This window comes from Phascolarctos cinereus, unplaced genomic scaffold (assembly GCF_003287225.1).
Source record: "Phascolarctos cinereus isolate Bilbo 61053 unplaced genomic scaffold, phaCin_HiC Scaffold_726;HRSCAF=1367, whole genome shotgun sequence".
In the NCBI taxonomy this organism is placed as follows: Eukaryota; Metazoa; Chordata; class Mammalia; order Diprotodontia; family Phascolarctidae; genus Phascolarctos; species Phascolarctos cinereus.
In genome coordinates this window covers 198,674,121-198,798,791 of record NW_027556098.1, presented here as the reverse complement: position 1 = coordinate 198,798,791, position 124,671 = coordinate 198,674,121, and the positions used below count along the sequence as shown (strand labels likewise).

Here is a 124,671-nt window from a genome sequence, read left to right as displayed (position 1 = left end):
CAGAATATATGATGCTTCACCTGAAATAAAAAAAAGCAGGGGTAGCAATTCTGATCTCAGAGAAAGCAAATGCAAAAATAAAAGAAAAAGATCTCATTAAAAGAGACAAGGAAGGAAACTACACCTTGCTAAAAGGTACTATAGACAATGAAGTAATATCAATACTAAACATATATGCACCAAGTGGTATAGCATCTAATATGCTCCAAGTGGTATAGCATCTAATATGCTCCAAGTGGTATAGCATCCAGATTCTTAGAGAAGTTAAATGAGTTGCAGGAAGAAAATAGACAGCAAAACTATACTAGTGGGAGACCTCAACTCCGCCCTTCTCAGAACTAGATAAGTCTAACCACAAAATAAACAAAAAAGAAGTTAAAGAGGTGAATAGATTTTTTTAGATATGGTAGACCTCTGGAGAAAATTGAGTGGGGATAGAAAAGAATATACCTTTTTCTCAATGGAACACAGCACCTATACAAAAATTGACCCTGTATTAAGGTATAAAAACCTCACAATTCAATGCAGAAAAGCAGAAATATTAAATGCTTCTTTTTTCAGATCATGAAGTAAAAATTACATGTAATAAATGGCCATGATTAAACAACAAATCATAGGAACAACCAATAATTTCATCAAAGAGAATGACAATAATGATACAAAATAACAAAATTTATGGGATACAGCTAAAGCAGTACTTAGGGGAAATTTTATATCTCTAAATGCTTACATGAATAAAATAGAGAAAGAGGAGATCAATGAAATGGGAATGCAACTAAAAAAGCTAGAAAAAAAACAAATTAAAAATCCCCAATTACAAAAAAGTAGAAATTCTGAAAATCAAAAGAGATTTATCATATTAAAATTAAGAAAACTATTGAACTAATAAATAAACAAAGATCAGGTATTATGAAAAAAACCTAAAAAAAATAGATAAACCTTTGGTTACTTTGATTTAAAAAAAGAAAGAAGAAAACCAAATTGCCATTGTCAAAAATGAAAAGGGTGAATTCATCACCAATGAAGAGGAAATTAAAGCAATAATTAGGAGCTATTTTGCCCAATTGTATGCCAATAAATCTGACAATCTTAGTGAAATGGGTTGATATTTACAAAAATATAAATTGCCCAGATTAACAGAAGATGAAATAAAATAAATAACCCCATTTTAGAAAAAGAAATTGAACAAGCCATCAACGCACTCCCTAAGAAAAAATCTCCGGGGCCAGATGTATTTATAAGTGAATTCTACCAAACATTTAAAGAACAATCAATTCCAACACTATATAAACTGTTTGGAAAAATAGATGAAGTTCTACCAGATTCCTTTTATGACACAAATGTGATGCTGATACCTAAACCAGGAAGAGCCAGAACAGAGAAAGAAAACTATAGACCAATTTCCCTAATGCATATTGATGCAAAAAATAAATAAAATATTAGCAAAGAGATTATAGCAATTTATCACAAGGATAATACAGTATGACCAGGTGGGATTTATACCAGGAAGGCAGGGCTGGTTCAATATTAAGAAAACTATCAGCATAATTGACTATACCCATAACAAAACCAACAGAAATTGTATGATTATCTCAATAGATGCAGAAAAAGCTTTTGACAAAATACAGCACCCATTTATATTAAAAACATTAGAGAGGATAGGAATAAATGGAGTCTTCCTTAAAATGATAAGTAGTATCTATCTGAAAACATCAGTAAGCATTATCTGAAATGGGGATAAGCTAGAAGCCTTGCTAATAAGATCAAAGAGGCCAATTATCACCATTATTATTCAATATTATAGTAGAAGTGTTAGCTTTAGCAATAAGAGAAGAAAAAGAAATTGAAGGAATTAGAATAGGAAATGAAGAAACAAAACTATCACTCTTTACAGATTATATGATGGTATGCTTAGAGAATCCTAGAGCATCAACTTAAAAACTACTTGAAATAATTAACTTTAGCAAAGTCACATGATAAACCCTAAGTTCAGCAGCAAGAGACAGAAAGAGAAATTCCATTTAAAATATCTGTAGATGATATAAAATATTTGAGAGTCTACTTGCCAAGACAAAGTCAGGGATTATATGACCATAATTACAAAACACTTTTCACACAAATAAAGTTAGATCTAAACAGTTGGAAAAATACCAATTGCTCATGGGTAGGGTGAGGTAATGTAACAAAAATGACAATCCTACCTAAATTAATTTATTTATTCAATGACATACCAATCAAACTACCAAAATTATTTTATAGAGCTAGAAAAAATAATAACAATGTTCATCTAGAAGAACAAAAGGTCAATAATATAGAGGGAATTAATGGAAAAAGATGCAAAGGAAGGTGACCCAGCTGCACCAGATCTAAAACTATATTATAAAACAACAATCATCAAAACTATTTGGTTCTGGTTAGATCAATGGAATAGATTAGGTACATAAGATGGAGTAGTAAATGACTATAGTATTCTACTATTTGATAAACCCAAAGACTCTAGCTTCTGGGATAAGAACTCACTGTTTGACAAAAACTTCTGGGAACTAGCATCGCAGAAAGTAGGCATAGACCAACACCTTACATTGTGTACCAAGATAAGGTCAAAATGAGTACTTGATTTAGACATAACGTGTGATGCCATAAGAAAATTAAGAGAGCGAGGAATAGTTTATTTGTTAGATCTGTGGAGAAGGGAAGAATTTATGACTAAACAAGAGAAAACATTATGAAATGCAAAATGGATCATTTTGAAATTAAAAAGATTTTGCACAAACAAAACCAATGCAATCAAGATTAGAAGGGAAGCAGAAAGCTGGGAAACAATTTTTACAGCCAGTGTTTCTGATAAAGGCTTCATTTCTCAACTATATAGAGAACTGAGTCAAATTTATAAGAGTACAAGTCATTCTCCAATTGACAAATGAACAAAAGATAGGAACAGCTAGTTTTCAGATGAAGAAATTAAAGCTATCTATAGTCATGAAAAAATGCTCTAAATCACTATTGATTAGAGAAATGCAAATTAAAACAATTCTGAGGTACCACCTTACACCTATTAGATTGGCTAATATGACAGAAAATTAAAATGACAAATATTGGAGATGTGGGAAAATCGGGACACTAATGCATTGTTAGTGGAATTGTGAACTGATCCAACCATTCTGAGAGCAATTTGGAACTATGCCAAAAAGGCTATAAAAACTGTGCATACCCTTTAATCCAGCAATACCACTACTAGGTCTGTATCCCAAAGACATAATAAAAAAGGGGAAAGGACCTACAAAAATACTTATAGCACCTCTTTTTGTGGTGGCAAAGAACTGGAAATTGAGAGGATACCCATCAATTGGGGAATAGTTGAACAAGTTGTGGTATATGAATGTAATGGAATACTATTGTGCTGTAAGAAATTATGAATAGGCAGAAACCTGGAAAGATTTACATGAATTGATGCTGAATGAAGTGAGCAGAACCAGAACAGCATTGTATACAGTTACAGCAACATTACACAATGATCCACTGTGATTTACTTAGCTCTTCTCAGCAATACAATGATCCAAGACAATTCCAAAAGACTCATGATGGAAAATGCTATCCAGAGAAAGAACTTTGGAGTCTGAATGCAGGTTGAAATATAATAATTTCACTGTTTTTTTTGCTTTTGATTGTGACTCCCTCCCCTTTTTTTTCCTTCTTTCACAACATGACTAATGTGGAAATGTTTTCATGATTATACATGTATAAACTATATTAGATTGTTTGCTGTCTTGGGGAGAAGGGATGTGAGGAAGAAGCTCAAAATCTTATAAAAATGAATGTTGAAAACTATCTTTACATGTAATTGAAAAAATAAAATACTATTTACAAAAAACAAAAAAAAGATTTCTCCTGGATCTATTTTCCAAGTCGGTTGTTTTTCCAATGAGAAATTTAATATTTTCTTCTGATTTTTATCATTTCTAGATATCTCATGGAGTCTTTAGTTTAGTTGCCCAATTCTAATTTTTAAGGAATTATTTCTTTAGTGAGCTTTTGTACCCCCTTTTCCATCTGGCCAATTCTATATTTTTTAAGGAGTTATTTCCTTCAGTGAATTTTTATATATTTTTTTCAATTTTTTTTTCTTTTACCAAGCTTTTGACACTTTTGTTATGATTCTCTTGCATTACTCTCATTTCTTTTCTCAATTTTTCTTCTACTTCCCTTATTTGCTTTTCAAAATCCTTTTTTTTCACCTTTTCTTTTTCTTTTTTTTGGGTGAAGCGATCAGGGTTAAGTGACTTGCCCAGGGTCACACAGCCAGTAAGTGTTAAGTATCTGAGGCTGGATTTGAACTCAGGTCCTCCTGACTCCAAGGCCAGAGCTCTATTCACTGTGCCACCTAGCTGCCCCTTTAAAATCCTTTTAAAACTCTTCTAAAAATTCTTTTTTGGGCCCAAGACCAATTTACATTTTCCTTTGAGGCTTTACATGTAGCCGTTTTGACACTGCTAACACAGGAAGGCCCCACCCCTAGTGTAGACCACCAGCAAGGCCCCACCCCTTTTACTGACCAGTAGCAAGGTCCCACCCCCAGAGCTAGCCAACAGCAAGACCCCTCCCCTGTGGCCTTTCAGCAGTAAGAATTCATCTCTGTAGAAAGCTAGCAGTGAGGCCCTGCCCCTGGAGCAGGCCAGGAGGGAGGATCCCCTCCAAGACAAGCCAGCATCAGGCCCTGAGGCCCAGGGAAAGCCAGCAGCAAGGCTCTAAGCCCTGGACCAAGAAGTTTGGGACAATATTGGAGTAGAGCCTAACTTTTACATAAAAGTACAAAGTTATAAAATAGGCAGGAAAAAAAAATAGGCAGCAAAAACAAAAAAAAAGGACTTGACTATAGAAAGTTACTATGGTGACAGGGAGGATCAAGGCACAAGCTTAGAAGAGGTTAGCAGTGTCAAAATGGCTACATGTGAAACCTCAAAGGAAAATTTAAATTGGTCTTGGGCCCAAAAAAGAACTTCTGGAATAGTTTTAAAAGGCCTAAAAAAAAAAGTCTGGTACTGCTGGCTTGCCTCTGGGGCTTCTGACTTGCACAGGAGCAGGGCATGCTGGTGGATTGCCCTGGGGCTCAAAGCCTTTCGGAGGGCCCCCTGCAGTACAGCCTGCCACTACAGTTTGTTTACAGGGCTCCCCTCCCACTTCAGGGAGACAGACCTTTCTTGCTGTGCTGGTTAGTTGCTTCCCCATTCCTAAACTGGCTTTGAGATATTTTTCATGGTTGTTTGGGAGGGCTCCAGTGAGTTCCTTCCTCAGTTCACCATCTTGGCATGGGAAATCTATACTAAGGATTTTCAACATACTTATTTGTTTCCTCAAATACTCTGGTTTCTCATTCATGACTCTCCTCTTTTATGATCTACTCCTTTACTCCACTTCAGCCACACACAAAGATCATGATACCCTTGAGCTCAATATCATAGATAAGTATTACACTCCATTATCAAGAATGACTATGTTTTATTATTCCATCTTTGCTTACGCCTCACTCCTCCTAAACCTATTCTTTATCCTCACTATGACCTTCAGTCCCTCCATCTTTTAGTAATTTTCCAGATATTCATCCCTACTCAGATTACTCTTCCACCTTCCTCATCTTGACACTAGAATTAGCTAGTTCAATGTTGCACTGTCCTGTGCTCTGAAATCCCTTGACATCTTTCTCAATGTGGTTTGTGTCTTGCTAAGCCCCAGCCCTGGATTCCATTCTCTTCTTCCTCTCCTACTCATGTGAGTCTGACCCAGGTTTGTGTGGATTGTGATATATTTTATTATTTATGCACTTGCTTTGATATGAGTGTTTATGATATTTCTTTTGCCAATAGAAAATGATTATTTAAACATTTTAAATGCCTTTATTTTCAATATTTGGTTATATAAAAAAGGGAATGTACTTCCTCTCCTACTCATATGTAATTAAATAGTTATGGAGGAAGAAACATAATGGTGCTGACTGTATCTCTTACAAATCATGTTATTTAAATCGTGACTGTGCCTTCACTGCAGCAGTCAGTTCTTTCCTTTTTCATAAATGATTCTCTATTACACTCCACATAGAAGTGGATCCAATTTTTTTTTCTCAATCTTCTCATACCAACTCCTATCATTCCTTCTAACTATCACCCTAAATAACTCCTCATTTCTATGATCACTTTCTAGGGGGAAAAAAAGCTGTTTACACTCCTTGCCACTGCTTCCTTCCTTTTTCCTTACTTCTCCAGTCTTTGCAATTTGTCTTTCTGTCTCATTATTCAACTGAAACTGTGCTTTCCATAGTTACCAGTGATCTCTTCATTGCCAAGTCATCTGGCCTTTTCTCAGTGCTTATCCTGCTTGATCTCTGCAGGTAGCCTTTTACATTGTGACTACCCTTTGATCCTGGAAACTCCTCTCTGAGCTTTCATGACATTCTCTCTCTGTCTCTGTCTCTCTCTCTCTCTCTCTCTCTCTCTCTCTCTCTCTCTCTCTCTCTCTCTCTCTCTCTCTCTCTCTCTTTCTCTCTCCTCCCTCTACCAATTTGCCTATGACTTCCTGGTCTCCTTTGGTCAATTATTATACATGTCCCTCCCCTTACTGTTAGTTTACCCCAAGATTCTGGCCCAGGTGCTCATCCCTTCCTGTATTTTCTCTTGGTGATTGCATCAGCTTCCATTTATCATTTCTATGAAGATGACTTCCCTATGTATATATCCATTCCTAGTATCTCTTCTAAATTTCAGTCCTGTATCACTAATCACCTCTGGGTATTTCAAATAGAACTCATTATTTTTCTCCTACAAACTTACTCCTCTTAACTTCCCTATTTCTATATGTCCACCATTCTTTCAGTCATTCAGGTTAACAACCTTGGTGTCATCCTTCACATCTTCCTCTCCCTCACCTCATATATCATTTACCTACCATGTCTTATTGATTCTACTGGTACAACTTTTCTACACCCTTATCTCTACTCAGATGATCACCATTCTATTTTAGACACATTACTTTTCACCTGGAATACTACAAACACTTTCTAAATGATCTTTAAGTCTCACCACCCCTCTCTAATCCATCCTTCACATAGCTCCCCAAATGTGTCATATAGCAGTTATGATCACATTACTCCCTTCTCCTCTCCCTGTTGATTCCTTAGAACCAGTCAGTCAAACATTCATTGAGTTTTTAACACATAGCACACACTAAGGATACCAAAAAAAAAAAAAGCAAAAGACAGTCCTTGACCTCAAAGACCTCACAATCTAATGAGAAAGACTGATGAATTTTTAAAAAAAATTGAAAAGCAGAAGAAGGTTAGGGAAAGAGGGACCAGCTCATGGGCATGATGAAGTACTGAAGTTAGGTAGAAAATAATGAGGTGTCTGTCCTGGGCCTGCTTAAATAGAGGATCTGGGAGGTCTTGATGTTTGTCCTCCACCCTCTCCAGTCAGAGGAAGGAAGGTGCCCAAGGGGCAGAGAGTACTGAGGAGATGTAAATTTCAGAATTAATTTGATCTCGCAGGAAGAAGATAAGCTTCTGGAGTCAGTGGAAAACTGTCTAATAGAGAATCCAGGTGGGAAGCAATTATTAAACCAAATACATATCTTTACATTTACCTTTTCAAAATTTCTTCTTATCATATGTATAATATATTACTCTACTGCAAAGTCCTTTTGGCCTCCATTTTAATGTCATGAACATAGTTGTTTCTGTTCTTGAAGAGGACCTACATGACATCACTATGTTGGGGGTTAAGGTAAAATGTGTCCAACTATGGCTGATCAGAACAATATGAGCTTGGAAGGCTCTACCAAAGGTTGGGCACAAATAGTTCATAAGGACATTTGGAGGGGAAATGTCTCTAAATTTGCACACTCAATTGAAATTCTCTTTCCAAGGTTAACAACAAAGTTTTAACTGCAAATCCAATGGACTTTTTTCTCAGTTCTCATTCTATTTTACATCTCAATTGCTTTTGACACTGTTGGCCATCTCTTCCTGTTGAACATTCTCTCCTTCCTGGTCTCATGTGACACTATTCTTTCCTAATTCTCTTCACCTGTCTGTTAGCTACTTATCAGATATTTTTACCGGATCATTCCATTAAGCATATGTATTCCCCTCAGGCTCTATCCTGGTTCCTCTCTTATCTACATACTTTTTTTTTTCTTGCTGTTCCCATCAAGTCACAAAGGTCCTATTAATCATCACTAATTCATATGGCTCCTAAATTTATATATCCACCCCTAAATCTCTTCTGAAACTCCAGTCCTGCATCGTTAATTGGCTAATAGATAGTTCTGTCAAGATAACCCACAGGTATTTTAAATTTAACATGTCCAAAGTAGATGTCATTCCCTTTTCCTCCAAAATTAAGCCCTCATCTAAATTTTTCTCTTTCTCTTGAAGGCACCACTATACCATGGCAAGAAAGAAAATAATCACCCTGTAGCCAGGCTGATGATGAGTTTCTTTCAACTTAATCTTGGATCTTGGCAAGCAGACACACACAATTCCACCCTGATGCCATAATCACAGCCTTTTCAGCTTTCTGTAGGATATGCCAGAAGTTAAGTTGCACTGACCTAGATCTCAAGAATCCAGGGTCAACTTAATTCCACAATAAAGCATTAGTATTCAACTCCATTGGAGCATATCTAGTTACTTTGTCAAAAAGGGAAAAGAAGTTACAATTGATTGATTTGTTCTCAATAAAGTCATGCTGATTCTTAGGGCTCATTGATTTCCTTTCTTCCTCACTATGTCTTTAATAATAATTCTAGAGTTTTGCCAGGAAAAGAAGTCAAGTTTAGTTGCATGACTTGCTGACTCCAACACCTTCCCTGTTTTGAAAACAGAACAACATTTGGCTACTTCTAGTCTTATGGAACTTCATTGTGTCTTTCTTCTTGTCCCCCTCTCCCCCTTTTTCAAAAAGATCATGAGAAAATTCATTTAAGGCTGCCAGCAATTTCCCCTAAGATCTAAGTAATCCTCTAAACTTATAGTTCTGCCCTAAAGGTATGAAGCTTTCCCAAAAGAGAATTTTGCACTTAGGATTGTTAGATCATAGGATCTTTATTACCTGGACAACTCATGGTAGAATGAGAGCAAGATTCAGACCTGCTCTTCTGCATCCTGACTTTGTTCTTTCTTCTCCTTCATCTGTGAAATACAAAAGTTCTCATAAGTTCTCAGGTCAAATGATTCCTTCCAATACTGGAGTTACATATTTCTCTTTCAGGGAACTCCCAAGTGATTCTGTAACTGCTGTTGTTAAGTCATTTTTCTGTTGTGTCTGACTCTTCATGACTCCATTTGGGGTTTTCTTGGCAAAGATACTGGATCAGTCTGCCATTTCCTTTTCCACCTTATTTTTACATATGAGGAAACTGAGGCAAACAGGGTTAAGTGACTTGCTCAGGGTCACACAGCTAGTAAGTGTCTGAGGCTAGATTTTAAGTCCAGACCTAGTGCTCTATCTACTGCAGCACCTAAATGCACTCACAAATGCTTCATCTAGAACCAAGAGGTTTTGCTACTGCTTTTTAGGGTTGCTGTCTCTGAAAATAAGAGGGATTCCCTGGATGGGTCTGCTGAAAAATGGAACATAGATACCCCATAGAGATCAAAGTAATAAGGAAAAAAATTAATATGTCCAAAAATATTTATAGCAGTTTTTTTTGTTGTATCAAAGAACAAAAAACTAAGGTGTCCCTATCAAGTAGGGAATGACTGAATAAATTATGTTAGATGAATATTGTGGTAGAAGCAACATCCTAACTCCTCCCCACCTGCATGTTAGAATATTTTTTTTTCCTTAAAAGTTAGTGAAAATTCCTTGGGATTTGTTTGTCTTGGGTCTCACACTTCAGGTCTCAGACTATTGATGTCACTTCCTTAATGCCTCAGTATAAAGCAGCCACAAGGTACTGGTGTATAATGGGACATTATCATGTCACTGTTGTTGTTCATCCTTCATTTTTGAAAAGGACCAATGACATCACAGGGTGATGTCTTGTGAGTGAATTGGATTTAAATAAGGCAGAGTTGCACAAAGTTGTCAGCCTCACTCTCTCTTCCAGAGTTGTTGAAGTCCAGTGGCAAGACAAAAGTCAAAACAACTGGCAATGGTCCACAATGCAGTGGATGACCTTGGCATCTTCGATACCTGACCAAGCTCTAAGTGCTCCACAGCACCATCTTCAGCCACCTTCATGGCTGTTGGAGCAAATTGTTCTCACCTGCCCATCTGCTATAAGAAATGATCAAAAGAACGGATTAAGAGAAGCTGGAGAAGGCTTCTATGAACTGAGGCAACACCAAGAGAATGGTTCATATGAGAAAAACAAACTGGCAAAGAAAACATCATTGAAAGACTTAAGAAGTCTAGTTAATGCAAGGATCAACCATAATTATAGAGGATACTGCTGAAACGTATTACCTCCTTTCTGACAGAGAGGTGATGGACTCAAGATTCAGAATAAGATATACATTTTTGGACATGGGCAATTTTTATTGACTATGTATATTTATAATAAGGGTTTTTTTTTCTTTTTTCAATTTGAAAGATGGGAAGGAGAGAACAAATAGGCACAGGGAAGCAAAAAAAAAAGTAAAGTCATTGACACATTTTTTTAAAATCACAGAAGACAACAGGACAGAAACACAAAAGAGATAACTTTGAAAGTTATGCATTGAATTTGTTTTATATGTAAAAAGAAAATCAAGTGGTTTATGATAGAGATTTCATAGTTTAATGTACAATTTATCTTTTCAAAAAATGTACTATGTATATGGAAATGCTCATTTTACTTGATGTTTAAATTCAAAGTTAAGAAAATAATTAAAAACAATCAGGCAAGCTTATATGTAAGATTTATTGATCAATTTTGCCTAAAACTTTTCATAAAAAAGTTCTCAGGGCAGCTAAGTGGCACAGTGGACAGAGCACTGGCCCTGAAGTCAGGAGGACCTGAGTTCAAATCCAGCCTCAGACCAAACACTTGAACTTACCAGCTGTGTGACCCTGGGCAAGTCACTTAACCCCAATTGCCTAAAAAAAACCCAAAAAATCAAAAAAAAGTTCTCATCCTTAACCCCAAAAAAGGAGCAACCAACACATACCAAAATATTTATATTAGTCCTCCTTGGGTTAGCAAAGATTTAGAACAAAGTAGACACCCATTAACTGGGGAATGGATAACACTGATGGTATATGAATATAATGGAATGTGGCTTTATAATAAGTGACAAATGAGAAATTCAGAGAAGCATAGGGAGTTTTGTATGAACTGATTTTATTGACGAATGAAATAAACAAAACCAAAAGAACAATACATATGTTGATCAGAGCAATGTAAATGAAAAGGAAGGAAGCTTTCCTGAATAATTAGATAAACCAAAGAAGATCTAAGAACTGGCAATAAACCATAGCCTCTTTTCTTTTTCTTTTTTTTAAGGCAATTGGGGTTAAGTGACTTGCCCAGGGTCACACAGCTAGTGTCAAGTGTTTGTTCTGAGGCTGGATTTGAACTCAGGTCCTCCTTACTTTAGGGCCTATGCTCTATCCACCATACCATCTAGCTGCCCCTAACCATAGCCCCTTTTCACAGCACACAAGTTTGAGGGTACTAAAGCCAACTTGTCAGATGTAATTACCATAAAAACATCTGGTTTTGCTTAATTGTTTTTCTTTGTTGCAAGGAGCTGGTGGTGAGTAGTTATTTCTGGAAATGACTGTAATTTAAAAATAAAAGGTATTAGTAAAGAGTTTCTCAAGGTGACAGAGATCATTAACAATAACATATGTCCCAACTTTCCTATCTATGAAACTTTATTAGAATAATTAATACATGCCTTAATGGCTTCCTTTATTTTTTTTTGTTTGTTTTAGGCAATTGGGGTTAAGTGACTTGCCCAGGGTCACACAGCTAGTAAGTGTCAAGTGTCTGAGGCTGGATTTGAACTCAGGTCCTCCTGACTTCAGGGCCAGTGCTCTATCCACTTTGCCACCTAGCTGCCCCAATGGCTTCCTTTATGAAGGAATAAGAAGGGAGGATTCAAGCTTTCCCAAGTGATATATCACAGAAGAATAAATTTTTACTATCACACAATTCCGGGTAAAGGGCGAAGAATGTAAGATTCCATTGTGCTTGTTGTTTAGCTGAACAAAAATCTCCATTGAATTCAGTAGAACAAAACACTGATTTAAAGGCTCTTCTTCAACAACTTGTCTCTCATGTATATGTCAACTTTTAAAAAAAAATTTTGGAAGATTTAACAAGAGAGAAAGCCTTATTGAATGACTCTCTGATATTTAACTTCAGGTCAGGCATATAACATAGAGCTGTATGATTGTCAACAATTTTCAGTATTGTAATGGTGGTCTAGTTCATAATCCAAATTGAAGAGGAATTTTCTATATAGGATGAAGTTTTTCATCTGCTAGTATTTGCAAATTATATTGTGCTGGTTTCATGACGCCTTCAACTATTGTAGAGCCTCTGAATTATATCTATAAACATTCAAAATAATTTGGCCTAAAATCCATTTTAGGAAAAATCAAGTGGATGAGAAATGTTTATCATCAAAATGGCATTCCTATATTAATATGTAAGTTCATATGAATGAACTGGGGCAGCTAGATGGCACAGTGGATCAAGAACTGGGCTGGGAATCAGGTAAGGCTCATCTTCATGAGTTCAAATCCAGCTTTAGACACTCATTAGCTGTGTCACCTTGGCAAAGTCACTTAATCCCGTTTGCCTCAGTTTCTCACTGTAAAATGAGCTGGAGAAAGAAATGGCAAACCACTCCAGTATATTTGCCAAGAAAATTCCAAAAGGGGTCACAAGAGTCAGACACAATCTCTCTCCACCTCCCAGCCTGGGCCAACCAGGGCCTCAGTTCTGAGCGTTCTCAGCTGGCTGGTGGAGCACAGTGGGCAGGGCAGCAGTGGTTAGCACCGCCGAGGCTCTTGGAGTCTCTTACTGGACTCCGACCCGGGGAAGCCAGACTCGGAGAATCAATCCCCTCCGCCTGAGCCAGGGCCCCCAGGGGAGATCGGAGACGCTGCGGAGCATCATGAAATTCCAACACAAGGAGGATCATCCTTTCGAGTAGCAGAAAAAAGAAGGGGAGAAGATTCGGAAGAAATATCCTGACAGAGTCCCTGTAATTGTGGAGAAGGCACCTAAAGCCAGAGTCCCTGACCTGGACAAAAGGAAGTACCTGGTGCCCTCTGACCTTACAGTTGGTCAGTTCTACTTCTTAATTTGGAAGAGGATCCACCTTCGGCCGGAAGACGCCCTATTCTTCTTTGTCAACAACACTATCCCTCCTATTAGTGCTACCATGGGCCAACTTTATGAGGACAACCATGAGGAAGACTATTTTCTCTATGTGGCCTACAGTGATGAAAGCGTCTATGGGAAGAAGAAGGCATTGCAGGACAGAGCTGCTGGATTGGCTGGGGGAAGTTTTCGACATGTATGATTGGGAAATGGGGATGGCACCCCTTCTTCCTGCCCTGTTCCCACCCTGCGAAATTAGCCTTTGTTGTGCTGGATAGAAGGGTCAGGGGAGAGGGATGTTGGTAGGTTGTTTTCTGGTAGTCTCTGTCCAGGGAGGACTTCCCAGTTTTCTTACCCTGGGGAGTGGGAACAGTTTGATACATTGGTAGGAGGGGTGTGGGTGGGAGAGATAGAAGAAAATGCTCTATGACTACCCCAGTATTTGACCAAACTTGTTTTTATCATCTCTCCTTAGCAACATCTCTTCCATAGTCCTACTGCGGACTTTATCCTCCCCCAATATCCCTAGGTATCATTCTCAAAGGGAAATATTACCCTAAAGTTATAACCACTGTTGCCTGGCTTATTGGGCTTGTATCTCCAGACTGCACTTAAAAGACAGTACAGAAAGACATGGAGTATGGAGGATAAGGGGAGAGTGTTTGCTCCTTTTTGTCTTCTGTGGAGGTGTTGGGCCAGGAGCTTGCATCTCTCTCCCACCTGACATTTCCTTGTCCTTCTAAACTGAGGGCCAGGCCTGGGGACCAAAGAGGAAACTTATTTGGCATTAGGACCTTAAAATATAACTCCTTTACCCTCCTGTCTAACTTCCATTCCACAGTCTTATGAAATGTCCCAGTGGTGATAAAATCACTAAAAGGATGTGACTCTGAGTTTCGTGGACTTTGGAAAGGAGGGTAGGCAGGATATATTGCTAAATTGAATTTATGGAGAACTTTTGTCCCAGCTTCTCTCTGCATACCTTTTAGTATAGAATAAGAAGCCCTATCTGCCCTGGACTTGATTAACCTTCAAACATTCCCAACTGTAGGTGGGAACTTTCCCTATCATTCCTAAACCCCACAATTCTGGTTACAGGGGAAGGTGGGGAGGGGGATTACCTCTCTAGCATTTTTGCTCCCATGTACACATAGATAGTTGATAAATTCAACTCCCTTGTTGTGTATTCATTCATCAAAGCTGCTGTTAGAAAGTTCTGGGTCCTGATTTATTTTTGTCGGTTTTGATTATTGTTTTCTCTTATGGTGAGGGGAGGGGGGCAGGGAAAGAGGTGTTGAACTCAACCATTTAGTTCCATCTTTGCTTGGAAATCTGGTCCCCTGTGATGGGGAAACACCTCTCTTTGTCAGTTGTTGTACTAGCTTCAGGTTCCTGTGTAAATGAAGTTCTTGCTATGGGGCAAGGAAATAAAATAATTGCACACTTTAAGATAAAAAAAAAGAGTCAGACACAACTACAAAACAAATGAAGTAAAGGTCAAGAATCTCAAAGGTAATTACGAAAAAATGGGAAGGAAGGTGACTTATTAGTACCAGATTTAAAGTATACTACAAAACAGTAATCACTGAAACAAGTTTATATTGATTAAAAAAAAAACTCAAGCAATAGGACAGATTATGTACACAACAAACAATCTGTTATCATTAAGTGCTTATTATGTGTCAGGCACTGTTATGGCATAGTGTTTAAGACTTTAAAGACTTTAGAAGTTTGATCAACTCAATACTAAGCCATGAGTCTAAAAGAAGAAAGACAAAACATTCTATTCATCTATGACAAAAAAAGAATTTAAAATACAGAAAGAGACATAAATTTTCATCTATGGCTAGTGTGGGAATTTGTTTTGCTGGTATATAAAGATACATACTGAAGGATTTTTTAAAAAATTGCTAAATGGGTGTATTGGGAGGGACATATTAACAAAATGTACTTTTTTACTTTAAAAATATACAAAACAAATCCTTCAATATATATGTGCGTATACCAGCAAAACAAATTCCCGAACTAGCCATGCATGAAAATTCATATCTCTTTCTATATTTTAAGATAAGATGAATGGTGTGCTTGTTGATCAAAGTAATATATGAGCCAGATTTGTGTTACTTCTAACAAAACCAAAATTCTTAATATTTATGTTTGAATTTGTAGATTATCATTATATTAATAAAACATTAATATTATAAAGAGAATTATTCTGAAATTCTTTTTCTATACATTTGTCAGACTAAGTCTCTAGAAATTAGAAATCTTTTCTCTCTGCTGCACCTCTCATTATACAGATGAGAAAACTGAAACCAAGAGTTATTGAGTGACTTGTGTGAGGTGAGTGAAATAAGCAGTAGAGCTGAGACTTAAACCCAAGTCTTCTGAAATGCACTCCCTCATCACCTGTGCCTTTTAGAATCCCTGGCTTCCTTCAAGACTCAGCTTGAAATCAGCAGGAGACCCATAGCTGCTAATATAATCGCTTAAAAAGTTTCCATCCGTCTATGTTGTGTGAATCTTGTATTTATCTATTTATTTATGTAATCCTAGAGATCACCTAGGCTCATTCATGTTTACTAAGGCAGACTCAAAAGACTCCAAGTTCATAGTCATTCTGCCCTTGGAAGTATAGTTATGAAACATATGAATAGCTCATGAATGTATGTTATCACATACTTATAAAAAAGGTAATCTTATTCCTTAACCCTATTCAGGAATAAAGTATAAAATGAAGATTCATGGTTTCATTTATTCTTTTTGTATTCTGATGTGTATATTCTTTGCATTTAAATTCAAAATAAAATCATTAAAAATTAAACTGGGGTATTTATTAGGAAAGGCCTCATTAGAAGGCAGTATTCAAGTTGCACTTTCACACTAAAGAAATCACATATCCTTTGCATAGATACATGCCCAAATGAGGAAAATGAGGCTTAGAGATATAGCGTGACTTGAATAGAATTATGTAGCAACTACCAAAGCTCATACTTCAACATGTCTATTCACTCAAAAACCTCTGTTTTCCACTCTACCACAGCTACCTTTTGATGTATAAAATTTTGCTTACCTCAAAATATTTTACCCACAGTATGAACTTACTATATGCTGATGCTTAGGTGATGCTAGAGATAGGAATGGAAAGTGAAGGGGAGGGGAAGAGGGAAGTCTTTGAATTAGTAACTCCACTGCTAAAGCACAATGCCAGTGTAATTAAACCAGAGGTGGACACCACAGAGACAGATGTATAGGTCTTCTTGGAAAACCTTCTTTTCTTTCTGATCTGCCAGTCAGTATTTTGGAATCATTTTTTCTTCCTCTCTTCTCTCCAGGATCAGAGGCAACTTGGAAGAAAAAGCAACACAAGCAGCTTGGTATGACTAATGAGGGTTTGCAGCACTAGGCATATACCAGCTCAGCTCTTTATCCTCTTTTCCCCTCCCCCTTTCCCAAATACCTCCTGCTTACACACAGGAGACAAAGCTGTGGTGGAACCAATGATGACCAATTTCATTCATTTACATATATACACTGACAGGCAACACCTGCTCACCAAAAGTATTTTGTGGTCTTGTTCTTTCACAAACCATTCCTTCCCACTCTTAACATGAACCCTACTTTCTACTCCACCTCATCTAAATTCTAAACAAGAATATGATTTAATCTCTTGAAAGTGCAAATTTAATAAGCCTGCTGAAGCCAAGAGTATTTCCTTGAGCTATTTGGTGAGGAACAAAAAGTGACAGTCTAGATTGGTATTTCACTCAGGAATAAATTAGTTATTACAATATTAAAAAGGAAGAAAATTCCACTATTGGGAGAAAGACAATTTTACCAACCAGTTTCACCAAAACATGGACATGTTCAAGTCTTGGGGAAAAAAAAGTTTCATTTTAAAGTTGGTGGTGATGGTGGTTATAGAATATTCTGCGAAAATAGGGGTAGTAGAGAAGAAAAGGTAGAATGAATGGTAACCTAGTAGTTAACCAAAAAGCTTCAGATTTAACACTGGCTTTAGTATATCTAGTTTGTATTTTGCCTGACATAGCAATTAATAAACTACCTGGTCCTCACTGTTCTCAAAAGAAGCTTCCTTTCAAGGATCATTTAAACTAAATGCACATCTATCTCTCATATCATTCACCATTATTGAGGGGGTAGGTTTTTCTTTTCTTTTGTTTTTGCCAGAGTAAATGACAATAACTGAATCTAATCTACCTTCCAGCAAATAAATGTCCTTTATTTCCCCCAGCCCCTGCTCTCATTAATCACACTGCAGCTAAAATCTGATGATTTTATGTCTGGAGTATGCATGATTGAGCTCTTCAAAGGATGCTTCTCCTTGGGGACTTATAGCAAGTTAGGCAGATGGATTTTCCTGCGGCCGGTTTATAAGTACCCTAAGGGACTCTGTTCTAACAGTAGCCGCATGAGCCTTAAAGTAATGCCCTTTATGCTGGGTCTCAGATTTTGCAATTTAAACCTATAAAGGGGTAGTGCTGTCCAAACATAAATCTCTTTCTAGGTTTCCACTTGAAGTTTATCTTTATAGTAACATACATGGGGAGTCTCAAAAAATCCCTAGTTTACTTCAGTTTAGTTTAAGTCACTTCCTACATGAAGTCGATCAGGATTACTCCAGTTGCTACAATTTACTCCCTTTCACCCTCTACTCCCTACCCAGAAATTACTTTGCATTTTCTCTGGCTGTATTTTAAATTTACTTACACGTGCAAATGTACCCCAATTAAGTTCCTGGCAGCAAGGGCTGTGCCTTTTTTTCTTTACATTTGTATCCTAGCACGTAGTCTGACACATTGTAGGCCCTCAACAAATGCTTCTTGTTTGATTACTGCAAAAGTTCAAAGAAGGCTCTGCCGGTAGTGCTCAAAACCTCAGGATAATGCCCGGGAAGTGGAATGGAAGATGGTGGGGCTTCGAACCTTTCCTCCACTTCCTTAGAAAGGGGAAGGGAGAAAAAGATTAGATTTTAAAAGTAGATTGTGCCTGGGGTGGGGATCCTTGAAGGATTAATATTAACTCCAGTTAGAGCTAGTTACCCACCAGTTGGACTAGTATAAGGTTTTTAAATGGCAAGAATTCGTACCTTTCCTGGCATGGGGGAGGGGGTTGTGATAGTATTGGTGTAACCCAGTCCTTCTCTTCCCTGCCCAGTAAGTCTGGGAATAGTAATTTTTCTTTAAATGTGGGTGAAGGCACGGGGCCTTTTCCCGATCCAAGGATAACTCTTATAGGCAAAAGCTTGCTTTTAAAGGAATAGCCAAAAAAAGAATAAATAAATAAAAGAATAGCCATAGCAGAAATTTACTCTGAGTCCTCCCTTCTCTGTCCCTCTGAAATAACTCCCAATCCCAACCCCCGTTGGTCCTCCAGGGTGCGGCGAGCTGTCCTCCTCCTCTTCCTCCTCCTCCTTCACCTTCCCATTTTCACCCGCTCCCGTCACATGTGCTGAGCTCCGAGTGTTCTCCTCCCTTTCCCACCCCTCTCCTCCCCTTCCCTCCCAGCCACCTCCTCCTCTCCCCACTCCGCGGTGCGCGTGTCTTAGTGTGTGTGTGAGTGTGTGTGTGTGTGCCTGTGCATGTGTATGTGTTTGTGAGCGGGCTCCCAAGTGTCCACGGGCCAGTGAGGCGGGGGAGCAGGCAGCCCGGCCGCTGTCGCTGCCTCTGCCGCCTCCGCCCAGAGAGCTGCCCCTCTGTCGCAATATGCCTCCTCTGCCCTCTGGCTTTTCGCCATGTCGAGGATTTGCGGGAGCTTTCCCTTCACTCTGCTCTTAGGTCTAGCCGCGGTGCTGCTGAAAGGGCGGCTTGTCCCCGCAGCCTCGAGAGCCGAGCCCAGCCGCTCCGACCTGAGCCTGATCCAGCAGCAACAACAGCGGCAACAACAGCAGCAGCAACAGCAACAGCAGCGGGAGGAAGAGGAGGAGAACAGGCCAGAGGTGCCGGGAGCATCCTCTACCCTATCCAGTTCAGGTAGGGTCCTGAATGCCGGGTTTTCTGCCATCCCGTTCCTCCTGCTTGATTCAGGATGATTCTTCGCTTCCTCAGCCAGCTCTGTCTCCTTTGCCCCATTTCCCGGTTCCCCTCTTTCTCCTTCTTATTGCTTTTTCAGATCCCCGATCTTCCCTTGTGGTTGAGGAAGATCCCTTTAGAGTCTGGCTTTCTTTTAAGCGCATTACACTGCAGTCTGGGGGTGCGGGGGAGGATAGCTGCCTTAACCAATCCTCCCCCTCCCTCCTCTGTTCCCGAATTCTCTCTGCCTCTCAAGAACGAATTCCTCTCTTCCTAAATCCCCCATCCTGACGCACACACAGGCTTTCCAAATTCTACCTTTACTATCCTAGAGGCATGGCAACCGTGCAAAAGATTCTCCCTTGTATCCGATTCCTAGCTAAAAAAGGATCCTTAAATTTAGGCTGTACAGGCCAATCTTTCCTACTTGTAAGGAGAACTTAAGCCATGCTTTTGATGGAGATGGGCAAAGAGGGTTACTTTGCTGTTATGGAAGTAAGGGGATTATGATTCTTACTATTTTTACAACCATTAATGCTTCATTTGTAAGCCAGGAGCAAAATTACCCTTAGCAATAACACGCGCACCCCCCCCCCCAATTTTCGATTGGTGCAATGCTGTCTTCCTAGGCTTCATTTTCTATGGAAACTGTTAGGAATTGTGTTACACTGGGATTTTGTTGGTGATAATGTTGATGATGTTTTGAATCACTGCCTGCTACTCTCATACATGCTGTTGAAAATGAGGGTTTCAAAGAGACAGAAACATGATCCTGCCTTGAAAGAAACCTCAAAGCATACCACTCAGGTTTCCTACCTGAAAACCACGAAACATCCAGGCTGATTTAATTTGTCAAAGTTCTGTGCATAGGATGAAATAGCCTTAAAGTATTCTATAAAGTGTGGATAGTTCCAGTGCTTCCAAAAAACCTCATTGTTGATTATCACTATACTCTGGATAAAAATGTCTTCAAAGAAATGTGTTTGATAGGATTTCCCGTTCTCCTTTCCTCAACCCTTGTAGCTGGAGATGGTACCAAAGCAATTGAAAAAGATGTTCTGTGGAAACATTACTCACAAAATTGAAAAGTCTTTATGCTTTATGCTTTATGAAGGGGAATATCTTTAAAAGCTCTCAAAAATAAGACGCTAAGTCTGTGAATGAAGAACTGATTATTGACAGTTTTTTGTCTTCTCCATAAACTATCTTTCTTAAAAAATTACGTAGTAGATAAACAATAAGTGGATTTTCACTAGTCCAGCTTATGTTAGCCTCAGGAATATGAATAACTGTTAAAATATTAATTTTGTATTTTTAATGTACATATCTTAAATAACATTGTTAAGTATTTTGGGAAGGACTCACTAGAAAAATATATTTAGAAAAACATCACCAGAGCACCCTATAACGTTACTAGTGCACTCTATTTAAAGATTAGAATTCTCAGGCACCAGGAAAGTAATAACTGTTCAACAGATTGATGTGAGGACCTGTATAGTTGTATCCAGAGGGGTTCTGTTTTTATCACCCTAGAATTTGAAACCAGTGGTGAACAAAGGGTAATTCAACTGATGTGTTTCTTAATAAGAATATAGAATCATGTAACCTCATCAAAGCCTCTGGGGGGAAAATAAAGTCTTTACTATTCCTTTGACAACATTATGGCTACCTTATGCCTAATATATTTGTGGTGTCTAATATCTCATTAGACAATTGAAAGTGTGGCTGCTGACTTTAGTAGTAACTTTTAAATACTAAGTATCTTTGATAACTATATTGTGGAAAATTTTAATTTTTTCTTCTCAGAAGCTCAGAAAACATTTGAATGTAGTAGTTATAAAGTAAGCTTGTAAATCTTGGATCTATATTTTTAGCTAATAGCCATGCATAATGCACAAAAAATTGAAAATTGATTGATGGCTATGCCAAGTTCATTCATTAGGTTCTTTGTGACTCGCAGATCTGCAGCTTTGTTTGACCCTCCTCACTTTACCGTGTTTGATCTGATACCATATCTAATATTTGAATTTTAATTTAATATGCATACACTTTGCCCTTAAATAGCTGTCACTGAATCTGATATTTTGCTTCTATGTTCATTTACTCATTCACTAGAACAAAGAATGTATCAAGTACCAACTTTGTACTTAGCACTGTTCTAAGCTCTTGAAAGAAGTGGAGAGATGGATAAAAACAGAGTTCCTGTACTCAAGTAACTTTTTGTGTTAATAGGATTGATAAAGTCCATGCACAGATGAAATTAAAATTAGAGTATAAAATATCATGAGAGCAAATGAAGTCTGAGAGACAGCACTTCTATCTGGGAGGATCAGAGGAGGCTTGATGGAAGAAGTTGCATTTGAACTGGGCTTGGAACCTGGATAAGGTAGCAATAAATGAAGATGAGTGTAGGGAAGAGAGGACATTTTCAGTCTTAGGAATAGCCTGAGTAAAGGCAAAGAAATAGGAAATGAAGGGATAGTAAGTAGTTCAATTGGACAGAGTAAACTGTACGTGAGGAAAAATAACATGAGATTTGGTTGGAAAGATAGTTAAGACTAATAGCTTAACATTTTCATAGTACTTTTATGACATACAAAATACTTTATACATATTATTTCATTTAATCTTCATAATGTCCTTATTGTGAGCTAAGAAATTTATTATCTCCATTTTATAGATGAGGAAACTGAGGCTCAGAGATCTTAATTGAGTTGTTTGAGGTTATTGATCTAGTTTTGACAGGCCTTCAGACTTGATGGTGTGGAGGCTAGAATATTGTGCTTGGATAGAAGAGACCCAGTTTTCTAGGCTTGCTCTACTACTCCCATAGCAAGTAACTTTACCTGTCTTGGCCTCAGTTTTTTCACTTATAAAATGAGATGGATAGAATAGATTATTTCTTAGGATACTTCCAGCTATAAAAAATCCTGATATTTTAAAAAATTGGTTTTATTGATATGTTGTTTTTATATAACCTTCATTTCTCAATATAGCCAATCCTCAACTTTCAAAGAGGTAATATTCCTAAAAAATAGTCTAAAAGTAAAAAATGTGAACATTGATACATTGAACCTATGGAAAATAGAGGGTCAGTTTTCTGCAACCGCCCAAAATTATAATCTTTCACTGGAGATTGTTGAAAAATACTTTTCTGCATGTAATTTTTTATAACAAAACATTAATTCTGATAACATGTACTTTTCCTAACACAGTAATCATGAAATTACTCATAAAATTGAGTACACAAAATAAAATTGGTAACATGCAAAACATTTTTCTTGCTAGCAATTCTCTAGAATTATGTGACTTTTTTGTGCTAACACCTTAATTTAAAAAAAAACACAATAATTTCAGACAATATTCACTTTTCATGACACATGAAATTTCCAGTACCATAAGTTCTTTACTCCTTTTTGCAGATAAAACCAATCATCAGTTTGTTAACATCAAGCTTGGAGTGATAGTACCTGCAGATATTCAAGCACAAAGTTTGTTTAACATTTTTATTTTTTCACCAAACTGTATCACTGACTTTGCTTGCTTGGCCTTTGAACCCAAAGGATTTGCAGTACATTTTGGGGACACAATTGCAACACCAAATTTTGAGTTTTGAAGGCAAATAATAAAAGTACTTAATGAATGCATAGGTAGCTCTTTACAATAGTAGGGTGAACAAGAACAGTGAAACGCCCTTTAGAATACCAACTGTTCTACAAACTTGTGCACATTGTGCCTCTCACTATAGGGAAAATGAAAATGAATTTACTAATAAAATCATATTAATGCTTGAAGTCATGGAAGTTAAATATAGGAATGTTGACAATTTAATGTATATCTCCTCTCACTTCCTACCATTATAACAAAGAATAAAAAAGAAAGGGACACAAAAGCAGTTCAACAAGATTAACCAACATATTAATCAAATATACTCCACAGTTTCTCACCTCTGCAAAGAAGGTGGGCCAAGATCAGTCATAACTATTCAATGTTTAGTTTCAGTTTTTATTGTTGTTATAATATTGTTGCTGTAATCAGTATACATGTTGTTTCTTTAATTTTGATTACTTCATGTAAGTCTTCCTAGATCTCTATGTATTCTTCATATGTACTACTTTTTACAATGAAGTAATATTTCATTAGATTATTGTGACACATTTTGTTTAGCCACTCACCAATTAATGGACATTTTTTATCAGGTTTTTGTTTTTGCTACTATAAAAAGTGCTGTTACAAATATTTTGGAACATATTTGATCTTTTTACCTTTGATCTTACTGAGGTATATCTCTAGCTGTGGGATCTCTGGGTCAAAAGGAAAGAGAGAGGTAGATAGGGAATGAATAAAAATTTCTTAAATGCCTACTATGTGTCCAGCATTATGCTTAAGAGTATGGACATTTGTATCAACTTGCTTGTCATCATGTCAGATAGTTTCTAGAATGGTTAAAACAGTTCACAGCATATTAATCTATTTTGTCCATCTTTGTCAGCTACTAATTCTCTGAGTTTTAATTTTCAGTTTTCTTATGAAAGATTTTGATTCTTTCTATTACATCATGCTGTTCCTCCTGATTGTGAAGGAATTTGAATGTCAGTCTAAGAAGTGCTGATATTATTGTTTGAAGGTGTATTGAGTTAAAAAATGGATCATTCCCAGGCAGAATAAGAAGGAAAGTTTAGATAGGATTGAGGATCAATAGGTGATCAATAGAAGTCTTATCTTTTCACCTATAGTGGAGAAATAGCTACTTAGTTTATAGCCAGTGTCACTGGTTAGTTTTCATAAACATTGAAACCATGAATATTCATGACACATTACTCTTCTAAAATATTGGGAAATAAAAGAACTGTAAAGTAAAAAAAATGGTTGGCATATTGGAAATGAATTATATATAAACTGTTGTAAATAGTTGATGCATAGCTAAGTTTTTAAAAGTAAAAACTTAATTTCTATCTCACGACACTATCTTAAAAATAGTGTTGCCATTTTTAGTGTTTGCATGATGACTTGCCCATCCTATAAGAAGATAGAGCAAGGGATAAGATATGAAATTATCTAGCTTACTCATATTTGATCAGTTACTAAGTACTGTCATTTCTTCCTTTACTCTATCTCATAGTATTATTTCCTTCCACATATTGCATATTACTGTGAAGTTTATTACATGTATTTTCACTTCTTTCTTGCCTTCTTTCATTTCTTCATGCTGTTCCTTATGCTTCCAATCTTTCCCTTTCTTGTTGTTGAATTGTGTGTCATACTTATTTCATTTTCTATTCTTCCTGTAAAGGGACATACTACATACTACCACCTCCAAGAAACTTTCCCTTGTTCCTAACCAATAAATAATTTTTTCCCTCTTGGGCCCTCGGTAGTATTTTTAAAAATCTCTTTAATGTTCTTAAAATGTATTATTTGTGTCAGTTATTTGCATATATTATGTATCCCTCTCTTCCAACAAGGGAAGACAACTATTTTAGCCAAATATTTTATCTTCCTTACTATATTGGTCTTCACATAGCAGCGAATTAATACATGTTTGTTGAGTTGAGTTTGTTTTCTCTAATTTGCAGAGCCCTGGTTTGTGTAACTATGCTATCTTTTGGTGGAAAGAAAAGTTTGAGGTGGCCAGGGCCAGATTTGGGGCAGGTAGGAATTGCCACAGCCACATTCCATTCACTCAGATCACCTAGAAAATTCAAACGGGTGGGGGAAGCCAAGACAATCTGAGGAAGCTCTGTTAGACATAAAGAGTAGTGTTTTCTTCATTGACCACATATAAGGAGAATAACCTAGGACTGGAGAGGCAACATGATATGACGGAAAAGAACTATATTTGGAGTCAAAGGCTGGGGATTCTAATGTCAGCCAGGCTGTTGACTACCTGTGTAAACTTAGGGAAGTCATATTGATTCTTTGAACTTTATTTTCCTTATCCATAAAAGGAGAAGATTAGGTTAGATAATTTCTAAGGTCTCTCCCAGTTCTAACTCTTTTATATCTAGTATTATAATAAAATAGTCTTGAAAATTATGTTTTCATGTGCTGTATACTATTGACTATACATGTCATTAATACATTTTGGGAAATTATTTTCAGATATTGTTATTTAGAAGAAAAATGACTTAATTTTAATTTTCTACTTTCTTTGCTAATTAAATATATATTATCTATACATTTCTTTGTGTGTGTTTATACACACACACACACACATACACACACACCATATTAACCAAATATGGGAGTATATACTCAATAGTCACCCACCTCTGAAAAGACGGAAGGGAGTAGTCTTATATTCTTATGTTCTCTTTTTCTGGACCAAGGACAGTCATTATAATTATTCAGTGTTCAGTTTTAGTTCTTAATTGTTGTTTCCCCTTCCCCCATTTTCATTATTGTAATCAATATATATTCTTTGTTTTTCTAGTTTTAATTAGTTCATATGAGTCTTTCCAGAGCTCTGTGTATTCTTCATATGCATTGTTTCTTATGATGAAGTAATATTCCATTAGATTATTGTACATTTTGTTGCACACACATATGTACACACACATTCATGTGTGTATGTGTGTGTGTGTATATATAAGAAAGAATATACAAATATGGGAAAATTAAAAATTAAAATGAAGTAATTTTCCTCTAATATATGAAAATAATTTACCATAATGTTTTAATAAAATATGTAAATCAATAGTACACAGCATATTCATGCTTTATTTGTGTGTATATATATGTGCATATACATACTTATGTATGTGTGTGTATATATAATATATACCTTGTTCCAGTGATATTATTAACATAAGCTCCTTAAGGTAGAGATTTCTTCTTTATTTTATTATCCACAAGTCTAACAACACCTTACACATAATAAGCATTTAACATATGCCTGCAGAATTGAAGCAATTTTTCAGGGAAATCTTATTTCTAAGACTGGACTTTATAGCAATCAAAATGATTGTTTATATACTGTTTTTTGGGCTTAAAATTAGTAAAGTAGTAAATAGTAAAATTACTAATCATTTAAAAGTACTTAATTTACTTAATATTAGTAAAGTAGTAAATTAATGAAAAAAAAAGAAAATGGGTGTGCCTAATGTATCAATCAATACTTACGTGATTACAGAAGAAAACTCAAAATTATGAAAACAAGTAGAATTATGAATGAATACTTTGTCCCAAGTATAAAAGATTTAAGGTGGATATTCGAATATAATAAAAACTCACATTTATATGACATTTTAAAGCATACATACACATTCTTTCTAACAACCCTATGAAATTAGTATAGATTTTATGATTCCCACTTTAGAGATAAGTAACTTGACTAAGGTGATGATGTCAAAGCTAGAACTTGAACTCATGAGTCTCCTGACTTTAAGTCAGAATTCATTCTACTATGCTACACTGCTATTTATGATGATTTTTAATGTTGTGTCACCACTTCTGTCTTTCCCTAAGACTTTAACATAAAGAAAGCTCCTTACTATTTCTCATCTTGGCTTGCATCAGATACTTTTCATACATTAAGGGGAAAAAAATACATTGAAAAACCTGTGAGGACTTGCTCAATTTAAGAAATACCCTTTTCCATCATTAATCTTCAATGTTTTCAATGTTTAACCTGCCCCTACCAACTGTTTTCACAACACAAAGTCCTCCCAATTATCTGAATAAGAGACATTTCTTTCAAGTTTTTCCTGAGGTCCAAGCTCCATCATCACTGTTATTAATTCTATGGCCTTGGCCAGTTTTTTAAACCTACTTTTGCCCAAGTTCCTTGAATTAGAAAATATTTATAGTATTTTCCATCAGCTATTGTTAAAATGGGTGCTTTGGTGTACTAATTAATGGTAATTAAGTCCTTCAAGATTTTCAGAAAAGTGCTGTGATTATTTGGGATATGGAAGATATGAAGGTGACGTCTAAATTCTTTTCCAGTTCTATATCTGATGATGCCAACCGTTCTTTTAGTGTGCTGGAATCTTGCCGTTGAATCTGCAATTTTCCATATATATATATATATATGTGTGTGTGTGTGTGTGTGTGTGTGTGTGTGTGTGTGTGTGTGTGTGTGTATACATATATATGTATATGTATACACACACACATGTGTATGTATGTATGCATGTATATGTGTGTATGTATATATGGAGAGTATACATGAGTAGATGGAATAAGAATTTATTAAGTGACTACCATATGCCAGGCACTATATTAAGTGCATTGCAAATATATAATTTGATTCTTACATCAATATGAATATATTCAGTATATATACATACATGCACACAATATACATGTACACATATACACACATACATGTGCGTACATATAATGTATATATGCATATACTTACATACATATAAATATGTAGTATTTTCACATATAGCCAAGGCTAGCACTGGTATATCAGATTTTATGCTATTTAAATCCATATCTCTTTCTCTTTTGTAATATCAACTGGGAGTTATTTTTACATAGTAGTTGATAATATGTGTTAGCCGTAAATGCCAGTTCTCTATGGCCTGGAGTGAGTGACTCTGATTGTCATTTCCCATAGGGTACTACTAAGTAGTTATAAAATAGTAATAACTTTCAATCATTACAGAAATGAGCTAAATTCATATTGATAAACTAATGCTTAAAAAAAGGTCCTGTACTGTATTCTTCCTTCTTGAATCACTCAAATATGATAATATGTATCTATGTCACTGGTTTCTATAGAAATTTGAACAATTTAAAGATGTTTTTATTCATGATGTAAGGATCAAATGAAATATTTGTAATGTACTTAGCATAGTGCCTGGCATATGGTAGTTACTTAATAAATTCTAATTCCATACACTCATATATACTCTTCAGTGGGTCTATGGTTTTATTGGCGTGGTGTTTTTCCTTCAGGGGACAGATTACAACTCATCAGTGACATGCTAGGGACTTTCTTGAGTTATCTTGTAAATGTGAGGATAGCAGTAGATCATGTCTACTAGTTATCTCTCTATAACTCATAGTATATTGCCAAGCCCAAAGAATTCGTCATCAAAGAGCAACCCTACTAGTAATAATGGTCATTGTACTTAGATTGTACTTCAGAATGCAGACATAGTCTGTTGATAGTATACTCAAAGTCTTTCTAGCAGAGTTAACCAGCTTGGTTTGTACTCTATTTGTATAGCTATCGTGAACCTAGGACTACTTCCCTTCCACAATGAGGCATTAGAGTAAGACTTTACTGAAGCATTTATATATAGTAAAATAAAACATAATCTTCAAGTGACTGCTAATTCATTAATTCATTTAATTTTGATTTTCAAAATTAAAATAGATTTATGCCAATATTTTGTTAGCATAGTCACCATTTATTATAAGGTCACATTGTAAAAAAAATACATTCAGTTTTAGAGAATATTTTTAAAAAAGAATAAACTAAAATATAGTATACTTATTTAACTATAAATAGCTATTCCTAATTTTTCAACCAAATTCTGTGTTGACTTTAGTTGACTAGAATACCAGTTGATTGGTAGCCTCAACCCTGAGCAAAAGTTATGGGAGCATGTGGAATGCTCCTAGAGTCAAGAACAATAACTTTCAGGTTTAGTAATCCTTTAGGATGATGGAGTTTCTTCCAAATTTCTGCTTTGTATAAGGACGGAGGGAATTCAGTCAATTGTTATCTCCAAACTTTGTTTTTTCTTCTCCCCTATTAGATTAAGCAAGTGCTACTTGAATTTGGATGAGGGAAAGACAGTTTTAGGGGGTAGATGAATAGGTGGATGGATGAGTTTCTAATTGATAAGCTGTAGTGAGAGTGTGAACAGAATGTAAAACTTCTGTCTGGCAGAATCTTGATTTTTTTTTCTTTTGGTGACTCACTGAGTTTTGCTTAATATTTTACGAGAGGGTAAGAATTAAGTTGTCAAAATGTATTTCTGTGTTGTTAAATGATCTTGTACTTTGAAATCTTTGAATATGCTGCTAATAGTTTTTCTGTATTTGCTTAAGTAAAATGGATTCTGAGGCAATTAAGAAGAGAGTATCAATTTAGAGTAAAATGATACAGTGAAGTGTAACTTTTCTGTGAAGAATTTGTCATGGTGACTAATGGCTAGAATTGGCTTTAAATATGTATGTGTTTTAAAAACATTATTTTTAAAAAATTATTTTTCAGTTAGCAAGCATTTATTTTCTTTTCCTTCTACTTTCCCACAATTGAGCAAAAGAAAAAAGAAAAAGAAAACCCTCATGACCAATATGTATAATAAAAAAAAGTCTCATTCTGCATTTTGACTCCATTCCTTCTCTGTCAGAAGATGGGTAGCATGCTTCATCATCACTCCTGTGGAATTTTTGTTTGACACTGTATCCGTCAGACTTCTAAAGACTTTCAAAATTGTTTTCCTTTGTAATGTCAATTTATAAATTGATCTCCAGGTTTTGCTCAATTTATTGTGCATTATTTCATATGAGTCTTCTCAGTTTCCTTTGAAAGTGTTCATTTTGTCATTTTTATGACTCAGTACTATTCCATCACATTCATATACAATATTTTGTTTAGTCATTCCCTGGTAGATGGACACTTAGTTTCCATGCACTTAGTTTCTAGTTTTTGCTATTAGAAAAGAGATAACCATAAATATTTTTGTACCTATAGACACCTTTCTTCTTTTCTTGATCTCTATGCAATATATACTTACTAGGGGTGACACTGGGTCAAAGGGTATGTCCAAGTTAGTGTCTTTTTGAGTGTGTTTGAAATGTTTTCCAAAATGGCTAGGTGAATTCACAGCTCCATCAACAGTGAATTAGTGTGCCAGTTTTCATGCAGCTCCTCTAATAGTGATATTTTCTTCTTCCAGTTCTTTGCCATGACAAAAAAGAACTGCTATTAATATTTTTGTACATATAGGTCTTTTTCCTTTTTCTTTGATCTCTTTGGGATATAGACCTGGGTCAAAAGGTGGGCATAGTTCCAAATTATTCTCTAGAATGGTTGGATCAGTTCACAACTCCACCAGCAATGCATTACTGTAATTATTTTGCCATGTCCCCTCCAGTTTTTGTCATTTTCCTTTTCTGTCACTTTAGACAATCTGATGGGCATGAGGTAGGTACCTCAGAGCTTTAACATTTTTATTTCTCTAATTATTAGTGATTTAGAGCATTTTTTGTATGACTATCAATAGCTGTGATTTCTGCTTCTAAAAACTGCCTCTTCATATCATTTGACCATTGATCAAAAGTGACTCTCTTAAATTTGGCTCAATTTCCTGAAACCTTTACTAGAGAAACTTGCTGTAAAATCCTCCCCCCTGCCCCTGTTTCTTGCTTTCCTTCTAATTTGTGCTGCATTGGTTCTGCTTGTACAAAAACTTTTAAATTTCACGTAATCAAAATTATCCATCTTACTTCCTGTGGTCCTCTCTGTCTCTGGTTTGGTCATAAATTCTTCTCACATCTATAGATCTGAGAGGTAAATCTTTCCATACTCCCCTAATTTACTTATAACATCACTCTGTATGTCTAAATCATGTACCCATTTTGACCTTATATTGGTATACTGTGTGGAATGTTGGTCTATGCCTAGTTTCTGCCAGACTACTTTTCAGTTTTCTTGGCAGTTTTTTTTAAATCAAATAGTGAGTTCTTGTCCCAAAAGCTTGGACCGTTGGGTTTATCAAATGCTAGATTACTATTGTCATTTATTACTGTACATTGTATCCCTAATCTATTCCACTGAACAAATATTCCATTTCTTATCCAATACATGTTTTGATAATGAGTACTTTGCAATATAGTTTGAAATCTGGTACAACTAAGGCACTTTCCTTGACATTATTTTTTCATTCATTCCCTTGATGTTCTTGACCTTTTGTTCTTCCAAATGGATTTATTATGATTTTTTCTAGATCTACAGAATAATTCTATAGTAATTTGATTGGTATAGTGCTGAATAAGTAAATTAATTTAGGTAGAATTATCATTATACTGTCCTACTTAGAATAAATTCTTTATATACATATGTTGGAAATGAGACCTTTATTAGAGAAACTTGCTGTAAAGACTTTTTTACTTTGCAATCATTTGTTTCCTTTCTAATTTCAGCTATAGTCATCCCTTCCACATTGTGATTTTTTTCCATTGGAGTTTGTGTTGGCATAAGAAATTAAATGGGAACTTCTCTGGAGTCTTGTGGCAGCCTCCGATGATGCATGAAGTCAGTAGACAACACAGAAAAAATTTAGAAACTACAAAATGCATAACATATGTGTATAATATTGTCTAATATGAACATGTTATATATTTTAATGCCATAATAATTCAGACTTTTTTTCTGGTATGAAGGGAAAGCCAAAAAATTTTACATGTATTTTCCAAATTGCTGGGGTGCAGTGTCCCTAGTCCCCATGATGTGTAAGGGATAACTGTATTGGTTTTGTTTATGTATAATATCATATAATTAAAATTATCCATTTTATCTCCTGTGATCCTCTTGAAATTTTCTGCTATTGATAGATTGGAAACTGATTTCTTCTTGCTTCTCCAGTTTGCTCAGGATGCCACCTTTTGTGTTTAAGTAATATATCAACTTGGAATTTATCTTGGTCTACGGTGTAAGATGTTGGTATATACTTAATTTCTGTCAGAGTGCTTTGCAATTTTCTCGATAGTTTTTGTTGAAGAGTGACTTCTTACCCTAGTATATGTGAGGCTTTGTATTCATCAAAAATTATTTTCAAACATTTTTACTGAAATCTTGTTTTATGCTTATTCTTCATAATTTCATATGCATCTTCCCTTCTACAGAGAATCATCCCTCATAAGAAAAAATAAAAAAAGAGAGGAAAAAAATGGAAAGCAGTTAAGAGAAAACCAACATATTAAATGCAGTGTTATATACAATATTTCACATCCATGTTCTGGTATATCTGCATAGAAGGGAGCAAAGTGATAAAAAGTACTTTCTAAACTTTTTGAAATAGCAAATTTATAGGAAAAATATATATGCCTATATTCCCATATTATAATAATTTTTATTTATATATAATTTTACTCATACTCTGTTGACTTTTGAAAATTCCTTGTTTTAGCAGTTCACAAGATATCAATAAAATAATAGCTAATATTTTTTGTGCTTTATTATTTTCAAAGTATTTAATATATTATCTCATTTGATTTGTTAGTTGCTAGATTTTTCCTATTATGTAGTTCAGGAAACTGAGATCAGAAATGTGAAGTGACTTGTCCAGAGACATACAACTAGTATTTTTTAACAGTCAGATAACTCTAGAGGCAAATTTATAGCTAGATGCTAGAAAAGCATGTGTTGTTTTCTTATTTATAATCCACAATAGAAATTTAGTACTTATTAAAAAGGTTAAGCAAACAGATTGACCTTATACTTTGAGTGTCCAAAGCAATAGATACTCATCCTTACTACAGGTTTTATGAAGAGTGGTGTTAAAATCTTTGAAAAATAGCACTTTGATATGTTTTCACTTATCAATGGTTGTATGCTAAATAAGCAGGCTATCTCTTTTTTTAATGGAGATTTGTTTTTTGAAAACTCTTGTTCTTTATCAAGGCAACATGGATCCATTTTCCACTCTGATTTTTATGTTATAGGTGTTCCTTCACACCAAGATTTCTTAGAATTGTAAAGCCTTTAGAATGTACTTTTAGAATACTTTAAAGTAAAAGTATGTACTTTTAGAGATAGAAGGGACCATAAAGATCATCTATTCAACCTTTTGTCTAATATTCTTCAATGAAGAGTCTTTTTGAAGACTCATCAAGTAAAAATCACCAGTTTTAAAATGGACTTCACTTTAGGTAATTGTAAAATTGTCAACCTGTTGGCCAAGGGGATTTTAATTATTTCCTTCATGTATAAAAAATGGTCAAATAAAGCTTCTTTGTATTCAAAATATTCTGTTGCTTGAAGTGGCAAGAGGATGCATGTGTATCTAATGTGTATATATGTAATAAAGTTTGCTTTATGTTCTATTGTAAAGACTCAAGTAAAAGTAAAGAAGAAAATAAGAGTAAAACACAAAACATATCAACAAATTTCTAAAAACCTCTTTGTCCAACTATACAGACTTTCAAGGGATAGGGCTGGCATAAGACCTCTTCTTTCATCAGTGTGGGGAAAATTGTAATGTAGAAACTCCTTCCTATTTTGCAGATATGCAACAAGGAGATCTATCTATCTATCTATCTATCTATCTATCTATCTATCTATCTATCTATCTATCATCTACCTATTAATCTATATCTATTTAAACAGCCTTAGTTCCACGAGTGGCTCAAGCAGGAAAGAAGAAATCACATATTGTTAAGTTAATATATCTGGACAGTTGTAGGAGAATACATTGGAAGCATCAAAGAATAGAGACTGAAGTAATGTAACTCACTGTGAATTATGAGATGAAACAAAGTAATCTGATAGCCTGTTAGAGGAGGGGAAACTACGATCCTAAGGATTTTTTTGTCTCTCTTTCTCTACTACAGTGTTTTAAGGCTCTTATTTGTTCATCTGTCGTTTAAAAAAGATACTCTGTATTGGAAATCTATCTTAAGCTGTCCATAAGAAGACAAGTGATAGATTAGGTAAGGGGACAGCAAAATTAATATAGGCTACAAATACTTTAGACTACAATGATAAAAATGTGTAATTTAATCATTTGGGAAACTGTAGAATGTGTGCCAACTGTATAAAGGACTTAACCTAAAAGATTTCTTTTGAAAATAAGATTTAGTGTGGAAACCTTAGAGTTGAGAGGATAAATTGGTCAATCACTTTAAATTTTGGTTTCCTTTTATGAATTTTCAAAAGCATGTCAATGGGCAATAGGCACTTTTTGGTAAAATCCTATGCTTGAGTTATTCCATATGCATTTAATACTCAGATGATATCAGAAATTTCTGGGATTTCCTGTGCTTGAAACAATCTTTACCCAGGATCCTCTGGCAGTCAACCCATCCAATAATGTAATAGATTTAAGGTGGAATATATAACAAGAGTTGAAAGTGAGAAACCATTTTCCCAGATAATAATGTAAATGTCACCTTGAGCAGATGGGGTGGGAGGATACATCCCTGGTTCTTAACAGTCTCTAGAGAAGATTATGTATCCCAAGCCACTTCTCTAGTGTGTATAGAACACTAGCAGTTCTCCAGAAACAGCTTTGGGATTTTAACATCTTTGACTCAGCATCATCTGGATTTGATTTTAATTCCTAATGTATCCTCCTCTTTCAACACTGTTCCTGTGATCCCTGTAAAATCTTAGCCATCTAGACTTTCAGAAATAAAATTCCATTTAAAGCTCATTGAAGACTTTAATTTTCTTTGTTGTTTAAAAAATAAATCTTCTTCATAAATCTTCTGATTTCAAATGGCAGAATGAAGGATTTCTTTGTTCTTGGGCCAGGATAGGTAACAGTTTTGTTCTGAAAACTGCTGTGCTTCCAAGGGAGGGAGAGTGTTTTTCTTATTTCAGGAAATTTCCACCCCACCCTTCTTTGAAATTCCAGTTGGGGAATTGATTTTTACTATAATAGATTCTGACATCTGAAAGACAAATAACAGCATCCTGATTTACTAGCCTCATCATCTCCATCCCAATTTAGTATTCCAGTAGGTCATTTTTTTGCCTATACCTTTTGTAGTATAACATCTATTAAATATTTTGAACCTAAAAAATCTATACTTTTAGTACTTAGTAAGCATTTTGTGCTAGATCTCAAAATGTATAGCTCATTTAAAAGCAATAGCAGCAGAGTTCCTGGTACTTTGAAATAAAACTTCTAAGACATAAAAATGGACAAAATTACCACCTCTTTAAATACCTTGCATTATGGGCAGGTTGATCCTTGGAGTAATCAGTTTCTCTCTTTTTGACTGACAAGATAGAACAGATTTAATGTATAGAATCTTAAATATAGGAGAGCAAAATCGGGAAGGTCTAATACAAGGGCATAGGTATAAGAATGCTGAAGAAATAAACGAGCCAAGAAATACTAGGAGAAACAGAATTTACTTAAGTGTAAATGGAGAAGGATGATGAGACAATCAGTACCACATGAAGGTTGTATAAAAAAAAGATGAGTGAAATGGAGAAGTTCTCACATTGATGGGTTGCTTGGGTAAAAGGATGAGGAAACTGAGGCAAACAGGGTTAAGTGACTTGCTCAGAGTCACACAGCTGAGACTAGATTTGAACTTAGGAAGATGAGTCTTCCTGACTCCAGACCCAGAACTCTGTCCACTGCATCACCTGATTGCCCCAAGGGAAAAAAAATGCTTTAAATCATTACAGACTGTTGTTCAGTCTTTTCAGGCATGTCCAACTCTTTATGACTCCATAATTGGGGTTTTCTTGGCAAAGATACTAGAGTGGTTTGCCAATTCCTTCTCTTACTTATTCTACAGATGAGGAAACTGAGACAAATTGTTAAGTGACCTACCTAGGGTCACACAGCTAGTATGTGTCTGAGGCTAGATTTGAATTCAGGTCTCCCTAATCCAGTCCTGACGCTCCTTCCACTGGGCTACCTAGCAGCCTGACTAATAATATCTTCTTTTATACTTAAGTGCCCTTGAGAATTCCTAATACTTGTCAACCTTTTCTTTCATGTCACAACCCCCAATAGTATCATTATTTGAAAAGAATAATGCAAAGTGTCCCAAAAGTCTTAGTGCAGGTTTAAGTTTTGGTGAGCTTAAAACAGCATTAAGACTTTTGGGACACCCTGTACTATGAAGCTTTAATAAGCTTTAAACTGCACTATGTCCCTATATGTGCAGCTTTCTCCAGAGCTCTGAGTGAGGCCCCTGCAATGAAACTTCTGCACAGTAGAACAACTAAAGATGTCTTCCCCCAAAGTGAGGGATGAATTTCATTTGCAATTCAGTCTTACTTACCCATATCAGTAAATCACTTGAGTGCCTACCCTGTTTTAGCATTATGTTACTTTTTGTTATCATATATTAGTAATCCTCATAGCAGTATATAGCTCTTATTCATAAGAAAGTACTAGGGCCATTGTATTTTGACTGAATCACCACAGTTTCCTTGCATTTTAAGCCTAAACATAATATTAAAAAAAAGAAGAAAAGAAACTATGTTGAACACAACACAGTCCAACTGTTATTTGATGTCTCATATAAACTTTCATTGTATCCCCATCTGTGCCAGCCATCTTTCCAACCAGCCAATCCCATAAACATACTGGGCTACCCTTCCCCCCTCCAAAAAACAAACAGTCTCTCCTATTGTCTACCACAAACCAGTGATTCTTAGTTGGGTGTGACTGTGGCTAAGATATCTTAATTCAGACTATTTTTCAAAATGTAACTGCACCAAAGTTATGTGTCCCAGGTTTTCTTGCTAAATGAGATAGTTTCTGAAAGGTAATAAATTATTCCTTTATATAGCTGTTCATTGTGCGTTCTAATGACTAGAATTAGGATATAGAAGTATATGAGATAATTTACCCCATTCTATTTCTCCCTTCCCCCTTTTCACAGTATAAATTTGTATACACTTTCTTATGATTTAATTTTATTTCGTTTAAGATCATATTATCATAATCAACTCACTCATGTGCCCTCTGTTTATCTATACTCCTTCTAACTGCTAATAATGATAAAGTTTTTAGAAGTTATAAGAATCATCTTCTCATCTAGGAATGTAGACTGTTTAAACTTATTGAATCGTTTATAATTTCTCTTTCCTGTTTTCCTTTTTAAGCTTCTCTTGAGTCTTGCATTTGGAAGTCAAATTTTCTTTTCAGCTCTAGACTTTTCATCAGGAATGCTTGAGAGTCCCCTCTTTCATTAAATGCCAATACTCCCCACTCCCACCTACTTCCCCCAAAAAGGATTGTACTCAGTTTTGTTGGGTAGGTGATTCTTGGGTGTAATCCTAGTTCCTTTGCCCTCTGGAAAATCATATTCCAGGCCCTCTGATCCTTTAATGCTAAATCTTGTGTTATCCTGACTGTGGCTCCATTGTATTTAAATTATTTCTTTCTGGCTGTTTGCAGTGTATTCTTCCTGACCTGGGAAGCCTGGAATTTGGCTATAATATTTCTGGGACTTTTCATTTTGGGATCTCTTTCAGGAGGTTCTTGGTGGATTCCTTCAATTTCTATTTTGCCCTCTGGTTCTAGTATACCAGGGCAGTTTTCCTCAGCAGTTTCCTGAAATATAATATCTAGGCTCTTTCTTTGATCAAATTTTTCAGATAGTCTGAAAAAATTTTAAATTATCACTCCTGGATTTATTTTCTAGGTCAATTGTTTTCCCAATTAGATATTTCACAGTTTCTTCTTCTTTTTCATTCTTTTGATTTTGTTTTATTGTTTCTTGATGTCTCATGTTTCATGGAGTCATTAGCCTCCACTGGCCCAATTCTAATTTTTAAGAAATTATTTTCTTCAGTAAGTATTTGTAACTCCTTTTCCATTTGTCCAGTTCTGCTTTTTAAGGACTTCTTTCTTCAGTGAATTTTTGTGCCTCTTTTTCCACTTGACCAATTCTGTTTTTTCAGGTGTTATTTTCTTCAGTATTTTTTTTGGTGCCTCCTTTACCAAGCTATTGACTCTTTTTTCATGATTTTCTTGTAGCACTCTCATTTCTTTTTCCAATTTTTCCTCTATCTCTCTTATTTGGTTTAAAAAAAATTTTTTTTGGAGCTTTTCCAGGAATTTTTTTTTGGGGGAGGAGAGGCTGAGACCACTTGACATTTTTCTTTGAACCTTTGAATATAGCTATTTTGACTTTATTGTCTTCTAAGTTTGTGTTTTGATCTTCCTTGTCAACATAGTGACTTTCTACGTTCAGGTTCTTTTCTTGTTTGTTCATTTTCCAGTTTATTTCTTGACTTTTAACTTTATGTTAAAATTGGGCTGTGCTCCTGAGGTGTTGGGGGCCTTGCCCCATGCTTCAAACATTTTGTGCTGCTGTTTTCAGAGCTAGTTCTGGGGCTCTGTTAAGTTTTCAGTTCTTCCAAGGTTGTATGATCTAAGAAGAGGTGCAGCCACTGCTTCCTAGCCTCTTCTCTGGTCTATGAGGAGCCACAAGCTCCCTTTTCCACCATGGAACTGTGACTAGGGTTCCGCCCTCTTTTGTGGCTACATACTCTAGTGTGCTAATACTCCTTCTTGCCCTGGGACCGCAACCCAGAAAAATGTATCAACAAGGCAAGAGTGCTGCATCTAATTTCAGCAAAAAGTTCCCTGTAATCTCCTTCTGAATAGTCGTCTGACCCACTTATTCAGTCACCTCAAGGCCTGTTGCTGGTTTCCTTAGGCATGGCTTGTGCTGGACTGGAAAGATTGCCAGAGTGGGAAGGTAAGGATTGGGAGCCAAAACATTGAACCAAGAAGGGATCGTAGGATTTAGGTTGGAAGAGATCTTGGAGACCATCTAGGTTGACCCCTTCATTTTATAAAGGAAAAAAAAAAGAACAGTTACACCAAAGTAACTTGTTTATTATATAGGGCCAGAATTTGATAGGGTATACTTTACTTTAGCTCTGTTCTCAGTATGTTTGTTTTTAGATTATCTCATTATGACAGAGCAGCTCATTATGGAAAATATATACGGATGAGGCAACATGTACAAACCTTTACCCAATTTTCCCAGATCAGATAATAGTACTATTTTTCTCTCAGTCACCCAGGCCTCAAATCTTAGACCATTCTCAATTTCTCCTTTTCCTTCTGCCCTATACCTAATTGGCTACCAAATCCTATCAATTCTTGCTTCATAATATTTCTTGCTTTCCTCCTTTTATTTCTATTCCTGCCTGGCACATTTTTCCTTGGAAGAGAGACTGCATATTGTTTTTTCTTCTAATTAAAATACTTCTCCTAAATGAAACCTTTTCTGATACTCTTTAGCTGATACTTCCTTATAACTATCTCTTCCCCATGGTCCTCTTATAGCTATCATTTTCTGCACTTCTCTAATGTGATTATCAAATTGTATTCTGTATTATAAGTTTATTTTTATTTGTGTTTTGTCCTCCTATTGGGTTATAAGCTCTATCCCAATCAGAGATAGTGGCTTATCTCAATTTTATATTTTCCTCCAGTGCCTAGCACAGTGTTTAATGCATAGTGGGCACTTAATTAAATTAATTCCTATTCCCATTTCAATAATACTTATTAAGAATTACTCACTCTATGCCTCCTTTATACCAGTCATTGTTGGGTACTTAGGATACAAAGACAAAAATGCAATGGCCCATTCCTTCAAGGAGCTTCTATTTTTGTTTAGGGAGATGACAGTTACATGCATAAGTGAATATAAGATAAATACAAGGAGGTTTTGGGAGGAACAGTAGGTGTCTTGTGCTAGACTGCACTCCACTGTCACCCCAGTGAAACAGATCTTTCCTGTCAATTTTCAGTTTCCTTGGGCTGAGAAATTGTTTCACCTTGTCCTTTTGTTGGTTCTGCTACTCCAGAATTTATTTTGAAGCATTATTTTAAAGTTGTTTAGAAAGTAGGTGGGGGAACAGGAAAGGCATTATGTAGAAGTTAGAGCTTGGGGGAAGCTAGGTGGTGCAGGGGATAGAGCACCGGCCCTGAAGTCAGGAGGACCTGAGTTCAAATCTGGCTTCAGACCAAGCACTTGACACTTACTAGCTGTGTGACCCTGGGCAAGTCACTTAACCCCAATTGGCTAAAAAAATAAAAAAGAAGTTAAAGCTTGAGCTGTGTCTAAGGAAGTAAAGACTCCTACAAGGCAGAGTAGAAGTATAACATAAGGAAAAGTATAAGACATGGTCCTGCCATAAAGCAGCTTAAGAACCTAGCACATTCTTGGTGTTAGAGATATAGAGATTAAAAAATGTCAGTCCTTGGATTCATGGAACTTACACTCTACTGTGTGTGTGTGTGTGTGTGTGTGTATACACATAGATATCTTAAGTACTTGATGCAATATAATGTGAAACAGGGATTAATTTTTTTTTGTTCCAAATGGAATAACTAGGAGCAATAGTTGAAAACTGTAGAGAGATGATTTCATCTCATTGTACAAAAAAAGATCTAGCTGTTCAAGCAGAACAAAAGTGGAATAATGACTTATGTTGGAAAGGATAGTGGGCTCTTCTTCACCAGAGGTCTTTAGTCAAAGGCTGATTGACCACCAACTTGCAGATAATATAGAGAGAATAATTGTTCAAGCAGGGCTTAGCTTAGAGACTTCAGAGGTCCCTTTCTTTTCTGAGAGTCTGTAATGTCCTCCTTCATCCTCTCTGATTTTTTGAATTCAGCCTTTCCCCAATGCAGTTAGGTGGCACAGTGGGATAGAATGCTGGGCTTGGAGTTAGGAAGACTTGAGCATAAATGTGGCCTCACATCCATGTTAGCTATGTGACCCTGGGCAAGTAATTTAATTTCTATATGCCTCAGTTTCCTCAACTACAAAATGGGGACAATAATAACATCTACACCACCAAGTTGTTGTGAGGATCAAATCAAATATTTTTAAAGTACTTAACATAATGCCTGGCACATAGTAGGTGCTTGATGAATGCTTGCTTCCTTCCTTTCTTTTTGGGCTCAGGTCAAGTTCCATCTTGTCCATGAATTCTTCAACCTTTTCAGCCCTTAATGAACCCTTTCTCATCTGAACTTTGATGGTATTTATTGTCTTTGCCAGTTATTTGGAATTTAGCATATGCTACCCCTGTAACAGGGTTATGAATTGACCACTATCTTTTATTGTATAGGTGGGATAATTAGCCTCTAGCCTTCTTCTTGAATCATTACCATATTAATTCTCATCATCCTGAATTCTAATATAATCCAGGAACATGGATAGATATTTCCTTACTAAAATTTCATCTTTCTTATTAATTAATCAATTAGCGATGAGCTTCCATCCCTGTTTGCTAAATTTATTTAATAAGTTGAATTAATAGTTTTTCTCATAAGCAGTTCTTAACTTTTGTATGTTACTATATAAATGCTTGATCTCTTAGGTTTAAAAATATATCAAAGTTACTGCCTATACAATTCATGAATATTATAATAAATAATAACACAAAGGCATAAATCATTATAATGCTTTAGCTATACAAAAAAGTCAGTGCTACTGTTGACTTCTCAGATGTGGATACAGTCTCAATAGTCAGGTCTTGAGATTGTAGCCAAAGTTCTCTCAAGAATCCTCTTCTTTTTTTATTCATAATACAAGAATTAAACTGACTTCTCTCAAGAAATAATTCATTCTGTCATGCTGTATCTCTAGTGATGACAGATAACTCTCCAAAATATCAATGAAAATTTTCTAATCTCCTTGAAGACTATACAAGATATTTTCTTTATAATGTATCTTCACAAGAGAGGAGTTCACAGTTCTACAGGAAATAAGTTTTTTTAAAACAATTTCTTTCTTTCTGTAGTCTTAGTTTCTCTCAAGAAATGAGAGTTGGTAGTTTTCCTAGAATCGCAGTTAAACTTCAAGCCCCAGGAATGGATGTTAAATTGTCACTGCTCAATATTACCAAACCTCTCAAAACTACAGGATCAGTATCTATAATCTTTGTGAGAGAATTTATTGAAGCTGGTGTTTTATGTATCTTCCTCCCCCCCCTTACATATCACCACATATATGCCTCTCTGTGTGTGATCTTTTAATTAGAATGGAAACTTTTTGAGGCTCAAGACTGTGTCTCTTTATACCAACAGTACCCAGCAGTCGTGTATTCTTTGGGTGCTTATTAGTTTTATTATGTGGAAGAGACTGTGCCACGTAGGAGATCTGAGAGATGGAGGTGGGGAGTTACAAAGATGAATAATGCAGAGGAGATATCCTAAACTAAGGAGTGCATTTTGCAGATAGCAAGCATCACCAAAATTTTGGTGGTGCTGAATTAACAAATGACATGATAGAATATTTTCATAGGAATATCCTATTGATACCTCCATAAAGTCCTGCTTGGATAACTGAATTCTGTAAGGCTGTGTCAGTGAAGTAAAGCTCTGCATAGTTTTACCATACTGGAAAGGTTTTTACTATTGTTCCAGCAACAAACTAAAGATGCTTCCTCACCAATAAGCTGGCAATATGGCAATCCATGAGATTAAAGAAAATGCAGTCATTCCATGAGCATTTAAGTGCCCACTATGTGCCAAGATGCAAAGAAAGCAGAATTCACAAACAAGGCAAAAACCAGTCTCTTCTTTCAAGGAGCTCACAATCAAATGGGGAAGACAGTTTAAGAACAACCATTTACCAATAAGGTATATATGAGATGAATTAGATGTAATCACCAGAGGTAAGGCATTAGAATTAAGGGGGAATCAGAAAAATTTCTTGTAGGTGATGAACTTTTAGTTGAGGCTTTGAAGAAAGCCAGGGAGGCAGAGAGAGAATTCCAGGCATGAGGTATATAGCCAGTGAAAATGTCTGTAGTCAGAGATGGAATGTCTCGTTTGAGGAACAGCATTCAAGTCACTGGATCCTAGAGTATGTGGTGGTGGGAGGCAAGGGTGTAAGAAGGAAGAAGACTAGAAAGGTAGGAAAGAGTCAGATTATTGAGGGCTTTTCAGGACAGGCAGATAATTTTATATTGGGAAATGTTAGGGAAGCACTGGAGTTTAATGAATGGGAGGGTGACATGGTCAGACCAATTTGGAATTAATAGAAAAATCATTTTGACAGCTGAGTGAAGGATGGACTATAGAAAGGAAAGATTTGACACAGGGAAACCAACCAGCAGGCTGTTGTAATAGTCAAGGCATGAAGTGATGAGGGCTCATACTAGGGTGATGGCAGTGTCAGAGGAGAGGAAGGGATGCATAATGAAGGTAGAATAAATAGTCCTTGGCAACACGTAGGATATGAGGAGTGAGAGAGTGATGAGTCAAGGATGTCACCTAGGTTGATGATGGTGGTGCCCTCAACAATTATAGTAAAATTAGGAAGAAGGAAGGCTTGGTGGGGAAAGAAAATGAGTTCAGTTTTGAACATGTTGAGTTTAAGGTGTCTGCAGGAAATCCAGTTTGAGATATCTAATAGGTAGTTGGAGAAGTGGGATGAGGTTAGGAGAGGTTAGGGCTGGATAAATAGATCAGGGAATCATTAACAGAGAGATGATAATTGAATCCATGAAAGGTAATGAGATCACTAAGTGAAATAATAGAGAGAGAAATGAGAAGAAGACTGAAGACAGAGCCTTGGAGGGATGCCCATTGTTAATTCTAGAGGAAGATCTATCAAAAGACACAGAGAAAGAGGAGTCAGTAAGGTAGGAGGAAAACCAGGAAAGTGATGCCATGAAAACCTAGAAAGGAAAGAATGTCAAGGAGAAAATGGTGATTGACAGTGTCAAAGTCTGCAGAGAGTTCTAGAAGAATGAGGATTGAGAAAAGTTTATTAGATTTGTCGATTAAGAGATCATTAGTAATTTTAGAGAGAACAGTCTCAGTGGAGTGATGAGTTTGGAATAGATTACAGAGAGTTAAGAAGAGAGTGAGAGGATAAAGAAGTGGAGGCACTGATAATAGAGAGCTTTCTCCAAAAGTTTAGACACAACAAGAAGAAATATGGTATGATAGCTAGTGGTGATAGATGGATCTAGTGTTTCTTGAGAATGGAGGAGACATGGGTTTGTTTGTTGGCAGTCAGTAGTCAGAGAGAAATTAGATTAGTGAGAGAGTAGGAATGATAAAGAGGGAAATCTGCTGGATAAGATGGAATAGAATGGTATCATTTACACATGTAGAAGGAGGGCTATTTTGGGAAGAAGTGCCACTCCTTCACTGAGACTGGCATAAAGGAGGAAATAGTGGCAGAAGTTATCTGAGTGATGTGAGACATGGAAGAAAGGGATAGGGGGAGCTCTCAGTAAAGGGCTTCATTGTTTACAGTAAAATATGAGGCAATATGTTAAGAGGGTGGGTGGAGGGGGAGCCATGGGAGGTTTAAGAAAATTTGTAAAAGATACTATGGTGTGTGGGCTAGTCATTCTATTGAACTCTAAAATAATTGTCCTGCCTCAGTGAGGGCCCAATTGAGATTATGGGACACAAATTTATAGTGGACCCAGTCAGCATGGTTTTCTAATGACTCTCAGTCCTATTTAGTTCTTTTCACTTCTGCAGTGAGGGTGACAGAATTGGGGGAAGGGAAAGAAAATGGAGAATGCCAGTAATCACAAAAATTTTAGATAATCTATAAACATTAACAGCTCTTGGTACTTCAAATATGATATCCTTTTGTCAGAGACCATCGAATAGGTATATTACTGTTGGAGCTGATTCATGTTAATCTTGACATTGTTTCTATAAATGAAAGCAGAAGACAGAAGTTGCAGCTAAATGGAAAACTTTCTTGGAGAGGCTAATAAAGGGATTAGCCTATGTGGGGGTAAAAATCTGTGATAAAGAGAAGCTGAGGCACAGTTCCAAGCATGATCAGTTTATTAGCAAGGCTGGTAATTGCCAATAATGGGATCCATGGTTCCTGTAATAGCCAAGGATACCTCTGACAACCAGAGAAGCCTTTTTCATACAATGTTGTGATGAAAACTAAACTAAGATTGTAATTGGTCCATATCAGAAATAAGGGTGGGCTTATAGAAATAAAGGGCAGGCTTACATTTGGCCTTACAAGAGAAGATTGCCAGTTCCCATGACAATGGAGAAAACACATAAACAACATTCTCTGGAAAGTCCCATGTCAGGCAACCCCCATACACCAGAGTAATTTGTTGCCACACTTATGACCAGGCAGACCATCTTTAGGACCAGGTAGACTCATTCTCCCTCACCCCACTCCTCACTTAGACAGATTGAGTCCAAGCCATAGCCAGAGGAATAGAGAAGTTAAACTCTTATCAACTCTACTACTAAAGCCTATACAGTTAAATCCAAGTTTAATGCATAAGTACTTCTTCTAGTGATTAGAAACAATTTTCAATCAATAATTATTATGTGATACAAAATAAAGCAGAGTATCAGTTTCAAATTTCACACCTATTTTTTCCCATATGTGTAACAAAAGGCAACAAGAGTTACTCAGTGGTGTAGCCAATCATTTCATATTGCAATGCTTATGAGGAATATTTATAAAGGGACCACCATGAAGATAATTATAGTCCATGCATCAACATCTGTTATAGACAATAGGAGTCAATGTAGTATTTTTATGGACACTTTAATAAAAGCCTTTAAATCAAACTATTCCTTAATATTTGGTGACAATTCAAATGTGTACATAAGGGAGGATGGTGAAAAATATATTGGAAAGTATGGTTCCGAGTTAGAAAAGGGAAAGGCAAATACTTAGAGAGTATAGAGAAGTCTCATGCTTATGTTAAAAATAATTAAGAAAAAAAGAAAAAATAGTGTAACCAAAAGCGTATGGATTATAGATAAATCCCTTCTTTGCATGGTCAATGAGAGAGCTTAATGTAGACTAAGAGCAACCAATCTAAACCAAGCATATACAGAAGAGATCTATGATGGAGGTGACACAATTTTCTTAACATATTTGAAAAAGAAAGAACCAAGGAAATTAAAAGAATATCAGCAATTGCTGACCCACATTCCTACTTTACCATCTCTATGGAATTTTTGTGAAGAAAATCAGTTTCAAGGGTATCCTTGTTTAAGGCATGAGAATGGAACAGGAAGACTTTTTGCAACTGATATTTTATAGCATACTTCACCTTTATAGCCATAGTTGACTAAAAGGTTCAGAGAATATAGCATCCTACTGTTGTAATTGTTTGTTGATTATTTAAAAAAAGCATTTTATTTGGTCAATCAAAATGTCACCTTAAAGGCTATCTTTCAACAAGATATGTTCCATGAATATGTTAAAATCACAAAAGATTCTTCAAAAGATCTAACAACATAGCTTACCGTAATAGTGTGCAATAGTTCTCTAATTGTTAATACTAAGGTAGGCATGATACAGGGAGATATATGCTTGCCAGAGGTATTTTCTATTGTCATGGAGGATGTCCAAATGCTAGAGGGATTCTTTGTAGATGATGTTTTCCAGATGCTCCTGTTAGCAAATGACATTCTGCTAATTGAATAAAGCCCTGAAATTCTACAAAGCATCCTAAATGAGATCCATAATCATTCAAAAGAATTCAACCTAAGTGGATGCAGAATGCCTATTTTCTTGATTATTATATGCTATTGGATGGCTAGACCATAGAGCTGATCCATCAGTGCATATATCTTCAACAGGTAAAGGATGGGAAGTGAACTTGAACCTAGGTTTGAGTAGGGGAAGGCGAACAGACAGATTATCTTTGGGAAGTTGTACAAAGATTTTAGTGACCCCAGATTTCTTCCTGAAACAAAGGCATATCTTTTTTTTTAAACATCATTATTTTGTATTGGTGCTATATGAGTGAATATTGTAGAATTCCATAGTTTTGATAGTCACTCGGCTATCTAGACTTGATGGTCACATGTGCTAGGCATGAATTAGTTGCAGCATATTATCAATAAAGAAGTTATGCAGGATATACAGAGGTTCTTACACAGAGCTAGCATCATATAAAAAAACTAGCATCACAGAAAAGCAGAAAACAATGCCATATAGGGAAAATGAGGGATCAGTGGAATGACTATGTACTGCATGGGTAGCCACACAATGTCAAGAAATTTACAGGAGCATGCCTAGCATGTTGGGAAGGCACCTTGTGGGGAGTTTTGGGCAGACATAGAAAAAAGTCAAATAGGATGAGAAACACCTGACAGGTTGTGATATTTACAATAGAAATTGTACCTACTTTGATGAGATCACAGAGACATCAAAGTACAGTACTGAGTCAAAAACAGCATCTTAAATACATAGCCAAGATTCATAAGGTCTGGCAATAGTCTTGTAATTCCTTCAGGAACAGAATATCTTTGACTTTTATGAGTTCAATCACTTACGCAATATATTTCAGACATTGAAGATCATTTTAAGGGGTGAGGATTATAAGTTCCAACCTCTGACTCAGTTACCCCAAACTATAATGATCTGTTATGCTTCTTGTGAATTACCTCCAAGAAGAGAAAATCCATATGAAGGAAAAATGGTGCAATTTAGTTGTATCTAGAAAGGATCTTTTGGTACTCCTAAAAATCTAGCTCCATCTGGAAGATGCAGACTACATCTTTGTCCCTCTTCTTCAGTTCTAGAACTCCAACACATGATCTTCCTAACTTGACTACAACACACTGGACTATGAGTGGGGATGTCTTGCTCCCTATTTCTACTGGTCCTTTCCTACTATGACTGAACATCCTTTCTTTGAGGTTTACTCCATCCATTTGTGTCACCTGGTTCAGATCCTTGTCTCAGTTATATACTGGACCCTCCCAATAAAGTTTAGTACTTCCCAAAGAGTTAATCTATCTCTCCACCTCAACTTCTGCTTTCGTACTTGGCTATCTTAAAACAGATTTTGAAGTCCCATCAAATACACTGCCTTTCCAGGTCATCAACTTTCTGAACTCTTGTTACCTGCATTTTTACTTTAACTTAGTCACTCATAGATGTGGTCACATTTTAGATTTCCCCCTTACTGATAACTATTTTACTTTCATGAGCTTGAACTCTGAAATTCCTTTCTTTGATCATAACATCCTTCCATCTCTCCCTGCACATCATTGCTGTTATTCCTATTTCTTTCTTTAAATAAAGTCTTATTCATATTTTGACATTACAGCTGCAAATTACTCCCACAAGAAAGATCTCTTGTAACACAATAAAACAGTTAAGTAAAACTATTAATACAGTGATATTATCTGAAAATGCACTAGATATCTCGCATTTGTAACACTCGAAACATTTGTAACCCTTTAAAAAAGTAATAGGAATCTTTTTTCTCTCCTTCTACCTTCCACCTCATTGGGAAGAAAAGAAAATTTTTTTATAACAAATATGCATAGTCAAACAAAACAAATTCCTTCAATGGCTATAACCAAATTGTGCATACATGTATGCGTATATATGTATATATCTCATTCTGTACCCTAAATCTATAATGTCTATGTAATAGATAGTATGTTTCATCTTTAGTCCTCTGGAATCATGAATGGTCATTTTATTGATCACAATTCTGACAACTTTCTAAGTTATTTGTTTTTATAGCGTTTGTTATTCTACATATCGTTATCCTGGCTATGCTAATTGCACTATTCATCAGTTTATAAAAATCATTATAATATCGATGCTATACTGTAGTATACACTGTTCTACTATTCTGCTTACTTCACTCTGCTTTGGAAATGCAAATGAATATTCTGCTTACTTCACTCTGCTTTGGAAATGCAAATGAAAGCAATTCTGAGATTCCATTTCACCTGATTCAGGGTGGCAAAGATGCCAAAATGGAAAATGGTAAATATTGGAGAGGCTGTGGTAAAAGAGGCACATTGATGCATTATTGGTGTCTAGAAAGACATTTAGGATTTTACACAAAGAACTGCTAAACAGTACCCTTTGATCCAACTATACCATAGCTAGACCTGTATGCAAAAGGGATCAAAGAAAGAGGGAAAGGTCTTCTTTTACAAAAAAATATTTATAGTAGCTATTTTTGTGGTGGCAAAAACTGGAAACTAAAGTGATATTCTCAATTGAGGAATGGCTGGTTAAGGTGTGGTATATGAATGTGATGGAGTAAAAAATATACTGTAAAAAGTGAGGAAAGAGATCTTTTAAAAGGCATGAAAAAATCTATATGAATTGATGCAGAGCAAAGTAAGCAGAATTCCTATTTCTCATCTTTACAGTGAGCTCTGGTCCTTCCATCCTTCTCTGTTCTTCCAATTTATCACCTGTGTTTCATTCTCTCATTTCCCTTTACAAGTCTCCCGGCAATCTAGTGCATTTTCCACATAGCTGCCAAATCCTGAAGCACAGGTTTGACCATTTCACTTCCTTGCTTAAAAATGTTCAGCGGCTCCCTATTGACTTTAGGATACAATATAAGCAATCTAGTCTGGAATTTAAAACCTTGAATAATGTGACCATGACTTAACTTTCCAGATATATTTCATATTATTCTCTTCGTACACTTTAGGTTCCAGACAGCTGTCTACAAATTATTCCTTAAACATGACATTCCATTTCCTGTTTTCATGCCTTTGTACAGGTGGGTATCCATTTCTGAAATGCAATATCTCCTCACTTTCTCTAGGGGTATGGTTTTCTTTGAGGATCAGCTCATTTTCCCTCTTCCTGTGTGATGCCTTTACTGATTCCCCCACACTGTTAGTGTTCCTTGTCTCTTTAAATTATCTTGTATTTAATTATCTTTGTACATGTCATATCCTTCCTTTAGAATGGAAGTACCTTTATGTTAGGGACTGTTTCATGTGTTTTTGCATCTCTAAAGTCTAGCATATTGTTTTGCATAAAGAAGTTTCTTAATAAAAACTTGTTACATTGAATGTTACTGGAATTAAATTGAGCAATGTACGAAATCCCCAAACAATTCTTAGATCTTAAGTCTTGGGTTTTCATTGTTCCACTAAGATGGCCTTTCTTCAAGTAGCAGCAGTAAAGATCACCTCAGGAATGATGGAGTTCACATGCCAGAACTGTCTACAAGGCTTGAACATAAAGAACCATCCAGGCAGCAAACATTTATTAACGGCCATGCAGCTGCTGCAGGAAACCATGTGTATCTAATGGGCAGAGGTAGACAGTGAGAGAAAATACTCTTGCACACGTGTGAGTGTGCCTGAGAGTGTGGATTGGGCATCACCTTTAAGAGACGAGAAATGTCAGAAAAGCCAGATAAAGAACCAGATAAGGAAACTTTAGAGAAGTAGATACAAAATCGGAATAGTGTGCCAGTGACTGTCACTTTTATATTTGTAATGTCTAGCATAGGACCTGACACATAGTTGGCACTTAATAAATATATTTTCAGTTATTCAGTTAATATTCTCCAGTACATGACATTTATTCAGGGTGAAATCCAAACTTTGCAGAAGAAATCTCCTGAATAAAAGGATCAGTCAAAAGGCTGCACCCAAGAACCTAGAAGGCCACATGTGCCCTTGAGGCTGCAGGTTCTCCACCCCTGAATATAGTATCTTTTTCCTAACTCTTCCTATGTTAATCTATTCTCCTCAACTACTTTTTTTTAGTTCTTAGAAAAGATCAAAAGGAATATAGATTTTGAACTAGAAGGGTACTTATAGGTCATCAAGTGCAAACCTCTCATTTTACAGGTGGAGACTGAAGACCAGCAAGGTTAAGTGACAAAGTCTTTTAGATAGTATGTGGCACATTGTGGATTTGAGCCCAAGTCCTTTGAATCCTAAGCAAATGCTTTTTTGTACTATATTATGATTTTTATTGATAACAATGCCTGTCTAACTGTCTTAAAGTTTCATTTGTGTCTGTCTGGCACAGCACCAGGCAATATGGTGGATGTACAGTAAAAAAAAAAACAAAAAAAATTTGTTGATCAAATACATTATATATCTGAATAGAAATTTCAGAGATTAAAACAAGTCTATCTCTTCTATATTCATCCTTTTTTTTTCCTGAGGGGGAGAGATAATTTACATAGTAATTTAAATACATAGTAGTATTTCTTGATTTAATTTTTATTTTTTTTTATATTTTTGTGACTTTCTTACACAGTTGATAAAATTTATTAAGATGATATTATTGACATTTCTTAGTTATCAGTTTGACTCTCAAGGAATAGATTACAAACTATGCAAACAAGGACACTCAGAACCTACAGAAACAAGAAAGAACAAACCAGTTTTTCAGTCATATTGTTTCCTTATGCTTTCTTTAATTTCTGCTTTTATTGTTCATCTTTTAGATGTCATTTAGTAATTATTTTTGTCTATAATCACTCCAAAATTTCTCTTTCCCTCTTCTACACCAAAAGAATGTGATACCATTGGGATTTTTTTTTCTTACAAAGAAGTGCTTTTCTAAAATATTGCCTTGGGTGGTTGACTAATAAAAATTTCAGGCTGGTAAAAATGAGAGGAAAAATATGGTTCTGCTTTGCAAGTATGTGGCTTAAATTGATGTCTACAAAATATTTTAACCATCTGTCTTCCTCACAGAAGATAATGAAGAGCCTGAGAAATAAGAATTTTAAGCCTTTTATTTGGCATAGTTTATTCACCCTGGGCAATGTATTATTCATTAATCAGCAATTGTCATATTAAATAAATGATGTTACAGTTTCCTTAGAACACTACTGTACCAAACAGTGGTTTTCTTTTTTTTTAATAATCAAGGTTGCAGAGTAAATAAATGTTATAGTTTTCATTTTGGAATGCATGTGTGTGTGAATTAAAACAAAAACTTCAGGACAGAATTTAACATTCAGATAAGTATTTTGTTTTAGGCTACATTCAGAATGTTACTAGTACCAAGAAATTACTCAGATATGTATGTTAGTGAGGAGTGTAATCCAAAAGCATTTAGTGTCTGATTTCACTTAATAAGTAAGGCATTATTTACTTTAGGAGCTGGTGTAGGGAGAAGAAAGGAAAGAGAATCCAGTGTTGAAAAGTCCCATTAAGTAAGCCTGAGTGTGTTTTGATTTCTGCTTATATTCCTCTACTTTCTTTTTGACTCCCCCAGAAACCATATGTTTTTATAGTAAGTGACAGGTATCATCACTTATTGCAGAAGAAAATTACTGTTTTCTTTATAAAACAATGTAGAAGGAATATGGTCTTTGGGGTAACAAGAAAAATGTATTTGAAAGCTTATCAATATCAAGTTACTCAAATGCCAGCATCAAGTTTTCACAAATTGATACCTTTTATTTTATTGAGAAGGCAATTTAGCTTTTAAGAAGCATATTGGAAAAGAGTAGTCTTTAATATTCTTTCTTATTTGTTCAAAAACTTAACATGCCCCAGAATGCATTTAGCATATCAAATAGGCTAACTAAAACTGTCTGAAGTCCTTTGGATAGCTTGTCTTTTAAAGGGTGATTTTTCTCCCTTAAGAGAAAAACTGGAATGTTTTTAAACTCTTTTCCTTCTCCTCTCAGGGACCTTGCCCTTGTCTTTTTGATTAGTTTTGGGATTTTTTTGTGTGTTTTATTCTCCAGTCAAGTGAATGTCCAGGAACAGAATCCTCAGAAAATAATTGTGTTTCAAAACAGAATGTATTTTGATGTTCACTTCTGTATTTTGTAGTTATCTATCTCAAAGGAGTAGTCGATTAGAGCAGTCCTTTGTAGAAGTTTCTTTTTTATAGCATGATCCTTCCAAAGGAATATTGCTGATTGGTTAGGATATTAATTAGATCTATTCTAGAAGATTGGAATATGAATTTCACATCAGATTAAATTTTTATCATTACTTTACTGATAATAGCTAGCATTTATATAGTACTTTGCCTATATTATATACAACAACCTTTAGGTGTTATAATTATTCCCATTTTGTGGATAAGGAAACAGTCTGAAGAGATTGTGGTTTGCCTATGGAGATGATTATCTGTAGTGTTCTAAGTCAAAATGCAGCCTGGAAGGGTCTGTTTCTATTTGTTTCACATAACTGTTGTAGTGGCTAGAACACTGGACCTGGAGTCGGAAAGACTCGAATCAAATCCTACTTTAGATATTTAATAGTTATACAGCCTAAGATTTGAGTCTTGGCCTTTCTAACTCCCAGTTCAGCTCTATCCATTACACTGCCAACTGCCTCTAACACGTGCAGCTAAATTCTTCTAAATTTCTCATTACAATGCATAAAGGGTAATTTAAGTAACCATTCAAGTTGTCATTAAAAGATTGAATGCTAGTAGAAAAAAATTAGCAGAAGCATCTTAAGAAATGTTTGGCAATGGCTCTTAACTTATTATTCCTGTGTAAGGGAAATGGGATAAAGTTGAATTAGGTTTTAGTATGTGTTGTTGAACATTGAATTTAACACTAGTTCATTGTTCTTTATGTACATTACCTCATTTGATCCCCTGACAGCCTTGTGAGTTAGGGGCAATTATTACTGAAGATGAAGAAACTGAAACTCTGAAAGATTAAGAAATTTTCTCAAGGCTGTATAACTATTAAATATCTAAAGTAGGATTTGATTCGAGTCTTTCTGGCTCCAGCTCCAGTGTTCTAGCCACTACAGCACTGATGTGAAACAAGTAGAAACAGATCCTTCCAGGCTGCATTTTGACTTAGAACACTACAAATTAACATCATTTATGTCGTATTTTTTATTCATTTTGTTAAACAACCCCCAATTACCCTTTAATCTGGTTTGGGTTGCACTTGGGATCCTTGCTGGGGAAGAGTTTAACACCTCTGCACTACAACATACTGGTGTTCATTTAATCACAGATCTATGTTACAGACAGCTACACAATAGCCCTAAAATATTTTCTGTGATCATTAAGATGCCCCAAATATCTTGTCTGAAAATAAGAAATTCAGTTATACTAAAAAGAAAAAAGAGCACTGGATTTGGAAGCAGATGGCTTAAATTGTGGCTCAGATACCTAGGAGAACTATCTGACCTGGGGGAAATCACTTCACCTTCCTCTACTTAATTTCTCACCTGTGAAATAAAGGGGTGGATTAAATTTCTAAGGTTCCTTCTAGACCTAAGAGCCTGTCAAATCAGTCATTTTTTTTTCTTCCTGACTTAGGCTTTCACTATTGAGCTTTGGCTGGTGAGTAGGTAGAGTGATTTGAGGTAGTGACAAATCCAGAAAGGGTAGCTGTTATCTAGTGAACTAAAAGCTGCTTAAGGAGAATAGTGACCTAAATAAAGCTGGTGCTACTTAAGGTACTTAAACAGCACCTGTTGTGTTGTCTCATTTCCTGAGCCCCAATACAGTTGCTGTTCTCAGGAGGTTGATGGGACCACTCAAAAAACAAGTATCTTCTTTTAAAAGGTTTGAAGCTTGTAGATTTATGAGTGTTTCAAAACATTTTTTGGTCAAAGTCTTTGAGTAAGGGCTTCCACGTAGTGTGGTGTCTTGATATGTAAATTGGGTGGTGTCTAGATATGTAAATTCTTTGGAATGGCCAATGGGCCTGAATAGAAACTTCTTCCCTTGATTCAGAGAAGCTTTCCAGTTCTTAACCTGGGGTCCATGGTTTCCCTATATGGTCTGTAGATAGATGTCAAAGGGTTCAAGAACTTGGATAGGAAAAAAATTACATTTTAATTAACCTCTGCCTGAAATTTAGCATTTCCTAGAGTAATTAAAAATTAAAAAAAACTTTGAGAAGAGGTCTGTACGTTTCACTAAATTGTCACAGGGGTCCATGACAGAAAAAAAGTTAGGAACTCCTGCCATAGACAGCTACTTGGGGAGCACTGAAAGGCTAAGTGATTTTCCAGTAGTCAAAGTTAGAGGTAGAACTTGAACCCAGGTCCTCCTGACCCCAAGTCAGGTACTCAATAACACCTTGTTGTAGTTAAGTACTCAGTTTGTATGTGGATGCTTCCCCTAAACTCCCTATTTTGCTACAAATAATTGCCTTAAATTATTAATCAATGTGGCAAAGCTCCCACTCAGAGATTCTCTCACTTCTCTCTGTAAATTGAGGATAATAATAGGTGTATTATGTCTTAGTTGTGAATATTAAATGAGTAACTGTATAGTAAAATGCTTTGTAATTATAAATTGCTACATAACTGAGTTATTCTTATTATGATATGCTAGAGTAGAGATAGCTGGTGGTTCAGGTAGAGAGGAGCCAGGAAGACCTGAGTTCAAATCAGCTTCAGTCACTTATTCTCTGTGTGACCCTAGGCAAATCACTTAACCTCTGCCTGCTTCAGTTTTCTTGACAGTAAAATGGGGGTACTAATGACATTTACTTCACAAAGTGATTGTGAGGATCAAATGAAAATATTTGTAAATTTTCTGGCACATAGTAAAGAGCTCCCTTTCCCTCCCCTAGAGTATTCATTCTGACTTTCTATTGTGATGAATCACCAATGACTTCCCAAAATAATTTAGGAAACCCTTGCTGTAGTTATCTTGGTGACTTTATTCTGTTAAAATCTCTATGTAGCATCAGATTCAACATGCAATCTATATATATTTTTCTTTTTCAAATTTATATTCATAAGCATTTCTTTCAGTGCATCAGCATTTCTCATTTAAATGTTATCTTCTCTTAAAGAGTTTGATGCCTCTGAGGCAATATTAGCTTATCAATAATTACAGAATTTAAGATTCTATCTATAAACTGAATGGGATCCATAAGGAACTAAGTAACATTATGTCACACACTTTAGAGTTTTAATTTAAAAGATATAATATGCATACAGACATTTGGGCACATTTATTAAAACAGTTGAAAATGTATCCAAAGTTTCTTATCCATTGAAGGAAATAGTATAAGACTGGCACAGTACAGTAGCCAAAAAGCTGTCAAGTCAAGCAGATGGCTCAGACTCATGCTTTTTTAAAAAATGGATTTCATATTTTATAAGATACTTTTGAGCCAGATTCCCTTTCCTTCTTCCCTCAACCCCCAAATAATATTATAATGCAGCAATAAATCTAATTTATTGTCCTGTCTTCAAACATCTCTATTTTTGTCCATTCTGTCCCTAATTCCTGGAATGGATTCTTTTTCATATCCTCTCCTTAAGCAAGCTTTCCTTCTTTCCCTCATGGTTTGACTCTGGTGACATTTATTCCACGAAGTCTTTCCTGCTATTCCTTTCTGCACCTAAAACCAATGGTGAACATTATCTCTCACTCCTTAAGAGTTCTCATAACAGCACTTTGTCTCATCTTCTTCCTTGAACTTAGCACATTCACCCTTGCATCATACTAAATTATGCATGCTCTTTCCCCCATATTGGGTGATCAATTCCTTCAGACGATAATTTGTTCCCTTGATTGTTGTGAATTTATTTTAAAATTTTATTTTATTAATTAGTTATCTATCTTGGATATCAAACCATTGTCAGAAATATTTGATAGAAACTCCCCCCCATTCCACTGCTCCCTTTCTTATCATAAAAACATTAATTTTGTTTTGTAAAAGCCTCTCAATTTCATGTAATCAGAATTATTTATCTTTATCTTTTACAATTTCCTCCATATCTCGTTTGGTTAAGAAAGAATTCATTCCTTACCTACAGCTATGAAAGATATATGCATGCTAGGTAGCACAGTGGATGGAACATTGGACCTGGAATCAGAAAGACTCTTCAGATGCCCTCAAAGACTTAGTAGATGTGTAACTTTAGGCAAGTCACTTATCTTCTGTCTGCCTCAATTTTCTCCTTTGTAAATGGGGCTAATAATAGTACCCATCTCCCAGGGTTTCTATGAGGATCAAATGAGACAATATTTGTAAAACACTTTGCAAACCTTAAAGTGTTATAGAAATGCTATCTATTATGTATGATGTTTCTCTTTAAATTTTTTTCTAGTATGATCTTTAACATTCAGGTCATGTATTCTTTTTGAATTAATTGTGGAATATGGTGTAAGATATTGGCCTAAGACTAATTTATGCCAGACTGCTTTCCAGTTTTCCCAAGAGGTCTTATCTAATAGGGAGTTCTTTGCTAGGTAATTTATGTTTTTTGGTTTATTGAACACACTGGTTTATTGTAGTCTGTATTTATGGTTTCTCTTGTCTAATCTATCACATGGAGCTATTTTTCAATTTTTAAATTAGTACCAAATGGTTTTTATGACTGCTTAATATAAAATCTTTCCACAATAAGCATAAAATATTTTGTTAGGTTTCCAGTGTCAGTGCTATATACCTTTCTGGGAAATGAGACTGAAAAGGTTCAGAACATTCAAAGAAATCAAGATGAAATTTCTTAGAATGCATTTCCCTATAAAAATGCATATATTAATATTATAAATGGAAGGTGAAGTGTAATTACTACCTGATTTGATTTATTAGAAGCTTCTTTTCTTTATATTTGCTTGTTGAATTGAATTGACTTTAAAAATGGAAACTAAAAGAAATGGATAAATTATTAGCTTAAAAAATATAGCCTTGTCATTAAACTTCATTTCATAATACTTGTGTAGATTAAGTGCCCCACTGAGAGGTTGTGGGCTATATGCTTTGGGGTACTGATGTTCTCATTCTGAGTGATTTTTCTGCTTACAGGTCAGTGTTCCCTAACTAGATTTCAGATAAAAGCAGCATTTTCCAAAGGAGTCAGAGAAGCACAGAGAAAATGATGGTGCCTCATTCAGTTTAAATCCCCAAACACTCTCACAGCAGGGTAGTCTGATCTGCTTAACTGAAGGACTGAAGAGCAATATGGTGCTGATAGTTTCCAGAAAACATGCTGAAGCATATGTCTGGCAGCTTCTAAATGAGTTCCATTTTTACTTCATTGATTTAAATACATTTTGTCTGCAAAGAGCTTGGCGAGAGAGGCTTTCTATATAATGGGCAAATATTTCTATACTGAATTTCTGAATTTTATTTTAAAATTTTTATGGATAAGGTTGATCTGGATAATACATACCTCAAGTTAGCAAATTAATTCATCATGCTTATGTTGTTACTTTTGTTGTCAAGTTAACTTTATTTAACTGTTGTTCTTCTTAGAGGCTCTTAACACAGCAAAAAACTGTTTTTTGAAATCTAAACTAATCTGACAATTAACCTCAGAAACAAAAGGGTATACTTCAGAGAAATTTAACACTTTCCCAGGTTCAGCAGTCACATTTGGATGCTACCAGCTTAACAGGGATGCTAACCTTTACATAGATGACAATACTTTTCACACATTAAAACCCATTAACAGCATACCACCAGTCAGCATTCTCAATTAACCAGATATTTTTCCCCCAGAATTTTTCAGTGAGAAAAGAGACAAATGACAAGAAAACCAACTTACATATGAGATTAAAAAATACATTCATTGAAAAATTATCTTCTAACACATGACCTGGAATTTATTGTATTTGATATCATGTCATTATAGCTCAATCATTTGGTATCATACAGTTAGAAATGTTTATTGCATGTACATCATATATGCAAGATACTATATTTATCAAAAGAGTAGTAAATCATGTTCACTGTGTTTTACTTCGTAAAGCCAAATAACTTTTTTTTCCCTGTGTATATGAGATGAAAGGCAAGATGGAGGGAGGGGAAAGAGAGAGACAAACTAATACTTAAAAAAAAAGAGAGATTATGTCTCTTTATCCATACGTAAATCAGGCTGGAAGTGCAAGGACTTATCATGAGCCCATCCCACTCTGATGTGCACCGGAGCTTTGACCTGCTTATTTCTGACACAGGCTTCTTCCTCCCTCTTTAGACAACATGATGCTTCTTGTTCCCTTACCATGTTGATGCTGAATTTAGTCTGGATACCCAGTGAGCCTGGTCTGGATTGCAGACTAGTTGCAATTTAAGATCTGCTAGCCCCAAAATACCACACACACACACCCTCCCACCCCATTACAAACATAATGCAACACATTTTGGAAAATTTTTTGACAAAAGTCGAAACAAAAAGAGTTCTTACATTCAATTAACTAGAACACCATGGTTAACTGGAGCAGTGGTGTCAAACTCAAACAGAAATGTGGCACTACTTTGTACCTAAGCATCCCTGTGGGATTTGAAATGTAATTTTATCTACATTTTATTATGTTTTGTTAAATGTTTATTTCCCAATTACATTTTAACCTGGTTTCATTTTCACTAAGGTGTGTTGTGGGCAGTTCTACATTTGACACCTCTGAACTACAGTATTCTATAGCCAAACAGTCTGGTTAACTGTTTTTTTTTAACCATGTTAACAACTGAGTGTAAACACAAGAATGGCCCAGTAATTTTCTGATTGTGGGATGAGTAATTCCACAGGTAACTACATATATACTTTCATACAATTAAATTAGACCTATTCTCATTTCATCTCATGTTAAGCGTTAAAATGAATTTGTTGGACTTTTCTGTTCCCTAATGAAATGTATTTTTTCATCTTTTAAAAAAATTGACCAGTGAGAATGATTGGTGGCTACATTATACATGTTATTTGCTAAGATCACTTAATCACAACATTTCCATTTTACCCTCAAAAACAACAATGAAGTTTAAGATTATGACATTTAAACATTTAAATTTTTTGCTTTTTAGGTAGTGTTTTCATTTTTTATTTTCCTCATACAATTATAGAGCTGGAAGGAGCTTTGGAAATCAAATAAGTTAATCCTTTCTTTCATGAACAAGCAAGTTGAGAACTAGCCAGGTTAAGTGACTTATCTAAGATCTCTCAGATAATTAGCACCAGATGAGAGTCTCTTCTTTGGGATTCTAAAATAAGATACCACACACATGGCAGCTCTGTGGCCAAATAGATAGAATAGACTCCTTTTGTATGTTGGAAAAACATTTATATGGTTTTTGAAAAAGAATTTTAAAAGTATAAAAATAAAAGGGAAAACAATAAGGGAAGAAAGAAAAAGGGAAAGAAAAATAAATAGGATTTTGGATTCCAGTTAAATTAGCTTGCTGGCTGTGCCACTCACACATACAGAGCTTAAATAGATGGGCATCTTTTGCCAGGAGAAGAGAATAGTTGGGGGAAACATGATAGGTGTCTTGAGAATTTCAAGTAATTGAGCAGCTGCCACCTTGAAGTGCTGGAATAAAACTCTGTGGAGAATATTGTGATTGTATTGTTAGGAGATAGATCTGTTTTTCTTGGTCTTGGCAGTCAAAACTGGGAACAAGTGAAAATTTAGGCTTGATGTAAAGAAGAAACTTCTAAGCATTTAGTCTACCCAAAGATGGAATAGGTTGCCTTGGGAGGAGGTGGGTTCCACTTACTAAAGGTCTTCAAATGTTGGTTGGTCATTTTTCGGGCATGACATCAAGGAGATTCCTGTATAAAAAAAATTGGACTGGGTGGTCACTGCATTTCTTCCAGATCTTAGATTCTGTCATAGTACTGTATGTTTCTGGCATAGTACTGTTGTTCTACTGTAGACTGTGAGAATCAGGAAAATTTGCATTATGTTTCCAATAAAGTAAGACCAGTAAGATAGGTGGGATAAACTATGTGTTTTGTTGAACTGCTAGGTTCTGTATTTGATAAAACAAAAAGTCATACACTCATTAAAACTAGGTAAATAGAAAATGTGTTGTAAATAGCAGTATGTTTTTGTTGTTCTCTTTGCTTGTAAGTCAATATTGGAAAGAACTGTTCTGGAAAAAATTTTGGGCCAGGTGAAGAGAAGACATGCATTTATTTTGCCCTCAGGATGTTTCCATGTGAAAGGTCAGGCTCATAAAGTATTTGAAGGGCTGTGATATAGAAAAGTTATTTGAATTTTTATGTTTTGTCCCAGAGGGCAGAACCAGGAGCAGTAGGTGGAGTTGAAAAGGGAAATTTAGGCTTGACATTAGAAAATATTTATGTAGATTAGTAAACTGCAACCTATTTATTCCTTCAGGATCCGTGAGTTCATTGAAATTTGTACTAAAAACTGATTCAGATCCCAACTCCTCTATGTCTTAATAGTCATCCCTTGTCAACTTGGGGGGGGGGTTGGAGGGAATTGGGATCTGGATGGATCTGACTTCCTTTTGTGTGAGGAACTCTCATTGTAGAATTTTTTTCTTCAAAATCAGTCTGTAAGTCAATAATTTATCTGTTATATAGTCTTATAGCATTGCGTAGGTCACTTAGGGAATAACCTGGAGTCCACTACGTAAATTGCTCATGGTCACGCAGATAGTTTGTGTTGGAGACAGACCTAAAATCAATCCCTACTCTCAAGTAGCTTTCCATGTAACAGGGAGACAACATGCAAATAACTATGACCAGTAAGACATATATCAGATAAATTGTAGATAATCAACAGAGGAAAGGCAACAGCATTATAGGGGATCAGGAAAAGCTTATTGTAAAAGGGACTTAAGGTAAGACTTGAAGGAAGCCAGGGAAGTCAGAAGGCAGAGATGAAGAATTAGTTCAAAGCATGGAGGACAGGAAATGAAAACACTTGGAGTTGGAATATGGAGTGTTATGTGCAAAAAATAGTCGGGAGGCTGGTGTTGTTGGATTGAAGAATATGGGGATAAGAAAGCTATAAGTTGTAAGAAGACTGGAAAAGTTGGAAGGGACCAGTTTATGGAGGGCCGTATGAGCCAGAGGGTTTTATATGTGATTGCTATTACTTCCAAACACCAACCCATTCCCAATCCAAGGGTTTTTTTTACAGATGTTGTATACATTTTACACAATTATTATTATATTTTAAAGAGCTACACTTAACAAAAAAATTACTAAAAAAGGCAACCCAGAAAATTTCAGGGAAAAATGTTTTCCTCTCATATCAAATGTGATAATTGTATTGAATGAAAGTTAATGCATTTTTCTATATCTAGACTAATAAGGTGATTTTAGATCTGGAAAAGATGCTAAAGATGTCTTATACATTTTAATTTATCCTAAAGTACCTTCTCTCCCCAGTGGATTCAAAGTGTCCTGAAATTGAACTTTCTTGAGGCATTTGAAAGGTTGACTGTTTAGTAAATCTTAGGGTGTTTTTCAGAACCTAAATTCTGTATATCCCTCTTTGCCAATTGTAGATAGAAGAGAGAGGAAAGTCAACCATCTAGCAAATAGAAAATGGGGTGATTGCAGATCACAAGAGAGAATATACTCAATATAATGTATTTAAAATTCTGGCAAAAATGGGAAACCATGGCTATCAATGGGCACCATAGTCTGAACATGTTCACTTTTTGGAAGCTTAGAAGCTGCTTAAATTGTGAAAGGAATTCTTTTGGCTACAAGTTTTCTAAGTGGGTCTCCATGGTTGCTGCATTATATAATACTCCTGACACTACAGCTCTCACTTTTATTTAGAGCTAAGTGAAATTTTTTACAGATGAATGCTAAAAAGCCATTTCAAGTAATTGAGATGTATTAGCTTCAATTGCATATCATCATTATTTCATTTATATGTATTCAGAGTTAAATTATTATAGCTTTTTATCATAAGATAAAGTAATAATTTGATTTAGGGTAACTGGTTCTCATATAATCATTAAAATGTTTTTGTTGACATCTTTTTTTTTAAATTACAATAATAATTTCCCCTTCTCTCAACTACATGAAACCTTTCCTTATATAGTACTAAAGAAAATCAGTAAAGTAAAAAGAATTGATAAGGTGATTGCATCTCACAGTGGAAGCAACATTCTGCCCTATCATCTCTGGCTTATCTTGTGGTAGGAGTCAAGTCAGTCAACAAGGATTTATTAAGTGCCTACTACATGCCAGGCAGTGTGATAGGAGGGAAGTGTGCTTCATTATATTAAATCAATTAAAATTGATCATTTGAGTTGTTTTATTAGTTATAGTGGTCCATCCACACTCTCTTGTACTTATTTATTTATGAAGGGGATGACTGGTGTTAGGGGTATGGTCATGGTGCCGAGTAAGCTAACTGGCCCACACAGTAGTAGAACCTCATGTTCTTGGCCTAAGTGATAGGGTACTGTGACCAGTTTGGCTATGACAATAGCCCACAGTGAAAGAAAATAGTAATTATATGATATACTGAACACACTCATTTAGTACCATTAATTAAGGTGAATCAATACTAATATTGTGGCTGGGGATAATACATGCTATTCTTTGAAAAATTATTGATATTGGGAGGTAAAGTAAAGAGTGTAGTTAGAGTTTAGTAACTTGGCTACAGATTCTGCACCCCCCTACCCCCATCCCAACCACTTCCACAACAACCTAAAAAATGGACCAAAATGAATTCTGAGTGGGAAATCCAAGAATATAATAATAATAGCTAACATCCACAAATTGCTTACAATGGAACTCATATTGTGCTAAGTGCTTTACAATTATTATCTCATTTGATTCTCATAATGACCTTGGGAGATAGGTATTATTTATTATCCCCATTTATAGATGAGGAAACTGAGGCAAACAGAGATTAAGTGACTTGCCCAGAATCACATAGCTAGTAAGAGTCTGAAGCACCACCTCACTGCCCTGATGTCACATTGAGAAATTTTTTTCCAGCCAAAGGCAGCTTAGGAAGATAGATAGTAAGGTCTTCAGATACTGGAGTGGGAGCTTGACAGGAGCACCGTGTGACAGAAGTGGCACCAAGACATGGCAGTGACATCAGCAGTGGAGAGAAGCCCAGCAACCAGAGACAGTAAAGGGATTCCACACATGCATAGAAAGTAATTCTAGAAGTACCCTGACTAGCACTGCTAACCAGATGTGTGCCATCTAGCCACTCTGTTGCCCATTATCCAATTCCAGGTTCCAGCTCCAAGGCAAAGGGAAACAGTTGCAGTCACAAGAAAGCAGGGGCCTTACTTGTTTAAGTAACAGAAGAGGATAACAAAATGAATTAGAAGCTAGAATTCAACAATATGTCATTTATAAGAAACACACTTGAAACAGAAAGATACAGAGAAAGTTAAAACAAGGGGTTGGAGTAGATTTTATTATTCTTTAGTTGAGGTAAAAAAAGGCAAGAGTAGCAAGTATGATCTCATAGAAAGAAAAGCAAAAGTAGACCAATTAAAAGTGATGATCAGAGAAACTACACTTTGCTAGAAGTTAGCACAGTGAAGTAATAGCAATACTGAACATATATATACCTAATAACATAGCATAGAATCCAGATTCTTGGAAGAAAAGTTCAATGAGCTACCAGGGCAAATAGATAGTAAAAGTATACTAGTTGTTGTTGTTCAGTCATTTCAGTCATGTTTGACTCTTCATGATCCCATTTGGGGTTTTCCTGGCAAAGACACTGTAGTGATTTGTCATTTCCTTCTTCAGCTCATTTTACAATTGAGGAACTGAGGCAAATAGAATTAAGTGACTTGCCCAGGTCACACAACTAGTTGTATCTGAGGTCAGATTTGAACTTGGGAAGATGCGTCTTCCTGACTTCAGGCCAAGCACTCTGTCTACTGCACTGTTTAGTTGCCCAAAACTATACTACTAGGGGACCTTAATTTATTCCTTTCAGAGCTAGATTTATCTAATCATAAAATAAACAAAAAAGTTAAGAAGATGAATAGGATTTTAGAAAAGTTAGATATCAAAGACCTCTGAAGAATATTGAATATGAATAGAAATAAGTTTACCTATGTCTCAGCTGTGCATGGTATCTTCACAAAAAATTGACCATATATTAGGGCATTAAAAACCTCACAGAAAAATGCAGAAAAGCAAAACTATTAAATGCATGTTTTTCTGAGTATAATGCAATAAAAATTATATTCAGTAAAAGATCTTTGAAGCAAAGATGAAAAATTAGTTGAAAACTAAATACCCAGTCCTTAATAATGAGTGGATCAAAAACCAAATCATAGAAACAGCCAATAATTTCACTTAAAGATAGTGACAACCATGAGGCAACATACCAGAATTTGTGGAATATAGCTAGAGCAGTATTTAAGTGAATATTTATATCTTTAAATGCTTACATAGTAAAAGAGCGGTTCAATTAATTTGGACATGCAATTAAAAAGAAAACAAGAAAAACAGCAAATTAACCCCCCCACACAGTTAAACACCAAAACATAAATCCTAAAAATCAAATAAAAGATTAATACAATTGAAAAATTAAAAAAAACCCATTGAACTAATAAAGAAAACTTGCAGGTGGTTTTCTGGGAAAAATAATAAAATAGACAATTGGCTAATTTGATTTAAAAAAAGAAAGGAAATCAAATTGCCAGTTTCAAAAATGAAAAAATGTGAACGCACAACCAATAAAGATGAAATAAAATCAGTTATTGGGAGCTATTTTCCCCCACTATATGCCAATAAAACTGACATTCTTAATGAGATAGTAGAATATTTACAAAAACATAAATTACCCAGATTAACAGAATAGGAAATATCATACTCAAATAATCCTATCTTAGAAAAATAAATCAAACAAGCCATAAATGAACTCTCTAAGAAAAAAATACCAGGACCAGATAGATTTACAAATGAATTCTACCAAACATTTAAAGAATGTTGAATTCCAATACTATACAAACTGTTTGAAAAAATTAGGAAAAGAAGGACTCTTACCATTTTTGTTTTCCTATGGCAAAAATTTGGTTTTGATACTTAAACTAAGGAGAACAAAATAAAGAAAACTAAAAAACAATTTCCCAATGAATATTGATGCAAACATTTTAAATGAAATACGATCAAAGAGATTCCAACAACATTCCAAAGATCCAGGCTGGATTTATACTAGGAATGAAAAACTATTCCATATTAGGAAAATTATAAGCAAGATTGACAACAACAAAAACAAAAATCATGAATTTACCTCTATGGACGCATGAAAAGCTTTTGACAAAATACAATACCCACTATTAGGAAAATTAGGAAACATAGGAATAAATGGAGCTTTTCTTAAAATGATTAGTATCTATCTAAAACTAAGAGCAAGTATTATCTGTTATAGGGATAACCTAGAAACCATCCTGATAAGATCAGGGGTAAAGTAATCAGGTCCATTATCTCTATTATTATTCAGCATTGTATTAGGAAAGCTAGTCATAAGAAAAATAAGTAATAATCATAAGCTATGAGGAAACAAAAATTATACTTTCTATATGTGATAATGATGGTTTACTTAGAGAACCCTAGAGTCCATTAAAATAGTTAAAACAATTAATAACTTAAGCACAATTGCAAAATATAAAATAAACCCTTACAAAGCATCAACATTTCTATATATTGCCAACAAAAGCTTGCAAGAAGAAACAGAGAAATTCCATTTAAAATAAGTGCAGACTGTATAAAATACTTAGGCATCTACCTGCCAAGACACCCACACAGAGGAATTATATGAACATAGTTACAAAACACTTTTCACATAAATGAAAATATCTAAATAACTGGAGAAATATTAATTATTAATGGATATGGCAATTCATCATAATAAAAATGACAATGTTACTTAAGTTAATTTACTTATTCAATGCCATACCAATCAGTCTACAAAAAGAATTACTTAATGCCACTAGAAAAATACAATAATCAAATTTATCTGAAAAAACAAAAGGTCAAGAATATCAAGGGAATCAGTCAAAGAAATGCTAAGTAATGGGGCTGGCAGTACCAGAACTCATGTTATACTACATAGATGTAATCATCAAAACAATTTAGTACTAAGGAATATAATAGTTGATTAATGGATCAGATTAGGCACACAATATACAGAGGCAAATGAGCATAGCAACCTAGCCTAAAGGTCCCAGTTACAGGGGCAAAAACTCACTATTTGAAAAAATCTGCTAGGAAAACTTGAAAATAGTCTGGCAGAAACTAGGCATAGACCAACATCTCACACTCTATACCTAGATATGTTCAAATGGGTACAAGATTTAAACATAAAGGATGATATTATAAGCATGGAAGAAATTACCTGTCAGAAAACAGGAAAATGATAAATGTTGGAGAAGATGTGGGAAAATTGGAACAGTAATACATTGTTGGTAGAGTTGTGAAATAATCTAACCATTTTGGAGAACAATTTGGAACTGTGCCCAAAGGGCTACAAAAATGTGCATACCCTTTCATCCAGCAATAGCACTTCTAGGGCTATATCCCAAAGAGATCAAACAAATGGGAAAAAGACCCACATGTACACAAATATTCATAGCAGCTCTTTTTGTGGTGGCAAAGAATTGGAAATTGAGAGGATGCCCATCAATTGGGGAATGGCTGAGCAAGTTGTGGTATATGAATATAATGGAATACTATTGTGCTGTAAGAAATGATGAAGAGGCTGACTTCAGAAAAACCTGGAAAGACTTATATGGTCTGATGCTGAGTGAAGTGAGCAGAACCAAGAGGACTTTGTACACAATAACAGCCACATTATGTGATGACTAATATTGTTAAACTGAACCCTTCTCAGCATTATAAGGATCTAAGACATCTCCAGAGGCCTTGGGATGGAAAATGCTATCCACATCCAAAGAAAGAACTATGGAAGCTGAATCACTATCACTTGTTTTTACCTTCTGTTGAGTTTTGTTTCCTCTTTCTGATGGTTCCTCGTATTCGTTTTAATTTTTACTTACAACTTCACTAATGTGAAAATATGTTTAATGGGTATGTAAACGTAAAGCCTATATCAGATTGTGCGCCATCTTGGGGAGGGTGGGGGAGGGAGTAAGGGGGAGAAAAATTTTCAACTCAAAAGCATATGGAAGTGATTGTTGATAAATCAAAATAAATTAATAAAATAATTAAAAATTAAAAAGAAAAGAAAGAAATTACCTGTCAGATCGGGTAAAGGAAGAGTTCATGACCAAACAAGAGATAGGCTTATGGAATGTTGGATAATTTTTATTACATAAAATAAATGTATAAACATAAACAAAATCAATGCAGTCAAAATTAGAAGAAAAATAGGAAAGTTAGAAAAAATCTTTGCAACAAATTTCTTGGATAAAGGTCCCATTTCTCAAATTATAGGGAATTTAGCCTAATGTATAAGAATAGGGGCAGCTAGGTGGTATAGTGGATAGAGCTCGGACCTTGGAGTCAGGAGAACCTGAGTTCAAATCTGGTCTCAGATACTTACTAGCTGTGTGACCCTGGGCAAGTCACATAACCCCAATGCCTCACCAAAAATTAAAAAAAAAAGAATAAGAGACATTTCCGAATTGATAAGTGGTTAAAGGATATGAATAGCCTGTTTTCAGAGGAAGAAATCAAAGCTATAACAAACCATATGAAAAATGCTCTAAATCACTGTGGATTAGAGAACTGCAAATTAAACAACTCTGAGGTACACCTCACATTCATCAAATTGGCTAAGATGACAGAAAAGAAAAATGACAAGTACTAGAGGGGATGTGGCAAAATAGTTACAGTGATGCACTTAAACTAGTCCAACCATTCTGGAGAGCAGCTTGGAAATATACACCAAAAGCTATAAAACCATTTGTACTTTTTGATTCAGAAATTCCACTACTCCAAAGAGATCAAAGAAAAAGGACTTATATGTACAAAAGTATGTACAGCAGCTCTTTTGGTGATGGCAAAGGATTGAAAACTTAGGAGAAGTCCATTATTTGGGGAATGGCTGGTATATTAAGGTGATGAAATACTATTGCGTTGTAAGAAATGATGTAGGGGTATTTTCAGAAAAATCTGGGAAGACGTATGAAATGATGCAAAGTGAAGTGAGCAGAACCAGAACAATCTATATAGCAACAGCAATATTGTAATGACAATCAACTGTGAAAAACTTCATGACTCTGAGCAATACAATGATCCACCACAATTATAGAGGACTCATTATGAAGAAAGCTATCTACCTACACATAGAATGATTGACAGAAAAAAACCCCAAATCCAAAACCAAACCAAACCAAAACAAAACAAAAACACAAACAGATTGAAGCTTATTTTTTTGCTTTACTTTCTTTTTTCTTTTCCTTTTTTTTTGGGGGGGGGAACCATAGCTGATGCAGAAATATGTTTTGCATGACTTCATATGTGTAATGATTATGGAATTTCTTGCTTTCCCAATGGATGGAGGAGGAACTTGGAGAGAAGGATAGAATCTGAAACTGAAAATAAAATAAAATTTAATTAAAAAACACTGCCTTCATCTTCTATTTTTACATTGCCTTCATTATCTAATATATCTTTCTCCTATCCTATTTTTGGAGAAAAGGGAAAAAATTTAAGCAAAACTAAACAAAACATTAACTAAGATAAACATTATATATAAAATTCCATATCCTTAAAACCTCATCCCTGCAGAGAAGTTGGGGAGGGGTTATTCTCATATCACTTCTTTGGATTAAAATTGGCTATTTGATTTTTCCCTATACTCACAAAATAATTATTGTTTTTTTAAAAAATAATACTTTCATTTCCTAATGAATCCTAATCCCCAGGACTTGTCTTTATAATAAAGAATAGAAAAGTAGAACCAAAATATTTGCCACATCTAAAAATATATCCTCTTTCTCCACTTAGTCTACCACCTGAGCTGTGAGGGGAGAGGCATATTTTACTACTCATCTTCTGAAGTAAAAATAGTCACTGAACTGATGTTTTTCAGTGGCATTTTCCCTTAAATTTTTACAGTTATTGTGTAAACTTTTTTTTTGTTTCTGCTTTCTATTCAGTTCATAAAGTCTCTTCAAGATTCTCTGAGTTAGTAATATTTAATTTTTTAAAAAAATGACACAATTACATTTCATTATAGAAATCAAACATAATGGATTGAGAGTAAGACGTGAAGCCAGGAGGGCTTGTTCATGTTATACCTCTGATAGATACTGGCTGTGTGATTGTGAACTAGTCATTGAATTTCTTAGTTTACTAGTCAGTGAACTATAGACTCTAAGATACTATAAGATATAAAATAAGATACTGACCTACTTTGGTGGAGTATTTCTTTACCTAGGAACTCTCTATGCCAATAAAGTCATAGTACAGTCTCTGACCCTGTTTCTACATTCATGTATAACTTTTTTTGTTGCTCTACAATCAATAGAATTCACTTTCAAGTACATAATTTGTTATGTCCATATAATTTTTGTTGTTGTTTAGTCATGTCCCACTCTTCGTGATGCCATTTGGAGTTTTCTTGGCAGAGTGATTTAACATTTCCTTCTCCAGCTCATTTTACAGAGAGGAACTGAGGCAAACAGGGTTCAGTGACTTGCCCAGGGTCACACAGTTACTAAGTGTCTGAGGCCAGATTTAAACTCACAAAAATAAGTTCCTGACTCCAGGCAAGGTACTATGTCACTGTGTCACCTAGGTGCCTTGTGCGTGTAATATAAAGGCTATAAATAGGCATGGAAATATTATTAGTTAATACAAAATTATAAATATTATATCTTTAAATCTATGAATATTACTTCAATTATAATTATTTATAGAGAAAATTAGTGATACAAATTGTTTCTCCAAATATGGTCTCTGATATGATTTTTTAAATGTTTAATAGTACATATATACATGTTTTACATAATCACTTATCTAAAGTTTATGCAGCATTATAATGTTATTTTCCCCCTTGTTTTTGACTTAAAGATTTCACATCAATTTTATAAAAATTTTCTCTTGTTCAGCCTCATGACAGCCCCCTGAGAGTAGTAGGGTGATCAGTTCAGTATGGTGATTAATAAAGGGGGATGGGACATTACTGTATAGTAGAAAGAACAAAGACTTTAGGCTCAATCAGATTACTGGGTTTGAATCCTGGCTCTTCCATTGACTGCCTTGGAAAAGCCTTTAACCCCACTGAGATTCAGTTTTCTTCTCTGCAAAATGAGGAGGTTAAATTAGATGATCTTTCAAGTCCCTTCCAAAGCTAAATATATTATGCTTGTCTTTGTATGCAGCTTTTTATCATTATAGTTCTAATTTCACTCTTATATAGGAATGATGTTTCAACCAAGAGCTGAAAACTCTAAGATATGCACTTCCTAAAGTTGGAAGGTTAAATCTAATGTACAGAGAATATGGTTGATACTTATGAAAAACACTAGGAGAAGGGAGAAGGGTACACACATTTGTTAAGTACCTAGGTGTCAGTCATTGCACTAAGTGCTTTACAATTATTATTTCATTTCATTTAATCCTCATAACAATCTAGAGAAGTTTACATTTGAGGAGACTGAGGCAGACAGAGGTTAAATGACTTACACAGCTAGTAAGTGTCTGAAGGCAGAATTGAATTCAGATCTATCCTGACTCTAGGCTCAGTGCTTTATCCACTGGCCACATAGCTGAGGACAGATAGGTACTGGGAGAAGATAAGGGATCAGAGAGGTAAAGCCAGAAGGGAGCTTGTGAAGTGAGCATAAATGATCATGAGCATGAAGAGATTTCTGAGATCTTGAAGGAGGGTTATTTCATGTCAGAGGATCATATTGAGCAACTAGGTTTCTTGGATGGCAAGAAGAAACTGACAGGAATAGTTTAATGATCCAGATCCTTTTAAAAATATCTATGTGGATATCCTCAGGCCATAAAGGCTCTCTTTATGTTATCCATTTCTTTATTTTGGTAAATCACTTTTTTAAACAACAGGTTTCAGTGGAGCAAAACAAGTGTTTCTTTCCCATGAAATTTTCCATTTTTGTGGCAAGGAAACAGCTTTTCCATATTTGCAATTTGTGTCCTGATTCTACCTCTTGAATTTTTGCTTAGCTTTGGCATAATCATACAACTTAGAATCTAAGTAGATTGTTGAAGTTGTTTTACTTTTTTTTGTTTTTTTAAATAGCTCAAATTTCATCTTTTTTTGGACCTGATTATTGACAATTACAAAGAATTTTGAGTACATGTACTCCAGTGATGAAAATCAGGTTTTCCCATGGCCTCTCCAACATTTTTTCTTTTTTTGTGAGGTTTGCTCATCTGATAGTTATGAAGTAGAAACAAAGAGTTGCTTTAATTTGTATTTCTCTAGTTATTAGTGGTTTGGAGCTTTTTTGACATTACTATAGGCAGCTTGGATTTCTTTGTTTGAGAAGTTCATATTCTATGTTCTTTGACCATTTATCATTTGGAGAGTGGCTAATAAATTTGAATCTGTTTTTTATATGTCTTGGAAAAGAGAGTACTGTATCAGAGGAAATTGTTGTAAAAATGTTTTTCCCCCCGTTAACTGTTTCTCTTCTACTCTTACCTCCATTGGATTTATCAAAAAACTTAATTTTATGTAATCAAAATTGTCTATTTTATTTTCTTTGATCCTTTCTATCATTTACTAGACATGAACTCTTCCTCTATTCATAACTGTGTAACAATTTATGCCTTGCTCTTATAATTTGTTTATACGAATTGACTTTTTATATGTAGGTCATGTATCCATTTGGAGATTACTGTGGCATATGGTGTGAGGTATTTCTCTAAACCTATTTTCTGCCAGATTGTGAGGTATTTCTCTAAACCTATTTTCTGCCAGATTGCTATCTGGCAGTTTTTGCCTAATAGTGACCCCAGTAGCTGTGATCTTTAGGTTATCAATCACTAATTTAGTAGATTGGATTGTATCTATATGTTGGACACTAATTTAGTAGATTGGATTGTATCTATATGTTGGACACCTACTTTCTTCCACTGACTAGCCTCCTTATTTTTTAATCAGTATCAAATCATTCTGATACTTATTGCTTTGTAATATGGTTATGATCTGGAACTTCTAGCCCGAATACTTTCCAACTTTTCCCAATTGTTTTCCTCAAGATTCTTGATATTTTACTCCTTCAGATGAATTTTGTTATTTTTTTTTCTAGTTCTACAGAGTAATTTTTTGGTACTTAGGTATTGCACTGAATAAAAAATAAATTAGAGTAGCATTATGACTTCTATTTTATTGATTTGACCTGCCTACAAATGATATTTCTCTGATTACTTAGGTCTATCTTTATTATAATAAATCTTGTTTTGTAGTTATCAAATTCATGTAGTTCCCACATTATTTTGATTTCCCAAGAAAGTCTTCAAGAATTGTATATATTCTATAGTTATTTTTAAAATGAATTTCTCTTTTTTTTTCTCTCCCTGCTGGGTTTTGTTGTTATGTGGAAATGATGATTTATATGGATTTATTTTACATCCTTATGACTTTGCTAAAATTATTGTTTAAATTTTAGTTGGCCTTCTAAGAGTTCTCTAAGTAAACTATCATATCTTGTACAAAAGGAAAATTTTGTTTCTTCTTTGTGCTTATATATTACTTCTTTTTCTTATCTTACTACGATAGTTAACCTTTCTAGTACTGTACCAAACAGTGGTAAGAGAATATTTCCTTGTTTTGCTCCTGTCATATTTTAATGAACACTACTTATCATGTAAAGAAAAAAATCCATTCATGCTATATTTCTAGAGTTTTTAAAAAAGAAATGTGATTTATTTTGTTCAAAGTTTTTCTTCTACATTTGTTGATAAATCATGACTTTGATTGTTATTATTAATATTGTCATTTGTGTAGATAATTTTCCTAATATTGAGCCAGCTCTTCATTACTGATGTCAGATTAGCCTGGTAATAGTGTATAGTCTTTATGATAATCTTGTGAGGTTATAGCCTGTCAGCTAATTTTATTTACACTTTTTGCATTTTTTTCATTAGGGATATTGGTCTATAGTTTTTTTTTCAACTCTGGTTTATGTATCAAGATTATATTTATGTCATAGAAGGAATTTGGTAGGAACCCTTTTCCTCTTTTTTTGTGAACACTTTGTGCAATATTGAAATGAATTTTTCTTTGTTTGCTAGACTTTACTTTTAAGGCCATCTGATCTTGGGCTTTACTTTGGGAGTTCATTCATGGATTGTTCCTGAGATTATGTTGCTTAAATTCTTTATATTTTGTTCTGTTCATTTCAGTATTTTATTTTTTTGTAAATATTCATTCATCTAATTTGTTGGTTTTATTTACATACAGTTGGGCAAAATAATTTCTAATAGTATCATTTATTTCTTCATTTTTTGTGAAATTTCCTCTTCCATTTGTGATATTGGCAATGTAATCTTGATCTTATTTCTTTTTAAATCAAATTATCTAATGGCTTATCTATCACTCCTAGACTTATTAGTTCAATTTTTAAAATTCAGTATTATTAATCTTTTCTTTGATTGTCAAGATTTCTATTTTAATGTTTAATTGAGTTTAAAATTTTTTTAGCCTTTTAAAAAATTGCATCCCCAATTGACTGATTCGTTCTCTTCTCTCTCTCTCTCTCTCTCCTCTCTCTCTCTCTCTCTCTCTCTCTCTCTCTCTCTCTCTCTCTCTCTCTTAGATGAAAAAAATTAGAGATATAAATTTCTTCCTAAAGAGTGGTTTGGCTACATGTCCAGAGTTTGATATGTTTTCTCATTGATGTCATTATAATTAATGAAGTTATCTACTCTTCCTATGTCTTATTCTTTGACTCTTTAGGTGTAAATGTTTAATCTCCAGTTAACTTTGAATACTTGTTTCAAGAGCCCTTTATTGAATATAATTTTCCTTCATTGTGGCCAACAAGTGATATATTTCATATTTCTGGTTTTTTTGCATTACTTTTTGATGTCTTTATATTCTACTACATAGTAAGTTTTTGTAAATGGGCCAAGCACATCTCAGGCATATGTATATATACTCTTTTCTGTTACCATTTAATATAATTCCATCTCTAGAAATCTATCATATCTAATTTTTCTAAAATTGTATTCATATCCTTACCTTAAATTTTTTTTATTAAATAAACTGAAGCTGATAGCAATACATTGAGGTCTTCCACTATTATAATTTTATTGTCTATTTCTCCCTTTTCCTTCTTTATCTTTTCCTTTAAGTCTTTAGATGTTTTGCCATTTGGTTCATGTATATTACATATTGAAATTGATTCCTTGTGTATAATATCTTTCAATAAAATGCATTTCCCTTTTTTATCTCTTTTAATCAGATCTATTTCTTTATTTTAAAAATATCTCCTGAAAAATAATTTTTAAGTCTAAAAATGAAGGGGAAAACTACAGTAAACATATAGGCTGTATGTTACTTCTAATGAATGGGCTTGTTTGAATACATTTGGTTTATAGACCAATCAGGTCATATCCTTTGTTTCCCCCTTGGTGATTTAAAATTTAAATTTAAAAATCCCTTATGAGGATTCTTTTAAATTGGACAAATAGTTGCTATTTAAAAGTTTAGTTTTGAATAAGGCCTTAATGTTGTCTTCATTTATAAAATTAATTTGTTTAATATTAAAATAGTGATTTAAAGAATACTGTTTGGATTTTAAAACTGTTACAAATTTGATGTCACTTATTTTAGCATGAACCAACTATATTATGTCAGGTTAATGATAAATGTCTAAAAAAGTAAGATCAAATTGTTTGAGGAACAGATAGAATTGAGAGCTTGTGGATACCCATTTCCAAATTCTTTCATAGACACCTTTTCTCATCACAAAATGGTAAAACAGCAATGACATTTCATATATAAGAGGTATTAAGATTAACCAATTATAATCCTATCTTGATTATTTATGATAATGGAATGGAGCACAAGGATCACTTTTATTTGGCTCTACAAGGCAATTTTTATATTTCTTTTGGAGTGTATGTGTTTGATGTGTTCAGAATATCTGTACAGCTTCCAGCAGAATGATGAAACCCCACAGTAAAGGCCTAACCATACAGGTTATGAGTCCTCTTTCTTTAATAATTTTCTGCAATTTACTTCCAAATTAAGATTCACTTTTTGTTAGATTAGAAAATGTAGGCATGGGCTTTTATTGTTGTTGTTGTTCGGTTATTTCAATTGTTTCTGACTCTTCATGACCCTCTTTGGGGTTTTCTTGGCAATGATACTGGAGTGGTTTGCCCTTTCCTTCTCAACTCATTTTATAGATGAAGAAACTGAGACAAAGAGGGTTAAATGATTTGCCCAGGGTCACAAACAGCTAATAAGTGCCTGAGGTCAGATTTGAACTCAGGAAGATGAGTCTTCCTAACTCCAGGCCTGGTACTCTATCCACTGAGCCACCTAGCTGCCCCACAACTTTTATACATAAGGTTAAGCATCCTGTAACTACAATTTTTTTTCCTATGTGCATATAGAGAACATTGTTTTGCATAACATTTTCTTTTCTCTATGAAAAGAATGAAAACTGAGCTCTTCTTTCCAACTTGCTGGCTTATATCTTCCTTAGGATAGGAAGATAATTTTTTTTTGTTTTTGCATTAAAAATGATGGCAATTCTTATGTGATAAACAAAATCTACCTTATGCCAATAAAATATTTAGAATAAGTAAGGTTGACTAAAAATTTGCCAGCAAGGTTTTTCTTGGTCAAGATTGTCAATAATTTGTTTGTCTTATGGTTTTAAAGAAAACTCAAAGGTCAATTCACTCTTACACTGTCACCATGGGGGAGATAGCATAGTAAGGGAAAGAACAGTAAATTTTATTGGAAATTGAGCTCAAGTCCTGGTCTTGCCATTTATGAGGTGTATATAATCAATCAACAAGTATTTATTGAGCACCCACTAGGTATCAGCTACTGTGCTGGTCTTAGAATTCAAGTATAATGAATGAAACAATATCTACTCACAAGGACTTTACATTTTAATAGGGCAGATAACAATTACCAAGAATAAGTCATGTGACTGCCGAGACTCAGCTTCCTGATCTCCATAAATGGGAATGATGGTGCTTATATCACCTACCTCAAAGAGTTTTTGTGTTGAAAATACTTTGTAAGGTGACAGACGAATGTGAGCTCCTGTAATATAAGTAGTCAGGATTAAATCAACTCTTCTGTTTACAGAATCAGAGAATTTGAGAGTTGGAAAGGATCTCAACAGCTAGCTAATCCGTGTAAGATAGGAACTCTCACTATAGCATACTCTGTAAGTGATCATCCAGGTTTTGCTTGAGGACTTCCAGTGAAAGGGAAACCCCCTACTTCTCCAAGTACTGCATTCCATTTTTGGACAAGTCTATTTTTAAGGAAGTTTTTTCTGACTGAGTCTAAATTTGCCTTTTTACAACTTTCATCTGGTTCTAAACCACTGGGGCCAAACAGAATAAGTCTAGCCTTCTTCTACATGACAGCTTTTCAAATACTTAAAGATATCAAATTCCCCTGAATCCTACTTTCATCTAACTATGGCTTACGAAGTAGTTTTTAAAAAAATATTATAAAACTCTTTCCCCCCCTAATTGAAAAGAAAGCTTCGTTAGCCATGGTGCTAAGATGCATGTTGAAAAGTATGATGTGAAATGAATTTGTTGCCATTACTCGGTGCTTACTTTTATGTACTTTTGTATCATAGGCAAACACAGCCTTACATTTCTCACATTCAGTACCAGAAAATTCCTTTTGGTCTTATGAAGAATATTACCAAATGAGTACTTTAAAGGCCACAAACATAAATGAATAAGTTTCTATGGAGGTATGCCCTGTTCCTTGCTGGCAAGAAGTGGAAATAACTTGGCTCAGCTTTATGAAGCTCATTGAAATGCTTTAAAATTGCATGTTTTTTGGAGACAAAATATCATTCTTTCCATATTTCTTTTTCTTTCTTTTTGAAAATAGATTCCAGTTTAGGCAAATATTTTTTGTTAGGTAAGAAGAAATATATATTATGGATAGACATAGGAGCAAATATTTTGAATTCCACAAATTAATTTTCTGGGTCAATGTGCAAGAAATGATTTTGGATAGTATTTTACAACACATATCTTCCAGTATAGAACATACTTACATACTAATATTGGGATTCTTTTTTCCCTTTTAGTATCTCTGTTTTTATTGAAAGTCCATGTGAATGATATCATCAGTCGTCAGTACCTACGCCAAGCAGTTGTAGAAGTCTATGTGAATTACACAAAGACAAATTCTACTGTAACTGGAAATAATGGAGCAGTATTAATAAAAGTTCCCTATAAATTAGGTGTCAGCTTGACTATCACAGCTTACAAAGATGGCTACCTGCTAACACCATTACCTTGGAAGACCAGAAGAATGCCAAGTAAGCTCTTTAAGAATATTACTGATTAACTTTTTCCTCTTCTTTGAAAAAATCCATGTTATTCTTGCCACCTGAATATAGCTCCATGAAGCTAACCTAAATAAGTCAGGACTGAATGACAGTCTAAAGCAAAACAAAAGGGATTTTTACCCTCTGTTATGGTTTTATTTAAATGCTATTTCGAAAGACTTTTAAAAAACTTTCAACAAAATTCATGTAAAAAAGCTTATAGCTGTAGATCCTAATTACAAGAAAGTCTGTATTTAAGTAAATTGTCCATTTGGGGGAAATAAGGGGCAATTTCTATTTTATTGGCATGCATAGTGCAAGTTATTGGTAAAATTGTTTAAAACAATGTATAAATGCCCTCCAGTTCTCCTCAACCTGTATAAATATTTGTCCTCATTCTTCAAGGCCTTGTTCATGTACCTTTTCCATCAAGTTTTCTCTAAGTGCTCTAACCTGTATTGATCTATTTCTATCTGCTCTAAACTCCTTCAGTATTTATATTCTATGCCACACAACATAGGGTGTAATTATATATTGTTTTTGATTGCTTGTGCATAATTGTGATATAACAGAGAACCAACCTCAGAGCCAAAAAGCCATGTTCTCTCTGATGCATATCAGCTGTGTGATCTTGGATACTAGTTACTTACCTTTTTAATGTTCTAGGTAACTCTCTATGACTCCAAGTTACAGAGAAGGTGATAACTTGTGTTGGTTGATTTTCTTCACCAGAGAGATCTATACCTGTGAAATCACAAGTAAAATCCATATGCTTATTCTTGAATTTCTAATGATTGTTTCACAAGAATTTGTTTTCTTTCTCCAACAAGATTATAAAATCCTTAAAGTCAAGCCAAGTCAACAAGTATTTATTAAGTGTTTACCATATGCAAGATATTCTACTAAGCACTGAATATATAAAGAAAGGAAAAAAACAGTCCTGGTTTTCAAGGAGGTTACATTCTAATGGGAGAGACAACAGGGAAACAATTGTATGTATACGTACAAGAACACAAGAAACATCCTTTAATCATTTTTCATACTTTATAGTACTAGGCACATAGTAGTCATATAGTAAATAAATAAAATAAAAATAGTGAAATAACTTTATTTATTTACTTGATATAGTTCTGGCCACTTAGGTAAAGCTTCTTTTCTTTCTTATGGCTGCATTCTGAGTGGATGGGGCCAGAAATATTGCTGTTGATGAATACTTTTGAAACAAAAACCATACCACCTAACTTGAATTTTAACTACATTTTCATCTCAGAAGATTTTGAAACAAAAGCCAAATTGCTGAACTTAAAGAGGGTGTTATTTTTGTCTCTGCAACAATCAAAACAAGGAATAGGATAGGACTGGGGAGATAAACCAAGTTGTATTGAGAATCTGCCATTTGCCAGACACCATACCAGATACAGTTCAAGCCTCAAAAGCTGTGTGGCAGCTAGATGGTGCAGTGGATAGAACACCAGCCCCACAGTCAGGAGGACCTGAGTTCTTTTTTTTTTTTTGCTTTTTTTGGTGAAGCAATCAGGGTTAAGTGACTTACCCAGGGTCATACAGAGAGTTAAGTGTCATATGTCTGAGACTGGATTTGAACTCATGTCCTCCTGACTTCAAGGCCAGAACTCCAATCACTGCACCACCTAGCTGCCTCTTAAAGCTTTTTTTTGCCTTCTTTTTTAGGCAACTGGGGTTAGGTGACCTGCCCAAGGTCACACAGCTAGTGAGTGTCAAGTGTTTGGTCTGAGGTTGGATTTGAACTCAGTTCCTTCTGACTTCAGGGCTGGTGCTATATCCACTACGCCACCTACCTGCCCCCTGAGTTCAACTCTGGCCTCAGACACTTGACGCTTACTACCTGTGGGACTCTGGGCAAGTCACTTAACTCCGATTGCCTTTCAAAAAAAAAAAAGCTGTGTAGTACTCATTATTGACCATAAACATCATAGAATTTTGTTGAGATCTGACTAATAAAATTCAAATAATTAGAAAATAGCAGTATGTAATTAAATGATAAACTTGCATATTACAGACTAAAAATCATTTATGTGATCTCTGAAGAGTCAACATCTTAGGGTAGTAGACAGAGTGCTGAATTTAGAATTAGGGAGAGTTCCTATAATCCCACTTCAGACACTTTCTCACTGTGTGACCCTGGACAAGTCACATAAGCTCTCTGGGACTCTGTTTCCTCACCTGTGAAGTAATGAGATTAGACTAGATGACCTCTAAATTCACTCCTAGTTCCTAATCTATGCTCTAAATCTAGGATCAAGGTTAGTTCAGTCGTGACTAATGTCATCTCCACTTTTGACAAGAATACTAGACTTGTCAGTGGAATGCCAGAGACATAAGTATATCTGGATTTCAGAAGAATGCTACATAAAATTTTCTGAGCTATTCTTGTGAGCAAACTAAATATGTGGGCTAAATTATATCAGAACTGGTTGAGTGACTGAACCCCAAGAAAGAGTTGAAGTCAACTTGGAGGAGGGACTGTAGGAATATTGTTTGTTTTAACATATCTATGACTTAGATGATTTGGGCAGCTAGATGGTAGAGTGAATAGAATGCTGGCTTGAAGTCAGGAAGACCTGAGTTAAAATTCAGCCTTAAATACTTAGGGCAAATCACTTAAGCTCTGTCTCAGTTTCCTCAGCTGTAAAATGGACATCATAATAACACCTACCTATCAATGGAATCCAGAGGGCTGTGACAGTGCTGGTATATGGTTTGTGGATTAGGAAAAATAGAGTATTATGTTCTCTTCTGGGTACCATATTTTAGGAGGACTATTGAGAATCTGGATGTTATCTAAAGGAGGGCATTCAGAATGATAAATATCATGGAAAAATTGATTGAAAGACCCAGTAGAAAGAATTAGGTGGGGCATAACAACCTTCCTCAAGTATTTGAAAGGATATTATGTGCAAAATTGATTAGGCTTTCTTCTGCCTGGACCCTAGAAGACCTCCAGTCCAACTCTATCATTTTACAGTTAAAGATTCTGAGATACAGAGAGGTTAAGTGAAGTGCCCAGGGTCACATAGTTAATTAGTGTCTGAGGTGTATGGTTTGAAACCAAACTTCATGTTCCAAGTCCAGTACTTTATCTACTCCACACAAGGAAGTCTTATGTAAAATAACATGCCTTCAGTACTTTGGAATAAGTTTATATATCACAGCAAATAAACTACTAGACCAGTAGATATCATCATAATAATCTACTCTGATTTTTTTCTTTATTCTCTCTTCATCTTCCTTTTTTCCTTCATCCATCATATTTTGCATTCTTGTTTTTCCTGGCTTTACAGTTGCCTTTCTTATCATACAGTTGGGCTGTTCAACACTTTTCAGAACCGTTGGAACAGAACTAAATTTGATGCAGCTTTCTCGCACTTAATAAAATATTCTAAATGTGTTATATTTCACAGTATATTCATCAGTGACACTTTCACTGTTCCCTCAAAGTCAAGCTAACATATGGCTATTTGAAGATACTGTTTTAGTTACTGGAAAATCATCTGGTAAGTACAACACTCCTCCATCTATTATGTAAAGTAATTATTATTATGTAATTAAAATTCTTTAATAAACTAGGTTAATTAGATCTAGGAAATCCTCTAACAGAACAGATAGAGCTAGTACTAGACATATTTACTGACATTTACTTATTTTAAAAATCTCTATTCTGATGATAGTGTGCATTTTATTATGTAGAATAAATACTAAGTGATCAGTTGAAATTGGCTCCATTCCTAAAGTAGCAAATGTTCAGGACCAAGGGATCAAGAGAAATGCCTTGGGTGTGTTAGATAACCACGCAGTAGAGTTCAACGGAAAAGTTAGAAGCTTTTAAAAATTGTTTTCATAACTTTTTTTGTATGCCAAATAGCAAACTGGCTATTTTTCCCCAAGTATATTGTCTCCCACTACCTCTGAATAGAGGCAGATCCTAACTTTTAATCACTTCACTAAGAAATGCCATATACCTTTAAGTGATTCTCTTGAGCTGGAAGTCCCTTCTCCACAATTTCTACAGGCATAGGAGACCTTCATTGCTGATGCTAGTGATGTCTACAACTTTTTTGTCTTCCCTCCTTCATTCTCTCCTGACTACAGGTCATCAGGACCCCCATGCCCATATTATAGCTTATGCAAAAGACTTCTCTTCTTCCACTACTAAGCTTAGTTGGAAAGAGATGGGGCTTCATTGGCAGGAGATCTGTTCCTAGGGTCCAACACTATATATCTGAATGAGTTTGCATGTAGAAATAATATGGAAAATGGTACTTATGTCCTACAGTAATGTTAAGTATTGGTCATCTATCTGTGAGTTAAATAGGCTTTTGTGAACTTTCTTAAAAACCTAAACCCTATGTATAACACTATTTCCAAGGTAAACTTTGTTCAGGGTTCCAAACAACTAACCATTTCTAAATTGAATTTTGAAATTGTTCTAAGTTATATAGGCCAGGTATTATTAAGAAATGCATGAGTATCTTCTTTTTAAAAATTGAAATAGAGCAATGCTGATTATTTAGCTTTCTGTCCAGTATTCTTAAAGGTCTGTGGTTTTGCTTTGTGAGGTGAGCCAAGAAACTGCATACCTATTGCTTTCTTAGTCATTATTTGAGTATGAAAATTATTATTGTTTTTATAAGAGGTGAGAAATAGACTTATGATAAACATAAAGCTCTTCAATGCAAATACACATTTATCTAGTTAGATTAGCAAAATTGGGTAGACTCAAAGCCTTTAGGGTCTCTTCCATTTTTTTTTCAACACTCTTCAATCCAACTGCACATATTAGTGCTTTCTAGAGTAATTGAAGGTAACTTGCAGTTTGGGCATTGTTGGGCCAGGAATTAGAATTTCATCAGTGCTGAGAATTCATAGTGCAGAAACAAACTCCTACCAAGCAGATTGTGAACTTATATGTAGCTTATAGCCTTAGAGAATTATTTATCTGCCTATCTATCTACATACAGATATACAGATGGGGAATATTTTTATGGGTTTAGGGGTTTGTTTGGGTCTGGACCTATGATTTTTATCAATGCATGATAACTTACAATCTGGGGACCACCCTTCACCAATACAAATGGGTGACTTCTCTATTATTTATAGATTTAGCCAGTTGCCTGGGACCCTGAAAAAGTAAGTGAGTTATCCATGATTATACAGCTAGTGTGTCAAAGGCAGGAATTGAAACTAGATCTTTCTAATTCCGAGGCCAACCCTCTCTTCATTGTACCATACTGCTTCCAAAGAAGAATAAACCTTCTACAATGAAGTGACCTGGGTCTCAGGGAAGTCATAACTACAAAAGCCAACATAACACTAGTTATTGATAGGTCATAAGTACAAATCAGAGAAGCAATATGTGGTAGTGGAGAAAGGGTCAACGTTGGAGTCAAAAGACCTGGATTCAAGTACTACCCTTAACATATACTAGCTCTGGGACCATGGATAAGCTACTTTATCTCTAAGTACTCCCAGGTAATTCTCCAACACTATAAATTACAGACAAATCGACAATCTGCATGGGAAAGAGGGTTTTTTTTCCCTACACTGTGAATTCTCAACACTGATGAAAATCCAATTCCTGGCCCAACTACTCCCAAACTGCAAGTTACCTTCATTTACTCCAGAAAGCACTGACATGTGCAGTTGGATTGAATTAGCACTTAGGAAAGATTATTTCTCTATACCGCTTTTCAGAAGGCACTTGTTATTGCTTTCCTAATTCTACAAAAAGGAAAGAAATTTTAGAGAAGAATGATTTATAGTACAAATACTAATCCATGTCATTATTTTATATTTATTTCCAATCCAATGGTTTGTTTACTTAATTTCATTGTTTGCTAAATAAAACAAATTTATTTTCCAGATGCCAAATCTCAACCAAGTGTACAGTTTCCAAAGGGTTTAATTAAACTTCCCAGCAGCCATCATATTAGTAATGTCACGGGCTATCTTACAGTGCTACAACAGTTTCTGAAAGTAGACAATTTTCTTTACACGACGGGAATTCTTCTTAATAAATCAGGTATTCAGTGTTATTCTTAGTCTTGTCATTGGATTTAAATCTATTATAAAGACATAAGCATGTCACACTTTTGAGTAAATGTAGAGATGTGGTGCTTCGACACATATTTGAAGTTGAGTCATTCATATAACCTTGAATTCTTTATCTATTATCAAGTTGTCTTTGTCAGCCTTCCTTTTATCTAAAAGTGTAATTGGCTCCCTACAGCACTCACTATAGTTCCATCTGAAATTAATGTGAATTTCACTTCCAGTGTACTTTTTTGTGCCCAAAGAGCACCATGAAAAAGAAAGTGAATGAAGAAAAGAAGGTTAAAAATAAATAATGAATTACTTTCAAAAAGACTTTCATGAAGGCCTCCAACATTTTGGTTAAATCCTTGATGAAGTTCCTATAGAAATACATGGTCAGGAATCACATAGGATGAAAAGACAAAAACGGTTTGCAGTCTACAATGATGGGGGAAAATAGCATTGTTGAGACAATGGATCTATAGAAATAATTTCAAACTTTGCTGTTGTTACAATGACAGTAAAATCTCATAAGACAGTGAAATGTTTTGTTTATATATAATTGAGATTCATGGACTGTAATATTTTAGAGTAAATCATGGTAAAACTTTCACTTACTCAAAAAAAATCAAATACTTGATTCTCTTGTATGCAGAGAGACGTCAGCCAAAGACAAAACTGGTTTACAACATAAACTTGTTTTTAAAATCTTATAAAGAAGGATGATGGATAATTATGAGAAGTATAATCTCATAAAGCATATAGAAGCAGTGGAGAGTAAAAGTAGTTTAAAGCAAGCTTGGCATGAGACTCACTGAGCAGAATCATCTCAAAGACATTTAAAGCAAAATATTGAGAAAGAATAACAAACAGAAGAAAATGGAAAAGCTTAGCAAAGGTTATTATAACAAACTGTTTTTACTAGCAAGGATAATATTCTACCATGCTTGAGCTCAAATACGGTACTAACAGTTACACTAAAGAAAATAAAGATAGTTCAACCAGATGTACAGACCAAGTGAATTAGTGAAATAAGGAAATTAGTTTTGGAGGTAATATAACCTTCAGGGAGTTTAGAGATTGGCATGTAAAGTACCTGAAAGGGGTGGAGCTACCAAAGGCATGGGGGGAAAAGTCCCAGTACTTAATACTGAATAAAGGCAAATGAATGAATATCACTATTGACTTATCTGCTTACTTTTATACACTTTGGAGACATATTGCTGTATATGTAGCCTTTTTTTCTTTCACTTCTTTTCTCTTTGTGTACCTACTTGTCACTTTTCCTTTTCTTCTTCCTCTATTCTATTCCTCTTTGCATCCGCTTTAGCTGGTTGGTTATAGCCTGAGAATTGTGGTAAGGCAGTCTCCCTAGGCTATGCTTAAGTGAGAGCATGAAAGCCCTGTCTAGATATAACAAAGATGGAAAAGGAGGGATGACTTCCTAGATCCAGATACTTCACTTTCCCAAATATTAAAATGTATGACAATGCGAGTAGGCTAGATCACATTTTATATTTGTTTTCATTTCTCTTTTTAAAAAAATCAAATCTGCTTCATTATTGTTTTTTTTTTCTAGCTTGTGATTGGTAGTTTTCCTCATAGACAATTGTCAATGTTATGGACATTCAAAACTTCATTTCTTTCTTTTTGAATAAAAGAGGCAAGAGTTGAGCTAAAAAAAGAAAATGCATTATTTCATATTAGGAAACTGTAAATACTATTTTACATATGTTTTCTGTGATTTTTACTAAAGTAGTTAAATTTAGAGAGTTCTGGCTCTGTGAGAAAATGGAAGTTAATTTCTATTTAAGATAAATGAGTTTTCTGTATAAGGTGCCTCTGAATAGACATCTCTAATTATGCAGGTACTTGAAAATTTTCTCTTTTTCAAGAATCACATCACATAATTTATTTTTAGTATTTGAAGTACATAGTTTTATTCTACTTGACAGTGTGAGTGATTAAAGGAGAATAATGAGGGAAAACTTATTTTCTACGTACTATATAGAACTAATATGTATCTTCCAAAGTTTTAAGAGGTATCATTATGATAAAATATCAAAAAACTGCTGACACAGTAGAATGTCACTACTATATTGGCAAATGTTTTGTTAATTCCTTTTTAGATTTTTAAATCTCTGTATATACTAATATCAATTTTATGGATAGTAAAATGGTCAAAGATGCAGTATGTCAGAGAGAGGTTTATCAGATTTTTAAAAAATTTTTTTTTAAATTACTGAATTTCACAATTTAACATTTTAATTGCAATGTAATAATGTAAATGCATACATGCTCCTCTAACAAAAGGATAAATGTTGGGTCTGTATGTACTTATTTGGGATAAAAACAAAGCTTTTTACAAATTAGAAGGATCTGATGTTTTGGTTCTTCACTTTGCTTATCCACAGCACCTTAACACAGACTGTATGTTTGATACTCTGAAGCAAAAAAAAAAGTTTTTTGTTTTGTTTTGTTGTAGGTTTTAAAAGCATTGAATTGACTCCTCTTGCTGCAATATGTGTGGCTATATATTCTGGTGGAAAAGAACTAAATGTGGATGGCTCTATTCAAATTACCCTCCCTCTTGTAGACCCAAACACTGCAAAGGCAGGGGATGCTCTACCTGCTTGGACATTTGATATGAAAACTGGTATGTGGACTCTAAAGGTTGAGAAATATGAAGCATTGAATATCTTTTAAAACACATTATGTTAGAGCATGACATTTCAGTAATATTATGCATTTTATCATATTTTCAGTATATAATAAGAATTTTAGGCTGTTATAGTGTTTTGTAAATTGATTAGGGAATATTATGGCAAACTATTCATTTCACAAAAACAGCTATTTATTGAGCATATATTTTTACTAAATGCTGTGAATATATAACATGATATATAAGAAAAACATTTTATTTTCCATATCTGTTATTCCCTCAAAAATTACTAGCCTCCCATCTCCCTTTATCACTTAGTTTTATGGAGGAAAAAATATGCATATATATATATATATATATATATAAACACATAATTCTCACTTTAACATAGCAAAACATCATTGGCTATAGGTGGCCTTAGAAAGATATCTCCTTAAAGAATTTATATACTTACCAGAATGAAACAAAAAGTAAATTTAAGATCTTTAGACAAATATCTAGAGTATTTTAGATATATACTCTGCACCAAGGGGACAAATCACCACTCTTAAGACATCAAGGTACAGCTTATTGCAATCTCCAAAAACATCCATTGGCTGGTCTAACCATGATCAAATATAGGCAGTTAAGTGGCATTTGTGTACAAAGCATGGAAACTGGAGTCAGAAAGACCTGAGTTCAAATTCTGTCTCAGATACTTTCAAGTTCTGTGACCCTTAGGGTCACTTAACCCCTCTATGCCTCAGTTTTATTTTCTGCAAAATGAAGGAGTTGGACTTGATGGCTTCTACGATCTATAACTATATTAGCTCCATAACTATAATTTAAATATTTAGGTGATAAATTAGGATTTGGGGGGGGCATAGCTAAAAGTCCCCAATGCTTTCCCACAAAGCCTAGTTATGTCTTCTGTCCAAGGGTAAATTTTTCAAATTAGGGGCTATGCTCCCAATCTCATTTTGTGTAGTTCTAATTTTTCAGAATATTCTTTGAAAAAATATTTTGATATATTGAATTGACATGTATTTAATCCTAGATATCAGAAAATGTATTCTACTAACCCTAAAATATGTGTAACTATTGTATGTAGAAAGAGATGCTTTAAAAGTAAAAGGTTTTGAAACTGAATTCTGCCTGATTAGGGATTATTTGGTTTCTTTTCCAGGTGCTTGGGCAAATCGTGGCTTGGGAATGGTCAAGCAATTTAATGACCATTTAGTATGGACATATATGGCTCCACATTTAGGCTACTGGATTGCAGCACCACTTCCTGGAACCAGAGGTAATACTTAAAAAAGCAAAGAGGAATTCAATGCTAACAAAACATTTTTATACTTGTCTAAGTTGGTTGTTCCTTGTTAGTGAATCTTCATGAATAAGCCACATTTTAAAGATTGTTTGTTTCCAGGTGAAACAAATATCTTAGTTTGAACATAATATGATGTAGTAAACTCAGTGTAATTTGTACATTAAAAAAATCATCATGGTATAGAGGAATTGGAAGCAGACCTGGTTCTAGCCTTTGGTTGACTACCAACTACCTGTCTGACCTCAGTCAAGTAGTTTATTATTAATAGAAATTATTATTATTAATAGAAATAGTTATAAAACAGTAACAATAATACAATCTCTGCTTGAAGAACTCCAGCAATGGGGTATTTGTTCCTTCTAAGGCTGCCTGTTCCACTTTTGGTCACTCTTTTGTGGCATCTGTCTTAAGAAGATTTCACTTAGTTATGAATTCTAAAAGTAAAAAAAATACTTCTCACATTCAGATCTGCTTATGTGACAAAAAGGAGTACAACAAATTTAAAAATTGTTACAGTTAGAAAAACCCCCAAGATTTTTCGTTTATCTCTAAGGCATTCTACCATATAATTATTTTATAATCTGTTATGTAGGGGGCTTTCCTTGGATCTTCTATAATTTTTTTTTAAAATAAGAATTCTGTTTTATTTTTACTCAATGTATATTGACATTGTTTCCATAGAGAAGGAAGAGCACTAAGATAAAAGATTCAGCTCATTACAACTAAGACATAATCTCTACTAAAAGAAAATCCCCACCAAAATCAAAAACATTGTTTTGTGAAGCCAACAGTTATCAGCCCAATTGTTGAGATTTGTCCATTAACCTAATGGAATCAAAAGGTATATTCTTTCTTTTCATCATTTGAAGTCAGCATTTTAAAAGAGCTATTTAATCCAAACCCGGGAGGTATTTCTCTTTGGTATTTATTTATGCAAAATAACCCAGCTGTCTGGCCATACACAAATCCTAATTAGCCAGTGTAATGAAATATTGATGAAAAGAACAATTAATATTTCATTTGATATCACTACTGGTCCAAGTCCAAGACATTTAATTTTTAATACAAGTACTATGAGGAATAGTCAAGGCTTGTAGACAACTATGAAACTAACTAAAAACAGATTTAAAATAATCAGTTTAAAGAAGATGAATTTATGAATTATAGAAGATATAGTATCATTCTGAAGTAGGTGAATGTTCTATTTTAGTATTCATTTTTTAAATGTAGTTATCAGCTTATCCCTTGTGGGATGATGTGGGAGTTTAAGCAGTATGAATAGAAGCAAAAGATTTCCTTTTAATTCATGTTAACTTGCTTGTCATTTAAAAAGTCATTTCTGTTCAGCAATTCAATAAACATTTATCAAATGCCTGCTATGTGCAGATCACTAGTAGTAAGAGGATACTCAACCTACCCCACTAGGATTGAGGCTTACAAGAAACCTTAGGAATCAGTAAATCCAATTGCTTCATTTTATGCTTGCCAGGACTAAGAGGACCAGAGGGGTGATCTGACTGGCCCAATATCATATATCTGGTAGGCATCAGAGCCTGTATGTAAATGCTGATTTTCAAATTGGGGCTTTTCCCTCACTATTTTATTATACTTTCCTTCTACATTCAGCATAATCTAGTGAAAAGAACTTGGAGGAGTAAGGCAAGCTGGACTCTGGCCTTGGCTAAGCTACTAACCAGGTGTATAACCTTGGGAAATTTACCAGTGTTTTCAGGGCCTTTTCCTTCTCTGTGAAGTGAAGGCTTTTATAATTAGATGATATCTAAGGTCCCTTTTAGTTCTAAGAACATATGTCGTGATGTATTTACTTTAAACACTCAGACCAATAACTGAATTGATGAAAATCAGTCCAATACTAGCATAAGTGCTCATGTGTGCAATATCACTTTAGTTATATTTACACTAATAGTTTAAAAGTCAGTAAATTCTGTCTTTTACTAGAATTAGAAATTTTCTTGAAACTGAAAATAAGTGTTAAATATAATAAACTAGGCTAAAATAAGTTTCAAGGGTAGGTGGTCTTTCTTAGGGAAAAATGTAATTTAATAAGTAAGTAAATTTAATAAGTATTGAATGAAGAAAGACCAATTTTCTCTTCACTGGGGAACTGGAGCTGACTAGTATGAACATGAAATGCATTTTCATTTTTCTACTTACTTGCTTGTATCCTTTCTTTCTATGTTCATTGCCTACCTTTTACCTACTTTCCTCTTCATTATGCAAGCAGTTTCTGACCACTGCTTTCCTATCTGGATCTTGGACTAGAGCACCTCTGCATCACTTCCTTAAATGGCTAGGGATCCTGTGGAAGCAGAATAGCCTTGATGCTATAGAAACAAACTGAGCTGCTACCTTGATTTTGTAATTAAGAACAATAGCAGAGGAGAGGCCAAGAGATGTGTTCCTTATAAGTGTCATATTTCCCTCTTTTTTCCACCCCTAGATTTTGCTTAATCATTAATAAATCCACTATTCTGTAGCACTTGACCTGGATAAGCATTTGCAGTACAGAGGAGTTTATGTGGCTTTACCTTGGTTTGGATAAATATTGGTGACAGCCAGGCAGTACAATGGATAGAGTGCTGGGTCTAGAGTCAGGATGACCTGAATTTCAGTTCAGTCTCAGACACTTACTACCTGTGTGACTCTGTCTGCCTCAGTTTCTTCATTTGTAAAATGGGAATCATAAGAACACCTAGCTACCAGGGCTGCTGTAAGGGTAAAATGAGACGAGATTTGTAAAGCACTTAGCACAGAACGTGACAAATAGTAGGTGCTTAATAAATGCTTGTTCCTTTCCTCCTTCCTCTATGAAGAATCTGCCTCCTAAGGGATGTTCTTTCTCTAGCACTTAACACATTGCCTGGCAAATAGTAGGTGCTCAATAAATAAATGCTTATTGACTGACTGACTGACTGACTGGTGAGGTGATGGTATTAACCCCCTCAAATTTGGTTAGCACTTGAGGTTTATTTATGTGCTCAGAGTAATCATTCTTAACCTTATCTGAGTACCTAGAGTGACTAGACTATACCTGATCAATTGCCTTGAAAAGCAAAGTGATTTTTATCATCTTTGTTTCCTTTCATAAGATCTCTGAATGATAGTCATTTATGGGCCTCTATGAAGATGGCACACATTGGGGCAGTGGGTGGATAGAACATTCCTTCTACGGTCTGACTTAAGTGAATGCATATTAAATATTACCTTAGTACAATTTTTACACTGACACAGGCATGTCACTGTGCCGTTTTGTTATTTCTAAACAATAGGGAAGAAATGAAGATAGTGAGAGATTAAATAGAAAAGTTAGATGAGAAACTTTATATCAAGTGTTTAAGGTCAGAGGAGAGAGTATAGTTGAGAAATTGGTGCTAAATGAATATTTTATTGTTAAAATCATTTTTGCATGAGTATATTTATATTGAATATTTTAGGTTCACTTGTAAGTGAAGTCTCCAAGGATATCACTGCCTACCACACGGTATTTCTGACAGCCATATTGGGAGGTACAGTTGTCATTCTCATTGGCTTTTTTGCTGTTCTTCTTTGTTATTGCAGGTAAGAATAAAATTGATTAATGCATGTGAGCATTAATAAACACCCAGAAAAAAACATTATTTTGAACAATTCTTTGTAAAACTGCTCATTTTGCTTTCAGCATGTTTGATATGTTAGTAAATGTGGACCTTTGGCAAAACCAGAAATATAATGAATACATTGGTTCCTTAATGCATGATTTTCTAATATGAAATAGATATATTCCAAATATGCTTGATTTTTCTCTGGATATTATTTTGAAGATTCTCATTTAAATAGCAGGTTTTTTGCTTGATTACTTCTAAACAATTATTTGTGTTTTCTTTCAAAATAGGGATAAATGTGGTGGATCACAAAAAAGGGAAAGAAATGCCACTAGACTTGAGGTCCTTAAGAAGGACCAGACTACATCAACAAGTCACATAAACCATATAAGTTCATTGAAGAGTTCATTAAAAGCTGAGGACAGATTGCAGTTGTACCACTCTAAGAATTCCCCATACAATCCTCGCAAAAAGGATTCTACAAAGTCAGAACCTGAAGACAGAGTCCCTACAGTGAAAACTCGGGACAGTTTTAAAATCTACAATGAAGAAGTTTCATTTCTGTCAGCCAATCACAAAAGTCATTCAAGAAACTCAAGCCAGTCATTAGAGCACAATGCTGCATCCAGACAGATAGTGCAGCCAAAACACAGTAATAGCAATGTCTCTCCATCTACAGGTGATACTCAAGAGCAAAACAGGTATCTTTCAGTAAATGAAGAAATGTATGGACTTTCTCATATACCGGAACAACTGATGCATATCTATAGCCAGCCAATTGCCATCCTTCAAACATCTGACCTTTTTCACTCTCCAGAACAGCTGCATTCTGCTAAGTCAGCCACTTTGCCCAGAAAGGGACAGGTAGTCTATGGCCAACTGATGGAGCCAGTAAACCGGGAAAACTATACCCAGACATTACCCAAAATGCCAGTGCATTCTCATTTGCAGCCACCTGCCACAAGAGAGGAGAAAATTACACCTGAAGTTCAACAAAGCTTACCATCCCAAACTTCAGACTGGAGTCGGTATTCCAATAGCTTATTAGAGTCAGTCTCTGTTCCAGGGACACTGAATGAAGCTGTTGTGATGACTCCATTTTCATCTGAACTTCAAGGCATTTCAGAGCAGACACTATTAGAGCTGTCCAAAGGAAAGCCCTCACCACACCCCAGAGCCTGGTTTGTTTCTCTGGATGGAAAGCCAATTGCTCAAGTAAGGCATTCCTTTATAGATCTGAAAAAGGGCAGAAGAACCCAAAGTAATGACACCAGTCTGGACTCTGGAGTGGACATGAATGAACTTCACTCCAGTAGAAAACTTGAGAGGGAGAAAACATTCATTAAAAGCCTGCATCAACCTAAGATCCTTTATTTAGAAGATTTGGATCTCAGCAGCAGTGAAAGCGGAACCACTGTTTGTTCCCCTGAGGATCCAGCTTTAAGGCACATTCTAGATGGAGGGAGTGGGACTATCATGGAACAGCCTGTGGAAGAGTCACCAAGAAGAAAAAGCACAGCTGAAGATTTGGAAGCCAATATGTCCCCCACCAAAAAAAGGGGCAGAATTGCATTGGCTAAAAAAGATAGTAAAACTAATATCTGGAAGAAGAGAGAGGAAAGGCCACTCATTCCCATAAATTAACCCATTAACTTTCCCTGGAAGCTCCTGAGCTGTCTTAAGTCTTGTAAAATGGAATGTGAATTCCGTAAAGAGTAGCTGAGCTATTTCTTAGGTGTATGTTCAAGGTAAGAACTGCAGCTTTGACTTCAAAAGGAGTAGCAGATGGTAAAGTGTACAATATAATTTGCTACTCAGAGAAAACCACTGAGGAAAGCTTTGTTGCCAATCTGTTTTACTCTCTAATTGTTTTCTTCTTTTATTAGTGATGAGGAAGTTCAAATTACAAAATAGCCTCAATGTATTTGTATTGCAGGCATTTTGCCGAGGCTGACAAATGTGTGCTCCTAAAGTGATTCCCAAAATGTTGCCCTTGCCTGGAATGACATTTTAAAATATTCCCTTCTGCAATCTTGTGAAATGCCCAGAGTCTTATCACCTTGTTCTCTGCTTATGCTTTAAAATAACTTGATAGATGTTTTGGACTGATATTATTCTAGAGTAAAAGTGAAACAGAATTTTTCTTTAGTGTGATTTGCAGCATGTATAGTGTATTATTCCTCAAAATAATCCCACCCCTAACTCACCTAAATTGGGCCGGTGGTTACTTGGTAGAATTGCTTAGAGAGGAAAATGCCCTGTATTCTGATAATTGAAAATAATAATTATGATTATTTTTTATCTTTTTCTCTTGATAAGTGAATTGAGGTAAATGTCAAGGAATTTTCTTTTCACCCAACCCAAGCAGTTTCAAATTTTATTTTCTTATAACATGTTTATTTCATTAATGCTAAAAATCAGTTTCTGAAAGAATGTATTATTTAAGCTCCTTCAAACTCAGCCATAGTGAGGTTGTCAAGTTATAGTCTCAATCAATGAAAAAACTTTTCATGAATACTACAAATTTAACTTAAAATTTCATTTAAAAGAAGAAAATAAACTTTTGAAATATTGTGGTAAAGTTAATTTTCTCAGATGGGATATTGTATCTTGGCTAGCAGAAAAATGATGCAGTTTTCCACATACTCTAAAAATATCTTCAAAATACTAGTTATCTGGGGGCAGCTTGGTGGCACAGTGGATAGAGCACTGGCCCTGGAGTCAGGAAGGCCTAAGTTCAAATCCAACATCAGACACATAACATTCACTAGCTGTGTGACTCTGGGTAAGTCACTTAACCCCAATTGTCTCACCAAAAAAAAAAATTGTTATCTATTCAAAATTTTTAGTTGGTATTCATCAAAGATGCTTAGAAAAAATATAAATTTCATAAAAGTAGAGAAACTTTCATCTTGAATCATCAAAAACCTAAAATACATTTTTAAAAAATGAAATTACCATTTTAGAAGTAACGTATCTATATGCCTTTCATTATTTGAAAAGATTTATCCTTCAGTGTGATAGAACTGTTTTATAGCTAGCCTAAGCTCTTTCAATTCAGTTGTCAACCATCATAAAATTAGATGATCTGTGTCAAGTACCACAAACTGACCTCTTTCTTTTTTCATTCTCTGAGAAAATAAAATATTTGGAATTCCTTTTCCTCTAACCAACAAAATAAAAGAGTGTGGTAGAATGTATAAGGACCTTTAATAAAATGATAGATTGAAATGAAATATGTAACGTTAGCTCATGTCCCAGAATGACATATTTCCAGATACATCTCTACTTGTGAAACAACTTTCTGATAACAATTTTATTCTGATGTATTTGCCTGAATAACTTAAAGCTCTTGCCACACATTTGATATCTGTTTTTTTTTATCATAGATATTAATTGTTCCAACCAATTCAAGAGTTAATTACCTTGGATAATCCTTAAGCATAATTTTTAGAGTGGACTAAGATGTACAATAAGTGAATATTCATCATTTTCACCCATTTAGAAGATGCATTGAAGTGGCTTAAATGGTTATGGCATGGAAAAGGTCAAGGAGTTAATACTATGCTGAAGTGCCTTTAATACAGATACATTTTGTCAGAAGAACATAACAAAATCCAAAAAGTACACATTTTTTTCTGTTAGCCAAAATATCGTCACTCAACTGGAAATTTTCTTTCTTTCTTTCTTAAAGCTGATTTTTAAAAACACAGAATCTAATGTTTCATGTTGGAACAGTGAATTTTCCATGTAGGTAATATTTAACGCTCCTTTCTTATTTTCTTTGTGCTTATTTTTACTGATCTAATAAATGTTGACAGATTGTTCATGTTGGAATGAAGCTAAAAATTATACAGAAAAAACATAGCACCTTTTCAATCATTTGAACAGAATTATTTTTCCTTTTTTTTAGCCAAAAAGTCTAATTTCCCATTTTAGCTACAGAATGTTGCTTCAAAGTATCAACATAAGGCTGTCTGAGTGAACTCAGGTCAGGGCCTGAGTTTTTTTGAAAGGATTATACCAGGCAGACAGTCACTCAGATTGTTCATTTGTTTGTAAGGGCAATGAGGAGAATTACCTCAAGGGCTTTTCTTGAAAGACTATCTGTTTTGGAGATACATTTATATATATTTTTTTGGTACCTACTACATTCTGGTCTGGGTTTGAATGTTGGCAGTTTATTCTTTCTAAAGATCTTGGTGGTTTATTCCTTTTATTGATCAAAACTTTGTAATTTCTCATTTGAGAACAATCCATACTTTCCTGTTAAAAAACAAAATAAAAAAAAAAACCAAGCCTGAAGCCATCTACCCTTTCTTACTCCAAATGACAAAAAGCCAATCCCACATGTGATACTTACAACTTTCTTAAATTTTTAAATTGAAAATCTCCAGGGATTTTTGCAAATTAAAAACTAATTAATTTTGGTCACAAATTGTTAACATTTATGTAACCTTTGTACATACTTAAGGTATATCTTTAAAAAGTAAACTATCCCTCAATTAACTGATGGATTCATTTAATAAGCACAGTAATATGTATCATTTTGATACATATTATGATCTTGAGCCTTTATAAAATATATTTTTACAACATTTTTGAAGTTGAATGGGGGATTAGACCCTTTTTTAATGCACAATAAAGCATGAAGCTCACCAAATTCTCAGAAAAAAAACCAGTTCCTTGCTTTGGCAATCATTTTCAAATCATTGTATGTGATAGAACTCTCTTACAATATGGCTCATTATTACATAGTTCAGGACATACCATGGGTCAAATAATGTTCCCGAAATCATAATTGTATCATATAGTAAAAGCCTGATATAACATGGTTCGGTTTACAGTTATCTCTGTTCATCCACACCAGTGTTATAAAAAAGGTTTCACTGTCCTTCCATTCCAGACCTAGTATTGATGTTTCTATCTTTTGTATTTTTATCAGAAGTGTCTTTTCATGTTTCAGTGTATTTATTATAAATAATACGGTATTGACAGTAAAATGGTAACTCTGAAGATTTGTAAAATGTCAAGCAGTTCATTAAAGACAATAAAATAGCCTGAAAATATTATTAATGCATCATTTTGTTTTATATTACCTCATAACAAATGAAGGGAACCTCCACCTTTCCCAACACAAATATCCACTATATCATCATATAACAATTCATACTTAATTTGTATTATATTTACTACCATTATTTCTGCCCTATCCCAGTTTTCACCATTTCATAAAAAGTAAAATAAACTTTGTACTTCTCATTATGCTTTAGTTATTAAATAAATTTGATTTCTCTGCATTTTTTCTTCCTCAAAATTTATATTTTATAAGTTGATTTTAGTAAATCCTTTCATTTTAGATCCCTCTGTAAAGGGATTTGTCATCTAAAAAGGAGATTCATTCACCAGGTATATATCAAAATTGCAGAAAGTTGAGATGTTAGATGAAATGTCATTGCTGAAGAGAGTCAAGGGTGGAAATGATGAAATTTGACTTTTTTTTTGTTTTCTGAACTTCTTCAGACCTATGATCAAATGATTATATTGACCAAGTGTGTGATTACTCACACATTTGCACAAGAATCATTGTAACTATAACTTTCAATCCAACCAGTCACCAGAGTTCTACTTGGTTAAGTCCGTGTGTATTTTGGAAGGCACTCTTTTTTTTTTCCTTAGGCAATTGGGGTTAAGTGACTTGCTCAGGGTCACACAGCTAGTAAGTGTCAGGTGTTTGGTCTGAAGCTGGATTTGAACTCAGGTCCTCCTGATTTCAGGCCAGTGCTCTATCCACTTCGCCACCTAGCTGCCCCTAGATCAGGCACTCTTAATGATATTTTCACATAAGTAGATTCAACTAATCTGTTTGGCTGAAAGTTTTAATTGGAATGATTCTCTAAGTGGTTCTGTGTCATATATGTAGACATTGCCTCCATTGATTTTTTTACCATGGCCATGACGTTTGGTCAAATATAAAATAAATTGCATTGTGAGCTAGTCAAATGCTAACCAGCTTTTGTTTAAAATAAATAGAAACTATGGTAAATAGCATAGCCACTTAAAGTCCTTATTGGACATTTCCTACTAGGAGTAAATTCTATTCAGGCTGAATCTGAAAATGGAAAGTGGTCATAAATGTCTCCATGTATTTCTTTTTGTTTCTAGACTTCTGATACAGTGACTTGAAGGCCATACTAAAATAGATGTTCTTAGCCTAGAATTTGTGAACTTGTTCTTTTAATATTTTGATGACTATATTTTGATATAATTGTTTTCCCTCATATTCCTATGTATTTTGTTTTATGCATTTAAGAACATGATTTTGAGAAGAGGTTGATAGGAGTCATATAACCTTTCTTTAAGCTGCCTTCCCCAAGAAACAGTATATTAGCCAGGTACCTTGACATACACACAAAAGAAATCTCCAGAGACCCAAGACTACCGTAGTCGTTATGGTCACATTGCAAGCATAGTTTGAATACTTCTCACTTTTTCATTTCATTATTATGTTTGCAGGGTAGTTTTATAGTATAAAAGTTTATACTTATACTATATAAAAGTTTATACTATAAACTACTCCCCCAACATTGTGCAAACTACTAAATATTAATTGTTTGCATCACCTTTTTAAAAATCACCTGGGTTTTTTTGTTGTTGTTTTTTATTTTTTGTGGGGTTTTTTTTGGCATAAGAAAACTCCTGATAAGGAAAATCTGCCAATAAAAATTTCCACTTGCTCTCCAACTGAAAGTCTTAGAGAGTTTCCTGGCTTTATTGATTTTTTTCCCAGGCTAATTTGGCTAGCATGTGTTAGATCCTATGCTTGAACCCAGGCCTTATTTACTCACAGAACAACTCTATCCACTATACCACATTTTATCTTAAGTATCTTGGCTATAGGTAGCTCTCATGTGTATAAAAATGTCTTGTGCTCTCCTGCTACAGAAGACCCAGCTGTGTTCACTTGCCAACCTTCCACCTCCTTTACCACCTCCACTTTGCTAAAATGGTGTAATACTGACAAGAAAAAGGAGGCCTGGTGAAAAGCTTGAAGGCTATTTCTTGCATCTCTGCTAGACCCCAAGTCTCTGATCTACAGGCCTAGTAACCTTAACAAGGATGATCCAGCCTTGAGTAGATACTTTATCCTACCTAGATTTTTAACTGAGAAGACATGTGTATCATAATGCTAACTTAATAATATTACAAAGCATATTAAAATATTATAATATATAATATAAAATATAAATATAAGTAAATCACTATTCATGCTAACAAATCATTGGTTTCTCTGGAGAGGAACTAAGATGAAAAGGTTGCTTAGTGCATATGGAACTACAGCAAAGGATATGATCTTCAATAATCTTTTCATCCAACTTGGGGAATCCTTCACTAAATGAGATGGATCTGCTGAATAGTTTAGATATTTGCATTGTAAGCAAGCACCTACTCCCCGGACATTGCTGGAAAAACACTAATCAATTCTTATTCTAACCCTTCTTTTTAGACTATATTATCACCATAGTCTGTTAGTACCTATTACATCACCTTTCATCATTTCAGCAAATTGCCATTACATATTTCATAATATATTATGATTCATAAGGTTTGCAGTTATTTTACATTGGTTATATTTTTGGATGACTGTCCTATGTTAGGCAGCTTAATTTTATGTCTTTATTAAGTGTGAATTTATAAAAAAAATACTATCTTTCTCAGCACTTAGCACAGAGCTGTTTACACAAAAGGTGCTTAATGAATTGAATTAAATCAATAAGGTCTCCAAATTTCATTGTAGGAGTATTTCCTGTAGACAGCAAATTCATATAGATTCTTATTAATCTCTTTCAAGAAGACTATTTTCATGTGTGTTTGTGTGTGTGTGTGTGTGGGTGTATGCTTTGCAAACCTCAAGCTCTATGTACATACCAGCTTTTAGTGTTAGAGTTACTATTATTCTACTTTAATGTTTTTATTATATTGTTCCTTAATTTAGGGGTTCATCTTTCATACTGATAGATTCCCTTCTATTGTCTACAATTTTTCTTTAACATCCTCAGGGTATATATAAATATCCTAGATCCATGTTTATTAATCCAAACTATGCTGATAATATATTCCAAATTCTTTGCTATGAGGAAATTCTTCCACAGTCAGTACCACAGTGCTCAGCGTGCCTATGCAGAGAGGGTGGAGAGACAAGAAGCTAGGAATAAAATGGGAGTCATGAACGGAGGAAGATGTACAGAGGAGTTAAGTTTTTCTATATTCATAGGATTCAAGAAATAGGACCTTTGGAAATCAGGCATAAAGTCTCAGTCTTCTCTCAACTATGGGCTATTAATACAAAAATATTTTTCTTCATGTAATTACTAAAATATTTGAAAGTACCTTTCTATTTCCATTAAAACAGGGAGGCTTACATATATATAGATGTATATATATATATATATATATATATATATATATATATATATATACATATATATATGTTATACATATATATCACATATACATTATATATACACATATATGGCTATACTCAATCATAGTTATAAAATTAGGGGACCTTAGAAATAATCTAGTTCAATAAACTCATTTATAGATAACAGACCCAGAAAGATCATGTGCCTCTAACTTCAAAGCTAGTCTCTATTATAGAGAATGTTCTCAATTCATTTTCTCTCAGGTGATCATAATTTCTAAATGGGTTTTAGAATAGTGTAATGAACATCTAGTCATCCAATTTTTCCTGATTTCTAGGCCAGCAAATGAGACAAGGGAACATATCACTGTGAATATCATGTCTCCCGTTTGCAAATTGTTTTGTTTTTGTTTAAATTTGTGGTAATCTTCCTTTGGGTGACTAGCAACTTCATCAGAATGAATATGTTGAGGTCATAGACTGGTTGAAATCCCTGTAGACTCTATTATAACCTTGTGCTAAGTATAGACTCTTTCAAAACAGACGAGGTAATCCCATCCTAAGAGATACCATGCTACTCAAAATTGAAAGGCTTCATCACAAGCTGTACTAATCATCATAATTATAACATTCAGAATAAGTCCAACAAAACCAGTCTATTCTCATATTTCCAGAAAGCATAATAATTTGTATATTTAAAATATAAAAATCAGGATAGGGACCAGACCTGTGATTTCATTGGTATGGGGAATTTCCAGGTGAGGAAACTTCCTCATTTATATCTCTGCAATTAATTGTCTTAGTAAGGTGAATTGAGTTACCTAAGAGCACACAGCTATTATGTGTCAGGAGGAACTCAAACCTAGGTCTTCCTGACTTTGAGGTTAGCTCTCTATCCACCACATTATGAAAGTTCTATAATATAAAAATAAGGAACATATGCTACATCTGTAATTAGCCATTTTTACAACCTTTTTGGCCTGAGAGATTTTCTGATTGATTTTTGTAACAGGAAGGAACTTGATAACTCAGTATATTTTATTGTGCTTTTAGATATAAATCAATCATTTATCATTATTTAGCCCCACATATCTGAACAATTTTGTACTTTTCACAAAGTACAAATTCATAGCAAATAGGATGCAAAGGGAGAATTAAATGAGGAAGAAAATACAGAATTTTCTAGGGAGACCACTGTGAAGGAAGTATGAACTCGCAAGCAAATTAAATTTAAAAAAAATATGCAGAACTTGGAACCAAGGGCAGGCATTGGAGGATTAATACAAAAGCATGTCACTGTAGTGCAGGAATTCCAGTACTGCTAAAATGTGGAACAATCTGAAACTGGCAAGGGAAATGTAAGGATAGCAAAAAATGGGGTTGGTTTTTTGAAGAAATAAAATGGCAGAAAGTAATGTCAAAGAATGTTTAGGATTGCTACTTAGGTATGATTAGGGAATGATTGAAAACAGAAGGTAGAGCTGTTCACCTCTTCTCTACTGCCCCCTATTTTCTATGTCAAAGAAAATGACTTTTTACTTGAAAGGGCAGAGAAAATTTGTTTTTATAGGTAGTTGATACAATAAGGAGATAAAAAAGAGAACTTCCTTTAGTGAGTTCAAGTCACCTAGCCCAGATAAGCTACAGCCTTAGGTACTGGAAGATGGTTAGATACTATGACTAAGGTAGATTCCTAATTGGTTGAATGGTCACACTAAACAATAGTTGTTACTGATTCCATGTCAGCTTGGAAGGAGGTCTTCAGTGAAGTGCTCCGGTGTTCTGTGTTGACCTTTGCTATTTAACATTTATCAATGCATAAAGGCACAGAGGCATGCTTATCAAATCTATATATGACACAAATTTAGGAGATCATTAAAATACTGGGCAAAAGAGTAAGAATTCATATATCTTGACAGGTTTGATATTTTTGAATGAATCAAATCTTATATAGTAAAATGAGATTCAATAGAGATAAAGCCTTACATTTCATTACTTCACAAGTACACAATGGGTAAAGCATGACTGAAAAAAATTTTTCTGGAAAAGATGTGGGACCTTAAGCAGGCTGCAAACTCAATATAAGTCATTACATATGGTAACCAAGAAAGGATGAAATTTTAGGCTACATTGAAAGGCAGGACTATGGAGGTGATATTATAGTCATATATTTGGAATATGTGGTCCTGAGTGATACGTTTTAGAAAATTTGTTGATAAGCTAGAGAGCAAAGAACTGCAAGCTGAATAGTGAAGAACCTCAAGTTTATTTGACATGGTGTTTGGTTGAAGGAATTGGGAGTTAACAGTGTGTAGAAGAGAAAACTTATGGGTACATTATAACTGACTATAAGTATTTAGAAAGGAAAAAGATAAGTTCTGAGTGGCCCCAAGCAGAGCAATACTTGGAAGCTGAAAGGAGGAAAATTTTAACTTGCAGTAAGAAAAAAAACTTCCCAATAGTTAAAGCTTCATAAAAGTTAGGTCTGAAGGTGGAATGGATTGCGCCAGGAAGTAGTGGATTCCTTTTCACTGGAGGTCTTAAAGCAAAAACTGGATGACCACTTAGATATGTAAGCTCTTATCCACGTATGGGCTGAAGTAAATGATCTATAAAGTCCTCTCCAATTCTCAGGCTTTGGGACTATTTAGGTGAATCTAGTGTCATAAAGGAATGGTGGCTATACCTGAAGATATTGATAATTACAGGTCTGGTTCTGGTATTTTTTGAGGAAGTGGTCAGATCAGGAAATGGGGAAAAGGAAGCATGGCTTTTCTAGCCAGGAATTATTTTTGGATTGGGTGAACATTATAAGAGAGAAACAATAGTAATCAAGTACTTATTTCTTAGTAAAAAAGATATGATTGTCTCAAAAGGCCAGTGATTCCAAATTTGTAGTCAGTGGACAGAAGAGTACAAAATCTGATTTTTTAAAATTATTGATAAGAATATTTTTTAGATGTGTTTGTATTCAATTTTCTCAAAGCTATCATTGTGAAAAAAAATTCCTCACTATATTCTGTGTGTATGTGTGTGTGCTGCATGTGTGAGTTGGGGGGGTATTAAAGAATCTAGAACTAAAAGGGATCTGAAAAAATCAACTATTCTGTCATTTACAAATGAGGAAACTATGCAAATGGTAACAGTTTTAAGCCCAGGTTCTCTGGTGACAAAACCAGTGCTGTTTCTCCTACATCATGGTTCCTTCATCAGACATTGTGTCAAAGAAAGGGGGAAGGTATGTTTGCTGGGCTTTATTGGCCAACTTAGTCTTCACTGTCATCAGGAGAGATGAGAATGTGCTACCACTCTGCTACAATAACAATAAAAAAGATTTACAGTTCAGCACCTTGGTCAGCAATTGGGCTAATCACTGAGAATTACTCATTTAGGGGTCATACTGGTTTACAGTTGAGTACTGCTCAAAGGCTTTTGAAACATCGAGTACTTCAAAGTCTTTTTATTCTTAACTATTTTTCCAGCAAGATAATGTGGAATGTTATAGTGAGTAAGTGGAATAGTTATTCTTGCTTTCTCCTCGTAAAAATACTGGCTTAAGAGATCTACAGCTACGGATCTATGTCTTTGTTAAGTGTAGTTTGGTGTAGTCCTTTGCAATCATATCCAACAGATTTATATGTATGTAAATTGAAGAAATAAAGGGTTTCTCTTTTGAAAATGGGACAGGATAAATTTTGAGTCTAACTTCTTGAAACCTTATTTGTAATGTTATTTGACAAGGCCTGGAACAACTCTGCCAATAAGATTTTGATGGGCTTTTTTTGAGCTTTAGGTGATTAATAAGATGGTTAGGGCAAAAAGAACAACTGAATTCCAGCTAGCAAGAAGTCTGAAAGATACAGAATTTCAAAAGATTGGACTGTAAATTTTGGTAAAATAATTTATTTAGTCATCAATAAAAAATTTTGCTCCTTTGGTTCTTCCAAGATCATGGGAGTTAGAATAGGGAAGGAATTTAGAGATTATTTTATCTAAATCCTTAATTTTACAAATGAGGAAACTGAGGCCCAGAAAAATGAAGTGACTTTCCTAAAGTCCCACAAAGGATAAATAGAGTAGGTCCTCTGATTCAAAATATGGTGTTCTTTCCAGAATAACACACTCACTCTTATCTTAATTTGAGGTAGATCTTCATGACAGTCAAAATTATACAGTGCTAAGTACAGAATAGATTTCAGTGGTGCCAGTAGAAACCAGAAGAGGTCTCAGGGGCTAGGATGTAGCTGGTGCACTGAGTATGGTAACTGAGGTCAGGATAGGTGGGGTAGTGAGTCAATAAGGCAAAGAGTAAACAGGCTGAGAGACACAGGATTGAGGAACATGAAAGCAGATAATACAAACAAAGAGCAGACACATAGCAAATAAAACACAAGCAGCAGACTGATGGTGATCTATAGGAGTGACTGTTTGCATGGGTCTTGCAGCCTCATCTCCTTTGGTTTTTAATGAGTTATCTTTTTAGCCCTAAGACATGATGATTTCTCTCAGAGCAGTCATACTATGGATGACAATGTTCCAAAAGTTGCATTTGCTGTTATCCCTGACAGCTGAGCCTAAAACATCCTATTGGGATCTATTATGATTTTTAAAGGATAATTTGTTTATTAGAATATTGAATTTAATGAGTCTTTGGGTAGCTTCATCTGAGTTTTATTTGCCTCAATAACTTTGACTGTGTGTGTGTGTGTGTGTGTGTGTGTGTGTGTGTGTGTGTGTGTGTGTGTAGGCTCCTGGTAATTTTCATCAAAACAAAAGATGGCTAGTCCTCTAACTAGGCATGAGGCCTTTAAAATTTTAGCTTGTGTGCAATATGCATATATATATACAAATATATACATATATGTGTGTAAATATGTATATTTTATATGTATGCACACACACTATCTATCTATCTATCCCATCTATCTATCTGTGAAAAACCTATTTTAGAAGCATACATGTATAGATGGAAGGAGCAAAGCTAATGTTCACTCCAGGGTGTGCCAACACACCCGGCCCATGCTTTATGTATGTCAATGTCTAGAAGACAGTGTGAAGGAAAGGCAGTAATTTTTTAAACATTAAAAGTTTATTCATGAGATTAGGAATATTCACATTCCACTTTAGCCTCATCACATAATTTTACTATTCCAATTTTATGTATAACCAGATTCATAGACAACGAACAATATTGAGTATCAGAGTAGTTTTAAGTAAAGAGATGATCAGTCTCAACCTGGCTGAATATCAGGTTGAATATCAAAAATAACCATCTTAGTGATACAGGTGGATAAGGAAAGAAATACTGACTTTAATAAATAATAACTTTGGCCCTTTGGATAGGGATATGAATTGAAATATCCCTTCGATTTATGCCAGCATTATTTAGTATTATGAACTGTGATGAGAAATATTATAATTGAATGTTTCTCTTTGATTCAGACAGTAATCCTTAGAGGAATGTCTAATAAATGGAAATCAATCTTTGCATTTCAAATTTTCTATAGATGAAACTTTGGTGACCTCATTGTTAAACATGGCATTGGAGACTCTCACATTTACTTTAAGAGATTCTTTTTTTTTTTTGGTGGGATGAAAATGATTTACACTGACTTCATCATTTAGGTACCTCCCCTCCCCTTTCTTTGTGTACTAGCAATTAGAACACTGCCTGGCACTTAAATCTTAGTTGACTGGCTTACTCATTACCTGCTTAATATATGCCGGGCACTGCTGGGGATGTGAAGGCAAATATAAAAGAGTTTTTGCTTTCAATGAGTTTGCTATTCTTGGGTCTGGGTTTATTGCTATTGCTCAGATAATAAGGGAGGAATTTTAGTCAACAATTCAGTTCACTTTTCATGAAAATATATCTTCTTAGAGGGTTTAACAAAGGTGGTGGAGCTTCTTGATCCCATTCAAAAAATTTTTAAAAATCATAACATGGAAAATATATAGGATAAAATATAGCAGGAGGTAAAACAGTATAAAATAATAATGTTCCTGAATGAATAAAATGATCCCTAAAGGCTGAGAAGACCATTTGTCTGTGCTGAAAGGACTCAAAGCTGTTAAGAGATGCCCCCAGGGAATCAACTGAGGCTGGATTTTTCCATGAGGAGGAACTTTTTAAAGAGCTAAATTGAAAACTGACGTAAGCAGGTAGTACTTAAGCTCATGTTCCAGCTCAGAGCTTGAACATTATTTACCTGAGAAAAGAGACTATTCAGACAGTACAAGCTTCATTACTTGGCTTCATGCCAAGGCTGAGCAGAGAAGAAATACAAGAGAAATAGCTTCCTTATTCTGGGCTTACGTACTTGGCTTTCACTTGGATTGCGGCACATTACTATTCATTTTTGCTTTTCTAGAATTTGGGGGAGAATGTGGAATCATGGGAAGTTGCTTTTGCAACAGAACTTTGATTCAAATCCAGTGACCTAGAAATACACTCTGTTCCTTGCACTGAATAATCTCATTCATTCCCTTTCAATTGTTACCCTGAGAGAAAGATAGATGGATGGATAGGGAGATATCCATCTTAGTGATATGGGTGGATAAGGAAAGAAATCCTCTGCATCACAGGGGAAGAGAGGTAGCCCACTTTAGATAACACATTAAAAGCAATGATAAACACTGTTTACTTTATGGAGTCCTAGAATTTGAGAGCTGGAAGGCAATGAGAGTTCATTTAGTGTAATCATCTCATTTTACTGTCTGTTCAGTGCACAAACATTTATTCTGTATCTACTATGTATCTGGCACTGGGGACATCGAGAAAAGCAAAAAGAAAACAATAGTTGCTGCTCTCAAGAAGCTCACACTCCAATGAGGGAGACAGTATGCAAACAACTAAGTGCAAACAAGACACAGAATAAGTTTGAGATAATTAAAAGGGAGAAGGCACTAATATTAAGGGGGATTCAGAAAGGCTTCCTGCAGAAGGTTGGAAAAAGCCTAAGAGGGCAAGAGACAGACATGAGGTGGGGAGAGAATCCCAGGGATTTGAGAGTGCTAATGAAAATTCTTAAGAGTTGGGAGATGAAGTGTCTTGTTAGAGGAACAAAAAGCAGCCAGATAATATAGTGATGAGGAGGAGAGGAGAGGTAGTAAGGTGTAAGAAGAGTTGAAATTTAGGAGAGAGGTTATTGAAGGTCTCTTCCTAAGGAGTATTCATTCCTTTGTAATTTTTTAAGGATGAAGAATATCTAGGTATGTTTGAAAGTGCCAGGAAGGTAATCAGTTGATAAGTAGAGATTAAAAATGAGGCTCAAATTTTGCCATGTTCCTTAAGGACTCCTCCAAATAGAGGATTTATTTATTTAATGGGTGGGGTGTGTGACAAGGTTAAACCTGCACTTTAGGAACAGCAATTTGACAGCTGAGAAAAAGATGGACTGGAACAGAGAGAAAATTGGAGCAGGCCAACCAATGAGAAGGATATTGCAATACTCCCTCTGAGGGGTGATGAAGGCTTGCATAAGGGTATTGGCATCATCATCAGAGAGAAGGGGACATATTCAAGGAGTATGATGTAGGTAGAATCAAACAGAACTTGGCAACAGATAGGGGGAAAGGTGAGAGAGAATGAGGAAATCTTAGTGGTGAGCCTGGGTGACTGGGGAGGTGGTGGTGCTCTCAACAGTAATAGGAAAATTTGGAAGAATGGAGTGCTTGGGTGGGGTGGGATATTCAATTCAATTTAGGACATATTTACTTTAAGAAGTCTGTTGTACTTCTAATTTGAGATGTCTTATAGGAAGCTGTAGATGTGAGACCTCTCCTGAGAGAAATTATATCTGAATAAGTAAATAAAAGTAGATTAAGTTAGATTAAGCTTCAGAGAGGTCATGAAGGAGGAGGATTTGGAAAGGTCATTAGATTTGGCAACAAAGAGATCACTGGTGGGAGAAACAATGATCAAACGGGCAAGCTGCTGGAAGAAAGGGGATGGAATGAGATAGGGTTAGTGACATAAGTAGAAAGGTTGGCCTTGGAAAGAAGGGCTATCCCTTCTGAGAGTGGAGCAAAGGAAAGGCGGAAGGTGAGAGTGATGTCAAGGTGATCTAAAGTGTGGAATTGGCTAAGAGGAGGAATTCATGATGGATGGTCTCATTTTTTTTTTTCAGAGAAGGCTGAAGTGAATTCCCCTAAGAGGAGGCAGGAAGGAAAAAACAAGAATTTATTAAACACTTACTATATGTCAGGCATTGTGCTAAGTGCTTTGCATACATTATCTCTTTTTTATCATCACAACAGTCCTAGGAGACAGGTGCTATTATTATCTCCTTTGTACAGTTCAAGGCAGATCTTAGTGGAAGTAGTTGGAGAAAAGAAAATTTGGAGCAACTGATCTGGAAAGCACACTGAGAGTTGACCAGGGAAACACAGCAAAAGGATTGTCATGTTGCACTGAGAGTCCAATTTTCAACCTCTCCTTATCAACTGGTTACTTCCCTGACCTTTTCAAACATGCCTATATATTTCTTATCCTTAAAATCTTCACTTACTTCACTGCTGCGTGGATCATGTGGTAATTAATGTGCTATGCACTTAACTGCATTATTTCTGGGATCAGGAGCTAGTCTTGTGGCTTGCATTAGGCCTTACTTTGTTGCTTGCCTACTTCCTAAGTTATATCTTTAGCAAGGTCTCTTTTCCTAAGCTAACACCATAATGTAGAAATTTTTCATCTCTCATGATTCTTCTTTTCAGTTGTCCCTGCTCAGTGCTTTTTCCATGGACCCTTGGCTGACAGCATTCTGGGAAATATCCCACTAATTGAAATTAATGTGATATTTTATATCTTTCTGTTAATTATTATTCTGAATGAAAACAATCTGCTTTCTGGTTTTTTTCCTGCTTGCAAAATTATCTTTTTGTGACTGTAATTTTGGAGATTAATGGCAACACATCCAGGATTAATCTCAGTTGTTACCTTGTGGATTCTTTTTAAAAATTAAGAGAAACTTCCTTTCATGATTTCCTGAAAGTAGCATTCCAACTCCCCCCACCCTTGCCATTTTGGGGAAATACAGGTAATTCTCAGACTCTATCCCCAAGATCTATCTTCTAGGTCTGTTACTTTTGCTTGTAGAATTTTAGAGTATTGTTATGATTGTAGGTAACAATATTTTGGGGTCCATGAGCTTTACTTGATTGCCAAAGTGGTCAATGACACAGAAAAAGATAAGGAGTCCCTACCTTGGAGACTGGTTCAGCTACATCCCCAAAGTTTTGCTATATTGTCTCACCTTGTAATTTTATTTGGTGATATTTCTATTATTTCTATGAATTATTCTTTGATCTGGAAATTTTTGAGAATAAATTATATAGTCTACAATTAATTTTTAATCCTTTTTAAAGAGCTCTTTATGGAATATAATGTATATTAATCAGTAATGTGTTTAATATTTCTGCTACTGTATGTGAGGTTTTTAATGCTGTAATACCATGTTAGTTTTAAAAATTTTGAGAAATATTTTCTGTTGCCATTTAGTAATCATCAAAGATCTGTTATATCTAATTTCCTAAAAGTTTATTTGTATCCTTTATTCATTATGTTTTCATTAGATTTGACTAAATTTGAAAGTGATATATACAAATCCCCCATTATGGTTTTACTGCTTCTCTCTGTAATTCAATTACCTTTTCCTTTAAGAATTTAGTTTCTACTCTTTTCAGATTATATGCAGTAAGTATTGCTATTAATTCATTGCCTATATGGACTTTAAGCATGATGACTTTTACCAGCTTGTCACTTTTTTTTTTATCATATTTATGTTTACTGTTGCCTTGTGTGAATTCATGAACTCTATCTCTGCGTTTCTGAGTTCACCTGCTCTAACTTCTAATTTGACCTCTGTGTGATTATTTACGTTTCAGGTATGTTTCTTGCAAATGACACATTGTTAGTTTCTATTTTCTGAACCATTTTGCTATTATCTTAAATATTATGGGTTAGTTCATCCCATTCACATTCAAAATTATGACTATGAACTGGATACATCCCTCTATCCTATATTCTTGTAATTTTTCTTCTTTTTGAGAAAGTGTTGAAAGAATATGCTTTATACTAGTGAACTATAATTGAAGTGATCTGTTTCTGATCTGCTGTCCTTGATCACATGTTTAAACTCTAGCTTTTTCCTTTCAATCTTCCTTTCATGTTCTATTCTCCAACTTTGGAGTTTTTATTTTATTTTGTCCTGCTTATGACCAAACCCTCACTGATACTACTCTTTAAATTACTCTCTTCCCTGTCCTTATTCCCACCTATTTATTTGCTGAATTTAATATCCTGTATACCAAACTCTGTGTTTATGTAGAAGTGTGTTTAACCCTCCTTTGTCCAGTTCATGTAATGCTCCTTTCCCCCTCTTCTTCCTCTATGTTGACATATTCTTAATTTCATATATTCATTTGTGAATATTATGTGAGTTAGTAAGTCCTCTCCCCATTCCTCTTTCTGTTTTCTGGTATATTCCCCTTTCCTTCCATTTCCTCAAAATCACCTCTAGGCCTTCTATCTTTTTTTAAAAATTAATTAATTTTTAGTTTTCAACATTCACTTCCTCAAGATTTTGAGTTTCAATTATTCTCCCCATCTCTCCCCTCCCCCTACTTCAAGATGGCATACATTCTGAATACCCCTTCCCCTAATCTGCCCTCCCTTCTATCACCCCCCTTCTCTTATCCCCTTCCCCTTCTATTTTCCTGTAGGGCAGGATAGATTTCTATATCTCATTGCCTGTAAAACTTATTTCTCAGTTGCATTACAAATAATTTTTAACATTTGTTTTGAAAACTTTGGGTTCCAAATTCTCTCCCTTCCTCCCTTTGTACCCACCCTCATTGAGAAGGCAAGCAACTCAGTACAGATTATACATGTGTAGTCATGCAAGACACTTCCACGACAGTCATGTTGTGAAAAACTAACTATATTTCCCTTCATCCTATCCCACCTCCCATTTATTCTATTCTCTCCTCTGACCCTGTCCCTCCTCAAAAGTGTTTGCTTTTGATGACTCCCTCCCCCAATCTGCCCTTCTGTCATCCCCTTCCCCTTATCCTCTTTCCTCCTATCTTCCTGTAGGGCAAGGCAGAAATAAAGCAAAGGAGTGAAAAGGGAAATGTTCCAAGTTATGTAGAAAATCCAGATATGGGGAAGTTTCAGAAAAGGGAAAACACAGGAGGAAAAAGTTATCAGACAGGAAGTGGGAACATTGCTAGAAAATAGATGTACAGTTTGATAGAAAAAGAATAGGCCAGAAAACCAGAGTTTTTTTTTTCCCCCAGATTACATCATACCTCTTTATTTTTTAAAGGGTTTTCCCCCTCTCCTCAACCCCCTAGCTAATCACTACCAGGAAACATATAGGAATTTAAAGCAAAAAGAGAAAAATGCAAAGTTACAAAATATGTTAATATTTTAAAACCTAACCCATGCCATTGTTGGGAGAGCTGTTTGGAATTTCTATTTCCTGACTGAATCCTTTCTTTCCCATTTTGCTCTAAAAATCTCTGGGCCTAATCTTTCTGATCCAAATACTAGGCTTTAGCTCAAGGCTTTTAGATTTCTCACCTCTTTTAGATACTGCTTCTAAATCTTAGCTTTGGGGATGGGACCCCCACTTTATGGAAGTTAATGGCTTCCAAGACAAATTCTTGCCAAGGTGCCAGTCTATCTTGAAATTAACTTGCACTCCCAATGGATGGCACTGAGCTCTTTAGAGGCCTAACTCTGACTTCCAGCTTCTCAGATCAGAAATATTCTTTTCTATGTAACTTATGATGATTCTTCCCTTGGGATTTAGGACTTCTTGGAGTTACCTTGAAGCAGCCTACTTCCTTCCTTAGAGATTTCCATAGCTTTAGTCCCTCTGACCCTTACCTCTGTTGTTAAGGGGGCTTGTCTGAAGCAAATTCTCCAGCCAATTGTTACAACTGGGTCATCTTTTTAGACAAAGCGTAGTTTTCCCGTGTACTGAGGGTGGGAACATGGCAAAATGGACAAAATATGAAAGACTTCACAAAGTTGTATCGCAGTGGACCAGCTTGTGAGACTCATTTTCTCCATAATATCCTATATTGCCTACCTCAGTGTAGTGTGATATAATGGGTAGAGAGCCTGCTTCAATCAGGACAACCTAGGTTCAAATCTTGACTCTGACTCGTACTAATTGAGGAGTCATTGGCAAATCATTTAATCTCTTAGTTCACCAGGTGACGAACACTCTAACACTTCAAGTTACAGAGCAGTTAATGATATGCATTAGTAGACAGAATTGCCATTCTAGGAGCTCCCAATACTGATGAAATCATGGGACTAGACTGAAAAAAAAACCCAGTTCCCTATCTCACAGGGTTTTTGCAATGTTCAAATGACATCATTCATATAAAGATCTTGGCAGACATTTAGAAATTGCTTTATAAGCATCAGTTACTTTTTATTGCCGTCACTTGGCCTGTGGACCTCCTCTAGTGGCCATGTAGTCCATGGTTCTAGGCTGCTGTTTTCCTTAAGTCTGTCTTCCCAGATTTGAGGTTCTTTGAATTTCCCCCCACATGCTCTATTTCTCTTTCTGTTCAAAGTCTAGCCCTGTGATGGACCAAGAATACACTCAGTGCCTATATAAAGGGTACCTCTATCTCTTACGACAGCCATTAATAAAGCTAAGAAGATCACCAGGTACTCAGTTTAGAGAATAAATAAAGGTCTGTTAACCAGTGCTTTCATTACTCAGCTATTCCCCCTTTCTACCCTAGGAAGTAGTTCTTTCAAAGCTCTAATACACAATAGAAAAATACTTCACAAAAAATAGTAACAATGGTAGACAATTCCTACCAGTTCTATGAGAATGGTCCTTTCCCCTTCCCATCTCTCCCTACAGCATACCCTCTCTACAGCACAAAATGTGCTATTTTGGAAAAAGAAATACAAACTCCACCTCCTGGCATTTAAAACCCTCCACAATCTGGCTTCACTCTTATCCTTTCCTACCTTAGTTCACACTAATCACCTCCGCACACCCTGTTTTGTAGACAAATTTAACCACTAGCTGACCCCAGAGTTCTTCAAGCCAGTTGCCATTTTTATTCATTCAAATAAGACCATGCAAGGGAATACATGTCCTCCTTATCTCCTCCTCTCAGAATCCTTCTCTTTCTTTTAAGTTTGATGAAGGTATCACTTCTTCCATGTAGCCTTCCCAAATTTCTCTTTCCCCAGCCCCAAAGCAACCTCTTCATTCAACTTTTCTAGTTCCCTTTAATTGTATCTCTCCTTTGCTGCTATATCACTCCTGAACTTGTACTAATCTTTATCTGTGTATGTAACCTACAAGACAGCATAGATGATTGATCGGAAAGGTCTATTGTGCTGGGCTAGGAGAGGAGCATAGTTCAGCGTGGGCATGCAGGCAAACACCAGGCCTCAGTGAACCTGGAGCAGGCCTCAGGGGACTGAATCATGGGCAGCTGTGGCTGTTTCCAGACTTCTCAACCCACAAACACCAAAGACAACTTAGAAGGTCAGTAGGAAAGGTCTGTTGGACCATGGTGAGAAGCTCAGTGAAGCTCAATCCCAGCCCCTGTCCTAGTGCAGCCCTGGGGCAGCAGCTGCTTCCAGAGCTTTTGGCCCATAGACTGAGGGGGAATTAAGTGGCTGATCAGAAGGGGACTGCAGGGATCTCTTTGCTGGTACTGAGGCAGGATTCTCTTGCTTTGCCCAGGCTTGGATCTGGGTTGCAGTTTTGGGTGGTGGTCTTGGGAGCACTGGCATGGTAGAGCTCATAGTTGTGGTAGATAGGGAATCCTCCTCACAGTTCCAAGGCAGAAAAGAACTTTCTAGGCATAGAGGATTAAAGAAAATGCCCAGGATTAAGAGATGGAGTATCTTTGATTCAAGAAGAAATAGCGACCTTAGAAGTCATGTGGTCACACCATCACAGAATCAATTTCAGTAGAGGAAGGGACCTCCTCATATGTGAAACAGAATCCTCTCTATAACAAACCTCACAAGTGCTCATCCAGCCTTTGTTCAAAGTCCTCTTATGAAGGCAAGCCCCCAAATCCCAAGTAGCCCAATTCACTTCTGATAGTAAAAAACCCTTTCACCTTGCACATGAGGAAACTGAAGCCCTTAAGAGCAGAAAAGACTCATCTAAGGTCACACAGTAGAATAACTAAGATTTAAACTAAAGTTCCTTTGATTCTAAATGCAAGGCTGACTTAAAAAAAAGTGTTCTACTAATCCTCACAATTATTACTTTCCAATGATTTTCCATGACCCAATAGAAACTTCCCTTGAAACAGAGAAAGCAGTACTAAGCAAATCAAGTCAACACACTAGCCTGAGAGCACATGCCTGACTCCACAGCTAAAGTTCACCATTTTCCTATAAGTTCACTGAAATCATAATTAATCATACAGGGTCTTTTCACTACTCCATGGACCAAGTTAAAAAAAAAACAACTCTCCCTGTTCAAAAAACACCCCCTGTTCCCACTACCCCAACTCCCTGCCTTTCCTTCCATAATCATGATCTCAGGGCAGGAAGGATATGAAAATGGGGCTTCCTTCTTACAAAAGAGTTAGAGACACTTGCTCTAAATTAATCAAGACCTTGCTAAACCACCCTGCTCAGTAGGTGACTAGCATAGCATAGGATTATTGACCCAAGCCAAGAAATTACATAAGGGACATTGATCTTGCTCAATAATAACTGCAGTAGTAATCAGGTAGAGATTTTTAACCTTCTAATGACTCAGTTTCCTTGTCTGCCAGACAGCTTATCTGTCAAGCAATTTGTCTGAGTTCAGATTGGAACAAAGCCCTTCATAATTCTACTGGTAGACTATAGAGCTTGAATTGTCCAAACAATCATTTATGGGAGAGGAGGAAGAAAGATTAGTTAGCTCTCCAAAAGTAGTTCAGGCTATACTGGTAATTTCTACATTTTCCCCAGGATTTTTGCAAGTTTGCATTTGTGAAACTCTTGCCCTGAGGCTGGTTTCTGATCCAACTATTTAAACCAGTTTACAAATCTGTTTAACATGAATGGCATCCTGGCTGGAGGGTTGCCTTCCAAAGAAATCTGTCTGTTAGATGTTCACCTTACCCAATCCAGTTAAAACTGGCCAAAACCATCCAAACCAGTTCCAAACTGCCAAAACTGGTTACAACCAGCTAAAATCAGTTCAGACCAGTTCCAAATCCTATTAAATTTAAAGACTTTTGTACAAATAAAACCAGTGAAACCAAGATTAGAAGGAAAGCAGAAAGCTGGGAAACAATCTTTGCAGCAAACGTCTCTGATAAAGGCCTCATTTCTCAAAATATAGAGAACAGAGTCAAATCTATGAGAATTCAAGCCTTTCCCCAATTGATAAATGGTCAAAGGACAGGAACAGGAAGTTTTCATATGAAGAAATGAAAGCTCTCTATAGGCATATGAAGAGTGCTCTAAATTACTTTTGATTAGAGAAATGCAAATTAAAACAACTCTGAAATATCACCTCACACCGATCATATTGGCTAATATGAAAAACAAAAGGAAAATGATAAATGTTGGAGAGGATAAGGGAGAATTGGATCAGTAATGCATTGTTGTTGGAGTTGAAAACTGATTGAGCCATTCTAGAAAGCAATTTGGAACTATGCCCAAAGGGCAACCAAACTGCATATTTTTTGATCTAGTAATACCATTACTAGGTCTGTATACCAAACAGATCATAAAAAAGGGAAAAGGACCTACATGTGCAAAAATATTTATAGCAGCTCTTTTTGTGGTGGCAACATCATGGGATAATCAACTATGAATGACTCAGCTTTTCTCAGCAACAAGTACAAAGGACTCAGGAAGGAAAATGGTATCCACATCCAGATAAAGAACTGATGGACTCTGAATGCAGATTGAAGCATATTTTTTTTCACTGTCATTATTTTTTCTCATGTTTCTTTTCCTTTTGATCTGTTTCTTCTTCCACAACAGTGATGAATATGGAAATGTTTTACATGGTAGCATATCTATAAACTATATCAAACTGCCTAGCATTTTTCAGAAGAGGGGAGGGGAGGGAAGTAGGGAGGTAGAAAAATTTGGAGCTCAAAATCTTGCAAAAATGAATGCTAAAAAATTTCTTGATATGTAATTGTGGGGAAAATAAAATATTATTTAAACAAAAAATTTCTGTTGGAGAAATTTGTAATGTTCCTATAGATAGATATTCCTCATTTCACTCTTTCTTTAAAATTTTTTTCTTTCTTTTTTCCCCTCATTTCACTCTTGAGAGTAACATCTCTTTGATAGACCAAAATGAAATTTTGACTTCACCTCAAAATGTCAGAATCATGGAATCTTTTTGTGATTGATAAATGAAAACTCTTTTAGAAAAGAAATTATGGAATGTACTTTGTGGAAGCCTCTTAACAGAAAATGAAGATTTGACTCCATTAAATCTAAACTCCATTTGTTTTAGTGAAGATGTTTATATTATCCGGAAAGTTAGCAATTAGATACAGTCAACTGTCTACTACTCTCATATTCCAATGTATCTGTGATCTCATTTAAGTGAGTACTACCTCCAATAATACACAGGAAGAGGTGTGGGCCTGACCATCCTCTATCAATCATATATGTATTTGATAAGTTATGTTTCTATGAAAAATGAAGAAAGCATAGAATAATTATCAGCAAAAAGCCTTTATAAAATCAGAGAAAATTAAAGAATTTTGCCAAATATCAGTTTAGAATTTTAAAGATTACTTGAAAGATCCTCCTTACAGAAAAAAAGAAAGCTAACTTTTATTGCAATATAAGAGCTACTTAAGTGATTCTCATCAGGCTTAATGGAATTTTATAGCGAAATTCCCATACAGTACATTAAAATTTTAGTCCTACAAAGAACTTTGGTCATTATTTTTTTCTCATGCAATTTTCTATGTTCTTAAATTATGTAATACTTCCTTATTGATAACTGAGGCTTTCTGGCTCCTGCTATATAAAGAATAGTCACTTTATACCGTGCTTTATTTGTTTAGAAAAAATGATGGCATTGGGAAAACCATTAAATGATCCACAGCATAACTTTAAGAAGGCTTTAAAAATCAAGTGAAGTGCTAATTATTAAGATAATTTTTTTGGGTGCAAGTATGATTTGAGTAGCAGTCAAATTAATCATTCTATCTTGCTGACTCAAATACGAAATAAATTTTTGTGAAATTAACTTTAAACTATTTCATGCAAGTTCAATAGCATTTTTTATTGGCATGTCATTGTTCTATTGGTATTACATTTTGATGATATGTCACCAGAATATACTTAGACCACTATGTATGTTGATGAAAGAAATGATGTTCTCAAGAAATAATATCTTGGATTTTTCTTCACTGCCTTGTTTAAACTATAAGAATAATGCAGTAGTATATGCATGTTAAGTTGGAGATGCATATCTCAGGCACAGATTTTTAAATGGGAGGTTTTCCAGCTCTTTCTCACAGTATGAAAATTTCCAAGGGTTCACAAATCTTGGAAAGTATTTAATTTATAAAGACCGATGAATATGTATCAGACCAATTCATTAAAAACTCTGAAATTAAATCTTTGAAAACACTGAGAGATGCCAAATAATAATTTATGATATGAGTTACTTTTCCCATTCTTTGTTGGGGGAAATGCATGAGTATAACCTTAGAGTGTACAATCACCTATTCACTAGTAATTTCATTTTAATGTGAAATATTTGATAGCCTTCTTTATAACACACTAAAAAGGCAGTAGTTTTTCCCTGTAATCTTCACTTGGGAAAAAAAATGCTGTCAGACAGTTTTTAATCCTCTAATTGTTATTGGAAAGGTTCTTGTATACATGCCTCTCTGAATATTTTATTACAATGGTTTCTTTCAATAAAATATTTATGCCTAACATTCACATGCAAAAAAAACCCCTGAAAATTTGTGTTATGATATCATAACATAATGCTAAGGTAGTCATCTAACATTTGATAGTGATTTTGTAGATTTACATTAGCTGGTCTCTAATTTTTTATAATAGTTCACATTTACAAAGTGTTTTAAGGTTTGCCAAGCTCTTTACAAAGGGGCAAATATTATTTTCATTTTACAGATGAGGAAACAGACTGAGAAAGGTTGTGACTTTCCCAGGATCACATAGAGAGGGTCTTTCTTTGGGTCTGCATTCTATCCACTCTACCACCCAGCTGCTTTGAAGAATTAGCTTGTTAAAAGAATTTTCTTTATTTAGTACTTAAAAAAGAGAATAAAGTAAAACTCACTGAAATTAAAACTGCAAAATTCTATAAAAGAATTATTGGATTAAGAGGTATTTTAGAAGTTATTTAATTCACTTTATATTTGAAGTACGAATCGCCTTTACAAAGGCATCTATCTGAATCAAGTGGCCATCTGGCCACTGTTTGAGGGTAGCCTATTCTATTTTGGGGTAACACTAAATGTTCTTTATAATATCGAAGTGAAATCTGTAACCTTGTACTTTCTATGCACTAGTGTCTGTTTTGTTCTCTGGAGCCAAATGGAATATGTCTGGTCTCAGTCTTCTTCTTTCAAATTGCTTTTCGGAGATTATAACTCACCTCACAACCTTGGTAACCTTTTGACAGCCTCTTAAGCAGTTCTTACCCACCTTATCACCTCAACCAACTTTCCTTGCCTTATTTTTCACCAAACAATACAGTGGCACTCTTTTTAAAAAATTACTATTTGGGGAAGCTAGGTGGTGCAGTGGATAGAGCACCAGCCCTGGAGTCAGGAGGACCTGAGTTCAAATGTGACCTCAGACATATGACACTCACTAGCTGTGTGACTCTGGGCAAATCATTTAACCCCAATTGCCTTGTCGCCTGCAACTAAGTGAGGCACCTCATGGGAGAGTAAGAAATGAAGAGATGTGGGCCAGGCGGGTCAATGAAGACTGAGCCATTTATCAATCTGAGGGTACAGTTTAAAGAGTAAAAGCTAACAATTTCCCCTGAGGCGTTCCCATGAGTTTTATGTGACTAACCCCAGCCCTAATGTGCTACTTTATACACCCCTGCTTGTTATCAAGGTTCAAGGATCAGTCAGAGTGTTCTAACACCCCCTGGGCATGGGAGATTGGAGAGCCAAACATTCTGTGTAAGTGAGCCCTTAAGGGTAGGAAAAGGGAGTCAAGCCCTGACCTAAATTCCTTATCCCATATTGGACTCCTCAGCTCTGGCCCTCAACATTGCCTCACCAAAACAAAAACAAAAACAAAAGCAAATTACTATTGCTAACTCCTTTCTCTTGACATTCCTCTCTACCCCACAACTAACATTAAAAACTGAAAGAGGAGGGAAAAAAGAAAACCCTCTTAACAAATTACAGATAATCAAGCAAAATAAATCTCTACATTGGTCATGTCTGAATGTGTACATCTCTGCACCTTGGTCCCTTACCTCTCTGTCCAAGAGGTGAGTGATATGCTTCATCATATGTACTCTGGTGACATGGTTGATCATTGCATTGATCAAAGTTCTTAAGCCTTTCAAGGTTATTTTTCTTTGCAATGTTTCTCTTGTATAAAATGCACTTGTGGTTCTGCTCACTTCTCTCTGCATCAGTTCATAATACTCATGATTCTATGAAAGCATCTCATTATCTTATGGAGCAATAATGTTCCAGTATGTTCACAATTTGGTCAGCCATTTTCCTATTGCCAAAAGACAATCAACAGCACTGTCTTATATTCCAGTTCTTTGCTTTCTTCCCTCTTTTTTCTATTACTTTTTTTTGTTTTAAATAAGTTTTTAATTATTTATTTTTTAACATCACTATAATTTTTCCCTGTATCCCTCCCCCTCCTTTTGCCCTTCCCAGGTAGCCCATATCCTATAACAATTAGTATTTTTTTAAAAGGCAAAAAAGGGGGAGGGGAGAGCATAACTGATCAATACATTTAGAAAGTCTGAAAATATTTGCAGGGTATGTTTGTGGAACTACCACCTCTGCAAAGGGTTGGGATGGAGGTATCTTTTTTTTCTTTCAAACCATGTGAATTGCTAATTAATTTCTGAAATTATTAAATGGAGTGGGCACACCTGGTTCTTTGGGTTCTTGCTGGGAAAGACCACAATGGCATCAGGGAGTAATGTTTCAATATCACTTTAATAAGGCACAGAGGGCACAGGGAAAATATCAAAGAAAGTTTAGAGAAAAATGGTACAAGGTGGGTATAAGGCATATGGCATGAAGATGGGGAAGGGGCAATGGGGGAAGGCAGGCAGCATGGGGAAGTATGAGGATGGAGAGAGGCACAGAGTCACCCACATAACCATGGACTAGAGTTAGGAGCACTCAAACAGCATGGACCCTTAGGAGATGGAAGAGTGCCAGGTCAGGCCAGGAGTTTTTACAGGATTTTAGTTAGGGACAGACTAAGTCTAATTTGTGCCATTTTGGCATTAGTTCATTAACATATCCACATCATCTCAAAGTCACTAGCAACATTTGGTGTTCTGCTCGTCTTACTGTGGATGTTTGGAGCTTATTTGAGGTTTACAGCTCATAGACCAAAAAATCCTGACAGCAAGGCCTACTTGTCTTCCCTTAACTTAGCATATAGTTTCAGGATGTGAATATATGATAGTTTGCAAATTATGCTCCTTTGATCTATGGGAGAGTCTGTTAGTGATTTTGAGCCTTCCCATTGCAGTCTTCTTGTGAATATGACTTTATACTGGCTACTAATAAATTTACTGTATAACTAGACGGTTAGTGGCGGTAGAGGTGATTAGGAGGACCAGAACAGATAAAATTTTAATATACCACACTTGTTCTTTATAATTTTGCAGCATTCACCTCTTTTCATGGTTGTTCTTTCTGCCTACATTGTTGTAGTTATTATGTATATTGTTTTCTTGGCTTTGTTTACTTTATTCTACATCAGTTCATGTACATCTTTCTGTGCTTCTTTATTTTCTTCACATTCATACACACACACACACACACACACACATTACAGCACAGTAATATTCCATTTACTCTTTATCCCCTCCCCTTAACCTCTCTTCTGAATCAGGAAATTTGTTTAGTTGGTTTCTATTCCCTGCCTGGAATTATCATCCCTTTTACCAGCCCCCATCCTTGCCTTTTCACTTGTTCAATTTGATGTATTCCCATACCAAAATGGTGTGTGTTCAACCTTTCTTTGTCCATTTCACAGGAGGTCCGTCTGACGCTCACTTTCCCCATCCTTTCCTCCATGTCCATATTCTCATCCATCCCAATTATGAGAAAAAAGCAAGCTCAACTCTCTTACTTTTTTGTACTAGTATCTTCCTCTTTTCATCCTCTTCTCCCTCCTCTTAAAATATTCAGAACAGAAACAATCCAACTTCTAGGATATATTTTTCTTATTTAATTTCCTCTAAACCTTTTGAAGACTTTAAGATTCTGAAAGGATATGTATTCCTTCTCCCCACTATAATGTTAGCACTACATCATCTTATAGTTCCTTTCAAATGCTCCAATAAATTTAACTTTCTAGGCTTTTTCTGGATTCTTGTGATTTCAGTTCAAAGCTCTTATTTAGGTCTGCTCTTTTCATTGGAAATGCTTGAAAGTTCTCTATTTTATTAAAAATTCTATATTCAATTTTCTTCCTTCCACCCCTGTAGGATTATACTCAGATTTGCATGGTAAGTTATTCTTGGTTATAAACTTCACCTGTTTTGTTTTGTTTTGTTTTTGTTTTTTTGCCTTTTGGATGACTATTTTCTGATTTACTCTTTTTTTTTTTTTAACAGTGGAAGATATCAGGTCTTGTGTGATAGTAAATGTAGTTTCCTGGTACTTGAACTTTCATTTTGGATGCCTGCTATATTTTTGATTTGATATGTGAGCTCTGGGTTTTGGCTATGACATTCTTGGGATTTTTCATTTTGCAGTTTCTTTTAGGAGGTGATCAGTGGATTCTCTCTTTGCTCTCTGGTTCTAACAGATCTGGCAAGTTTTCATTTTTTAAAAGTTTTTTAAAAAAATGTATTTTTCAGGAAGTCCTATGGTTGTAAAAATATCTCTTTGACCTATTTTCTAGGTGAGCTGTTTTTGATACCAAATATCTTTTCTCTTATTGCATTGTTTTTTTAAAAATCTTTAGATTTTGTTCTAATATTTCTTGTTGCTTTATGGACTCTGATTTCTTTTTGGGCTATTGAACTTTTCACAGAATACATTTCTTGGGCAAAGTTTATCACTTTATTTCCTAAGCTACTTATTTCTCTTTCAATTCTTTCCAAATATATTTCATTTTTAATCTCTTGCTTCATTACTTTTAGGTATTCATGTTGTCCTTGTAGAAAATCCATTCTTTCTATGGATATTAGATTCTCAATAGTTTTTAATTATGGTGTTTAATTTATTCTTCTCTTCAGCTTTCATTCCTGAGCTGGGAATTTATGCCAGGGTTGGGCTTTACCCTCTGCTGTGCTTTTGGGTGAGATGGTAGATTTTGCATATTAGGTAAATATGCTGACCTTTAATGTCCTGGAGGTAGGCATCCTTGGATCTCTGAAGTTCCGGAATAGTGGCTCTTCAGGGCCCTCTCTGATATCTCAGGATAGAGTTTTATGGATCTTACATCCCCTGGGCTTGGTATGTATTTATTGGAGAACTGCAGTAGGTACTAGTCATTGCTAACTATTATTCCTTAGGACTTCCAAAGTTCCCACACTATAGCCTTCTCATTTCTTCCATTCTTGCTGCCTCTGGACACAGAATTTTGCATGTTATATGCATCCCTGGAAGTTTCTGGTTGTGCAAGGGGGCTAACTTGTGTTGGTACTAGTGAGCTTCCTTTCTTTTTTATCTAGGGCATCTGGCTGACTTCTTGTACAGTTATGGCGTGAAAGAAGTCAATGTAATTTTTCCTATGAATTTCTAAATCATTATTCAGTTCAAGGTTTTGATGGAATAGCTATGTAGGAGCTGGGCAGCCTTCATCCACTCAGACAATTATCTTGGCTAGAAATCAGGGTATTTTCTCAATTCTTTTCTGGGACCAACTGCTGGCATTATAATTATATAAGTTTAGTCTTCATTTTTATTATGCTTTCATTATGTATACTTATTTTTCTGTTCTGTTTACCTTACTTTTTCTTCAATTCGTATGAATTTCCATGCTTTTCTGGATGTTTGATATTTGTTCATAGAGAACAGTAGTAGTCCAATATTGATATACTACAATTTCTTTAGCCATTTTCAAATCATTATCAACCATGAAGATTTTGAGATATAGTGGACCTTTTGGCCTTTCTATCTTTAGCCTTTTACCTAAATGTACTGGAATTTTTGGGTCAAAGGTATGGACATTTTATTATTTTTTTAAAAGCACAATTTCAAATTGCTTCTCAGAAGGGTTGGACTAATTTGTAGTTCCACCCATGGTTTGTTTAGTGTGCTTGTCCTCCCATAGTCTGTCCAACATTGAGTATTTCTATCTTCTGACATCTTTTCCAAAGTGCTCATGTGAAGTCAAACCTCAGAGGTGTTTTGATTTACATTTTTCTTGTTATTAGTGATTTGTAGTTAGCTTTCATATGTTTTTTTTAAAAAAATAGCCTTTGATTTCAACTCCCTTCATCAATGCAGACTGGCATCCTCTCTACAATTTATAATCTTAAACATTTGCCATATGGCTGGAAGCTGCCTGGGTTGAAGCTGCTTCCTGACTACCACTCCTTGATCTGATACCCATGCATATCATTCTCATCTTTCTAGTATACCTATCCTATTCTTCCCATCCTCTGCCCACAATCATTTTGTATATATTTATATTTACTTGTATCTGTATCTATGGGACCCCCAACACACCAAGAATGTAAGCTATTTGAGGGCAGAGTGTTTCATTTTGCCTTTGTATCCTTGGTGCCTAGCAGAGTGCTTGATACATAGTAATCTTAAATAAGTTTGTTGAGTTGACTAGAATCCAGAAGTTAGTGCTACTAGGAGCCTAAGACATGTTCTTAACTTGGGGTCTAAAATTATTTCTTTTAATATTTTGGTAACTATATTTCAATATAATTGGTTTTCTTTGTAATTTCTACGTATTTTATATATTTAAACAACATTATTGAGAAAAGGAGTCAGCTTTATTACCTTTATCAGACTGCCAAAGGGGTCCATGACACAAAAAAGGTTTCTAAGAACTCCTGGTCTAAGATCAATGTTTTAATTAATTAGAGGCTATGTTTAACCATTCAACTCACAAACATTTATAAAGTACTTACTATGTATCAAGCATTGTGCTGGGCAATGAGAAAACAAAGACAAAAAAATGAAAGCAGCTTACATTTTATATTTATATATATTATATACTTATGTATATCTATATGTGTACATATGTATGTGTTTATAACACACATATACACACACAATAAACAAGAGGTAACTGGGGACTCCAAGAAATTATAGCAGCTTGAAAAACTAGGGATTCTAAGAGGCAGAGGTGAGGAGTGAGTACAATCCAGGCATAGAGGATAGTTCATGCAAAGGCACAAAGACAGAATGTTACATATGAGGAATAATGAAAGACTAGTTTGGCTAGACTGTGAGTATGTGAGGTGGAGTAATGTGTAATAAATATGGAAAAGTGGTTGGAGCCAGATTATGAAGGACTTTAAATGACAATTGGAGAAGTCTATATTTGATCATATATCTATTCCATTAACACCTTAACACTAAACTGATTTTCTGAATCTCA

The 124,671-nt window shown here is 35.1% G+C and overlaps 1 protein-coding gene and 1 pseudogene across 1 annotated transcript; both read left to right on the top strand.

Moving 5' to 3' along the window:
* The first annotated feature begins 12,983 nt into the window (after positions 1-12,983).
* Positions 12,984-13,528, top strand: LOC110201722 (gamma-aminobutyric acid receptor-associated protein-like 1 pseudogene; annotated as a pseudogene).
* A 5,240-nt stretch (positions 13,529-18,768) lies between these two features.
* FAM171B (family with sequence similarity 171 member B) lies at positions 18,769-96,558 on the top strand. The gene is made up of 8 exons (XM_020977551.2): positions 18,769-19,301; positions 77,602-77,835; positions 81,285-81,377; positions 83,744-83,902; positions 86,399-86,569; positions 87,741-87,857; positions 91,340-91,463; positions 91,777-96,558. The coding sequence occupies exons 1-8, from the start codon at positions 19,064-19,066 to the stop codon at positions 93,128-93,130; spliced, it is 2,490 nt and encodes an 829-aa protein (XP_020833210.1). The 5' UTR covers positions 18,769-19,063; the 3' UTR covers positions 93,131-96,558.
* The last annotated feature ends 28,113 nt before the right edge of the window (positions 96,559-124,671 follow it).

What these genes read in the sequence shown, in the direction of transcription:
- FAM171B (XM_020977551.2), top strand. Translation starts at nt 19,064, where the DNA reads ATGTCGAGGATTTGCGGGAGCTTTCCCTTCACTCTGCTCTTAGGTCTA. An exon ending in AATTCTTCTTAATAAATCAG is followed by an intron (nt 83,903 to 86,398) that starts GTATTCAGTGTT and finishes GTTTTGTTGTAG; the next exon opens with GTTTTAAAAGCATTGAATTG. An exon ending in GTTCTTCTTTGTTATTGCAG is followed by an intron (nt 91,464 to 91,776) that starts GTAAGAATAAAA and finishes CTTTCAAAATAG; the next exon opens with GGATAAATGTGGTGGATCAC.